The sequence below is a fragment of the Eretmochelys imbricata genome, chromosome 7, assembly GCF_965152235.1.
Source record: "Eretmochelys imbricata isolate rEreImb1 chromosome 7, rEreImb1.hap1, whole genome shotgun sequence".
NCBI lineage: Eukaryota > Metazoa > Chordata > Testudines > Cheloniidae > Eretmochelys > Eretmochelys imbricata.
This window is the reverse complement of record NC_135578.1, coordinates 33,487,725-33,609,620: the sequence shown is the minus strand read 5'-3', so window position 1 is coordinate 33,609,620 and position 121,896 is coordinate 33,487,725. Positions and strand designations below refer to the sequence as shown.

The 121,896-nt window shown below is 51.8% G+C and overlaps 4 protein-coding genes and 1 long non-coding RNA gene across 13 annotated transcripts in view; 3 read left to right on the top strand and 2 right to left on the bottom strand.

Annotated features, from left to right (window-relative positions):
- Positions 1-4,745: 4,745 nt before the first annotated feature.
- ZDHHC24 (zDHHC palmitoyltransferase 24) lies at positions 4,746-10,722 on the bottom strand. Of its 4 annotated transcripts, none has more exons than XR_013346672.1 (5): positions 10,225-10,722; positions 9,371-9,648; positions 8,419-8,731; positions 6,874-7,367; positions 4,746-4,898 (listed from the first exon to the last, which is right to left on the bottom strand). XR_013346672.1 is itself a non-coding variant. In XM_077822160.1 (4 exons), the coding sequence occupies exons 1-3, from the start codon at positions 10,497-10,499 to the stop codon at positions 8,421-8,423; spliced, it is 864 nt and encodes a 287-aa protein (XP_077678286.1). In that variant the 5' UTR covers positions 10,500-10,722; the 3' UTR covers positions 4,746-5,487; positions 8,419-8,420. The 4 variants fall into 4 exon arrangements, 2 of the variants coding, with proteins under 2 accessions (XP_077678286.1, XP_077678287.1); XR_013346671.1 differs by having other exon boundaries at positions 4,746-5,487; positions 6,958-7,367; XM_077822160.1 differs by lacking the exon at positions 6,874-7,367 and having other exon boundaries at positions 4,746-5,487.
- Positions 10,723-12,781: 2,059 nt separating this feature from the next.
- ACTN3 (actinin alpha 3) lies at positions 12,782-43,173 on the top strand. The gene is made up of 21 exons (XM_077821066.1): positions 12,782-12,937; positions 24,582-24,696; positions 25,317-25,436; positions 25,924-26,010; positions 27,568-27,655; positions 27,974-28,052; positions 28,579-28,660; positions 30,557-30,642; positions 31,018-31,110; positions 31,523-31,753; positions 32,326-32,473; positions 32,885-33,035; positions 33,431-33,539; positions 33,689-33,829; positions 34,896-35,078; positions 35,360-35,494; positions 40,075-40,254; positions 40,509-40,655; positions 41,350-41,415; positions 41,566-41,724; positions 42,582-43,173. The coding sequence occupies exons 1-21, from the start codon at positions 12,806-12,808 to the stop codon at positions 42,738-42,740; spliced, it is 2,691 nt and encodes an 896-aa protein (XP_077677192.1). The 5' UTR covers positions 12,782-12,805; the 3' UTR covers positions 42,741-43,173.
- Positions 43,174-47,501: 4,328 nt separating this feature from the next.
- Positions 47,502-49,696, top strand: LOC144267831 (uncharacterized). The gene is made up of 2 exons (XR_013346674.1): positions 47,502-47,678; positions 48,158-49,696. It is a non-coding gene; the product is annotated as an uncharacterized LOC144267831 (long non-coding RNA).
- On the bottom strand, positions 48,516-56,595 carry RCE1 (Ras converting CAAX endopeptidase 1). 3 transcript variants are annotated; one of them, XM_077822166.1, is made up of 9 exons: positions 56,233-56,595; positions 56,005-56,034; positions 53,284-53,386; positions 52,510-52,593; positions 51,892-51,970; positions 51,162-51,329; positions 50,446-50,517; positions 49,324-49,386; positions 48,516-48,843 (listed from the first exon to the last, which is right to left on the bottom strand). In XM_077822166.1, the coding sequence occupies exons 1-9, from the start codon at positions 56,517-56,519 to the stop codon at positions 48,614-48,616; spliced, it is 1,116 nt and encodes a 371-aa protein (XP_077678292.1). In that variant the 5' UTR covers positions 56,520-56,595; the 3' UTR covers positions 48,516-48,613. The 3 variants fall into 3 exon arrangements, with proteins under 3 accessions (XP_077678292.1, XP_077678290.1, XP_077678291.1); XM_077822164.1 differs by lacking the exon at positions 56,005-56,034 and adding an exon at positions 54,847-54,934 and having other exon boundaries at positions 56,244-56,479; XM_077822165.1 differs by lacking the exon at positions 56,005-56,034 and having other exon boundaries at positions 56,244-56,511.
- A 63,425-nt stretch (positions 56,596-120,020) lies between these two features.
- Positions 120,021-121,896, top strand: part of LOC144267535 (acylphosphatase-2-like) — an 8,467-nt gene continuing 6,591 nt past the window's right edge. For 2 of the 4 annotated variants that reach the window (XM_077821587.1, XM_077821586.1), the window contains exons 1-2: positions 120,021-120,099; positions 121,411-121,504. In XM_077821587.1, the coding sequence (XP_077677713.1) occupies positions 121,450-121,504 (55 nt within the window). In that variant the 5' untranslated portion in view covers positions 120,021-120,099; positions 121,411-121,449. Of the gene's footprint in view, positions 120,100-121,325; positions 121,505-121,896 lie in introns of all 4 variants that reach the window. The other 2 variants (XM_077821584.1, XM_077821583.1) reach the window with 1 other exon arrangement.

Sequence of the window (121,896 nt, the reverse complement as noted above, 5' to 3'; positions counted from 1 at the left end):
TGGGGCGGGGGCTCTGTCCTTTCCCACAGTGAGATAGATGGGGGGTGCTATGGAATGAGAGGTGGTGTAGTAGGGACTCTCTCCCCTGTGGGGTGGGGGACACAGCAGGGGCTCTCTCCCTGTCGGATCAGGGTGCAGTGGGGGCTCTCTTCCTGGGGGTACCTGACACTTCCCAGGGCTGGGAGGCACCTCACCACCACCTGCCCTTAGTATGAAGCAACCTTGTCTGTGCCTACTATAGATCAGCTGCCTCAACCCACCAGCCTCTGGCAGCACCAGCCCAGCCTTCCAGGCCCCCCCAACCCCTCTCTCTCTGTCCAGGTCATGACAGCCACACCCCAGGCCCGAGTGCTCGGAGCATGTCCTTCAGCATCTAGCCCTTTAGCCACCGGACGCTCCCAGCCTCCCCAGGCTTACTGCTCCCAAAGGAGCCGTACAAAGCAGCTGGTAAGGCAGCTCAGGCCCATCCCACAGCACCTGCATTTATAGGGAAAACAATAAGTGTATTGTCCGAGAACAAAGACTCCAGTGACATACTGGAAGCAAATGGTAACACACAAAATAAAATCGTTGCCTACTTTCTAGCACCTCAGCTTAACTCTCCAGGCATCCTCCTGTTGAAAGAGCCTGCTGTCACCCAAAGGTCACTCCAGCATGTTCCATCAAGCCTGGCTGAGATCCCACATTCATGAAGCAAACCCACTGTCCTTCCCTTCCTAGGTAGGGATTCCTGCCTGTCTTCTCTGCCCCCCAACTATAGTCAAGCAAACCTTTGAAGTGTATCTCGAGGCAAGGTCTCTCCTCCATCCCCCCCATTTCTCTTCCTTAGTGTCTTTCTGAAGTTCTTACATGCCTTCATTTGCAGTCAGCTCAGACTGATGCTAGGCAACCCCTTGTGAAGGAGACAGTACACAGTACACATGTAGACAGATCCATGGCTAACTGGCCCTTGTCTGACAGGAAACCTTTATCTACACTTGCTGGTGGCTCACCCCGCCAGCCACAGCTGTCAGACCATATTGTCAGTGCAGGTACAGAACTCCTTACACAGCATCCGCCACACGTGCCTTTTGTGATGGTAGCGGTGTGACACTGGCTTGTATCTGAGACCTCAAGTGACGTTCTTTGGTGAACTAGACAGCTCATGTCAGACTCAGCCAGTTCCTGTAACCCCTCTGCACTCCCCTCCCCAGGTAGCATTGGGAGGTCCTTCGTTCACAGCACTGTTGCTCCTTACCCCCCACCCCCCCAGTCATGTTCTCAGTGGTGCTGCATGACCTGTTCCAGAAGTCCGACCCCGATCACTTCGGGGAGCTCTTCGACACCATCTTCACCCTCTTCCAGCTCTTCACGCTAGACGACTGGTCCTTAATCTACCTGGACTGCGTCCAAGTGGGTGAGAAACCTTCCCCACCACCACAGGGCAGGACCCTGGGGTTCTATCCCCATGCTGGGAGGGTAGTGAGGTCTTAGTACTTAGAGCGTGGGGGACAAGGGGCTGGGAGCCAGGACTCCTGGGTTCTAGCACCAGTTCTGGGAGAGGAGTGGGATCTATTGGGTTATAGCAGGAGGGGCTGGGAACCAGGACCCCTGGGTTCTTTTCCTGACACTGCTCCATTCCCAATAGAAGCTCACCCTTCCCTTTGCAGGTGCCTCATACATTATATACTTCCTGATGGCCTACATCCTCATCGAGTACTTCACCTTCCTCAAGTGAGTCCAGCCCCTTTACCACACTGGTCCTCCCCTGCCCCCAGCTCCCCATCCTCCTTCCATATCCCTATGCCCCTCCCCACACCTCCTTCCCCCTGGCACTTAGCCCCTGGAGAGGGAAATGGCCCCATATCCCCCTGCTTGAGCCAGCCAGTTCCCACACCTGGGGGCCTGATCAGAGCTGGTGTCCCTTAGAGGGGAAAGAACCCATTGTCCCAGCCCTATCCCACACCCCTCTCTCTCTCTCTCTCTCAGCCTGGTCATCGCTGTCCTAGTGGACAATTTCCAGTTGACCCTGATCAAGCGCAAAGAGCTACAGAAGCAGAAGGTGCCTCTCCCCACACCCTAAGGAATGGGGGAAGTAGGCATGGGAGGGAGTTGTCTCAGCAGCCCAGCTACCCCAGCCTGGGAAGGGAGTGGGTCTAGTGGGTTACAGCAGGGGTGTGGGGCTGGGAGCTAGGACTCCTGGGTTCTATTCCCAGCTCTGGGAGGGCAATGTTATCTAGTGGTTAGAGTGGGGTGAGCTGGGGGGCAGGCTTCCTAGGTTCTATCCCTGGCTCTGGGGGAAGAGTGGTATCTAGTGCTTAGAGTGGGGGCGGCAGAAGTCAGGGCTCCTGGGTCCTCTTCCTGGTTCTGTCCCTGACTCCCTTCATGCCTGAGTTTCCCCCATTGAAACAAGGGTACAATGGGCTTTTCCCCCTGTTGGGTCCATGTTTAATGCTGGGGTTGTTCCTCTCCCCCACTTGCATTACAGACTCTGCTAGAGCAGAAGGAGAGCAGCATAGAAGATATTGTATCAGGCAAGCCAGCTCAGGGTAAGCTCCCCTCCCTCTAGCTCTGGCTGGTGGGGACAGTTCAAAGGGACAGTATGAACCCCTTTCCTCTGGGTTGCTTAGGGAGTGGGGGATACCGGGTTGGATGGGCCCCTGGATACCAGGCTAGACTCCCAAGTGCCTGCACTGAGGGGAATCCCCTCTAGGGGGCTGTCTCCGTAATGCGTTCAGCCCCCAGACACTGTGGGGCAAGGGGGTTCCAGGCCATTGTTGGGATCCAGCAAACTCATCTCACCCACATGCCACCCCCTGCTGTGGGTTGTTGGCAGTGGTGAGGTTCTCCTTCCTGGGGCGGGAGGGGGCTGGTGTCCTGCTGCCTGGCTGGAGTCTCACAGACATCTCTCTCTGTCCCCACACAGAGGGACACATGAAGCCGGAGGATGATGAAGCCTTCCTGGATCAGTTCATCAAGCACATAGATGGCAGCGAGAGGTAAGGGGGCCTCATGGCACAGCCTCTCCCCTCCATCCCATGTGGAAGTAGCCAACATGGGGCATGTCAGAGTGGGGTAATGGGCCCTTCCAGCTCCTCTCTCCCTTCAGATCCACAGGCCCATCCGGTTTGGAACCTCCCCCCCGCAATCCATGGGCCCATCGGCCTGGTATCTGTCCCCCACCATCAGATCCATGGGCCCATCCAGCCTGGTATCACCCAACACACATCAGTTCCAGGGGTGCATGTACCCAGAGGGGCCCTGGCAGGAGGGGACACCTTAGGAAAGCAGGCTCTGATCCCAGGGAAGTCACTGTGCCCCATTCCAACAGGGAGAAGCAGCTGCTCTTCACCTACCTGCAGCTGATGGCATCAGTTGAGCACCTCCAGCAGCAGTTCCGCTCCCAGGCTGCCACCACTGACAAGATTGTCGACAGCTTCTTCGAGGTGGGGGATACTGGCACCTGGCGCAGGGAAAGGCTGAATGGACCCAGGGCAGGGTATACCAGGCTGGAAGGGCCCATGCGCTGAGCCAGGGTGGCTGGAGGGGGGATACTGGGCTGGATGGGCCCAGGGGTCTGACCCAGGATGGCAGGAAGGGGAACACCGGGTGGGATAGACCCAAGGGTCTGATTCAGAGTAGCAGGGAAGGGGCAGGATACTGCGTATGATGGACCCACCGCTAGGTAGCCATCAATAGCCACTGTGCTGCCAGAGGCAGTAGTCCAGGGCAGATCCTCCCTCTGGGGTGGGGCTCAGTTTGCGGGGCCCCATGGTGCAGCGAGTCAGGGTTGGCTCCATGCCAGAGGGCACCATGCTGCCCCACCCCCTCTGGGCAGGGATCAGCAAGGAGACCCCAGGGGCCTGGGACACTACTCTCTCCCCTCTGTTCCCTGCAGACAGCTGAGCAGGACTTTCCCCACCACTGAAAAAGCTGGGCTGTCCACGCTGTGGGGGAAGGACGTGCCCGGAGGCCCAGCCACTGCAGGCATGAGCCTGGGACAGGCCCCACATCCAGCCCTTGCCCAGATGCTGCCACGGCTCTGTATTAAAAGGCTCCTGGCCACCAGGGATGCAGGGGAAATGGCGTGTGAAGAGTAACAGTGAGGGAAAGGAAAGGATGTCATGCCACACCATGTCTTCTCCCTGCTTTGGGCCCCGGACTCCTGGGTTCTACATCTAGCTCTGGGAGGGGAGGGGGATCTAGTGCATTAGCATAGGGGTGGGAGGCTGGGAGCCAGGACTCCTGGATTCTATGCCCAGCTCTGATGGTCTTCTCATGTACCCTGACTCCTGGCCCTCCCTGAACACAAGACATGCAGAAGCTCAGCTAAAGGTCTCTGCAGCCCCTGGCTTTGACAGCTGAGCCCTGTGGGGAAGCATTTACAAGGGCCAGCGGTGCAGCCACTTAACCCGCCTGCCCGCCCCTGTGGGCGGGCACCAGCTGCCCAGGGATCCCTGCTGAGCTGGTCCTAGGGAATCTCACAGACAAAGGCTGACTGAGGTCGATAGCCAGGAGTGATGCCAGACTGCTTCAGATGGGGAACGCGGGGCAGAGGTTAAGCAGCGAGGGGGACGCCCCAGGAGGCAGCTCTCCTTGTCTGGGAGAATGCTCCATCCCTTGAGGGCTTTACATGCAGGCTGCACGGCTCTAAAAGCCATGCTCTGGTTCCACCCCCAGATCTGGGCCAGGGGCAGGAAAAGCTGCAGGGGGTCAGGCTGGGGCTCAAAACAGGCCCCTCCAAAATCAGACAAATCAATCTTCAGTCACTGTGCACCTGGGGCTTGGAACTTTATTGGAAAGCAGTGGGGGCAGAGTGCCAGAGGAAAGCCCCCACCTGGGAGAGGGGCTGGTAAGGCAATGAATCCAGCCTCTGGAGGGTGCGCTGTCCTGCTGGGCCGGGCCGGGCCGTGGGAGAACTGTGCAAACACAGAAGACAAGCAGTTTTAGCCCTGGGCTTGCAGAACGGCAGTGTTGTGCTGCTTGTGCTTTAAAAGGAGAGAACTGGAAACCACAAAAGGTTAGTGCAGTCAGGAGGGCACTGGACTGGGAGCCAGGACTCCTGGGCTCTATTCCCTGAGCTGGGTAGTCCCTTTTCCTCTGGGTGCCTGTTTACCCTCCCACCTTGGGACTGTTAAGACTGTGAGGTCTTCAGGGCAGGGACTGTTTCTCATTCTGTGTTTGGGCTGCACCTGGAACAGGGGTCTCTGATCTTGCTCACGGGCTGCACTATGCCCAGTGCAACAGGGCCCCCCAATCTTGGTTGGAATCTGTCCAGTGCCTGGCGCAACAGTCACAACAACTGCAGAGTCCAGTGCAGACGTGGCTCAGACACGGCACAGGATCACCCACCGGGCAGCGTCAGGACCCAGGTCAGATGGGGGTGCCAGTAAACCACAGGGCAGAGCAGTGGACACAGCTTGACATTTGCCCCTCAGCAGCGCTCCCGCTCTGGGGAGAGGCAAAGCCAGCCCCACTGCAGTACTGCAGCACCATCCGGAAGGAGACCTGCAATCAGAGAGGGGGAGCGATCAGAGCTGACCTGGGCCATCATGGACGAGGCCTCCCATGGGACATACCCAGAGCAGTTTTGTGCCCCGCCCCCGGCCCATCTCAATGCCTGATAAGGATGGATCTCAGCCACAGACTGGCCAGCACAAATTCACTCCCCCTCCCACGGGCCTGAGGCTGCCAGCTCCACAACCAGCAATGACTGGAGCAGAGCAGCCTAATCTTGGGATGAATGGATTATGGAGCAGGGTGATAGGCTAGTGGGTTACAGTGTGGGGGCTGGGAAACAGGACTCCTAGGTTCTATCCCCAGCTCTGGAGGGGAGAGAGGTCTAGTGGTTGGGGGAGTATGGGAGCCAGGACTCCTAGGTTCTGTTCTGTTCTGTCCCTGGCTCTGCCACTGATTCTCCAAGTGACTTTGGGTGAGTCCCTTCCCTCTCTTGGTGCCTGTTTCCTTCCTGTCTTTTGTCTGTTCAGACTGTCAGCTCTTGGGGCAAGGCCTGTCTCCCACTGTGTCTGTGCTGCACCTGATTTGGGGTGGGGGGGGATAGGCCTTTAGGTGCTACTGTAATACCAACAGAAGAGCAGTGTCCTGAGCTAGGCTCTCTATCTGTCCCTCACCCCTCCAGCTGCTGACCCTTACCATCATTAGTGAATTCATCTAGTGAGGGATCATTCCCATTTACGATGGGGAAACTGAGGCACGGAGAGGGGAAGGGACGTAGAATAGAAATGTAGGGCTGGAAAGGACCTCAGGAGGCCACTAATCCATAGCCCCATGCTATGGCAGGGTTACATAGATCTAGCCCATCCCTGATAGGTGTGTGTCTAACCTGTTCTTAAAACCTCCAGAGATGGAGATTTCACAGCCTCCCTGGGTGATTTGTTCCAGTGCTTAACCACCTGAGAGTTACAAAGTTTCCCCCCCTCCCGATAGCCACCCTAAATCTCTCTTGCTGTGAATTAAGCCATTTACTTGTTGTCCTACCCTAGGTGAGCATGGAGAACAATTGCTCACCATCCTCTTTAGTACAACCTTTTACATATTTGAAGACTTATGTCCCCCTTCAGCCTTCAGTTCTCTCACCTAAACATGCCCAATTCTTTCAACCGTTCCTCACAAATCTTGCTCTCCTCTGGACTCTCCTCTTTGTTCAGAGCTTTCCTAAAGCGTGGGGCATGAAACCAGACCCAGCACTCCAGCTGAGGTCTTGAGAGTGCTGAGCAGAGCACAGCAATTACCTCCTGTGTCTTACATCTGCCCCTCCTGCTGACAGAGCCCAGCATAACATTTCCCTTTTTCATAACAGCATCATGCTCTTGGCTCATGTTCAATTTGTGATCCACTACCCCCCAGATCCTTTTCTGTAACTCTACTGCCTACCCGGTATGTCCCCATTTGGCAGTTGTGCATTTCATTTTTCTTTCCTAAATGGAGTACTTTGCACTTGTCTGTACTGACTTTCACCTTGCTGATTTCAGATCAGTTTTCCAGTTTATCACAGTCATTTTTCATTCTACTTCCGTGCACCAAAGAGCTGGCAGCCCCTCCCAGCTGGGCATCATCTCCAAATTTTATAAGCATACTCTTCACTCCATCATCCAAGCCATTAGTGAAAATACTGAATCATACTGGATTCAGGACAGACCCCTGCAGGACCTCAGTGGATACATCCTCCCAGTTTGACAGCGAACCATTGATAACTACTTTTTGAGGACAGTCTTTCAACCAGTTGTGCAGCCACCTTATAGCAATTTCATCTAGATGATATTTCCCTCGTTTATTTATCAGAATGTCCTGTGGGACTGTGTCAAAAGCTTTACTAAAGTCCAGACATCATGTTCACTGCTTCCCCTTTATCCACTAGGCCAGTAACCCTGTCAAAGAAGGAAATTAGATTGGTTTGGTTATGATTGGTTCTGACAAACCCATGCTGGCTATTTCTTATAACCCTGGTATCTTCTAGGTGCTTACAAACGGATTGTTTAATCATTTGTTCCAGTATCTTTCCAGTATTGTAGTTAGGCAGACTGGTCTATAAAAAGAGGGAAAAGTAGGACCTGGGAATGTAAAGACAGGTACTATGTTACCCTTTTCCAGTCCCCTGGGACCTCACCATCCTCTAATGGTTCTGAGATTGCTTTGGCTAGTTCCTAGTTTGGCTAGGGCAATTTTCATCAGGTCCTGCCAACTTGAAGACATCTAACTTATCTAAATACTATAAAAATCATAGAACTGAAGGGCTGGAAGGGACCTCAAGAGGTCATCAAGTCAACCTCCCTGCACTGAAGCAGAACCAAGTAAAACCTAGACCATCCCTGACAGGTGTTTGTCCAACCTGTTCTTAAAAACCTCCACTGATGGGGATTCCACAACCTCCCCTGGGAGCCTGTTCCAGAGCTTAAGTACCATTATAGTCAAGAAGTTTTTCCTACTATCTAATCTAAATCTCTCTTGCCCATGACTGTCTGTCCTACCTTCAGTGGACATAGAGAACACTGGCCTCTTTACAACAGCCCTTAACATACTTGAAGACTGTTTTCCCCCCTTCTCCTTTAATCTTTTCTTTCCCTGGTCTGATCTGAGATCCTTCCCCCTTGCTAATAGTAATTGTCTTAAGCATCTGCTCCCAATTAACCTTTTTAGTGAACACTGAAGCAAAAAAGGCATTAAATACTTCAACCTTCTCCATTATATGCTCTTCTTCCCCATTGAGTAACGGCCTACACTTTCCTTAGTCTTACTCTTATTTCTGATGTGTTTAGAGAATCTCTTCTTGTCCAAGGTCAGCAGCAGAGCTGGGACCAGAAACCAGGAGTCCTGCATCCCAGTGCCCTACCCATTATGCCAGTCAGCTGGTGTTGGCAACGTGGCCAGGACTCTGGCATATCCTGCCCCCTCAGCATCAGGGGTGGCTCCTGAACCCACCTTCAGAAAACGACTGGCTTGGTGGAAGGCTCAGTGCAGGGTGCTCTCCTCTCAAAGGCCACGCCATCCCCAGGAAGTGGGGAGGCCAGGAGCGGGCATAGCCAGACAAGGTGCCACCTGTCCCCCAATGCCTCCTGCAGGTTGCGGCGCCAGCCCAGGTCATAGCAGCGGCTCTCCCCAAACCACTCCCTGATCGTCTGGCCACGCAGGCTCAGCAGCACGTGTAAGAAGAGGAAGCCGGAGCAGAAGAGGAAACTGACCACGCAGGTGTCCGCCACGAAAGCATAGATGAAGGTCAAGGTGCTCACCTGGCCTGGGGAAACACAAGGGGGTGCTGTCAGTGCTAGGGCAACTAGAAGCCAGGCATTCCCCAAGGGTACACCTAGCATCCCCAGACACAACCAGGTCTTGGCATGTTCCCATTAACCCTGCTCTGCTCTCTGTTCCACTGACATGTGACTGCCTCTCAGGTAGGGCACAGGGACTGTTTATACTGGGATATCATAGTTGCCTCTGGGGTAGGGACTGAGGGAGGGCTGGGTGGCTCAGGTGACGGGAATGGGCTGTAGAGTTTCTAAGGAGCTGCCTATGCTGGAAGAGCCCCCCAGGTGCACACTCAAGACACAATCTGCAAAAACAACATGTGATTTACAGGTCCCTCAGTTTCCAAGGAGATGTCCTAAAAGGGTCTATTTTTCAGAGGGTACAGGATCAGCAATCTATAAAATCAGGGCCCTTTATGGAGCCTCTGGCTGATGCCCAGAATCACCAAATCTTGGTCTGATGTTCCTGAGGCTCGGCTGCAACACACTAAGTTTTTTAACTGGGTATTTCCTAGTTTGTTTGTTTTGAAATAAAACTAGCTGAGAACAGCTCGGTCCTAGGGGAACCAGTGGTGCTCTGCCCCCATGTGTGGATGGGCCCTTCCCAGCAGGTCCTGCCGTGGCTGTACCCGTCAGTAGCATGAGCCACGGCATGAGGAGGAGGAGGATGCTGTGCAGGGTGACTCCCTCATGCAGCATGGCCATGAAGATGTCAGCGTTGAGCAGGCTGGCGTAGAGCAGGGCCACCCAGCCGTGCAGCAGGAGGCAAAGGAAGTAACGGTAGTTATGGTAGCCCACACACTGGCCCAGCAGCACACAGTGGTGGTCCCGGCGCAGCATGCACACGTTGCAGGTGTAGCAGTGGTGACAGCGGGGGGGCACGTGGGACTGGCAGGTGTAGCAATACCTGGAAGGGAAGCAGGAGCCTCAGGGGGGTGATGCAGCGTTTCCCCGTTCTCCCCCCAGCATCCGAATAGCACATCATATTGTGCTGTCCCTAGGGCTGGAAATAGAGCGGCAGCCCCAAAAGCAGGGCAGTCCTGGGCAGGGAGTCCCCAGCAAAGAACAATGGAGCGGGCACAGTCAATCCCAATCTGTCCCCATCCCAATCTCAGGCCACTGCCACACCACATCTTGTAGAAAAGCCCTCTCTCAAACGCAGCGACAACAGCATGACAGTGCTCTAGCACCAACCTAAAGGTTGCCGGGTGCTGAGGTGCAGTTGCTCAGGTGGGGCACAGGTACTGTTTATACAGGGATCCCATCCCTCGCCCGGCACGGAGATGAAGCCGCCGTGGGGGTAGAGGGGAATGGGGCTGTTTATACAGGGATCCGTCACCCAGCACGGAGATGCAGCCACCTCTGGGGTGGGGTGGGGTGCCAGGGCTGTTTACACAGGGATCCCTTACCTGGCGCTGAGATGAAGCTGCCTCTGGGCTGTGAGAGAGCCCTCTGCCTCCCTCTGTGACCCAGCCATACTCACTCCCAGCCCTGTCCCACGGCGCCTCCGGACAGCATGACCCCTTTGATGCTTGGGCTGGTGGTGACGAAGAGGCCCATATTGCCCAGCACGTTGGCCAGGAGGAAGAGCAGGAGGGGCAGGTGCAGGGCCAGGGGCAGCTGGGTGGGCTCCGCAGGCCAGAGAAGCAGGCACAGCACCTCTGTGCACACGGCCCCCATCAGGGCCACGGTCACACACAGGGGCAGGCACAGCGCGGCATCCAGGCGCTGCCACCGCCCGCCCCGGCCCGCCTGCATGGCTGCCGGGGGGCGCCCCACGCCAGCGCTGCCCGGGACACAGAGCAGCCTGCTCCCCGCGGGGGCGGAGGGGGGGCGGGGCTGCTGGCTGCCACCCTGGCCGAAGGGAAGGGGGCTTCTCTCCGGGGGCTGGTTCCCTCCCCAGGGTCTCTGCCCCGGACCGGGCTCTCGGGAGGCCTCTCCTCCACTCTCCCCTCAGCCTCCGCTTCCGCCGCCAGCTGGGCGCCACAGCGCGCCCAGCCAATCGGGGGCGGGGAGGGCTGCTTTGCCCAACCTTCCCTCTGACAGAAACCGCGATCGACCAATCGCGGTGCCCAGCGGGGGTCGTCATGGTGCCCGGTGCGGGGACCGGGGTCACCGTGCTCTGGGGAGTCATGGTGGGTGCCCAGTGCGGGGAGCAGGGTCACCGTGCCCGGGGGAGTCATGGTGCCCGGGGGAGTCATGGTGCCCAGTGAGGGGACCGGGGTCACCGTGCCCGGGGGAGTCATGGTGCCCGGGGGAGTCATGGTGCCCAGTGAGGGGACCGGGGTCACCGTGCCTGGGGGAGTCATGGTGGGTGCCCAGTGAGGGGACCGGGGTCACCGTGCCCGGGGGAGTCATGGTGCCCAGTGAGGGGACCGGGGTCACCGTGTCCAGGGCAGTCACCGTGCCTGAGGGGCCCACAATGCCCACAGGTCTCAGATCGAATTAGCAGAGCTTTGCCCTTTTTCTAGGTGGCCACCCGCCCAGCTGGTTCCCAGGCCCATGCTCTGCCCCACTGCCACACCTCGGTGCAGTACAGCCCCTGCCCTGGAGGTTCATTCCGTGGTACTTCCTTTGGGGTCATGGTTTGGCACAGACCTTCCCATGCCACGTGCAGGCCGCAGACACCCTCCCTTCCACATGCCGTCCTGCGGGATGCCGCACCCTGTGGTTGGACACATGCTGCCAGGCAGCGGCAGTGCTGGACAATGCTTTGAAATCCCGGAGCCAAGTGGTTAGTGTTTGGGGTGGAGGGGGAACTGCCATTTTGCAGGAGGCAGCCAACCCCTTAAATGGGCCTGGTTTGCAAAAGGTGGAAGTTCAGGATTCAGGTCCCTGGAAATTCGGGTCCTCCTTTGAGGTTTCCTCTCCCTCCCACAATCGCTAGCCACTTCTGGGGGCTCCGAGCCCAGCCTGTGCTGCTAATAATAGCCCTGGTGTAACTGGAGCCACAGCACAGGGAGTGGGCACTGGACACCTGCAGTGCTGCTGCATTGCGGGGAAATCAGTGTCCTCTAAGCCAACTCTCCTAGTCCCTCCAGCTTTCCCTTCCCAGGGCGTTCCCCCCCCACCTGGGTCCCCCTGCAGGTGCCCGGGATGTTTATGTGTTGCTGAGACTGGGGTGGGGTACCAGATCACAGCTTCTCTGCAAGGTGCTGGCTGGTGGATATGGTATTGCCCGCCCAGGTCTCCCCCACATGCATGGCGCTGGTCAGTGACATGTTCTTCCCTGCAGGGGCCTTGCAGAATGGTAGGTAGGCTCGTGTTTCTTGCAAAGTATCTCCAAGTGCCTTGTGGGGGGGGGGGGGTCAGGGAGGAGTGTCAGTCCCTTGATTTTAGAGCTGGGAAACTGAGGCATTGAGCAGGGACTGGACTTGGTCAAGGTCATACAACAGGGCACTGACAGAGCTGGGAGTGCGACCCGGGAGTCCTGGCTCTTTCAGTGGCCATGCTGCCTCCCTTTGATTTTTGCAACTGACGCCATACTATCCCTGCTCCCAGCTCATTCCTTGGCCCTGTGTTCCTCCGGATGACTTAATGGCCTTTTCCAGATCTGACACCTCTGCTCCTTATTATGAACTACCTGCCCCCACCACCCCTCCAGCTCCCGCTGCGGCTATTGTGCATTTCCTGTCCCCAGACCACCAGCAAGCCACCACCCCCTGCCCTCCAGGTACAGGGTCCCTTTAAGAGCCTGCGGGGGGGGGGGGGGGTGTCTGGTCTCTGGCCTGCCAGCAGCTGTCCTCACCCTCCCTGGTTGGTGGGGACAGTCCCTCTGCACCCTCCCCCTGGCCTTTTAAAGGTGGAACCTGATCCCCCTTCCCCAGGCTGATAATACTTAATGGGGACCAGTCACGTGGGTGGCTTTTGACCAGGAGCTCAGGACAGGGCAAAGCTGCCAGCCACCAGGGGCAGAGGGATCTGACCTCCAGGAGAAGGGAACTGGTGCCTTGGGCAAGGGGCAGTGCATAGCAGCGAGGAGGGCCTGTGAGAGGGACGACTGGGGACTAAGGTGGAAGAGGGGACAGTCAGACCTGCAGAGAGGGACAAGAGGACAAGCCACGATGACCACACAAGTAGAGAGCCATATCCAGTACAACCACTCATACATGATGACTGAAGAGTACATGCAGCAGGAGGAGGACTGGGACCGGGACCTGTTGCTGGACCCCGCCTGGGAGAAGCAGCAGAGGAAGGTGGGTGGCTATGGGGGATAGTTATGGGCCGGGGAAGCAGGGTGGGAGCCCGTGAGAGGTGCTGTGGGCAGGTGCCCATGGTGACCAGTTTGGAGAGCTGGGCAAGGGGCTGTGTCTGTGTGAGTCAGGGCCCATGGGGGAAACTCAGCAGAGTGGGAACCTCAAGAGAGGTACCAGGCACTATGGTGAGAGGCTGGCCCAGGTCCCCATCTCTGCAAGAGAGAGAGTCAGGTGGGGTGTGTGGGGGGGTGGATCCTGAGCAGGAGAGAGGCCAAGTTGGGCACTAGATGGACAGGTACAGGGTGCCATCACTGCAAAGATTTGGGGCTTTTGGGGGCAGCCACAGAGTGGTGCTAGGGGTTACACGGGTGGGTGCAGGCCGGATCTCATCTCTGCGAGGGGCAGCCTCTGAGCGGTGCCAGGTGCTTGGAGTTACAGGGGTGGCATAGGGCTCCATATCTGCAAGGGGCAGCCTCCGAGTGGTGCCAGGTGCCCTGGGTAACGGGGCCGGCAGAAGCCCCTATCTGCAAGGGCAGACTCTGAGCAGTGTGCAAGGCTGGAGAGCCGGGCTCCGTGCCACGTAGGTTTGTCAAGAGCCAAGCCCCAAAGTGGCGGGTGTGGGGAGGTGATCTTTGGAGCAGGCAGCTGCTGTGCAAGGGTAACTGATACGGCTTGATGCCCCTTCCCACTCCCAGACCCAGAAGGGTGACGCCAGCAGTGGGGAGTTGGAGGAGGTGGCTGCGTGTGTCCTGGAACAGAGTCTGCGGCATCCAAACTATGTCAGGAATGATGGGGATGCGAGGGGCCTGCTGGGCTAAATATACCCACCTGCCTCGCTGTGATCTGGGCTCTGGGCAGGCTGTGCACCAGGATCTTCCAGGTGTATGTGGTGTGCTCGCCCGCTTGGACCGCTGCTTATGCATATGGCCAAGATGTTGTGTGTACAGTGGCTGTGAGCAGCCCTGGGCAATTGGTTCACACACACACCCCACACACTCAAACTCTCCCTTGCAACAATCCCTGCATACGCTGACCCACAGCAACCCCACTCTCACATACACACAACAACCCTCCTGCAAACACTGATCCACAACAACCCCACTCCCACACACAACAAGCCCCCCTCATATACTGACCCACAACAACCCCATTCTCATACACACACAACAACTCCCCTGCATACAGTGACCCACAACAACCCCACACTCACACACACAACAACAACCCCCCTGCACACACAGACACACAACAGCTCCCCCCATTCTCTCACTCTCACACACACTCTCAAAGTGAGACACCCCCAGAGCAGTGGGCCTGATCCTGATCTCAGCCGGCAGCACATCCAGGCTGTCTCCCTTGCAATTGATGCAGTACCACTGGCGTGAGTGGGAGCAGGATCAGGCCCAGCGAATTCTGTGCCCCTTACCCCAGGAACCTCTGTCAAAGTCCATGTTCTTATGCCCAGGGTGGATCAGGCCCAGGAACCCCTAGAGCCAGAGCACAACCCAAACTGCTAACCCAAAGCCCCTGGTCCCAGCACCACAGAACTCTCGGCTGAGGCGTGCCCAGGTGGCTGCAATAGGGCAGGCGTGCACATTGCTGTTCTCCGTCAGGCATGGGTGCCACGTGTTCCCTCCCTATGGTTCTGTACAAACCATTGGAGTCTCTCCCCTGGCCTGCCACTGCTGCAGGGAGCTTTGAGCAGGTGGGGATGGTGCAAGGTGGGATGTTCCTTCCTCCCACCAGTCCTAATCTTGATCCTCAGCCCCCCAGGATCCTCTCCGCGTGTGCCCCTTAACACCAGGCAGCCTATACCCAGGGTGGTGGTACAGCTACATCAGGTGGGGAAAGGCTATTAGAGCCCCTGTGACCAGGGGACAGCCAGGCTGCCCCTCCTGGTGGGGAGCACTGTCTGGCTACGGGCACGTCAATGAGAGAATGTCACCCGCTTTGAAGTAGTTGCCTCCCATGTAAAGGGAGGTTCTGATCTTCCCTACACCAGGGCAACTCTGGGGTTCACTGGTTGACTTTGGATTGGCCCTGGAAAGCTGAGATCAGAGTCCGGCCTTGGCCTTGTTGCAGTCAGGGGGTGACTCTGGAAACCAGAATTCAGCCCTTTCTGTTGGCACAACTCCCCACAGAACGGTGCTGCTGTCTAGGTTGAGCTGCAGGCTGGGTATTGCCAGCCCTTATCCAGCCCGAACAGTCCTGACCTGAGCTCCACAAGTACCACTTGCTCACACTGAACTGCTTGGACCACCGCTCCCCACCCTCCCCATACAGATGTTTCCCTGTCCCTGCTCCCCGCTCACCTGCTGTCTCTTTGACACACGGTTCTGTTAGGCTATGGAACTCACTGCCACTGGATATTACTGAAGTTGGGTGTGCAGAAAGGAGGTGGATAGCAGGGCTGTCCGGAGTCAGAGTAAAGACTGAAAGAGCAGAGGAGAGCTCGGGGAGGGGTTGTGACCCCACCTGCTTTGGGTGCTACACCCTGAACTCTAGCAATTGGGGTCAGAAAAGTGTTTCCTCTGGGTGCAGGTTATCCTACCACTGCAGGGCTCTTACCTCTTCCTCTGGGCATTGGGGGGACATAGATGGGCCATGAGCTGACCCAAGTGGGCCATACCTGTGGAAGTTTGCACCTGCTCTTTGTTATACTCTTGTGTTAAGTTGTCAGGGAAGGGCCCAGTGCACAGGTGGTGAGTATGCGTATGTGTGTGTGGAACCCAGTGGGACAGTGCTCTGGGTGTGTGTGTGTACCAGTGCTCTGGGTGTGTACCCTTGTGTACCAGTGTTGTGCATATCAGTGCTCTGGGTGTCTGTGTGCACGTACTCTGATGTACCAGCGCTGTGTTTGTGTGTGTGTGCACACCCCAGTTTGTCAGTGCTTGGGAGGGTGCCGACATGACACAGACAGGTGACCTGCCCGATTGTTCCCTCTGAGAACCTAACACCCCCTCAGGGGTCCCCATCCCAAGCGGCCTGTTGGAGGAATCTACGTGTCTTGATTTTTTCCCCAGAGTGCCTGATTAAGTTGTATGCTGTTTGGAGCAGGGACTAGTCATTCTGTTCTGAGTTTGTACCGTGCCTAGAACAACAGGGGATCCTCAGCACTACCCCAGTACAAAGAATAGGCATTTGATCAGAGCAGGGGATTGTCTGTTTCGAATCCCCCACCCCCTCGTTAGCGGAGCAGGGATAGTTTCATGTGCTTGGGAAGCTGTTCCTGCTGATTCGAGTGTTTTGGGGGATTGGGAAGGGGGATCAGGTGGCTGCTGCTATTCCAGACACCCTGTCCTTGTAAGGTGGTTTCTATAATAAACCGCCCCCCACCCTCTGTCCATTCCCTGCTGCTTCCCGGGTGGGGTGAGCTCATGTGGGTATTTTGGAAGAGGACACCTCTTAATTAGGCTATGGCCTAGGAGAGGGGGGCTGGGTGGGGTGGGGGCTGCACCAGTCCCCAGCCTGGGTGGGCCTTGCTGCAGGGCTCCTGTGGGAGAGGCTATTTAAAGATGTCTGCAAGGGATCCTGAATCAACTACAGAGACAGATGGGGGGGGCACACTTGCTCCCATGGGCAGAGCAGGTGGCTTCAAGAGGATAGTGCGTGTGTGTGTGCGTGTGTGCTTGTGTGACGGGGGGAGGGTGAGTGCCAGGGGCTGAAGGGAGTGGAGTCTAGTGGTTAGGGCACTGGACTGGGAGCCAGGACTCCGGGGCTCTGGTCCCAGATCTGGGAGGGGATGTGGGGTCTAATGGTTAGAGTGGGGATGGTGAGGCTGGAATTCAGGACTACTGGGTTCTCTTTCCACTTTTGCTCTGTGACATTGCTCCAGTCTCTCTGCCTCGGTTTCCCCATCTGTAGGAGGGCTATCTACAGATAGGTGTTTGGAGAGAGCCTTGCAATCCTTCTGGGAGAAGGGTTTCCTGGCATCTCTGTCGCAGGTGCCCCACAACCAGCCCGCAGGCTGACTACCCTGAATGTTCTGCAGAGCCCCACACAGCCGGCCTGCAGGCCGACTCTACCCAGAATGCCCTGTTCTTGTGCCCTCCGCCCTGCGCAAGGCCAGTGTAAGCTGTGGAAATGCCTGCATGAGGGACTGGGGCGTGTGGGGAGGGACCATGCTGCAGCAGGGCTGGGAATGTGCTGCTGTTCAGGTACAGGAGCCTCCCGTCCATGCTAAGGTCCCTTTGAATCACAGTCTGACCCCCTGCAGCACCTTCCCTCAAGCCGATTCCTGCCCCAGCCCAGGTCTGGTGGCAGAACCATAGCCTAGAGCCCTCTGGCCTGGATTTAAAGCCCCCCAAGGACTGGAGAATCTCCTCCCCCCATCCAAGGGGAAGCTACTCCAGTGGGGAATCCTTCCCCCGCCCCCCCTCCCCCGCTAAGTATCTGCCTTCATTCCAGAGTAGATTTGTCCAGCATCTGCTCCCAGCCATTGGCCTTGCTAGGCCTTTGTCTGTGAGATTCTTGAGTCCCCACAGATCAGAAATCTCCCATGTTGGTGCCTCTAGTCCTGGATCAAGGTCCAGCCCCACGCCCCTGCCTCCCGTCATGCTAAATCACGGGGGCTGCTTCAGTCTCTGGCCAGCAGGCAAGTTCCCAGCAGGCAGGATGTTCTGTGCACCCTCTCTGGTATTTCACAGTGCAGCCCCAGGACTGGATGCAAGGTCTCAGCTGGGAGATGAAAGGGGGATCTCTGAGTTGTGGGGTACAGCCAGAATTGGGGAAGGAGCAGGGAGGGATCTGCCCTGAGGATGCTCAAGTGCTCGCTGCTTGGAGGTCCACAGCTGGAGGAGGCAGAGATGCAGCCACACAGTTCCTTGAGCAACCGGCAGGAGGGGAGAGGTCTGTGCAGCTGAGCATCAGGGGAGCAAGACTAGCGGAGGGCAGTGAAAGCTGGAGAGGGCAGAGAGCCTGGATGGGTCTCAGGGGGAGCAGCCTTGGCCAAGAGAGGGGCAGGGTGGGGAACTGGAGACATTCTGGGAGCATAAAGCTCTCCCTGGCCCCTGCAATGGAAGGGAAGATGGGAGAAGGGGTGTGTGGGGATGGATGAGAGATGACTGGAATGGGGGAAAAGAAAGGAGAGCTGGCTGGAGAGAGGGGTGCCTGGGGTAGGCTGGACGGCTGGGGTGGGGTGCTGGATGGATAGATGCTGGTGCAGTGTGTGTAGGTGTGGGTGGATGAGCACAGGGGGTGTCAGGCCAAGCTGGGAGTGGGGAAGCCCCCGCTCCCGTGCTGCATCAGCTCCCAGCGTATTTACCAGCACCCACAGGGAGGGCAGCCCCTCAGACTATTGTGTTAGCTGGAGCCAAATCCCTTAAGCCCTTGTAAATAGCGGGGAATGAGCCACAAATACTCGCCGTAACAAAGGATTAGCCCCAGGGGATCCCAGCCCGCTGCCAGGCACAGGACAGAGCTTCCCAGTGCCAGTGGAAATCCGGCTGTGCCGCAGCTCCCATTACCCAGGTAGATGCCTGCTTGGTGAGCAGGGGGCCAGAGTGCCGGTGCATGGCTCAGGGAGTGGTGGAGTAGGGGCTGGGAGCAAAAGCAGCTTCCCCAGAGACACACCAGGCCAGCCTCCTGACAGGCAGCATGGCCCAGTGGCTGTGGGACTTTTCCGGCATAGCCCCATAGTGTAGACACAGCTTACGCCAACAAAGGGGGTAGGAACCCCTCCCCGAAGGAAGGGTTATGTCTACACATGCCCTCTTCCGTCTGCACAGCTATGTCTGCTCTGGGAGCTACATCAGTCAGGGTGTTTTGTTCACATCTCCGACTGACCTCGCTATGCTGATATAGCCCCAGCTAGGACGCTGGAGTGTGAGCCAGGATGCATGGCTTCTAATCCCACCTCTGGGAGGGGAATGGTGTCCAGGGGTTAGAGCATAGGGGCTCTGAGCTAAGACTCCTGGGTTCTATCCCTAGCTCTGGGAGGTGTGTGGATCTAGTGGTTGGAGAAGGAGGAGGGGCTGGGACTCTGGACTCCTGGGTTCTATTCACACCTTTGCCTTTGACCTTGGGCAAGTTCCTTCCCCTCTTGATACTGCTGTTTGCCCTAGTTGCACCATTTGTCTATTCAGACTGAGCTCTTGGGGGCAGACTATGTCTCTCACCATGTCTGTGCAGGGCCTAGTACGCCAGAGGCTGATCCCAGTCAGGGTTTGTTCAGTGCCCGTTCCACTAGGGAATCCCTGCTAAACATTTCCCCCTTCTTCCCAGGGTGGGTTTGTCCAGTGTTGTCTCCTGGCTCTGCTCAGCTTTAGTCTATGAGATTCATGAACCTCCTCAGGTCTGAAATCTCCTCCCCATATCCGCGGCTTTAGCTTGGGATGCAGCCCCCTCCTCTGAATTGCAGGGTTACTTTAGTGTCTGGCCGGGTGGCAGGATCCCAGCCTGTGGGCCGTTCCCGTGGCTCCTCTCTGCACCTCCCCAGCCTTTCACAGTGGGGCTGTGGGCTCTGCCACATTGTGCACAGAGGCCCCATCCCCTCTCTGCATTGCCCACCCACAGTCTGCACATCCTGGGATCACATTAGCCCTTACACTGAGAGCTTGTGTCTAGGAAACCCACCTGGCACAGTCCCCTGCTAGGGCTGGGCCTCGTACAGGGGCTTATGAGTCTGCTGCTGGCCTCTGTGAATGGAGACTCATTTAGCTCCAGAGTAGTGGCAGGGCTGTGTGTCTAGTGGGGTCCTGCAGGGATCCATTCTAGGCCAGGTGCTGATTAACATTTTCATCAGTGACCAGGAAGTAAATATAAAGTCACTGCTGGTGAAGTGTGCACATGACACAAGATGGTGGTGTGATCAGGTCAGGCCATTCCTCCCGAGCAACCGACCACTTGGTAGAGTGGGCCCATTCAAACCCCCTGTGTTTTAATACAGCCAAATGCAAAGTTATAGTCCTGGGGGCAAGGAGGGCAGGTCAGCCCCTGAAGAATGAGGGACAGTGTCCTGGGAAGCAGTGACTGAAAAAGACCTAGGGGGTCAGAGTGGACCAGCAACTCAGCATGAGCTCCCAGTGCGATTCTGCCCAAAAAGGGTGAATGCGGCCTGTGGATGGATAAACGGGAGATGGGTACTGATGAGGCTGGGACTGGGACTGCGTATAGCGCTGGGCTCCACGCTTTAGACAGGATGTTGAGAAATCGGAGAGGGTGCCGAAAAGAGCCACAACAAATTATTCAAGGGCTGGAGAAAATGCCTGATTGTGAGAATGTGAAAGAGCTCCATCAGTTTAGCTTCTCCAAAAGCAGATTGAGAGGTGATTGATCATGGTGTACAAGGACCTTCATGGGGAGAAAGCGCTGGGTACTAGAGGGCTCTTTAATCTAACCAAGACAGGCAGAACAAGAACCATAAGAACATAAAACCAGACATACTGAGTCAGACTAATGGTCCTTCTAGCCCAGTATCCTGTCTGCCGACCGATGCCAGGTGCTTCGGAAGGAATGAGCAGAACAGGTAATCATCAAGTGATCCATCCCCTGTCACCCATTCCCAGCTTCTGGCAAATAGAGACTAGGGACACCATCCCTGGCTAACAGCCCTTGATGGACCTACCCTTCATGAACTTCTTTTTTGAACCCTTTTATAGTCTTGGCCTTCACAACATCCTCTGGCAAAGAGTTCCACAGGTTGCCTGTGCGTTGTGTGAAAAAATACGTCCTTTTCTTTGTTTTAAACCTGCTGCCTATTAATTTAATTTCATGACCCTAGTACTTGTGTTATGTGACTGAGTAGATAACACTTCCTTATTTACTTTCTCCACACCAGTCATGATTTTGTAGACCTCTATCATATCCCCCCTTAGTCGTCTCTTTTCCGAGCTGAAAAGTCCCAATCTTATTACTCTCTCCTCGTGCGGAAGCCGTTCCATACCCCTCAGAATTTTTGTTGCCCTTTTCTGAACCTTTTCCAATTCCAGTATATCTTTTTTGAGATGGAGCGACCCCATCTACACGCAGTATTCAAGATGTGGGTGTACCTGGCTGGGAGTAAAAGCCAGACAACCTCAAATGAGAAATAAGTCCCGTTTTTCAAAGGGAGGGTGATTACGCAGTGGAACAAACCCCCCAGGGCAGGGTGGATTCTCCAGCTCCAGGCTGGCTGCCTTTCTGGAAGATGCTTTAGTCAAATGCAAGTCACTGTGCTCAATGCAGGGATGTCTGGGGGACATTCTCTGGCCTGTGATACACAGGAGGGCAGACTACATGATCTCATGGTCCCTTCTGGCCTTGAAATCTACTAAATAGAGCCTCCGAGAGGGGAAAGGGCTTGTTCAAGGCCAGTAGCCGAGCTGGGAATGGAAGCCAGGTGTCCTGATGCCAGGTGCAATGCATAAGCCATCAGACCATGCTGCCTCCCTTAAGATTTCATTGTCGCTCAGGCCTTGGGGCTGGATGCTGAGAAGGCGCCTGCTCCACGTCTCTGCGTCATCCACTGAGCCCTCTGGCAGAGCCCAAGGGGGGCGAACGTCTCTGGTCACTCCTCGGGGGCCTGCTCGGGCGCGGGAGGTGGCAGCTTGGCATTCGGATGATGCTATGAAATTCTAGGGTCCCCTAAAAATAACCCTGTGGCTGAGCTGGAGAAAATGTTGCAACGATGCAGGGAGAATCTATTTATAAACCATCCAGCTTGAGTCTCCAGAGCTGGGTCTGTCTGGACACGGAGCTCAGCTCGCAACAGGGCACAGGAGCTTGCAGGTGGCATGCTGGGCTGGGAGTCAGAACTGCAGGGACCTGACCCCAGCTCTGGGAGGGGAGGAGGTCTAGTGGACTAGAGCTAGGGGTGCTCCTAGGTCCTATTCTGGGCTCTGCTGCAGAACTTGGGCAAGTCCCGTCCCTTCTTGGTGCCTCTTTCCCCTCCCGCTCATTGACTGTTCAGACTGTGAGCTGTCTGGGGGTAGGGGACTGTCCCTCGCTGTGGGTTTCTGCAGCGATCAACATGACAGGCCCCTAGAAGCTACTGTCATCTAGCAATGATTTTAACAATGAGCGCTCTTCTCCCATATGTTGTTGGTCAGTTCCAATTAGGAGCATTCGGATAACTGTAAAGATACCAAAGTCCCACAGATCTTGAATCAGTCCAGCTAGAAACTCTTCCCCACTCAGTCCATCTCCTTAGGTTGCCACGACCCTCTAAGTTCTCCCATCAGCTATGGAGTCTCCCTGAGCTTACAACATCCTTTAAACCTTCTTTATGCTTCAGAAAGGGGCATCTTTTGTCTCCCATTGCTGGGAACCTTCAGCCAGACCCCAAAGGGATCTTAAGGAGATTGTGGGCTAGGCTTTCCCATTGTGCTCTTCCTGGCTGGGAATTTTCAAGATTTCCCTTTCTTTCCCCTGGGAATAGTTCTTGCTCAGCTGTTGTGTTGTGCTGCTGGGATGGGGTGAGGGGCATGGGGCCAGGGCGTCTGCTGCATCATCAGTGCAGAGTACAGTTTTCAAAAGCAGTTAAACCATCGAAGGGGTAATGATCCACACCCCAGAGCTGGAATGGGGGGGAATAAACTGTAGGGACAATCCTGCCCCATGGGGGATGGGTGAGGAATAGGGTGCAAGGTGGGGGGTGATTCCAAGGGACTATTAGGATGACCCTAGATAATCCAGCCAGTCAGGGGGGATCCTGCTCCCGCCAACCTCCTGCCTGCCTGGTTGTATCCTGCAGACCCCCAGCGTGGGGTATCCGCAGCTCTCCAACGGACTTAAAGCTACAGGGTGTGAGTGTGTGGCAGTGTGTCATCGCCTCTGCTATATTGCGTAAGATCTGTATGTGTGAGAGAGGGCCCCACGGCCCCCTGAGGGAGAGAATTGAGTCAGACCTACACTAGAGAAATGTCCTTGGCTGTAGACCTGCTCTAAGGCCCAGCCCATTTGTGTCACACCTTGTAATCACCACTCCCCCCTGCTCACAGATAGGTGTGCATGGACTCACCCGCGTGTGTACCAAGTGCTTTACAGTGGGGCTCTGCAGACCCCCCTGCCCAGTGCTGCCTACCCCTGCAGTTTCATTGCAGCTCTCCTGCTGTTTGGTCTTTCCCATCAATCACCAGCTCCCGGAGTCCTGGGAATCTCCACTCCCATTTAAACCAAAGAAGCATGCTCACCCTAGGGGACCAGGGAAGCTGGAAGGCGTGACATGGGGGCACATGGAGTGGGGAATACTCTGCTGTGCAGTGGGAGGGGGTGCAGGGCTAGTGGGACTATCGTTAGAACCACCCAGGTCCCATTTAGCCCATCCCCCTGCCCAGGAAATCCCAGACGCTGAATCCCAGCAGCTGTTCTCTTCAGGGTGGCTGGCGGTGGGGGGCTAGAACAGCTGTTCCCTCTCCCTGCCACGCTCCATCTTAGTCATGTTAGGAATGAGGCTGCATCCTGTCTGCAGGGGGGGGTCCCCATCCACCCAGCCCCACCCTGAGCTGGGTGGGCAAAGGGAGCAGGAGCACTCTGCACTGAGGGAGGGGGGTCTGTGGGCCAGGATTCCCAGTGTCCCCTTTCAGGGGTGGGGGTGGCAGCCAGCCAGCCAGCCGAGGCCCTTTGGCTGCAGTCTGCGGATCATGAGCTCACTCCTCTGGGACGCCCGGGTACACCCTGCCCCCTAGCAGGCACATTGTCGTGTGCCATCTAGATCTGCAGGGTTGATGCATTGCTGTAGGCCTGACTCACGCAGCCCCTCCGGGACAGCCGAGTTCCCAGGCTGGGGCTAAATATGGGGAGGTGTTGTGGGCAGGAACATGTACTCACCAGCAGGGGGAGCAGTGACACACACACATGCCCCATTCCCACCCCCTTCCCTGCAGCCACCCAGGAGGGGTGGGGTGGGGGCAGTGGGGCGGATGAGGCCAGCAGCGTGTGTGTTATTAGCAGAGCTCAGGGAGCCCAAAGGCTGTGGGAGTCCTGGGGTCAGCAGTGTGTTAACGGGGAGCTGGGAGTGTTGCAGTTTTGGGGTCCCTGGTGTTTGGGAGGGTAGGTTAAAAGAAGAGGGTGAGGGCTCAGCAATAGGGGGAGTTGGGGTGGGGTTGGCCAGCCCTGGGGTTAGATGTGGGGCTCCCCGGGACTGAGGTGGGGAGCAGGGTTAGGGCAGGACAGGCCAAAACCAGGGCTGGGGTGGGGCTCGCCAGGGGTAGGGTCAGAGGACCGTGTGATGCTAGGGTTGACAGTGGGCTTAAGGGCAGAGCTTGGTGATGTTGGTGTTAGGGTCAGGGCTTGCCCATCCCAGGGTGGGGTTAGGGTCAGAGGTCAGCGATGTGGGGATCAAGCCTGTGTCTGGCTTGTGCTGTAAGGCTCGTGGGGGCCCCAGCTCTGGTGGGAATCAGCCCCTTGTGCCAAGGGCCTGGCACAGTGCCCTGGGAGGCCATCTGGGCTGTGTCCCCTCCAGTGAGCAGAGCCTCGATCCTGCTGATGTGATCCTGGGGGGAAGGTGGGTGCTGTGGGGGAGGATGGGGGAACTATGATGAAGAAGCCCCAGGGAGGGCGAGCAATGGGGGCTGTGTGAGGTCCAGCCTGTCCCTACCTACACCAACCCAGGAGCTGGCGTGGGAATAGCCCAGCGCCTCCTGCCTCCTGCTCATTCTGCTGTCCTGTTCCCGGGGGGGGCAGCTGTGGAGTCTCTCTAAACCCCACCCCCCATTTTCTCCTGCAGACATTCACGGCCTGGTGCAACTCCCACCTGCGCAAGGCGGGCACCCAGATCGAGAACATCGAGGAGGATTTCCGCAATGGGCTGAAACTCATGCTGCTGCTGGAGGTGATCTCGGGTAAGGTGGGGGAGCTGGAATCGGGGGGCAGATCCACGGAGGGCCATGTGGGGGTGATGAGGAGAGGGACAGGAATCCATGGGGAGCCACCAGTAAGGGCTCAGCGGCCACAAGGGGCAAGAAACCATGTGGGAGAGTGTGGGAGAGAATCCATGGGAAGATGAGAGGGACTTGGGGGAGACCCAGAGGGTGCAGTCACCAGGGTGTAGCCCAGCTGTAGTGGGGCGGCGAGGGGCTCTGGACCCCTGGCTCTGAATCTGGGGTTATGTAATGTGGGGTTGGCTGTGTCACACTGCTTGGGTGTGTGTGTGGTGGGGTGTGTTGCGGTCTGGCGATGTGGGGTGCAGCTGGGGGGCAGTGTCTGTCACCGACTCTGCTTTCGGATGTGAGTGTGTGTGAGGAGGGTATGTGGGGATGGAGGGGGGGAAATCTGTGCTTCCCCACCCACACTGCTGAGTCCCCCTCAGTCAAGTGGGAAGGAGGTGCAGGGGACCCCAGGGTGTGTGTGGGGGTGCCCCCTCACCCCATCACTGACTCTGCCCCTAGGCAAGTGGGGAGGTGCATGGGTGTGCGGATGCTCTGTGCCTTTCCCAATTGGTGACTCTCCCCGAACCCCTCAGGTGAGCGGTTGCCAAAGCCAGACAAAGGCAAGATGCGTTTCCACAAGATCGCCAATGTCAACAAGGCCCTGGACTTCATTGCCAGCAAGGGGGTCAAGCTGGTCTCCATTGGGGCTGAGGGTGAGTGGGGCAGTGGTCCTGACTAGGGTGATGAGGGCCCACAGCGCTGGCGCAGTCTCCTCCTGCATGCCCCGTTACCATGGTGATGCCAGCCCCATCGCTCTGGCGCTGGTAGGCCGGCCCTGTGCATGTCTGGGAGGGTCGGGTGGCCACAGGCACTGGCAGCACCCTCCATGCAGGTCCGGGGGGGCTGGGTTGGGGTTGAGCCACGTTCCCTCGTAATCCCATGGGCTGCTCTGTTTCGAGGCGGGGAGGCTGCCTGTCAGCAGCGCCTGGGCTGGGGATGTGCAGGCCCCCGAGCAGCACAAACACTGTGGGGGGGGGCTGGGTTTACTTCTGTCTGTCCCCCCCATATGCTCTCCTCCGCATGCCCATCCATCCCTGTCTATCTCTGTGCACCCCATCTCTCCCCCTGCCCCCTGGACACCCGTCTCTTTCTGTCACTCTGCCCCACCCCGCTCTGACTCTCCCCTCTCCCCCACTTCAGAAATTGTGGATGGGAATCTGAAGATGACTCTGGGGATGATCTGGACAATTATCCTGCGCTTCGCCATACAGGACATCTCAGTGGAAGGTGAGTGTGGGGCTGGGCTCTGCCCCTTTACACCCCACCCCCAATACGTACTCCTGTACCGTATACACCAGACACCAGTCTACACTGCACCCCGTCCGCATACACAGACACCCTATATAACCCCTATACACTACACACTCCATATATGTCCTGGACACTACACATACCCCTATATACTGTGCACCCCACACCTATCCTTATACACAATACACTCCATGCACACCCCATATATATACCCTATGCCTCCCATATAGCCTCACAAACGCCCCTATACATAAATATCTGAACCCCCCCATATAAACCCCTATACATGCACCCCAAACACTGTACACTCCATATATCTCCTATACATTACACACACACCTATACACTATACACTCCTATACTCTACACACATACACCCCTATACATTAGATCTTACACTCCATGTACACCCCATATAGACAGCCCTGTACACTATATATCCCATATGGCCTCTATACACACCCTTATACCCTATTATATGCATACCCATCTACACAATCATGCACCCTATATAAACCCCTATACATGGACCCTACTCACTCCATATATCTCCTATACACTGTACTACACCCCCCATATACACCCCTATATATCATATAATCCATACATATCCCATATACATACCCCTGTACACTATGCACCCCAAACAGCCCCTATACACACTTCTATACACCCCCATACAAATGCCTTTTAGCTGCACACCCCATACACCTCCTATACATAACACATCTCTGTATATAGCCATACACATACTCACCCCTATACCCCAGTATTGACTATAATCTAATCTCATGCTTCAGGGCTGCAGCTGGTCAGGGCAGGGGTCAGGAAGGAATTTTTTTCTCCAGTTCACAATTGGCCAGCTGTCTGGGTGTTTTTTCCTTCTTTGAAGCATCAGAGATCGGCCACAGCTGGAGACGGGACACGTGGAGGGTTGGCCAGTGCTCTGAGATGGTCCAGAGACTCTGGCTTAGCTGCCTGGCTGGTGTGTCTTGCTCCCATGCTCAGGGTCTAAACTGATGGCCAGATTTGGGTCAGGAATAAATTTTCCCTCAGTCTGATTTGCAGGGACCTTTCACCTTCCCCTGCAGCACAGGGCATGGGTCATCTTTGGCCATGCCTTGTCAAATCCATTCCCTGACATCACAGGGGGCTTGGGCATTGGTGGCCCCTGGGTCTTTGCTGTTCTCCGCCTGGGGCTCACAACAGGTCAGTCTCCTGAGGCCTGAAATGCTTTAACCAACACAAGTGACGGGTGCAATGCAGGGGTAGCTGGGTGAGGTTCTCTGGCCTGGGCTGTGCAGCAGGGCAGACTGGGTGATCTAATGGTCCCTTCTGGGCTGGAACTCCATGAATCTGAGACCTCCCTGCTGCCCCCCCACACCCACCAATGAGGGGCTGTGGGTATGCTCTCCCTTGCACTGCAGGCCCTTTCTGCCAGGGGCCACTCCCCCCGCCCCCATCTCCTGCTCCTCTGCCCCTCCGTGCAGCTGAGCCAGGGGGGTCTGAGCCATGCTGCCTGATTTCTTGCAGAGACTTCGGCCAAGGAGGGGCTGCTGCTGTGGTGCCAGAGGAAGACGGCTCCATATCGGAATGTCAATGTGCAGAACTTCCACATCAGGTAGGGGGCGCCGTGGGGAGGGGGGCTTTGCTGGGGGCTCGGGGCTTTGGGGCAGGCCCCAGGGGTGCCCTCACCCTGCGGCCTTCGTGAGTCGAGTTGGCTGGGGCTCAGCCCCTCTCCCAGGAGACAGCAGCTCCAGCAGTGCCGGCTGGAGTGAAGGAGCCCAGGGGCAGCTGGGCCGGAGGAGGGAGCATAGGGCGGGGCTGGGGTGCGCGTGTAGTGCCAGGCCCCAGCACAGCGCCTGCAGCTGGCCAGGGGCATAGCCGAGGATCACCCGACTTCTCCTTCTCCTTCTCCTTCCCCCCGGATGCGGCGCAGCTGGAAGGATGGGCTGGCCCTGTGCGCCCTGATCCACCGCCACCGGCCTGACCTCATCGACTATGCCAAGCTCAGAAAGGTGTGACGGCCCCTGCCCCTGCTGTCTCCCCCACCCTTCCCCGGGTGTTCCCTCCATTGCCCCAGCCCCCACCCTTGCTGCTTCCCTGTACTCCCTCCTCCCAGCCCCCTCCCCCACAGCCCCAGCCCTCACCCCTGCCAGCTCCCTGCTACCACCCCAGTGACATTGGTCCTGGCTCCTGGCACTGCCCCAGCCCCCCATTTAGTTTCTTTCTCCCCTCTCCCCGGCTGTTTCTGCCCAAGGACTTTCAGCTCTTTGCCGGCCAGATCCCTGTCCCTGACCTGTTACCCGAGGTCTGAGCAGCAGCTTCCTGCCCCCGTGAATGCCCTCCCATCCCTGTTACCGCCAACGTGCCACCCCACCTCCCACTACATGGCTCAGGCCCCGGTTCCTGCCCTGCTCCGTGCAGGGCCCCATCCCTGTCATGGTGCCCCCCTTGCCTGCGGCTCACGCAGCCCCCTTTGCCTCCTGCCCCAGCCTGTCACCAAGCCCCCCCAGTCTCACAGCTCTGCCCCTCTGTGCCTAGGATGACCCCATTGGGAACCTCAACACGGCCTTTGAGGTGGCTGAGAAGTACCTGGACATCCCCAAGATGCTGGACGCTGAAGGTGGGGGCCGAGCGCTACACTTCAAGAGCTGCACAGGGGGGCCTGGGGACCCACTGCCCTGGCCTGGCCCTTTGCATGACCCTGACCCTGGAACCTTGTCTTGACCCAGGCCCCCTAATCCTGATCTTGGCTCTCAGTCCTAATCCTAACTCCTAACCCTTGAACCTGATCCTGGCTTCTGACCCCGACCCTTCTCCTGGGTCCCGTCAGGGCCTGGATGAGCCAGCTTGGTCCTGGAAACATGATAATTTATCCTCTTCCTACCTGAGCTCCCGCTTCAGCCCCCCGACCTGATTCTGTAGGTCAGGATGCTTGGGTTCTCTCCCAGCTCAGGAGGGGATCTAGTGGGTTAGAGCAGGGAGCTGGGAGCCAGGATGCCTGGGTTCTGTTTTTGGCTCTGCCACTGATTCCTTGATGGGTAGGTAGGATGACCCTCCTCTCCAGTGTCCCTTTTTCTGTTTACTCCTGTGGGGATCTCATGCTATTCCCTTGACCCACCACGCAGGGATGCTCTGTGGAACGAGGTGCCTGGAGCCAGACACTCCCCTCCCTTCATGGCCCATTCGGCTGCCATCACCAACCCTGCTGGTCTCCTTTGTGGGCCGTGGATCCAGGGGACATGGCTCTAATGTCCAGGGCAGCTGACACTCTGGGCCTGTGCAGCCCAGCCTGGGGGGGAACGTGCTTCCAGGCAGGGACTGGGGGGCACCGTCATAGATCCCCAGGATCTGTGATACACCCCAGCTCTGAAACAGTCTCTTGGAGGAACCCCTACATGTGCCAGACCCCCGCCTCCATGGAGGACCCCTTCAGGGCAGGCCATGTGGCCTCACTGCCTCCTAGACTGAGCTCCTGGGCTCCCACCCCCCTGCTTCACCCCCTGAGCTCTGCCCTGCAAGTCCAGCTGAGACAAGCTCCTGGCAGAGCCTTGTCCACCCCTCAAGGACGGACACTGCAGCCGGGATCTGCCGTGGCACCAAAGAGCCTTCTCCAAACAGAGCAGGGCTTGTGAGTCACCTGGAGTCCTGAGGTTTGTACAGAGAAATCAAGGCGCCAGCGTAGTCCATCCGCTCAGCCCAGAGCAATTCACCAGCCCAGACGTAGTCCCCTCCAGTGCCAGGCTCTAGCTGTTGGACTTCCAGGGCATGGCCCAGTCCTTGGTCCCTCGGCCGGGCTGGGCTGAATTCACATCCGTCTCCCAGATCCCTGACTCTCTGGGCTGGCATTGTCTTGCTGGCCACCTTGTTGAACTGGTCAGTTTCAGCCAGTTTCTTAACAAATGTATTCACTCCAGCCTAGCAGAGAAGTGACGCACCCCTGTGTCTCCTGGGCAGGGTATCTCTACGCTTCAGCCACTGCAGACGCCACCTATACCAGGGGAGGGCTTTGCCTGTGGCTGTAGTTTCCCACCTCCCTGAGAGGCGGTAGCTAGGTCAGTGGGAGAATTTTTCCATCCCTCTAGCCCTGTCCACACTGGGGGGAGGTCAGTATAGCTATATCACTCGGGGGTGGATTTTTCACACCCTAGGGAGACATGGCTATCCCGATGTCAGTGTCTAGTGTAAACCTGCCCTGAGAGCAAACATAATCCCTTCCCTCCGCTGGCTAGCCATGCAAAGTACAGGGGGAAACTGAGGCACACATAGGCTTCATACAAACATTATGAAACGTTCCCATTCTGTCATAGGCACATCCCAAGGGAAGGGCAGAGGCTGGGAGGAGTGCGCTGGGGACAGGTGTTCCAGGAGGGAGGGACGGGGAGGGCTGTAGGAGGTCACACAGGGTGCTGGGTTCGGGGGAGAAGCAGTCGAGACTCGAGTGCAGGAGTGTGTGGCCAGGACACACCCTCGCACACCCCACCTCCACCCCCACTGAGCAGCTGGCATCTCTCCGCAGATATTGTCAACACGCCCAAGCCGGACGAGAAAGCCATCATGACCTACGTGTCCTGCTTCTACCATGCCTTTGCTGGAGCAGAGCAGGTAGGGGGGTATGCGTGCGTGCATGCGTGCACCTCCAGTGCAAATGGGACTGGGGGTGGGGACAGTCTTGGTTGAGGGCTGTGTGGTGCCCACCCCCATGGGCCCCAGTCTCTATTGGGATCAGTGTGATACCTGGCACAACAGGGGTCCCGATCTCAGGTGGGAGCATCTGTGCAGCACCCTGCCCAACAGGGGCCTGACTTTGCTCAGGGTCCATGCAGGGCCCAGCACAGCTCTATCCTGCGAGGCCCCACAGATGCTTGACAGGTGCCCTGATCTCAGTCAGGGGAAGGGAAGGGAAGGACTGTGCTCAGGCTGCTCTCTCTTCCCCCCGATGAGAAGTAATGTGGTGTTTCTCCCCCCACCCCACCCCAGGCCGAGACGGCTGCAAACAGGATCTGCAAGGTGCTGGCTGTCAATCAGGAGAACGAGAAACTGATGGAGGAGTATGAGAAGCTGGCAAGCGAGGTACCAATCCATCCTGCCCTGAAGACGCCATGCCCCCACTCCCCGACATCTGCTGGGGGCTTGCTCCCAGACCTGGGCATGCTGGAGAGAGGGAGCAAGGCCTGGAATGGGCATCAGGACTCCTGGGTTCTGGCCTGGCTCCAGCAGGGGAGGGAGATCTAGTGGGTTAGAACAGTGGGAGGGGTGGGAGCCAGGTCCCCTGGGTGCAGTGGGGGTGATATACTGGCTTGATGGGGTGCAGCTATATTAGTTAATGCTTGGGGGGAGAGAGAGAAGGGGTGCTGAGGGCCAGTGGGGAGTGAGGAGCTAGCATTGGGCTATGTGCCTGTGACTCTCCCCAAGGGCCTGTAGGGGCTGGAGTGATCCAGCACTGCCCCCTGCTGGCCCTCACCCTCCCCACCGCTCCTCACAGCTGCTGGAGTGGATCCGGCGCACCATCCCATGGCTGGAGAACCGCGTGGCAGAGAAGAGCATGAGCGCCATGCGGCGCAAGCTGGAGGATTTCCGGGACTATCGCCGAGTCCACAAACCACCCCGCGTGCAGGAGAAATGCCAGCTCGAGATCAACTTCAACACCCTGCAGACCAAGCTGCGCCTCAGCAACCGGCCCGCCTTCATGCCCTCCGAGGGCAAGATGGTCTCGGTGAGCCATGGCACAGGGAGGCCACGCACCTGCCATGGGGCCCTTGGCACCTGGGGGGGATCTGCCATCCATCCATGGAGTCTGCCTCTGCTACCCTGAGAAGGGATGAGGCCTGCATGGCACATCCAGTGGGCATGGGTCCACATGGACTAGGGGCGTACACATGCCTGTTGCGTGATGGTGCCCATGGGGCAGGGAGCCACATGTACCCAGGAAGCAACGAGACATGTGTGCCCAGGGGCAGTGCCCAGGGGGCAGGGAGGTATGTGTGCCTGGGGGGCAGTACCCATGGTGTGGGGATCCATGTGCCCTGAGGGTGGTGAGGACACACACAGAGCATGGACCATCACAGAGCTTGTCAGTTGTTGATGGGGCCAAGGCTGGTGTGTCCAGGGGGCAGTTCCTGCCCCCCAGGTGGGCATGGGGTGGCTGTGATCTGGGTGCTGCTGCCCCAGGGGCCAAGTGGGGGTGGGGCAGGGCAGGTGGCCAACTCCAGCACTCCCCTGGTGCTGTGTGTGTGGGAGGAGGGGGCAGCGACCAGGCTCACACGTTTCTCTCTGCGGTGGAGGTAGGATATCGCCAACGCCTGGAAGGGGCTGGAGCAGGTGGAGAAGGGCTATGAGGAGTGGCTGCTGACCGAGATCCGCCGCCTGGAGCGCCTAGAGCACCTGGCCGAGAAGTTCAAGCAGAAGGCAACGCTGCATGAATCCTGGACCAGAGGTATCAGCCCCCTGCCCCCCTGGACCAGGGATCTCCCCCAGCCCCTTCTGCTGCAGGGCTTCCCCCACCCCCATCCCTCACTATGGGGTTACCCCTTTCTGCTACAGGGATCACCCTGCCTTCCCCTACACCTCCGCTATGGGGTACCCCCACTGCAGATCTCCCCCAGAGGGGACTGCTCCTGTCCCTGCCCCAGAAGGGCACTACCCCTCAGGCCCTGCTCTGGGCTTTTCCCTGCCCTCTGGGATGGGGTGGGCTCTGCCCTCAGTGACCCCCCATGTGGGTGATCCCCATTGGGGTCCTCCCTGCCACAGAGGCCCATGGGGTATGCGGCAGGGGGTTCAGAGGGCGGGAGCTGGTAGGCTGGGGGTGGAGAAGGCTGGCTAGGCTCAGACCGCGCTGCCCCTGCAGGGAAGGAGGAAATGCTCTCGCAGAGGGACTATGAGTCGGCCTCGCTCATGGAGGTGCGGGCGCTGATGCGCAAACACGAGGCCTTTGAGAGCGACCTGGCCGCCCACCAGGACCGTGTGGAGCAGATTGCCGCCATCGCCCAGGAGCTTAAGTAAGTGCTGGGCCTGAGACACACACCCCGGCCAGAATCCCCCTGTCAGAGCCAGGGAGAGAACCCAGGAGTCCTGGCTCTCAGCCCCCTGCTCTAACCACGAGGCCCCACCCAGCTCCTAGTGCCCGGGCAGGCGGTGTCCCTAGCTAGCTGGGCAGTATCCAGGACTCTGTGCCCTGCCCCATGGCACCCCAGGGGCTCTGTACCTTTCCCCAGTGGCACCCCAGGGGCTCTGTGCCTTGTCCCATGACTCTATGCCTTGCTCAATGGCTCTGAGCCTTGCCCTGTGGCACCCCAGTGGCTCTGTGTCCTGCCCTGTGGCACCCCAATTGCTCAGTGCCATGCCCCATGGCTCATTGCCCTTACCTTCCCACCATCTCTCCCCTCCCCCGCAGCGAGCTGGACTACCATGATGCCGCCTCGGTGAACTCCCGCTGCCAGGCCATCTGTGACCAATGGGACACGCTGGGCACCCTGACCCAGAAGAGGAGGGACGCGCTGGAGGTGAGAGGGGGCCCTGGATGGCAGGGGAACTCCTGCTGCCAACCGGAGTGAGGAGGGGTGTGGCCGGGGACAGGTCTGCCCCAGTGCAGGGGCCAGAGGGATGATAGGTGCCCCTTCCCCTCTAACCCTCTGGCTCTGTCCCTGCCCAGCGGGTGGAGAAGCTGCTGGAGACCATCGACCAGCTGTACCTGGAGTTTGCCAAGAGAGCCGCGCCCTTCAACAATTGGATGGATGGCGCCACCGAGGACCTGCAGGACATGTTCATCGTGCACAGCATTGAGGAGATCCAGGTGCAGCCCACAGGGCCCCTGGGCTAGATCCCTGGCTCTGGGAGGGGAGTGGGGTCTAGTGGTTAGAACAGGGAGTGCTGGGAGCCAGGACTCCTGGGTTCTATCCTGGCTCTGCCTCTGACCTTGGACAAGTCACTTTCCTGCTCTGTGCCTTAGTTTCCTCTCGGTGTATGAATCCCTTGGCCCCCTGCTCTCTGGGGTCAGGGGAGGCGGGAGGCTTAAGGGGGGTGGAATTAGGGGAAGTGGCAGGGCTGGGGCTGGGTGGGAGTGGGTCAAGGGAAGTTTGGGGGGGGGGTCTATGGGGTGTGGCGCAGTCAGGCACAGTATCCCTGTGATGCTCTGCTCAGGTGGCCAAAACTGTAAGCCCCGGTGTTACCCCTTAGCCAGACAAAGTTTTGCTGGAGAGAACAAAACCCACTTTCTAGCTAACACACTTAATTTCCCAAACTTCCAGCCTTTGCCTGAGCAGTTTTCTCATCCACCTCAAGTTTGCAGCATCTCCATCCCCACTGGCCAGGGGACCCAGCTTTCCCAGCCTCAGAGGCACTGCTCCCTCTGGCCCCTCCGTGATGGCTAACGAGGTCTCTTTGTTCCTCCTGTGTCACCAAAGGCCATTGTCCCTGAATCCAGAGCCAGAGGGCGGCCTGGGATGCAGGCTGTGTCCCAGGCGTGATCACTCAGGTGTCTCTTTCACCGCTTGTTAGCTTAATGGCTTTGTTTGCCTTATATGTAAATATCCTGTCACTATCCAACCAGCCAGCCGGGTCACTGCCCCGTGCGCTGTCCAGGCTGAGTGTGAGCTCTGCCTCCCAAACGCGCTGTACGAACACACAACCAGCAGGTCGGTAACTCTGGGCAGAACCTGCACAGGCATCCCACAGGGATCTGGGGACCAGTGGGCCACCACTGTACACACCAGATCTCGCAGACACGTTCTGCCCCCAGCGTGATGGGGAGTGAAGGCGTCAGGCCAGATCTGACACAGGGCGGTGGGCCCACAGCCCACGGGCTGTGAGGGGCTCTTCGGGCCACACTCCTCCCATGACAACTGTCCCCCTTCCTGCAGAGCCTGATCACGGCCCATGAGCAGTTCAAGGCCACACTGCCGGAGGCCGACAAGGAGCGCATGGCCATCCTAGGCATTCAGAACGAGATCCAGAAGATCGCCCAGACCTACGGCATCAAGCTGAGCGGGGTGAACCCCTACACCAACCTCTCACACCTCGACATCGCCAGCAAATGGGACACGGTGAGTGCGGCCACTGGGAGCGGGAACCCGGCTGACCCTCCCGCCCCCTGACTGTATCTGTCCCACCCCACTGTCCATCTAGCCATCTGACCCTGCAGGCGTCACGCCCCCTGCCTGTCTGTCAGTGCCTATCTGTCTGGCCGGCCCTGCCTCCCCAGCCCCATTGCTCTCGGACCCTGCCCTTCCTGAGCTGGAACCCCGCCTTCCCAACCCATTGCGCTCAGCCTCCTCCATCTGGAGTCCCGTCCCACAGCGTCCCATCTGCTGCTCCCCCCCCACAGGTGAAGCAGCTGGTGCCACACCGAGACCAGACGCTGCAGGAGGAGCTGGCGCGGCAACAGGCCAATGAGCGGTTGCGGCGCCAATTCGCTGCCCAGGCCAATGTCTTGGGGCCCTGGATCCAGACCAAGATGGAGGTGAGAGCTCCAGTGTGTGGATTCTAACCACGGCTCTGGAAGGGGAGTGAGGACTAATGGTTAGAGTGGGGATGGGGGCCTGGGAGTCAGGACTCCTGGGTTCTAGCCACAGCTCTGGGAGGAGAGTGGGGACTAACCAGGAGATCTTCAAAGATCTGAAACTCAAAAGAGTCTACAACAGGTGGAAACTTGATCAAATTACAAAGGATGAATATAAACAAATAACACAAGTATGTAGGGACAAAATCAGAAAGGCCAAGGCACAAAACGAGATCAAACTATCTAGAGACATAAAGGGTAACAAGAAAACATTCTAGAGATACATTAAAAGCAAGAGGAAGGTAGGCCCATTACTCAACGAGAGGGAAAACACAACAGAAAATGTGGAAATGGCAGAAGTGCTAAATGTCTTTTTTTGTTTCAGTTTTCACCAAAAAGGTTAGTAGTGATTGGATGTCTAACATAGTGAATGCCAGTGAAAATGAGGTAGGATCCGAGGCTAAAATAGGGAAAGAACAAGTTAAAAATTACTTAGATAAGTCAGATGTCTTCAAGTCACCAGGGCCTGATGAAATACAGCCTAGAATACTCGAAGAGCTGACTGAGGAGATATCTGAACCATTAGTGATTATCTTCGAATGTCATGGAAGACAGGAAAGATTCTAGAGGACTGGAAAATGGCAAATACAGTGCCAGTCTATATAATGGGGAATAAGGACAACCCGGGGAATTACAGACCAGTCAGCATAACTTCAGTACCCGGAAAGATAATGGAGCAAATAATTAAGGAATCAATTTGCAAACACCTAGAAGATAATAAGGTGATAAGTAACAGTCAGCATGGATTTTATCAAGAACAAATCCTGTCAAACCATAAGAACATAAGAATGGCCCTACTGGGTCAGACAAAAGGTCCATCTAGCCCAGTGTCCTGTCTTCCGACAGTAGCCAGTGCCAGGTGCCCCAGAGGGAATGAACAGAACAGGTAATCATCAAGTGATCCATCCCCTGTCACTCATTCCCAGCTTCTGGCAAACAGAGGCTAGGGATACCACTCCTGCCCACCCTGGCTAATAGCCATTGATGGACCTATCCTCCATGAATTTATCGAGTTCTTTTTTTAACCCTGTTATGGTCTTGGCCTTCACAACATCCTCTGGCAAGGGGTTCCACAGGTTGACTGTGAGTTGTGTGAAGAAATACTTCCTTTTATTTGTTTTAAACCTGCTGTCTGTTAATTTCATTTGGTGACCCCTAGTTCTTGTGTTATGAGAAGTAGTACACAACACTTCCTTATCTACTTTCTCTACACCAGTCATGATTTTATAGACCTTAATCATATCTGCCCTTAGACGTCTCTTTTCCAAGCTGAAAAGTCCCAGTTTTATTAATCTCTCCTCATACGGAAGCCGTTCCATACCCCTAATCATTTTTGTTGCCCTCTTCTGAACCTTTTCCAGTTCCAATATATCTTTTTTGAGACGGAGCGACCACATCTGCACACAGTATTCAAGATGTGGGCGTACCATGGATTTATATAGAGGCAACATGATATTTTCTGTCCTAATATCACCCTTTCTTAATTATTCCCAGCATTCTGTTTGCTTTTTTGACTGCCACTGCACATTGAGTGGATGTTTTCAGAGAACTATCCACAATGACTCCAAGATCTCTTTCTTGAATGGTAACAGCTAATTTAGACCCCATCATTTTATATGTATAGTTGGGATTGGAAAGCATAATGTGCATTACTTTGCATTTATCAACATTAAATTTCATCTGTCATTTTTTTGCCCAATCACCCAGTTTTGAGAGATCCTTTTGTAGCTCTTCGCAGTCTGCTTGGGTCTTAACTATCTTTAGTAATTTTGTATCATCTGCAAATTTTGCCACCTCACTGTTTACCCCTTTTTCCAGATCATTTATGAATATGTTGAATAGGACTAGTCCCAGAACAGACTCCTGGGGGGCACCACTATTTACCTCTCTCCATTCTGAAAACTGATCATTTATACCTACCCTTTGTTTCCTATCTTTTGACCAGTTACCAATCCATGAGAGCACCTTCTCTCTTATTTCGTGGCAGCTTACTTTGCGTAAGAACCTTTGGTGAGGGACCTTGTCAAAAGCTTTCTGAAAATCTAAGTACACTATATCCACTGGATCCCCTTGGTCCACATGTTGTTGACCCCCTCAAAGAATTCTAGTAGATTGGTGAGGCATGATTTCCCTTTACTAAAACCATGTTGACTCTTCCTCAAAAAATTATGTTCATATATATGTCTGACAATATTGTTATTTATTATAGTTTCAACCAGTTTCCCTGGTACTGAAGTCAGGCTTACAGGCCTGTAATTGCTGGGATCACCTCTGGAGCCCTTTTTAAAAATTGGTGTCACATTAGCTATTCTCCAGTCATCTGGTACAGAAGCTGATTTAAATAATAGGTTACAGTCTACAGTTAGTAGTTCTGCAACTTCACGTTTGAGTTCCTTCAGAACTCTTGGGTGAATACCATCTGGTCCTGGTGACTTATTGCTGTTTAATTTATCAATTTGTTCCAAAACCTCCTCTAATGATACCTCAGTCTGGGACAGTTCCTCAGATCAGTTCCTCAGAACCAACATAATAGCTTTCTTTGACAAGGGTAACAAGACTTGTGGATAGGGAGAAGCGGTAGACGTGATATATATTGACTTTAGTAAGGCTTTTGATACTGTCTCGCATGACCTTCTCATAAACAAACTAGGAAAATACAACCTAGATGGAGCTAGTATAAGTAGGTCCCTACCAAATTCACGGCCATGAAAAACACATCATGGACCGTGAAATCTGGTCTCCCCCATGAAATCTGGTCTTTTGTGTACTTTTACCCTGTGCGATACAGATTTCATGGGGGAGACCAGCATTTCTCAAACTGGGGGGCCTGACCCAAAAGGGGATTGTGGGGGGTTGCAAAGTTATTGTAGGGGGGGTCGCAGTATTGCCACCCTTACTTCTGTGCTGCCTTCAGAGCTGGGTGGCCGGAGAGCAGAGGCTGCTGGCCAGGTGCCTACCTCTGAAGGCAGCATCCTGCCAGCAGCAGCACAGAAGTAAGGGTGGCAATACTGTGACCCCCAACAATAACCCTGCAACCCTGCCACAGCTCCCTTTTGGGTCACGACCTCTACTGTTACAACACCGTGAAATTTCAGATTTAAATATCTGAAATCATGACATTTACGATTTTTAAAATCTTATGACCGTGAAATTGACCGATTGGACCATGAATTTGGTAGGGCCCTAACTATAAGGTGGGTGCATAACTGGTTGGAAAACCGTTCCCAGAGAGTAGTTATCAGTGGTTCACAGTCAGGCTGGAAGGACATAATGAGTGGGGAACTGCAGGGATCAGGTCTGGGTCCGGTTCTGTTCAATATCTTCATCAATGATTTAGATAATGGCATAGAGAGTACACTTATAAAGTTTGTGCACGATACCAAGCTGGAGAGGGGTTGCAAGTGCTTTGGAGGATAGGATTGAAATTCAAAATGATCTGGACAAACTGGAGAAATGGTCTGAAGTAAATGGGATGAAATTCAATAAGGACAAATGCAAAGTACTCCACTTAGGAGGGAACAATCATTGCACACATACAAAATGGGAAATGACTGCCTCAGAAGGAGTACTGCGGAAATGGATCTGGGGGTCATAGTAGATCCCAAGCTAAATATGAGTCAACAATGTAACACTTGCAAAAAAGGCAAACATTCTTCTGGGATATATTAACAGGAGTGTTGTAAGCAAGACATAAGAAGTAATTATTCCGATCTACTCCGTGCTGATTAGGCCTCAACTGGAGTATTGTGTCAAGTTCTGGGCGTCACATTTCAGGAACGATGTGGACAAATTGGAGAAAGTCTTGAGAAGAGTGACAAAAATGATTAAAAGAAAAGGAGTACTTGTGGCACCTTAGAGACTAACCAAGTAGTCCTTTTCTTTTTGCGAATACAGACTAACACGGCTGTTACTCTGAAACCTGTCAAAAATGATTAAATGTCTAGAAAACATGACTTATGAGGGAAGATAGAAAAAATTGGGTTTGTTTAGTCTGGAGAAGAGAAGACTGAGAGGGGACATAACAGTTTTCAAGTACATAAAAGATTGTTACAAGGAGGAGGGAGAAGAATTGTTCTTAATCGCTGAGGATAGGACAAGAAGCAATAGGCTTAAATTGCAGCCAGGGAAGTTTAGGTTGGACATCCCTAACTATCAGGGTGGTTAAGCACTAGAATAAATTGCTTAGGGAGGTTGTGGAATCTCCATCATTGGAGGTTTTTGAGAGCTGGTTAGACACACACCTGTCAGGGATGATCCTGTTTTACTTAGTCCTGATGGAGTACAGGGTACTGGAGTAGGTGACCACTCGAGTTCCCTTCCAATCTTATGATTCTATGAATCTATAATGCTTAGAGCTGGGGAGTGGGAAGCAGGGAGCCAGGACTCCTGGGTTCACTCCCAGCTCTGGGAGGGGCGTGGGGCTCAGTAAGGAGAGCAGGGCACAGTGTCCTCACCCAGTGATAGCCTGCTGCCCCCCACAGGAGATTGGGCACATCTCAGTGGACATCAGCGGCTCCCTCGAGGACCAGATGAACCATCTCAAGCAGCAGGAGCAGAACATCATTAACTACAAGGCCAACATAGACAAGCTGGAGGGTGACCACCAGCTCATCCAGGAGGCCCTGGTCTTTGACAACAAGCACACCAGCTACACCATGGAGGTGAGAGGCCAGATGGGGCTGTGGGGCTCCCTGAGGGGCGGCTCTCCAAGCAGGGATCAGGGGCTGACAGGGGCTCTCGGGGGGAGGGGATGGCTAAGGGTGCTCTGAGGGGACAGAGGGTCTCAGGGGAGGGGTTTGGAGGGGCAGGTTGTCGTGACTCATTGGGGGACACGTGGTTGTGCTTTGTGCATGGGGAACAGGAGTGATGGCAGATGATCCCCCAGGTGCTGTGATCTCCTCTTCTGTTCCCACAGCACATCCGGGTGGGCTGGGAGCAGCTGCTGACAACGATCGCCCGAACCATCAATGAGGTGGAGAACCAGATCCTGACCCGCGATGCCAAGGGCATCAGCCAGGAGCAGATGAACGAGTTCCGGGCATCCTTTAACCACTTTGACCGGGTGAGACACGGCCCCCTGCATCCTGATGACCCCGCCCCCTCCTAGATAGCCCTTCTCCATGAATAACCCAACCCCAATAACCCTGCCCCTGCCTGGATAGCCCTGCCACCATCAATAAACCCGCCCCTGCCTGGATAGCCCTGCCCCCATCAATAAACCCGCCCCTGCCTGGATAGCCCTGCCCCCATCAATAACCCAACCCCAACCCTGCCTAAATAGCCCTTCCCCATCAATAACCCTGCCCGTGCTTGGATAGCTCCGCCCCATAGAGAACCATCCTCGATAACTCCACCCTTGCCCAGATAGCTCAGCCCCGTTGATAACCTTTCCCGATAACCAGCTGTCTCCCATCTAGGTAACCCGACTCCCCACCACTGCCGCCCACAGCCAGCTTTGCCGGTGCCTCGTAGTCCCAACCCACAGCTCTCTGCTATCCCAGCCCTGGGCTTCCCCCGCCCCACAGCTCTGCCGATGCCCCTCAATCCTGACACAGCCTGAGTGTGGTGTGGGGGCATGAATGGCTCATAGAAGTGGAGCTCTGCACCCTAGTGGAGGTCCCTGTGGGGCTTCGGGAGGGACTCACTGGCAGCAGGAGCTCAAACTGCCTGGGCTGCACCCATGCCAGGCAGGTCTGGTCCCTAGGGTCACATTCCTGGCCTGACGTCTTCTCTTCCCTCCCTGCCTCCTGCCACAGAAGAGGAACGGGATGATGGACCCTGACGACTTCCGCGCCTGCCTCATCTCCATGGGCTATGACCTGGTAAGAGACCCCCACACAGGGGAGCCAGTACTGGCTGAACTGAGCCCATGCCCCACTCTTTGCAGCACAGCGCCCCCTAGTGCCACACTGGGCTCAACCCCGAGCCTAACTCAGTGCAGCCCCAGCCTCACCCCCATTCCTCTCCCCCAGGGCGAGGTGGAGTTTGCCCGGATCATGACGCTGGTGGATCCCAACAGCACGGGCGTGGTGACGTTCCAGGCCTTCATCGACTTCATGACCCGTGAGACGGCCGAGACCGACACGGCTGAGCAGGTCGTGGCCTCCTTCAAGATCCTGGCATCAGACAAGGTCAGTCCAGCCAGGTCCTCCACCCAGACCCCTCGGAGGGCTCTGCTGGGCTGGGAGTGTCTTCCTCAACCACTGGGGCCTGTGGGGTAGCAGCTGATGAAGGGCATGTGGCTGGGCTTGCTGCAGGGCATGCTGGGATTGGTAGCCTCTAGGTCACACTGAGCCAGCTCCCATGGGTCTGCTGCGGTTTCCCTTGGGTCTCTTGTTTGCTGTGAAGATATGTGGAGGGCAGGTTTTATTCCACTCCGCCTCCACTGGCCCCTAGTGACGTGCCCCCACCCCATGCCTGTTGAGGACCCTGAGTCACAGGCTGTGGTTCAGGAGGGTTCCCCCCTCCCCAGGTTTGGATGCAGCAGCATCAGGCTCTCAGAGCATCCGGGCCACCTGCCCATGTAGTTAGATGAGGGGTTCTCAAACTTCATTGCACCGTGACCACTTTCTGACAACAAAAAATTACTACACGACCCCAGGAGGGAGGACCAAAGCCTGAACCTGCCTGAGTCCCACTGCCCCGGGGGGGCAAAGCCCAAGGGCTTCAGTCCCAGGCAGTTGGGCTTGAGCTTTGGCTCTGGTTGTGACCCACTTTGGGGTCCCGACCCACAGTTTGAGAACCACTGAGTTAGACCCTGCGTAGCCAGGTGGCACCGGTGGGGGTGGCCCTGCGGCAAGTCCCTGGGACAGACTGTGCTAGAGCAGGGAGTGTGGGCAGTGCAGGCCCAAATGGGCCCCACAGACCCGTGCTCGTCTCCCTAGGCTAGCCAGGGCCTGGGGTCCGCTAGCAGCAGCAGAGCCCCTGTTGGGCAGGGGCGGGGGGCTGGGCTTCTGCCCCTCTAACCGTCTCCCCTCCCACCTTTCAGAACTACATCACTGTGGAGGAGCTACGGCGGGAGCTGCCCCCGGAGCAGGCCGAGTATTGCATCAGCCGCATGACAAAGTACAGCGGGGCTGACACAGTGTCGGGCGCATTGGACTACGTCTCCTTCTCCAGCGCCCTGTACGGGGAGAGCGACCTGTAACCCCCACACTGGGAGCCCCCCGCTGCACCTCACAGGATCAACACCCCTTCCCCAGATCGGTGGGGGGAACCTGCCCTGGATTCCCACCCCCTGCCCCATGGAACGACGACACTGTGGAGCCCCACGCGGCCTGGACAGATGGATGGGGATCTGTCTGGGCTAGGACCCTCTATCCCCCACGTCTTGCCCCCAGTCCTCCCCAAAGCCCAGCTCCAGCTAGGAGCCGCCTCAGCTCTGTGTCTTTGCTGCTGCCCAAGTAGATGCCTGCTTCCCCAGCCTGGATCAGCCCCTCTCGTCCCCCAGTCTCAGCGCCTCCTTTCCCCCTCTAGGGGTGCAGGCCTTGTGCTTTGAACCCCAAACTTCCCCCTCAATGCCTCAGAAATGAAGGAGGTGGGGCCAGTTCTCGGCATGTCTGTCCCCAGCTAGGGGGCTAGCTGCGCCGTCGAGGGGTCCCTTGGCTCCTGTGCAGGGAGCTGTGCGCTGGGGGTGGGGTGCAAGGAACGGGGCTGGGAGGAGCTGGGGAGCAGAGCCAGGTCGGGCTGGGCCAGGTGTGCTCCTTACACCCGCTAATAAATGAAACATAACAGAGAGACCCACCAACCACCTGGCTTCTGTACAGTGCGTGTGAGAGAGGCTTTGCCCCCTGGGCTGGAGAGGATCCGTACTGTGTGTGCATGTGTGTGGGGCAGAATCAGTGCGTACGGGGCAGGGGGTGAGCAGAGCGGTGCCATTCTCAGGTTCCCAGGTGTTTTACAAGCACTGCTGGGCAAAGGTGGTACCTGTCTTGCAGAAGGGTCTGAGTGAGTCCATTTGGCCACAGCACTGGTGGGTGAGGTGCCCACGAGCCAGTGTGGGTGCAAATGTACCTGTACTGGTGTGAGCAGCTCTCCAGCCAGCCACAGTGTAACTTGCCCTTCTGCAGGGCTCCTCCTGGGAAAAGTTTTGAACTCTGCTGCCCCGGGGCATGGGGACTGGCAGCCACCTGCCATTACAAATGTGAAGAAACTGGGAGATCAAACCCTCCACGTCCCGTGATTCCTCACCTGTCAGCCTCCATGCTGGTGGGCGTCTCCGGCCAGCCTTCGCCAATATAAACACAGAGCGGCGTGTGCTATAAAAACCCTACCAAAACCAACACTCCACTGCTCACACAGCTCTCCCCTTGGGGCGAGGTTGAGCAAACCCACTGGGACAGATGCTGGTTGTGTCGCTTATTGCACCCCTAGTAGGAGCTCCAGTTCTCTCGGAGGCTGGTCTAAGACTCAGTGAAGACAAGACCAGAGAAGAGAATAAAGCCTATTACTGGGGGATGGAAGGGTGGGATGAGGTCTAGGGTCTGTGGGAGTTAGGCATCTTGATGTCTTTGTAGCTCTGGGTCTAGGTGTCTTCTGCTTAATTCCTAGAGATTGAAGCCCGAAATCCCCAAGAAAAATAAAGTCATCGTTATTAATGAGGGTATTGCAGTGGGGCCTACGAGCTGCAGTCATGGACCCCATTCTGCCAGGTGCTGTACAAACACAGACCAGCCAGGCAGTCCCTGCCCCCAGAGCGCCATCAGCCTACTACAAGGGTCAACAGGTGGAGCTGGCCAGACAGGGGAGCACAAGGAACCAGACAACTCTGGTCAGCAGGAGAGGCCGTGAGCTCTGCACCAGCAGCCTGAGCAGTGTCAAGTTTTCTGCAGAGGTTGTGGCAAAGGAGAGTTTTGCGACGGGATTGGCAGGAGGCTCAGGAGGTGACGTGGATGTTTACAGGGAGCTCCTCCCAAGTGGGTGGGGTAGTGCAGGAGAAAGCACCAAGGGGCTTGATTGGAAATGTAATGAGTCGGCAATGGAGGCCAGTGTCACGGGCTGATGGCAGGTGGCTGTTGCATCTCTATAGCAAATGGGAGATGATAGATTGGCTGGGGCTAGGCTGTGAAGGGCTGTGAAAGTAAAGCCAAGAAGCTTAGTGCTTTATGTGGGGGTAAAATGTCACTTGTTTGCCATATCTGGTGGTGGTTAACCAGTGTGTGTGAGGGTGGGGGTGTCTGCCCAAAAAGGACCCCCCCCAAAGCTGGGATAGCACCCAGGAGTCCTGGCTCATAAGGTGTGTGTGTGAATCTAGTGGATTACAGTATCAGGGAGTTAGGAGGCTTGGGTTCTACCCCCAGCTCTGTGCGGCCTTGGGTGAGTCGTTCCCTGCAGGGCTTGGGGCTTCTGTTGCTCCCAGCTCCCTGCCTGGAGCCTAATGCCATGAATCGATGGCTCCTGGCATAACCCATCTCTTCAGAGGGTGCTGAGGATGGAGGGGGAGGAATTTCTGTGCGCTCTGTCACTATGACCAAACAGATGTACCTCCAGGTGAAGGAAAGCCTGGCAAAGTGGGAAAAATACTCAAAAGCTGCAGTGATTGGCTAGTTCTCTGCCCATCAGGGGCAAGTGGGGTGGGCTTACCCCTGCTGCTGAGCATGATGGGAAAGGAGCCTTTTATAAATGCCCCTGTGTATGTGGTATTAAGCCATTTGTCAGTGTGCTTCCTTGAGGTGCATGTGGCAGAGAGTCAGGCAGGCTGGGCCTTAAGAATTTTTTCCCTGTTAATTAAGGTTTTGGTGACTTGAGTGTTTTGTATTGTGGCTGCCTTGGGGTGGGGGAAGGGGGCTTTTTAAATCCTTTTGTTGCTGTGGTATGACTGGCAGTTAGGATTCCTGGCTTCTAGCCCCAGCTCTGGGCGGGGGAGGTTTGTCTAGTGCTTAGAAAAGGGCAGACAGGATTCCTGGGCTCTATTCCTCATCCCCGTGTAATCCTGGGGAAGCCACCCACCATTTACACTACAGCCGGGATTGATCCACCAGGGTTGATTTAGCAGGTTTAGTGAAGTCCTGCCAAATCAACAGCAGATTGCTCTCCAGTCGACCCCTGTACTCTATCCCAGTGAGAAGAGTAAGGTAAGTCGATGGGAGAGTTTCTCCTGTCGACTCCCGCAGTGTAGGCCCTGCGGTAACTCGACCTAAGGTATGTCGAGTCCAGCTATGTTGTTCACGTAGCTGGAGTTGTGTAGTGTAGGTCGACTTACCGTGGTAGTGTAGACATTGTTATCTCTGCTGGTAAAATTAAGCCAATACCTCCCCTGGGACGTGTTATGTTTGATCATTACCACACTGGGGGTGGGGTGGCATGTACTGGATAGGGAGTGGCCCTAGTGCTACAAGACTGCTGCTAGATGAATGAGTGTCAAAGCAGTGAAAAGTCAGGGGATGCAATTAGTGAAACCAGAAGATCTTGTACATTTCTGAGCTCCCACACACTGGGGCTGTTTGTTGCTAGTGTGGGGAGGGATTCTAAGGCCAGAGGGACCTGTTCTGAGTCCCCAGCCAGACTCCCTGCAGGTCCTGAGGCCAGAGGATCCCCACAGTCACTCCTGTCCCCAGCTCCGATCTGGTGGTGGAGCCAGAGCATGGCTTTTTGAGCCATCTGGCCTGCATGTAAAGCCCCCAAGGAATGAAACATATCTCCCCACCCTAACTTGGCCCCAAGGGGAGCTGCCCCACTGAGGATTCATGCTTCCTGCTAAACATCTGCCTCTTGTTCCCAGTGTGGATTTGTCCAACATCTGCTCCTAGCTGCTGGCCCTGCTTGGCCTTTGCAGGAGACTCAAGCCTCTTTGGGTCAGAAATCTTTGCCTTGCTGATTCTAATCCACTAGGATCCAGCTTCCCCCACTAGGACATGAGAACAGCCATACTGGCTCAGACCAATGGTCCATCTAGCCCATTATCCTGGTTTGCAGCAGTGGCTGGTGCCAGATGTTTCAGAGCCAATAAACATAACAGGGCAATTTATCAAATGAGCCATCCCCTGTAGTCCCAGTTTTTGGCAGTTAACGGTTTAGGGACAATCAGAGCATGGGGTTGCATCCCTGACCATCTTGGCTACTAGCTATTGAGGAACCTATCCTCCATGAACTCAGCTAATTCTTTTTTGAAGCCGGGTAGTTATACTTTTGGCCTTTACAACAATCCTGGCAATGAGTTCCACATGCTGACTGTGCCTTGTGTGATGTGCTTCCTTATGTTTGTTTTAAGCCAGCTGCCTAGTCATTGGGTGACCCCTGGTCTGTGTGTTGGGTGAAGGGTTAATAACACTTTATTTGCTTTCTCCACACCAGGCATGATTTTTGTTGCAGGGGTGGGTGTGTGTGGACACAGCAGAGCCTGTTGGCGATGCTGCCAGTGAGAGTGGAAATGTTCCTGCATGGTGGCAAAACAAGCTGGTGCAGCAGGAGAGAGAGACTGTTAATGAGCCACCCATATCCAGGCATCACCTCCCCTGTCCAAAGTGCAGGCCCCTACAGAGGGATTCCCCCATGTGTAAGCTTTTACTTAGCACCTCCTAGAACACTAGCAGCAGCTACTAGGCTCTGTGCCCCTCTCCTACAACAGCACCACTTGCTCCTAAGCAGAGCTCCCTGCTACAGAGGGAGGTAGGATCCCTGATCGTGCCCCACACAGAGATCTGCCTCTCCCCTCCACAGGGCCCAAGAGAGCACGGGCGTTAGCCCCTTTGCTGCCCCCTAGTGGCCCCTAATATAGTAACCACTTGGCTGGGGGCAGGCACAGGACCAAGCACCCTCCAGAGAAGCTGCGCATGCGTCATGATGCACGCGCAGTCTCCGCCCCCTTGGGGGCGGGGGGCGGGGCTTAGCTCGTATTGGCCGGGTCGGCGGCGTAGCCCGGAAGCAACCGGCCTACGCGCGAGCCAGCGGAGGCGTTTCCGGAGCGAAAAGAGAGAGCAGCGCAGAGCGCGCGCGCCGCCTTCCCCGGGGCCCGGCGGCTGCTGCAAGGGAGCCCGACCCCAGTCGCGGGCGGTGCGTGGCCGTGGCGCTCACAGGCTCGCGGGCAGCCGAGGCCCAGCTACGTTACGCAGAGGCGCTGCTTTGCTCCGTCTGAAGCCCGGCTGGGGTGAGGGGCGCTGGCAGGGGGAAGGGCAGAGCCGTGAGACTCAGCCCCAGCGCGGCAGGCGCTAAGTCGCTGCCTGTTGGCTTTACTGGGCGGGGCAACGAGACCGCAGAGTCCGAACTACGAACTTGCCGTCTGCACGCTACTTTCAGGCTGTATTAACCGTGGTCGGGTGTAAACTTTTGAAAGACCCACCCTAAGGTGGTGGGCGGGTAGAGTTACGGAAACCTGCATGATGAGGTTGCTGCTAAGTGAGGGTCTACTGGCCATGCGGGGTCTAGTCCAGGCTTCCTTTTAAACCTTCTGCCTGTTAATGTTATTTCCAGCCCCCCACGCCCATTCTATATACATAGCTGGGATTATTTTGAAAGATCCTTTTGTAGCTCATATGAATAGGTGGTTCCCTGTGGGGGGACAGGGACGGACCACTCTACCTCTCTCCATTCCAAAAATTGACCATTTATTCCCATCTTTTAAATCAGTTACTGATCCACGGCAGGACCTTCCCACCATATCCCAGGACAGTTTACCTTGCTTAAAAAGGCTTTCAGAAAATGTAAGTGCACTGGATCCCTTTTGTCCACATGCTTCTTGATTGACTCTTCCCCAGTGAATTCTGTTCATGGATGTGTCTGACAATTTTGTTTTTTACTATGGTTTGTCCAGTACTGAAGTCAGGCTTACCAAGCTGTAATTGCCAGGATCATCTCTGGAGCCCTTTTTAAAAATTGGTGTCACATTGGCTATCCTCCAGTCATTTGGTACAGAAGCTGATTTAAATGATAAGTTATCCATGGCTGGAGCAGCCCCCAAAATCAGTAGAAGAAAGACAAGTTAGCACACCTTCCAAAGTACTTTAATAATAAAAAAATATATCTCTTGCTCTCAGTGGGAGGGTGCAGGGGGTGTTGTCGGGTCTGAAACCCGTGCCCCAGATGTCAGGAACACACAGAGAAGCCGGAGCTGGCTGCAGGCAGAGAGCAAATAGGGATGTCTCCAAAGAAAGCTGGGTCAGTCATGGGGAGCAGGAGCAGGAGGAAGAGCACCATGCCCAGCACATAGAAGATGACAACAGTGAGGCGCTGGGGATGCTCCAGGACAGCACAGATGGCAGGGAAGCCAATGTAGTTGCAGAAGGAGTGGCACAACACAGGGCCAATCAGGTGTCCTGGATGGGAGAAGAGAACAAGTTTTTTTTTAACCACAGTGTGTTACAACCATGTATTCAAACCCCTAGAGATGAGCTGAAGCAGCTCTGTGACTCAACTTTGGGGGGACTGGAGCCAGTGTTCTCTCAAATTTTTTACATCCATGGGCAGAATGAATTTTGTTTTATGTGCACCAATATGGAGGTGATGTGTGACACAAGGTTGGTGGGGGGGAGTTTGGGGTGCAGGCTGCCCTGGGGGAGAGGCAACCCCCCCAGCCCTCTCTCGCTGCAGCGCTTAGAGGGAACTTAAACTGGAGCCCAACTGGTTATAAGGGAGGAACACTGGGCATAAACAGGGGAAGGGACTCTTTCCAAGACAGGCATCTGGTCTTCTCTCACTAGAGCCCCTGTGGTAGAGGGTACAGAAATGGATGGTGGTTCCATGCCAGGCTGGGGAGGGAACTCTGTCTGCACAGGAAGGCAACCTGCAGCACTGACCTGTCCTAATGAAGATGAATGCTGTGTAGGCCCCGAAGACAGCTGTGTATGAGAACTGGAAAGCTGCAGGAGAGAGTAGAATCTTTTAGAAAGAGAGCCACTGAAATTCCCTTATACAGTATCACGACTGATCACTTGTGGCAAAAAACTGTGTGTGCTTAAAACAGAGTTGCCACATCTTTTCCCACCATCAGGGATCCAGAGAGAGGCCAAACTAACTACAATTATGTTAATTAAACTGACTTTATAGATTACAATTTACATTTAATGAACAAAAGAATTCTGATTTAGAAAATACAATGGACTAGAACATAAACCCCACCCTTTCATGCTGTTTTGAGTTTCAGCTTCAATAAAGACATGTATTTCTTGATGTGTTGGCTTCTTGGCTGATTGAACAATTAACCCTCCTCTGCCAATGTCTCTGTTCCTGTCACTTTACCTTGTCTAAAGGATGTTTAGTAAGCCTATTTCCTTCACTGGTCTTCCCTTAACTTTTCCTCTTTCTGGGTATTACCCTTTTGTGGCTATTTCAGCTCTGTTACTAGCTCCCCTTTGATGATGGAACTCAATCACTGGGGTTGTATCCACTGGCTTCCCACTTACTGCATCCCCTTCTTTCCTGGTGTTTGTTGCTGCCTTGCTCACCATTGGCAGCTTCCCTCCGGACTTCACCAGCTGTTCTGGAGGGAAGCTGCTGTTCATCCTCCCCCACCCCCAACTCGCTCCAGACCCTTCACAGACAACTTGTGCTGCTCTCATTGTGCTTTTGACCCAACAGCCTCCAATACAGTGGGGCAATACATATTCCCCTCCCCAGAGATGGCTGCATCTCCACACCAGTGATACAGGCACACATCATTGGTGCCAGACTGGGAGTGAGGGTGAGGGAGGGGATTCTCCTCAGTCAAGAGCCAGAGACAGGCCCAGGGGAGCTCCAGGGCTGGCTAGATGTGTGTGATTGCTCTAGGTAGGGGTTTGACCATAACTACCTCTATCCCTGGTAATGAGGAGGACACGCTAACAGGTTCACACACAACCAGCTGCACCCAGAGCAGGCTAAGATAGTGCTGGTCTAGGGGTCCTTAGTTCAGGACCATTGCCCTAGCAACCATTTCCTACCTGCCGACAGGAAGATGCTGGCTATGCTGCCCTGGCGGAACCGTAGCTGCTCAATAACATGGTGGAAGTGAGCTGGAAGAGGGAAATGTCCATCAATGCCTGTGGCTAGCCCAGCCCCCCTCCCCAGCCTCCACTGGCAGGAGCTGATCTGAGGAGAACCCTGCTTGCACCAACCCCACCTGCACCTGCTCCCCATCTCTGTGAGCATGCTGGCCCCTAATGGGCACCAGGCAGGGAGTTGTGCACAGGGCGGAGGCTTCTAATCCATGCTCCTGTGCCCAAGGCAGACACCCCTAGCTCAGAAGGGCTTGTTCTGTGCTCAGTGGGACTGGGGAGGGGAGCAGAGAAGCGGAACTCAGCCTTCCCCTCATTGTATGGGAGGAGGTAGATACTTGTTCCCTTGCCAAGCTGCTCAGGGGGTGGGGTGGGGATCAGTGCAAACCCCTCAGTCCCACTGGGTACAGGAAGAGGAAGGCAGACAGACAGAGAGGAGGGGTGGGAAAGAGTGACATGGGAAGGAGCAATGCTGGGCCTAGGTCACATGCCCCCTGACTCTGCCCCCACCACTCCCAGCAACCTGGGGGTGAGGGATGGAAGCTGTGCTCAGAGCCATACTGTTGACCCTGCCTGGATGCTTTGCAGTAGCTGGGGAGGGAGCTCTGTTGGACACCGTGGGGCGGCTCAGTCAGGGGGCCTGAGCAGTGCTGGGTACTCACCGACACCAAAGAAGAGCGGGCAGGTGAAGATGGCTGGCCCCAGGCCGGTGCAAGGGATAAGCATGGGCAGCATACAGGCCCGGAACACCAGCTCCTCTGTCAGGGGTGCGATCACCTGGTTGCGGAGCCAGCGCATGTCGCTCAGGCACAGCACCCAGAAGTGGGGGTCTGCAGGGAGAAGGGGGGTAGCATTATGTGTCTGGCGCTGCTAGAAGTCTCTGGAATGTCCTGTGGAGGCCTGGCACAGAGCTCCCCTCCACAGTGCTGCTTGGGCATCTCATCTCAATAGATATGAACAAAAAGCACAGACCAGGCTGAGGATGCCCCCTCCCCTGACTATGGGACCCCTTTCTTTGTCCCTGTGCACTCCCACTAGCTCTGAGCAGCTCCCAGGAGACACAGAGCTCTGCCGACCTATGCCCACTAGTGCCCTTAGCTCACCACCAACACTCCCTGCAGCTTGCTGTTACAGGCAGCGTGGTCTAGAGACTCCAAGCTAGGCCAGGACTCTTGGGGTCTAATCCTGGCTCTGCCAATGGCCTCAGGTGAGTCCCTTCCCCTCTCCATGCCCCAGTTTCCCCTCCCACCGTTTGTCTAGCTAGACTGTGAGCTCCTCAGGGCAGGGACTGTCTCTCACTGTGTCCGTGCAGCACCTGGCACGCAGCATGAGAGGAGACGATTTCGGTCTGTGTTCCTACGTGCTACCATCATCTAAATAGCAAGGCCTTACCAAACATGACCTTCAGTCCATCAACCCAGTCCCAGGGACAGTCCATCGAGAGCTGAATGAGGGGCCCAAGGAACAGGACCTAGCACAGAAAAGGAGGTGCTGAGTGAGCATCCCCTTTGGCATTCAGGTTTACCCCAGCTGTCAGTCCTGTCCCCACACCGAGACAACAGCCATTGTTTAAACATCACATAAAGGATCTGGGTGCCTGGTTCCCTGGCATTTTAATGGGCACCTAAAGGCTCTGGACAATTTGGAAATCTCAGATCAGCACCATTAAGCCCTGTTTGCTCAGTGAGTCACAGTCCTTCCGACTGATCTCAGAAGGGCAGCTCTTCTATGCGCAGTCTGCTAGCAAAGTCAGGACAAAGCAGCCTGCACCACATCCGCACCATGGAGGAGTCCATGCCCTGCAATGAGGGCAGCAGCACAGAGCAGACGACTGAGCCTGGCATCTCTGTGTCTGCTGGCACACTACAGCAAGCGGGGGTGGAGAGAAGGCGGCTTGACAGGCCAGCCATAGGCCCCCAAGAGAAAGCAGGCACCTGCTCCCAGCAGAGCCTCTATCAGGGCCTAGCAGGTTGGGGCAAGGCAGCCCTAGGGCATTAGCCCCACACATACCATAGTGAGCAACAAGGGCAGTAGAGTCGCTGGCACAATGCCCTCCAGTCGGAAGCCCAGCAGAACTAGCAGGGATATACCTGGCTGAGCAAAACACAAGACACATGTGGATCAGGACCATGCAGGCCATCACCCCCTGGCCCAGCCCTGCAGCCACCTCCTGCACCCCAGTGACTAGTGCATGGGGCTGGCACTCAGGGCTCCTGGTTTCTATTCCAGCTCTGCCAGAGACCTTGGGCTAGTCCCTTCTCCTCTCAGTGCCTTTGTTTCCCCTTCCACTCTGTGTCTGTTTAGACTGTTGAGTTCTTCGGGGCAGGGCCTGTCTCTCACTGTGTACCTGTGCAATACCCGGCACAATGGGGCCCTGATTTCGGTTGGGGGGGGGTCTGTGCAGTCCCCAGCATGACTGGGGCTCCTGATCTTGATCAGGGTGTGCAAGCACCCATGTAATACAATACTCAGACCCAGAGGGTGAGGCAGTGGCTGGCACAGCACTAACTAAAAAGATTCTCCCTGATGGGATTAGCCAGGAAGGAGGGGCGATGTGAAGGGCCAGGCTAGCTGCAAGGGAGTCCCAGGGCTTGAGGGACAGCCTCCGGCTCCACACTTCAACATACTGGCCTTGGGGCCCTCACAAAACAAGTGTCATGTGACTATCCTTATCAGCCAGGACTGTCCCAGCTTGCTACGAGTCACATGACTACTCTCCCACATAGGCAGCCCATCTTGCAGATATCGGGGAGGGAGGAGATAGGGAACAGGTGACAATCTTACCTTAATGCCTGTCAGCTCCTTCCAGAGCCAGACAAAGAGTGGCGAGAGGCCGGAGACGATCAGAACGCTGGTGAATCGCCGCTTGATCACGGCCGGGTGGTCTCTGCAAATGGAGACAAACCTTCAGGGCGCACAGGAACGGAGGCCGCTCTGTCGTGCGGCCTAGGGGCTAGGTCCTCAGGACTCCTGGGTTCTATTCCTGGCTCTGCCACGAACCCACTGAGCTTGGGCTATGCTTTTCCCTCTGTGTGTCTTGATGTAAGCCGGGGCGTCGAGCTCATTTGGGGGAGGGAGCCGGGTCCCACTGTTAATGACAATTTCATGTTGGGGACAGAATTCCCCCACCCTATACCCCACTGGCCTTTATTTCTCTTCCTTCCCCACCCTCCTTCCCGGAGTTCCCTCCTTCTTCCCCATCTTTGTGGCTCTTCACATCTAATGATTTTCCTGCCAATTCCCACAACTTCTCCTATACCATCTGCTTATTGGCCATGCAACAGTTAACACTGGCATTTGTCTCCCATAGAGGACTGAGGCCTTCATATCTCCTCCAGACATCATTTCAGGCTCTCTGCAGACTCAGGAAGGCAACATTATGTCAGTTCCCATTATTATTATTATGTGAATTGTCCAGTCACGGACCAGAACTCCATTGCGCTGCACAAACTTGGAGGAAAGAGACAGCCCCTCTGCCCCAAAGAGTTTCCATTCTAAGGCACTGGACAGTTTCTCCCAGCCAGAAGCGATGGCCTAGCTACTGTAGAGGGTCAGAATGGGCCATAACTGTGGTCCTTTCTAGCTTCAGAATCAATGAATCTACGAAGCACAACGGCTAGATTGGTTCTTTAAAAAAAAAAAAAGTAATATCCAAGATTTTGCACAATCTGAATATGTCCTATGGGCAATGCAGATACTACAGGGGGCCAGATCTAGGTAGAGGGCTGTCTCTCACTGTATGTCGGTGCAGTGCAAAGCCCAGTGGGGGGTGGGGGAGGGATCTCAGTAACTGTTGCAATACACATAACAATAACCAGCAACATATAAGGGAGATTTCTCCCTAATCCCTCTTGAAGGGTTAGAGCAGAACACTGGGAGTCAGAACTCCTGCTGGGTTCCATTCCCAGTTCTGTCAGAGGTGTTCAATTTAAATGCATGAGAATTTAAGAGGAACCTTGCTTTTTTAAATATGTCTTGAAGTTCACTTGACTCTTGGCCTTGATATCATGAATCAGTGAGTTCCACAGATTATGCACTGGATAATATCTTTTAACAATCCCTTTCATCAGTTGTGAATGTGCTGCCTCCCAATTCCATTGTACCCTCCTAACAGCCAGTGTATGATGAGGGGTGAATAGCAGCACCTGGTGCTTTCTATCCCCCAGTCATGATTGTAGTGTATGTGCTTGCATCATGTCCCCACGACCCACCCACTGCACCCAATATTTGCATTTTATAAAATCCTCACAGCAAGAGAAATGTTTCTACCAATTTTATATATATAAAAGGGAGAGGGGTGGGAGGAGCCAGGACTCTTGGGTTTTATCATATCTGGCATGTAAATACCTTGCAATGTCAGCTACAAAAGTGCCATGCAAATGCCTGATCTCACTTTCTGGTGACATTGTAAATAAGAAGAGGGCCGCATTATCTCCTGTAAATGTAAATAAACTTGTTTGTCTCAGAGATTTTTATATATATATATATATATATAGAACCCAAGAGTCCTGGCTCCTCCCACCCCTCTCCCTTTTAATCATTCTCCTCACAGTACTTGGAATAGAACCCAAGCAGGTAACCTGACTCCCTCCCCCTCACACTCTAACCCACTAACTCCCCACCCAGAGCTGGAAACAACCCAAGGTGAAGAAGCTGCAGGGTGGGTCAGGGATCACACTCTTCCTCTCATCAACCCCCCCCACCCCACACACACACACATTCTAGAGACAAAGATTATTAGGCTGAGGTTTGGTTTGTATTTATGGGGGCGTAACATGCCCCTCTCATCTGATTAATGCCCTGGGAAGTCCCAGGGCATTGGGGTTGCTGGAGAGGCAGGGGGCATCCCAGGAGTATGGGGCAAAGTGGGTCTAGAGTCTCCTCCTCACCTGGATAGGTGACTGGGCAGGACATGCCAGGGTTCCCGCTAACTGGGCCAGTCAGTACCGGGGAGGTCACTCTCCAGGGCAGGTGGTTCCAGGGTACTGAGTCAGTACCACAGAGCAGGGTGTCAGTCACCGGGGCAGGTGTCTGGGGGGGAGAGCTGGGGCAGGTCATTCACGGGGGGGGGAGGTGTCACTCAGCAAGGCAGGTGGCTCAGGGGTGGGGGGGGTTCAGTACTGGGGAGCAGGGTGTCATTCACCTGGGGAGATGGCTCGAGGGGTGGCAGGTCGGTATCGGGAGAGGGGATCATTCACCAAGTCAGGTGGGTTGGTACCAGAGGGGCTGGGTCAGTACCCCGGGGTGGGGGGGGTCACTCACTGGGGCAGGTGGCTTGCGGAGGGGGGGGGTGTCACTCCCCGGAGCAGGTGGGTTGGTACCGGGGGGGGTCACTCCCCAGGGCAGGTGGGTTGGTACCGGGGGGGGGGGGGTCGCTCACCGGGACAGGTGGGTTGGTACCGGGAGGCCTGGGTCAGTACCGGGGGGGGTCATTCCCCGGGGAGGTGGCTCGCGGGGGGGGTCACTCCCTGGGGCAGGTGGGTTGCTACCGGGGGGGGCACTCACCGGGGCAGGTGGGTTGGTACCGGGGGGGGTCACTCCCCAGGGCAGGTGGGTTGGTACCGGGGGGGGGTCGCTCACCGGGGCAGGTGGGTTGGTACCGGGAGGCCTGGGTCAGTACCGGGGGGGGTCATTCCCTGGGGAGGTGGCTCGCGGGGGGGGTGTCACTCCCCAGGGCAGGTGGGTTGGTACCGGGTGGGGCACTCACCGGGGCAGGTGGGTTGGTACCGGGGGGGGGCACTCACCGGGGCAGGTGGCTGTTCCACACGTAGAGGCTGCCCACGTAGGCGCAGGCCAGGCTGAGGCAGGCGAGCAGCGCGGCCCAGCAGAGCGCGGGGGAGCCGGGGCCCGGCGCCAGCCCGCCAGCGGAGACCCAGGGGGAGTTGGCCGGGCCCAGCGCCTCCGGCCCGGCCGCGGCCGCATCCGCTGCAGCCGACATCGCCCGGCCGGCCCGGCCCGCCCCCCGTGACGGGGAGAGGCGGGAGCGAGGGAGGGACCGGGACGGGCCGAGACACCCCCATAGCGCCCGCGGCCTGGGCTCCGCGCCCCGTCACGGGAGAGCCGGGACCTCCCCAGCGCCCCGGGGATCTGCCCGCGGGCCCGACCGGTCACCCGCGTCCCCGATACCGCCTCCGGCCTCCCCGCCTCCTCCAGCTCTTCCCAGTCACCCCTCTCCTCCCGGCTACTCCCTAACCCTCCCCGGGCACCCCCTTCCTCACTACTCCCCCAGCCCGCCCCGGTCACCCTCGCTTTTCCCCCAGCACTCCTGGTGCCCCCCACTACTCCCCAGCCCTTCCCAGTCACCCCCCATTAGCCCCCAGCCCTTCCCAGTCACCTCCCCATTACACCTCCAGCATCTCCCATCACCTCCTCCTTACACCCCCAGTCACCCCCCATTACACCCCCAGCACTCCCCAGTCACTTCCCCAGCACTCCTGGTCACCCCCCATTACCCCCCAGTCACCCCCCATTACACCCCCAGCACTCCCCAGTCACCTTCCCAGCACTCCTGGTCAACCCCCATTACCCCAATCATTTCCCCATAACCCCCCCAGTCACCCCCATTACCCCCCAGCACTCCCCACTCACTCCCCCCTTACCTCCCAGCACTCCTCGGTCATCCCCCCATCATTCCCCAGTCACACACACACACCCGACTACCCCTCGGTACTCCCTGATCACACACACTGCCCATCGCAAGTCCCCAGCACTCTCTGATCATTCCCTTCTCTTACAACCCTTCAGCACTCCCTGGTCACTCCTGTCCCCACACTGCCTCCACAGCTCTCCCTGGTCACCCCTATCCCCATTCCACAGCACCCCTGGATCACTCTCCTGGGCTGCTTCCCCCACTAATGATGGGAATCATTAAGAAAGGGATAGATAATAAGACAGAAAATATATTGCCTCTTTATAAATCCATGGTATGCCCACATCTTGAATACTGCATGCAAATGTGGTCGCCCCATCTCAAAAAAGATATATTAGAATTGGAAAAGGTTCAGAAAAGGGCAACAAAAAGGATTAGGGGTATGGAATGGCTGAAGATTAATAAGAGATTAAGAAAACTGGGAGAGATTAATAAGACTGGGACTTTTCAGTTTGGAAAAGAGACGACTAAGGGGGGATATGATACACGTTTATAAAATCATGACTGATGTGGAGAAAGTAGATAAGGAAGTGTTACTTACTCCTTCTCATAACACAAGAACTAGGGGTCACCAATAGGGCTATCAAGTCATTAAAAATTAATTGCGATTAATCACGCAATTAAAAAAATTGTGACTAATCGCACTGTTAAACAATAATAGAATACCATTTATTTAAATATTTTTGGATGTTTTTTACATTTTCAAATATACTGATTTCAATTACAACACAGAATACAGTGTACAGTGCTCACTTTATTTTTGATTATAAGTATTTGCACTGTACAAAGAAACAAAAGAAATCGTATTATTCAATTCACCTAATACAAGTACTGAACTTACAAATGTAGAATTATGTAATAAAAAACTGCATTCAAAAACAAAACAATGTACAATTTTAGAGTCTGCAAGTCTATTCAGTCCTACTTCTTGTTCAGCCAATTGCTCAAACAAACAAGTTTGTTTACATTTGCAGGAGATAATGCTGCCCATTTCTTGTTTACAATGTCACCTGAAAGTGAGAACAGGCATTCTCATGGCACTTTTGTAGCTGGCGTTGCAAGATATTTACATGCCAGATGTGCTAAAGATTCATATGTCCCTTCATGCTTCAACCACCATTCCAGGGAACATGCGTCTATGTTAATGATGGGTTCTGCTTGATAACAATCCAAAGCAGTGTGGACCAACGCATGTTCATTTTCATCATCTGAGTCAGATGCCACTAGCAGATGGTTGATTTTCTTTTTTCGTGGTTCGGGTTCTGTAGTTCTTTCATTGGAATGTTGCTCTTTTAAGACTTCTGAAAGCATGCTGCACACCTCATCTCTCTCAGATTTTGGAAGGCACTTCAGATTCTTAAACTTTGGGTCGAGTGCAGTAGCCATCTTTAGAAATCTCACATTGGTACCTTCTTTGCATTTGTCAGATCTGCAGTGAAAGTGTTCTTAATATGAACAACATGTCCTGGGTCATCATCCGAGACTGCTATAGTGTGAAATATATGGCAGAATGCGGGTAAAACAGAGCAGGGGACATACAATTCTCCCCCAAGGAGTTCAGTCACAAATTTAATTAACATATTATTTTTTTAAGTAATGTCTTCAGCATGGAAGCATGTCCTCTGGAATGGTAGCCAAAGCATGAAGGGGCATACAAATGTTTAGCATATCTGGCATGTAAATACCTTGCAATGCCAGCTACAAAAGTGCCATGCAAATGCCTGTTCTCACTTTCTGGTGACATTGTAAGTAAGAAGAGGGCAGCATTATCTCCTGTAAATGTAAATAAACTTGTTTGTCTTAGCGATTGGCTGAACAAGAAGTAGGACTGAGTGGACTTGTCGGCTCTGAAGTTTTACATTGTTTTGTTTTTGAGTGCAGTTATGTAACAAAAAAATGTACATTTGTAAGTTGCACTTTCAGAACAAAGAGATTGTTCTACAGTACTTGTATGAGGTGAATTGAAAAATACTATTTCTTTTGTTTATCATTTTTTACAGTGCAAATATTTATAATAAAAAATAATATACACTTTGATTTCAATTACAACACAGAATACAATCTATATGAAAATGTAGAAAAACATCCAAAATATTTAACAAATTTTAATTGGTATTGTTTAACAGTGTGATTAAAACTGTGATTAATTTTTTTAATTGTGATTAATTTTTTTTAGTTAATCGCATGAGTTTACTGCAATAAATTGACAGCCCTAGTCACCAAATGAAATTAATAGGCAGCAGCTTTAAAACAAACAAAAGGAAGTATTTTTTCACACAACGTACAGGCAACCTGTGGAACTCCTTGCGAGAGGATGTTGTGAAGGCCAAGACTATAACAGGGTTCAAAAAAGAACTAGATAAGTTTATGGAGGATAGGTCCATCAATGCCTATTAGCCAGGATGTGGAGGGATAGTGTCCCTAGCCCCTGTTTGCCAAAAGCTGGGAATGGATCACTTGATGATTACCTGTTCTATTCATTCCCTCTTGGGCACCTGGCATTGGCCACTGTCAGAAGACAGGACACTGGGCTAGATGGACCTTTGGTCTGACCTACTATGGCTGTTCTTATGTTCTCACCCTCCCTCCCCCACGGCACTCCCTGGTCATTCCACCGTAGTGCCCCCTCAACCATCCATTGGCCCCAATATCCCTATAGTTCCTCCTCACCTCCACACCATGGCTGAGATGACTCCTCTTCCCCAACACCACCAGCACAGTACTCCCTGTCTTGGGTCCACACCACCCCACAGCTCCCAGCCACAGCACCCCCATCTCTCCAGGAAACCCCAGCCCTGGGCCCATCCCCTGCCCCCCTTCAGGAACCCCACAGCACTCCCATGCTGCCATGTAGGATCAGGCAGTGTTGCTGCAGTAGGTTGTCCGGTAGAGTGCTTATCCAGACAAGGCTTCTTACACACCCCACAGCTCTCAGCCACAGCACCCCCATCTCTCCAGGAAACCCCAGCCCTGGGCCCATCCTCTGCACCCCTTCAGGAACCCCACAGCACAGTACTTACACAGTACCAACACTTCAGTACCTGACTCAACTGGAGCATCTACAGTACCCTTTAAGGGATGTGAGATCTCCCAAGAGTGGGTCTTATGGGGTGACCTACCCTTTTTCTTAATTTCTCTGGTTAGGAAGGTGTGTTTCTTCCTTTCTGAGGTCTTTGTGTCTGTGGTCACAGATGAGGCTGGACCAGTGACGAGAGTGGTCTGCAATGTTGAGGCTGATGTACGAGGGAGGAAGTGGACCCCTCCAGAGCTAGGCCATATTCCCTTAAGAGGTGTTTTAGTCTAGCCTCCCTATCTTTTTCTGGCTCTGCCCTTAAATCCCAGACAGACCCTACACTATGAGAGGATATGGGAGTCCCCCAAACACCATAGGCAACTCAAATGTCTGTCACTGTTGGGAAAAAACCTGTAGCAGGTCTGGCAGGGCTTAAACCCTGGGGTCTTGGGCATAACAAATTGTGCTCCCTCCAGCACAAACAAAGGTTCCAGAAGAAGGAGGCAGAAAAACTCCCTCCATAAAAAAGAAAAATCAATAACTATGAAACAAAAATAAAGAAAGACTTTCATGAGATGAAACAAAAGTGGGAAACTAACAGCAAAGACTCTGTCTTGAGCTACCGGCAGTTGAGGAGGACCTGAGCCCACCACCACTCATTCAGAGGATGAGGTGTTCTGCACAGGGGCAGGCCCGCGAGCACTACTTTGCAGTCTTCAATCAAGAGCACACAGGCACAAACATCCTATGGTGGAGCTCCCATGGGACATATACTCAAAGAAGAACCTAGGAGTCCTCCACCACTGTCATGTCCCTTGACCACAAAGCCATCCACCCTCCCTCCTTCTAATACAACAGTGTCAGCTCTTGGGGGCAAGGGACCAACTTTGTTCCATTTTTGTACAGTGCCCAGCACAGAGGGGTCCTAGTGCATATCGGGGCTCCTAAGCCCTACTGCAGTGGTTCTCAAACTTTTGTACTGGTGACTCCTTTCACATAGCAAGCCTCTGAGTGCGACCCCCCCTTATAAATTAAAAACACTTTTTTATATATTTAACACCATTATAAATGCTGGAGGCAAAGTGGGATTTGGGGTGGAGGCTGACAGCTCGTGACTCCCCCATGTAATAACCTCGTGACCCCCTGAGGGGTCCCAACCCTCAGTTTGAGAACCCCTGCCCTACTGCCATCCAACAATAAAGAACAAGAACCCCATTGAATGGATGGTCTTTATTTGGCTTTGTTTGCATGGGGGAGCACAGCTGTTCTCATACCCTTGGCTAAGGGCATCTCCATTTCAGGATGTCCATTCAGAAAGATTGGAAATCTCTTGCAGCCACAAGTGGTCGGCCTGCGGGACAAATACAAACAGGCATTGGTCTGTGACTAGACAGGAGCAGAGAAGCCTCCCCACTGGCGAGGGAGGTTACAGCAACACCTGGAGGCCATGTCCTGCCATGCCAGGTGCTGCTCACAGAACCAGGCCAAACTCTTCCAAAGCAAAGAGTGACATCAGGTGCCTCATTTTTTGAGCATGCAACTAGAGATGCTGTAAGGACCCTGATTTCCAGACAGTGCTTGGACATCACCCTCAAATTCAGGCCCCTTTGAAGGCTCTCATGTTGGGCTACCAAGAGCCTGGCACCACAAATGACTGGTGCCTTTTTCAAACAGTAAATGGAAGTCTCCACCCCAAGAAACTTCCAGTCTTTCCCTTGTGCTAAACAGGCCCCTTTGACCAAGATACTAATTGTATATGATTCCCAAAGATCTCAGTGGGCTCCTGGAATCCTGGCTCCCACCCTCCCTACTCTAACCATTAGATCTCACTCCCCTCCCAGAGCTGGGACTAGAACCCAGGAGTCCTGATTCCCAGTCCCTGCCCCGTTCTCTAACCCACTAGACCCCGCTCCACTCCCCTTGCTGAGCTCCAGACTCCCAGCCCACCTTGCTCTCCTCTGAAAACCAAACCCAGACTTTTGCATAATCTAGAAGGATTTTTGAAAAGAAATCCCCATAGCCATGTTTACGTATTACTCCTGATTGATAATCCTTAGCCCTTCTATCTAAGCCTCTCAAAATGCTTTCCACACTGTGACCATGCCCCCCATAAGGCTTTACGGAAATATACTTATGAATGTATATATGACATAACTAGAATGTGTTTTATGCTACATATGCCATGTAACATATCTGTAAAGGTTATGATCTATTGAATCTATTAATCCTATTTGTATGAATGTATCATTTTTGTATTCAAAGTTATGAATATTGGCTGCATACTTGTTTGATTCTGAGTAGGTTTTAGTGAAGCAGTTGGTCAACTTCCTGAGAAAAGACTATTCTCAGTAAGTGCCCAATCAAGAAGCCCTTAAGCCAACAATGAATTTGGAGATGCCAATCCACATCTGGGCTTTCCCAGGAATGTGGCTTGATTGGTAAGGAACTCAGTCATGCATGGACATGTGACTTGCCCAGGTGACTCCAAAACTCCATTTTGTAGCTGGACTTTGCATAGGAGAGAGGAGGGGGGTCTCCACCCACAAGAGAAAGTCTATTTAAACCCCTGGAAGACCCCTCCATTTTGTCTTCAGCTGGCTAAAGAGAGAGCCTTTCCACCCCCAAGGATACCTGAAAGGAACTGGAACAAAGGACCGTAACTACGGGGGGGGGGGAGGGGGGGAGGGTGTGAGTGTTTGCTGGACCCAGACTAGAAGGAGACTAGTCTGTAAAAGGAAGCTTACTGGGTGAAGTTTTTATCTGTATTCAGTTTCTTAGACATAGGCTTGCGTGTTCTATTTTATTTTGCTTGGTAATTCACTTTGTTCTGTCTGTTACTACTTGGAACCACTTAAATCCTACTTTCTATATTTAATAAAATCACTTTTTACTTATTAATTAACCCAGAGTATGTGTTAATACCGGGGGTGGGGGGGCCCAAACAGCTGTGCATGTCTCTCTATCAGTGTTATAGAGGGCAAACAATGTATGAGGTTACCCGTATAAGCTTTATACAGGGTAAAATGGATTTATTTAGGGTTTGGACCCCACTGGGAGTTGGGCATCTGAGTGTTAAAGACAGGAACATTTCCTAAGCTGCTTTCAGTTAAGCTTGCCGTTTGTGGGACGTGGTTTAGACCTGGGTCTGTGTTTGTGGCCAGCAAGTATGTCTGGCACAGCCAGGCAGGGTTCTGGAGTCCTAAGCTGGCAGGGAAAGCAGGGGCAAAAGTAGTCTTGGCACATCAAGTGGCAGCTCCCAAGGGGTTTCTGTGATCCAATCTGTCACACACACATTCATACCTGAAGGCACAGCTCCCTCTGGTAGTTGGGTCAGTGTTATCCCCATTTTGCAGACAGGGAAAGTGAGGTAGAGAGGGAAGGCACATTAGAACTCAGCACCAATTGATTCTGAAGCCCATGCTCCTGCGAACATGGCCTTGTGGGTGCCATCCAGTTTGGCCCTTCCCTTTTGCTCAAACCAAGTTTGATTTCTGGAGAGGTTCTTCCCTCACCGACCTGCCACAGATTCTCACTGCTTCTGGCTCCGCATTCTGATACAGCTGTAAAGCCTTCCTCTCTTTCACCTAGGAACATGCTGGCATCTGCTCCTTCCTTGGGACTCCACAGGCAAAAACTCAGCTGGCTGCCAAAGTCTGTCATGAGATCATCCGTCCTCTCCTGCAAGCCACCCAGTGGCTCTCGCTCCAGAGCCCCATCTGCATTGTTCTCCATGGTTGCTGTCTTCCTCCTCTTAGTTTCACTCATTTCTCCCCACAAGTCAGCTCTGTCCAGCAGAGAGGCTGTAAACATAAAATGAACATGATGCTCTCATGATAACTGTCTTATACTGTTCTATCGCTGGGAAATGCTGCAGAGCTAGTTACCCAGTGTCTCATACCATGCTGTAGGCGAATGGGACCTCTTTGCCAAGTTTGGCAAAGGCCACATGTAATCCTAGGGAGCTCGTGAATCTGGTAGACACAGACTGAGCAGGGCCAGCAGCTGGAAGTCTGAATACATTCACATTAGGAATAAGGGGAAAATGTTTAGCCAGGAGGGAGATTCCCTATCGGGGCAGCTCCCCATGGTTGGGATTGTCCATCCCTTAGCGGCTTCACATCCAGACCGGATGTCTCCCTGAATTATCTGGTCTAGCTCCACCACAGGATTGATGCTGAATGCTGGAATCACTGGGTGAGGTTCTCTGGCCTGTTTGATACAGGCCAGGGGGTCATGCCCGATGGTCAGAATGGTCCCTGGCCTTGAAATCTATGGATGAATGGTGGGCAAAATCCACTGTGAGCATGTGTAAATGCAGATAAGAGCAGGCCATTCAACCAACTCCAGTGCTTGTGGTAAGGGAAATAGAAACTGCACAGGAAAATGATCTCGGAGCCATCGTGGGGCTGCTCAGTGGGGAAGGGAGGACGAGGGAGTTAGAGAAAGGAATAAGATATTAAAGGGTGTTAAGAGTAGAGACAGCCCATCCCAGGGAGCAGGGCAGAGGACTCTTGGGCTCTATTCCCAGTTCAGCCACTGGCCTGCGGCATGACCTTGGGCAAGTCCCTTCCTTCTCGGTGCCTTTGTTTCCCCTCCCACTCTGTGTCTATTCTGATTGTTTCTCACTGTGGGTCTATGCAGTGCTCAGTCTAATGTGAGTCTGATCTCAGTCGGGGAGGGTCTGTGCAGAGCCTGGCACAATAGGGGCCTTAATTCAGTCATGCAAAGAATAACAGGCAATATGATTGTGGTTGTTCTATGAACTGCTGGCCTGTTTATCTACTTTTCTAGTACTAAGGTGGCTGGATCCAAGCCCCAGTGCGGTCACCGGAAAGAGGATTTGTGGGGTGTCTGGGTGGCTATCACCTGGAGGAGCTGTGTGTTTGTGTTGTGACAGGGCAAGGCCAGATGGTTATAGGAAAGTAGTGAGAAACAGGTATGTTAGCCCCAGGCTAAACAAATCCCTGTTACATGGTAACCAAATGGCAGTTGCTTCAGGTTAAGCAAGACACCTGGGGCCAATTAAGATCCTTCCAGAAAGCAGTGGAGACAGCTAGGTAGATCCTTCCAGAAAGCAGTGGAGATAGCTTCCAGAAAGCAGTGGAGAAAATCAGAGGCTGGCTGAAACTGGTTAAAAACCTCCCAGATAGTCAGGTGGGCGTGCATGTCAGGAGTTGTGGGAGGAAGTTGTGCTGTTGAAGAGACTGAGCAGTACACACCATATCAGGCACAAGGAAGGAGGCCCTGAGGTAAGGGTGAAGTGGAACTTGAGGAAGTGGGGACTGCTGTGGGGAAGTAGCCCAGGGAATTGTATGTGTCCTGTTTCTCAAAGGTCATCTACGATAGCTGATACTATTAGGGTCCCATTTTCTTACCTGGCTCTGAATTGACAGAACTGATGCTGTCAGATACCTCTTCCTGTGATAGCTTCTGGCCAGCTGTTGGTAAGAAACACGCAGCGAGCCAGGCTGGGTTGGCATCTTCAGTGAATAATCAGAGGGCCAAAGGGGGGAGCCCAGAGTAGAGGGTGGACCCGGGCTCCCCCCTTTGCCCCTCTAATTATTCACTGAGACTGGGAGACAACAGAAACTGTGAAAGGGAGGACAGCTTCTCCTCACCTCCCTCGCTGGGTTATGATGAAAATGGCTCAGTAGGCTGTGACCCTTGCCTCTAGAGAGACAAGGGCTATGTGGAGGGTCACAGTGAGCCTCTGAGGCTAGCAAAATCTGCCAGGAAACGCGGGACCCACGGAGACAAGGACAGAACTTTGTCACAGTGTGCAGAGAGAATGTGTGTCCTCTGTACATTTTCTTACCCGGCTCTGAATTGAGAGAACTGATGCTGTCAGATGCCTCTTCCTGTGATAGCTTCTGGCCAGCTGTTGGTAAGTCACACGCAGCAAGCCAGGCTGGGTTGGCATCTTCAGGTACCTGCTGTTGAAAGTTACCCTCATTAAGTTTGATGAGCAGGGGACAGCTCTGCCAACCTGGTTACACTGGAAAACTGGGTAGGGGAGGCTGAACTGATGCAAAAGTGCAGCAAGTCCCCAGGAGCCATGCAGAACTGACTGCACTGCTCCCCACAGCCAAGCACGGTGCTCTCAGCAGCACACCTGGCAGTACAAGTGCATTTTGGGTAGCTATCCCACAGAGTGGTTGCAGATGTGTATTCTGCTCAGGTCAGTGTGTGCCCAGTGCACCAAAGCCAGAGAACTTTACCTAACAGTACACATGGGGCAGCACTTGCACCCCCTGACCCCTTAGCCTCTCCCCTGGCTATTTAAGGGCTTCACAACACTCTTCCCTAGTTCCTTCTCATCTCCCATGGCTTGAGTCAGAGTGGTTTTCTCCTCAGGCTTTATTCCACAGTGATGTGATTTTTCTGTATATAGTTTTTAGTTGTGGCTAGCTTACCAGTGCCCTTAAGTTTAGTTTATTATTAATAGTTAGATAAGATTTTGCACACTCTTTCCAGGTTTCAGTGGCCAGAAAGGAGGTTCCCCTTCGGAACTGGAGAAAAGGATTCTACTCACGGTACTTCCTGCTCCCCAAGTCCAAGGGAGGGCGTGAGATCTAGCCTCAGTCTGCGTCTCAACAAGTACATCAATTACATGAGTTTCCACATGGTCACGCTAACTACTATTCTCCCTGCTTTGAATCACAATGACTGGCTTGCTGCTCTCAATCTTCAGGACGCTTACTTCCATGTAGTGATTTTCCCAAGCCACAGTAGATTTCTGAGATTTGTAATGACAGATCAGCATTATCAGTACACCGTGCTTCTCTTTGGCCTGTCCTTAGCTCCCTGGGTATTTACCAAATGCCTGACTACAGTAGAAGCATATCTCAGAAAAGAGGAATGAGAGGGTTACTCGCATTGTGCAGTAATTGAGGCTCTTCGAGATGAGTATCTCTGTGGGTGCTCCACTTCAGGTGTTGGTGCATCCTGGCGCCGGCTGATGGGAGATTTTCAGGAGCAGCGCCTGGTCAGGATGTGCATGCGCAGTAGCTGTCTTGCCGTGCCATTAGCGCTTCATCTAGCATGTGCACGGCCTGACCCCTTCAGTTCCTTTCCTACCACAGAGTCTTTAATGCGAACGCCGAATTAGAGGGGAGAAAAGTAGGTAGTGGAACACCCATAGGGGAACACATCTTGAAGAACCTCAGTTACTGCATGAGGCGAGTAACCCTCTCCTTCTTTGAGTACTATCCCTGTGGATGCTCCACTTCAGGTGACTGTAAAGCAGTGCCCTACTGTCGATGGATGGGCTGCGGAGTTGTATGCATAGTTGGTGCTAGCACCGTTCGGCCTAGTATCGCATCTGAGCCTGAGCTTTGCATTATTGCGTAGAGATTAATGAATGTGTGTTTGGATGCCCAAGTGGTGACTCGACATATCTCTGTGAGTGGTAGGTTATTCAAAAAGGCTGTTGAGGTTGATATTGATCTCGTCAAATGGGCTCTGATCCCCACTGGGAGTTCCCTTTTTTGTTGTTGTTAGCATAGGTGGATGCAATTGGAGATCCATTTTGAACGTCTTTGTTTTGATATTGCGGATCCCTTTGATCATTCAGTTGTGGAGATGAACAGTCTCGGTGATTTTCTGAATGGTTTCATTCTATCTAGGTAAAATGCTAATGCGCGTCTAACGTCTAGAGAGTGTAGGACTGTCTCTTGTACAGTCCCATGCGGGTTAGGGTAAAATGTAGGTAAGTGATTGGTTGGTTGAGATGAAAGGATGATGATACCTTGGGGAAAAATTTTGGGTGTGGTTGTAGTGTCACTTTGTCTTTGACGAATACGGTAGATGGAGGGTGGGCCATGAGAGCCCCTACTCCACTTACTCTTTGTGCAGAAGTAATTGTGACCAGGAATGCTACCTTCATTGAGAGGTGTAGTAGAGAACAAGTCATGAATGGATCCAATGGTGCTTTGGTAAGGCCTCTAAGGACCAGGTTTAGATCCCATGCTGATCCCATGGGGTTGAGTATTTCTGGGTTACACCTGTGAGGAAATGCTTTGTGATCGGGTGTGTGAATATTGAGACACGATCTTATGGTGGAAAGCAGCTATGGCTGGCAGGTGTACTTTAACCGTACTTATGGAAAGTCCTGATTGTTTCAGTTCTAATATGTTCTCCAAGATCAAATGAAGTGGTGCTGTAAGTGCAGTTATGCATCTGTTTCTGCACCACATGGAGAACCTCTTCCATTTCTGTAGGTATGTTGCACAAGTGGATGTCTTTCTGTTGTTTAGTAATACCTGTTTAACCTGTTCCGAGCAGGCTAATTCTTCGTGTTGGAGCCCTGGAGGAGCCATGCCTTCAGGTGAAGTTTCTCCAGGTCCAGATGGAGGACTTGACCTTCGTCTTGTGAGAGAAGATCCTGTCACTGTGGGAGAGTGTATGGTGCGCAGATCGCCATGCATCTCAGGTATGGGAACCATGTCTGGGCCATGTCGGGGCTATAAGTATGACCTTGGCTTCGTTGTTTCATATCTTGTGTATTACCCTGGAGATTAACCGTGTCAGTGGGAATGCTACAGGAGAGGTGTGTTTCATCTGACGAGGAAGCCATCCGTTAGGAATTGTGTTCCCAGTCCTGCTCGTGAGCAAAACTTTGGGCATTTGTTGTTTCATGTGAATAGGTCGATGTGTGGGAACCCTTACATGTGGAATATGTGTTGTGTTATGTTGTCATTCAGTTCCTATTCATGTTCTTGAGGAAACTGTCTGCTTAATGTGTCCACCGTCATGTTCTGCTGACCCAGGAGGTATGATGCTGTACTGGTGATGTTGTGTTTTATGCAACAGTTCCATAGTTTTATGGATTCTGTGCATAGGGAGCAAGATCATGCTGCGCCCTGTCGGTTTATGTAGAACATACATACAATGTTGTCCATCATGACTCTTATTGTTTTGTTCTGAAATGGTTGCATGCATTGCGAACTGTGCATAATTCAAGCAGGTTGATGTGTAAATGTGTCACTGCGGATTCTCTTGGATTGTATGTTGGTTTCGGTGGGTGCCCCAGCAAATCGGTGAGCATCCGTTGTGATCAGTATGGAAGGTGGATCCTGCTGGAATGGGGTCCCTGACCATACGTTTCCTAGATTTGTCCACCATTGTAAGAAGTGTTGGACTTTTGGTATTAGTGTTAGGCTTTTGTTCAGGCTGCAAAAGGAAGAGCAGATACTCCCAAAACTGGTGGTTAACACTGAAGTTAAACTCACCAACCAGTCACAAACTGTGCTTCTGATCCCCCACACTGGTTATCAAGAAGCTGAAAAAAGAAATCACACAGCCCCCTTTATTGCATTCCAGTTCTCTGGCTCCCAATCAGCACATAGGTCCAGTACAGTGAGAAGTTATTTAAAAACTCTACTCACTATGCAAAATGTTCTAACCACAAAGGGTCAGCCATGTTACCAGGTCAATATTAGTTTGGGTCTTACCCAAAATACCACACTGCCAGCCAATCCTTTAGTGTCTAAAACTAAAGGTTTATTATAAAGAAACAAGAAAGAACAAGAAGAGCGATTTTAAATGGTAAAGCAATCACATATATACAGAGACTTCAAAGTGCATATATCAGGTTCTCAGCAGTATTGGTGAATTTGCTGGCTTGAAAGTCCCTCCGGAACACATCCGCAGCTTGGATGGGATCATTCAGTCCTTTGTTCAGAGCTTAAATTTGTAGAGAAATTACTCCAGAGGTGGGAAGCAGGATTGAAGACAAGATGGAGATGATGCAGTTGTCTTTTATATCCTTTGCCATGTGTTTGGTACTTCCTTTGTCCCATACACAAACTCATAGCACACGGCATGGAAAAACCTTGGAGTCCTCTGTCCATACGCATGCCCCTACAAGTCCTGCTGACTCATAAGGTGTAGCCCCTGGCTTCTTTCAGTGGGTTGTTTCTAAGCTGATGACCCTTGGTGGGCCATCAAACAGGCTAGGCACTGCTGATGTCAATCTGTCTGGGGGTGTCACCCAGAAACACAGCACAAGTTTTGAAATACAGATATACCATTAAAAAGATGCATCCAATGAAGTGAGCTGTAGCTCACGAAAGCTTATGCTGTAATAAATGTGTTAGTCTCTAAGGTGCCAAAAGTACTCCTTTTCTTTTTACAGATACAGACTAACACGGCTGCTACTCTGAAACCTGTCAGATATACCATTGTGACATTCTATACCTTGGGGGAGCATAGTGTAACCCCCATATTCCTCATTTTCATATAATCATGATCTTACATATAAAGTATGCCTTGTAAGGTATCAGGGGAAAGGTTATGATCTGCTGAAAGACATTTATCTATCCATATATGTGTATCATTAATGCATATTAAGTTATGAGAATTGTGTTATATGGTGGTCACTAAAGCATGCTGTAAGTTGGGGACTCAGCCAGATATTAGCTCCCCAGATGCAACAGCAAGGAAAGTAACCAACGCCTGGGAGGAGTGCCAAACAACCCATCAACAGCCATTGCCCAGCAAGGGAGCTACAAAGCAATGACTCTCCTGCATGAGGCCACACAAGGGGAATTGCTCAACCTTTGCTTGAGGAGACTCAGCAATGCCCTCCAGACATGCCTAGACTTGTGCTCTCCAAGCACATGGACTGAGAGTATAAAACAGACAGAGTGGACACATACTGAGCCTTTCTCCTGCCCCCACCTATGCTGCAAGCCAAGACACTGAGGAGAAGAAGACAAGATTCCAACACAGGAGATTGGCCCAGGTTTAAGGAACAAACCTGTATATTAAGGACTGCAATATCCAGTGGGGTGAGAAAAATGGCTTAATCTAGTTGCTGCCCAGTCTAATAGGGTTAAGAGTTTAGACTGCGTGCTTATCTTTTATTTTCTTTTGGTAACCACTCTGACTAGTTATGCTTTGACTTATAATCACTTAAAATCTATCTTTATAGTTAATAAATGTATTTGTTTGTTCTACCTGAAGCAGTGTGTTTGGTTTGAAGCATGTCAGAGGCTCCCCTTGCAACAACAAGCCTGGTACATATAAATTTCTTCGTTAAATTGATGAACTCATATAAGCTTGCGGCGTCCAGCGGGCATAACTGAACACTGCAATATGGCGGTTCCTAGGGTTGTGTCCGGGACCACAGATATTGGCTAGTGTCATTTGCTTGTAAATAGGGAGCAGCTTACATGCCAGAGGCTGTGCGTGAACAACCCAGGAGTGGCGGTTCTCACAGAACAGCAGGGTAAGGCTGGCTCCCAGAGTCAAGGATTGGAGTGACCTAGCAGATCACCAGTCCAGATAACACCAGAGGGGAACGTCACAACCGTACACATCTATAACTCAAAATATAAAGATATAAACAAGATTATTATACTTGGCAAATCATAACATTTTCAGATACCTTACATGGCATCTCTAGTCAGATTCCTTGCAATTTTATAATATTGGTATCAATATCATAAAGTGTCTCCCATATTCCATACAGTGTCACAGACGCATTGATGGAACCAGCAGAATCAGTATGGCAAACACCAGCCACCATCCCTCCAACTTGCAAACATGCAGACAGAAAGTATTACATACCAAATAAAGGCATGGACTTCCTCTTCTCGCACCCCCAGCCCAACTCCTTAGCCCTGGTCTACACTAGGAGTTGAGGTTGAATTTAGCAGCGTTAAATTGATTTAACCCTGCACCCGTCCACATGATGAAGCCCTTTTTTTCGACTTAAAGGACTCTTAAAATCGATTTCCTTACTCCACCCCCGACAAGGGGATTAGCGCTGAAATCGGCCTTGCCGGGTTGAATTTCGGGTACTGTGGACGCAATTAGATGGTATTGGCCTCCAGGAGCTATCCCAGAGTGCTCCATTATGACCGCTCTGGACAGCACTCTCAACTCAGATGCACTGGCCAGGTAGACAGGAAAAGGCCTGCGAACTTTTGAATTTCATTTCCTGTTTGGCCAGCGTGGCAAGCTGCAGGTGAGTGCAGAGCTCATCAGCAGAGGTGACCATGCAGAGCTCATCAGCAGAGGTGACCATGATGGAGTCCCAGAATCGCAAAAGAGCTCCAGCATGGACCAAATGGGAGGTACGGGATCTGATCGCTGTATGGGGAGAGGAATCCATGCTATCAGAACTCCGTTCCAGTTTTCGAAATGCCAAAACATTTGTCAAAATCTCCCAGGGCATGAAGGACAGAGGCCATAACAGGGACCCGAGGCAGTGCTGCGTGAAACTTAAGGAACTGAGGCAAGCCTACCAGAAAATCAGAGAGGCGAACGGCCGCTCTGGGTCAGAGCCCCAAACATGCCACTTCTATGATGAGCTGCATGCCATTTTAGGGGGTTCAGCCACCACTACCCCAGCTGTGTTGTTTGACTCCTTCAATGGAGATGGAGGCAACACGGAAGCAGGTTTTGGGGACGAGGAAGATGATGAGGTTGTAGATAGCTCACAGCAAGCAAGCGGAGAAACCGGTTTTCCCGACAGCCAGGAACTGTTTCTCACCCTGGACCCGGAGCCAGTACCCCCCGAATCCACCCAAGGCTGCCTCCCGGATCCGCCAGGTTGAGAAGGGACCTCTGGTGAGTGTACCTTTTAAAATAGTATATATGGTTTAAAAGCAAGCGTGTTTCATGATTAATGTGCCCTGGCATTCGTGGCTCTCCTGGATGTACTCCCAAAGCCTTTGCAAAAGGTTTCTGGGGAGGTCAGCCTTATTCCGTCCACCATGGTAGGACACTTTACCACTCCAGGCCAGTAGCACGTAGTCAGAAAGCATTGAAGTGTATGTTTGCTGGCGTTCAAACAACATCGGTTCTTTATCTCTCTGTGTTATCCTCAGGACAGTGATATCATTCATCGTCACCTGGTTGAAATAGGGTGCTTTTCTTAAGGGGACATTCAGAGGTGCCCGTTCCTGCTGGGCTGTTTGCCTGTGGCTGAACAGAAATGTTCCCCACTGTTAGCCACGGGGAGGAGGGAGGGGTTAGCCACACGGTGGGGGGAGGCAAAATGCGACCTTGTAATGAAAGCACATGTGCTATGTATGTAATGTTAACAGCAAGGTTTACCGTGAAAGAGTGTACCCATTGTTCTATAAAATGTGTCTTTTTAAATACCACTGTCCCTTTTTTTTTTTTCTCCACCAGCTGCATGTGTTTCAAGGATCACAGGATCGTCTCCTTCCCAGAGGCTAGTGAAGATTAGGAGGCGAAAAAAACGCCCTCGTGATGAAATGTTCTCGGAGCTCATGCTGTCCTCCCACACTGACAGAGCACAGACGAATGCGTGGAGGCAGACAATGTCAGAGTGCAGGAAAGCACAAAATGACCAGGAGGAGAGGTGGCGGGCTGAGGAGAGTAAGTGGCGGGCTGAAGAGAGGGCTGAAGCTGAAAGGTGGCGGCAGCGTGAGGAGAGGAGGCAGGATTCAATCCTGAGGCTGCTGGAGGATCAAACTAATATGCTCCAGCGTATGGTTGAGCTGCAGGAAAGGCAGCAGGAGCACAGACCGCCACTACAGCCCCTGTGTAACCAACCGCCCTCCTCCCCAAGTTCCATAGCCTCCACACCCAGATGCTCAAGAACATGGTGGGGGGGCCTCCGGCCACTCCACCCCAGAGATTGCCCAAGCAACAGAAGGCTGGCATTCAATAAGTTTTACAGTTTTAAACTTTTAAAGTGCTGTGTGACCTTGTCCTTCCCTCCTCCACCACCCCTCCCGGGCTACCTTGGCAGTTATTCCCCTATTTGTGTGATGAATTAATAAAGAATGCATGAATGTGAAGCAACGATGACTTTATTGCCTCTGCAAGCGGTGATCGAAGGGAGGAGGGGAGGGTGGTTAGCTTACAGGGAAGTAGAGTGAACCAAAGGGGGGGGTTCATCAAGGAGAAACAAACAGAACTTTCACACCATAGCCTGGCCAGTCCTGATACTGGTTTTCGAAGCTTCTCTGATGCGCACCGTGCCCTCCTGTGCTCTTCTAACCGCCCTGGTATCTGGCTGCGCGTAACCAGCAGCCAGGTGATTTGCCTCAACCTCCCACCCCGCCATAAACGTCTCCCCCTTACTCTCACAGATATTGTGGAGCGCACAGCAAGCAGTAATAACAGTAGGAATATTGGTTTTGCTGAGGTCTAACCGAGTCAGTAAACTCTGCCAGCGCGCTTTTAAACGTCCAAATGCACATTCTACCACCATTCTGCACTTGCTCAGCCTGTAGTTGAACAGCTCCTGACTACTGTCCAGGGTGCCTGTGTATGGCTTCATGAGCCATGGCATTAAGGAGTAGGCTGGGTCCCCAAGGATAACTATAGGCATTTCAACATCCCCAACGGTTATTTTCTGGTCTGGGAATAAAGTCCCTTCCTGCAGCTTTTGAAACAGACCAGAGTTCCTGAAGATGTGAGCATCATGTACCTTTTCCGGCCATCCCATGTTGATATTGATTAAACATCCCTTCTGATCCACCAGTGCTTGCAGCACTATTGAAAAGTACCCCTTGCGGTTTATGTACTTGCTGGCTTGGTGCTCTGGTGCCAAGATAGGGATATGGGTTCTGTCTATGGTCCCACCACAGTTAGGGAATCCCATTGCAGCAAAGCCATCCACTATGACCTGCACATTTCCCAGGGTCACTGCCCTTGATATCAGCAGATCTTTGATTGCGTTGGCTACTTGCATCACAGCAGCCCCCACAGTAGATTTGTCCACTCCAAATTGATTCCCAACTGACCGGTAGCTGTCTGGCGTTGCAAGCTTCCACCTGGCTATTGCCACTCACTTCTCAACTGTGAGGGCTGCTCTCATCTTGGTATTCTTGTGCCTCAGGGCAGGGGAAAGCAAGTCACAAAGTTCCATGAAAGTGCCCTTACACATGCGAAAGTTTCGCAGCCACTGGGAATTGTCCCAGACCTGCAACACTATGCGGTCCCACCAGTCTGTGCTTGTTTCCCGAGCCCAGAATCTGCATTCCACCGCATGAACCTGCCCCATTAGCACCATGATGCCCACATTGCCAGGGCCCGTGCTTTGAGAGAAGTCTTTGTCCATGTCCTCATCACTCTCGTCACCGTGCTGACGTTGCCTACTCGCCCAGTTTTGCTTTGCCAGGTTCTGGTGCTGCATATACTGCTGGATAATGTGCTCCTAATTGCCACAGTGATCTGAGTGGGCTCCATGCTTGCCGTGGTATGGCGTCTGCACAAGTAACTCAGGAAAAAAGGCGTGAAACGATTGTCTGCCGTTGCTTTCACAGAGGGAAGGAGGGAGGGAGGGCCTGACAACATGTACCCAGAACCACCCGCGATAATGTTTTTTGCCCCATCAGGCATTGGGATCTCAACCCAGAATTCCAATGGGCAGCGGAGACTGCGGGAACTGTGGGATAGCTACTCACAGTGCAACACTCCGGAAGTCGACGCTAGCCTCGGTACTGTGGAAGCACTCCGCCGAGCTAATGCACTTCATGCACTTAGAGCATTTTGTGTGGGGACACACAATAGACTATATAAAAACGATTTCTAAAAAACTGACTTCTATAAATTCGACCTAATTTCGTAGTGTAGACATACCCTTAGTGGTGGATGGGGGCAACCAATGGGGTAAACAACTACAATCCTGATCCACACTCCAAGACAAGGATTGGAAGAGATTAAATCTATTTGGGTGGAAAGTCTACTCTTCGGCAACTCTGCAATTCTGCACGGCCAACTACACAGCGTTACTAGCAACAAAAACCACAATAATTACACTAAACTGAATGAGTTCCTTGATGAAATCTCAGAGGACAAGAAGGAACAATTCCAAGCCATCATTAACGAGGGACAGCTCGTAGCCAGAACAGCACCCCTCGATGTCGCAGACACGGCCACATGCACAATAGCAATAGTAATGTGCAAAGCTTCATGGCTACATTCTTCGGGAATCCTGAGGCAACTTCAAATTAAGGTAGAAGACCTCCCATTTGATAGGGATAAGCTGTTCTCCACCAAGACAGATGAGGTCCTACATTCCATTAAGGACTCATGAGCGACACTAAGAACACTCAGCATTTACACAACCCCAAACAGAAGGAGGAAATACCAACCATACTCCCGCAACAGAGACAATACATAGCAACAACAACAGAGACAATTCGACAACCAGAGACAAAGACACTAGCCACAGAGATGTTATCCTTCCCAGTCTCAGTCTGTGGCGTCCCAAGCACCATAAGCAAAATGCAATTTTGAAACGTTGGTCAAGGGTCTGACTGACCTCACCCAACAACCAGCGCCAATACTACAAACAACCCAGACCTTTGGTCATCGGTTATGACCATTTTATTATACGCAGGCCTCCATCACCACAGACCACTGGGTATTAGAGATCATCCACACAGGTTATACCATCCCTTTTATTTTCATTCCACCTACCCATCCCCCTTCCCTGTCCCTCTTCAGGGACCCTTCTCACGAGCACCTTCTACGACAAGAAGTGAATCACCTTCTACAACTAGGTGCCGTGGAACAAGTTCCAACACAACACAAGGGGAAGGGATTTTATTCCTACTATTTCCTGACTCAAAACAAAAACCGTGGATGGAGACCCATATTAGATCTCAGAAAACTTAACAAGTTTGTCCATATCCACAGATGGTCACATTAAACTCAATGATCCCAGTGCTGGAAAAGGGGGCCTGGTTCTCGGCCCTCGGCCTACAAGAGGCATACTTTCATATTACCATCCATCCCGCATGCAGACGGTTCCTACGATTCACAACAGGAAAAGACCACTTCCAGTACAGAGTGCTACCCTTCGGACTTTTGACGGCCCTGAGAGTTTTTACCAAAACCCTAGCAGTAGTAGTGGTGCATTTACGCAGACAGGGAATATTGATCTTCCAGTATCTAGACAACTGCCCACTGAAAGGACCTACTCAAGCAGAAACAATAAATATTCCCCAGAGGAATATCACCCTCTTTCACACCCTTAGGTTACAAATTAAGAAACTGAAATCCATAGGCGCCGACTTCCAGATTTCCCAGGTGGTGCTCAACCCCCTGCTCCATCCTAGGCCCCACCCCTTCCCCCAATGCCCCACCCTACCTCTTCCTGCCCCTGCTCCACCCCGTCCCCCAAGGATACCCCATATTCAACTGGTGCCTCCCCATAGTGGGGGGGCACAAGCAAAAGGGCAGGTCACGTGTGTGTCCCCCTGCGCCCAGCCCCGGGGCCAGCACACTCTCCCTTCCCCATGTTACCTGGGGGGGCTTTGTCCTCCCACTGCGCCTGCCCTCTCCGCACGTTATGCTGCTCTCCCTGCTCCCCAGGAGTCCAGGAGGGGAGCAGAAGGGAGCTGCTTTTAACACCGGCCCCTCCCGGTCGCTGCTTTGCAGTCCTGCCTGGCAGCTGCCTGAGAGCCTGGCTGGGGAGGAGTTGGCTTCCACTCCCTGCCTGGCTTGGCTGCCAGGGATCCCAGCACCCGAACCCTGGCAGGCAGTGGGAGTCACCTCCCCAACCATGCTCTCTCAGGCAACTGTCGCGCAGGGCTGGAGAACAGCATCTCAGTGGCTGGAAGGGGCTAGTCCTGTCCCTTCCACTCCCTGCATCTGGGCCATGCATTGCCCAGGCCCGCCCTCTGTTCCTCCCACAGCACGCCGCCAAACAGCTGATGGCAGCTGGTGGGAGGCATTGTGGGGGACAGGGACGAGCTGATCGGCGGGACCTGGCGCTGGGGGGAGGAGGGGCCTGCCAGTGGGTGCTCAGTACCCACTATTTTTTTTCTGTGGGTGCTCCAGCCCAGGAGCGCTTATGCTGAAATCGCAAAAAGAAAAGGAGTACTTGTGGCACCTTAGAGACTAACCAATTTATTTGAGCATGAGCTTTCGTGAGCTACAGCTCACTTCATCGGATGCATACCGTGGAAACTGCAGCAGACTTTATATATACACAGAGAATATGAAACAATACCTCCTCCCACCCCACTGTCCTGCTGGTATTAGCTTATCTAAAGTGATCATCAGGTTAGGCCATTTCCAGCACAAATCCAGGTTTTCTCACCCTCCACCCCCCCCCACAAATTCACTCTCCTGCTGGTGATAGCCCATCCAAAGTGACAACTCTTTACACAATGTGCATAATAATCAAGTTGGGCCATTTCCTGCAAAAATCCAGGTTCTCTCACTCCCTCACCCCCCTCCAAAAACCCACCCCCATACACACACAAACTCACTCTCCTGCTGGTAATAGCTCATCCAAACTGACCACTCTCCAAGTTTAAATCCAAGTTAAACCAGAACATCTTGGGTGGGGGGGGGGTTAGGAAAAAACAAGAGGAAATAGGCTATCACCAGCAGGAGAGTGAATTTGTGTGGGGGGGTGGAGGGTGAGAAAACCTGGATTTGTGCTGGAAATGGCCTAACCTGATGATCACTTTAGATAAGCTATTACCAGCAGGACAGTGGGGTGGGAGGAGGTATTGTTTCATATTCTCTGTGTATATATAAAGTCTGCTGCAGTTTCCATGGTATGCATCTGATGAAGTGAGCTGTAGCTCACGAAAGCTCATGCTCAAATAAATTGGTTAGTCTCTAAGGTGCCACAAGTACTCCTTTTCTTTTTGCGAATACAGACTAACACGGCTGTTACTCTGAAACCTATGCTGAAATCTACTCTAAAACCAATACAACAATTGGACTTTATTGGAGAACACCTAGACTCGTAGAGGCCAAAGCATCATCACCAATGACCAGATTCATGCACTGACCTCTCTCATATCAGTGGTCACAAACAGCCCACGAGTATCAGCACACACCTGCCTTCAACTACTGGGACATATGGCGGCCACCACCTTCGTAGTAAAACACTCTCGATTACACACGTGCTGCCTACAGGGATGGCTGCGCTCGGTATACATACCACGAAAGCACAGCCTGAACAAAAGGGCCCAAGCAATATTAATCAGCTTCCTCAATGATGTTTCGATATTGGACATTTGCAGGGCAGCTCCTTGGTCTGCCATACATACTTTTACCAAGCATTATGCTATTAGGGCTGCATCTAGATCAGATGCAAATTTTGGGAAAGCAAGTGCTGCAATTGTTCTTTAAGTAGACTCTAAGCCCTGCCCCTTAATTTGGTTTGTGAGTCCCCTGAGTGAAATACACGTCTGCACCTGCTCAAAGAAGAGTGGTTACCTACCTGGACAGTAACTGTTGTTCTTCGAGATGTGGGTGAAGAGGTGTCTTCCACGCCCCACCCTCTGTCCCCTCTGCATTGGAATGTTACCATGTAATGTTTGGTGTGAAGGAATAAGGGGGGGTTGGAGCCCTTAAACAGCCTGGGGAGGGACGAAGGGGCCATAGGACATGAGCACCAACCCATGGTTATGGCTAGGGAAAGTTCTCTGACTTCTGAGTGCTGGGTGCACACACACCTGAGTGGAGTTCATATCTTGCAGAACAACAGTTACAATACAAGAGAGTAACTGTTTGTTTTTTTCCCAGCAGCAGGTGATAGCAGAATGAAGATATTTTTCTAATATAAGACTGAAGGGCACTGAAAACCGGCTGAACAAGGTCCTGGGGGATAATTTACAGGGGGGTAATCCTACCCTGGGTCCCAGAGAGGGATGGGGTAGATGGGATCTGATGTGGGGTGTCTCCATCTCTGATGGAACAATCCACAGGGAATAGTCTGTAGGGACTCGGGCCACATGGGATTCAGTAGACGCTTTCCATCTCTGCTATCTCTGATGACTAAAAGGTGCTCACATACCATGGTCACGAGCATGGAGTTGGTGGGTGGGTGGATATGTATGGTGACAGGTGACAGACACAGATCAGTATACAGGGCCTCAAAGAGGGAGCCACAGGGTGAAACTGACTTACTTTTGTGATGCTGCATGTGCCACTGGGCATCAGTCGCTTCCGAGTGACATTTTCAAAGGCTGTTTGAATGGCTGCCATTAGCTCTGGGGTATCTGAAACCTGGACACATTAATAGAATACAGTCACCTGGGGAAAGGTGCTTTGGATTCTTGAGACCTCTCCTTTGAAGAGTTCTCATGCCTCCATGGTTTGCAAGAGATCTTAAGCTACGTTTATCCTTACAAGCACTACAATAGTACTTCATCTAATGATGATGTTTTCATCCCTCTGCTGGGGGGGAGCAGAATTCGGGGGGGAGCAATGAAGCCCAAGAGTTGCCTCCAAATCCAGAGAACAGAGCAAACAGCAAACTCTCTGCCACCTGCCATGACATCTCTCCAAGAACCGTGGCATCACAACACTAGTATCACAGCATTTCTTCAAATACTAAAAACTTGCTCACAGGGGACAAAAACAACTTGGAAGACTGTATGACAGTGCCATCTGGTGATCTTCCTGAAAACACCATCCTGGCCACCATGGATGTAGAAGCTCTTTACACCAATATTCCACACAAGCTGTCAAGAACAGTATCCCTGATAAGGCCATGGCACACCTGGTGGCTGAGCTTTGTGACTTTATCCCCACCCACAACCATTTCAGATTTGGGGACAACTTATACCTTCAAGTCAGCGGCACTTCTATGAGTACCCGCATGGCCCCACAGTATGCCAAGATTTTTATGGCTGACTTAGAACAACGCTTCCTCAGCTCTCGTCCCCTAGCGTCCCTCCTCTACTTGTGCTACATTGATTACATCTTCATCATATGGACCCACAGGAAGGAGGCCCTTGAGGAATTCCACCTGGATTTCAACAATTTCCACCCCACCATCAACCTCAGCCTGAACCAGTCCATACAAGAGATCCACTTCCTGGACACTACAGTGCAAATAAGTGATGGTCACATAAACACCACCCTATACCAGAAACCTACTGGCCGCTATACTTACCTACATGCCTGCAGCTTCCATCCAGGACACATCACACGATCCATTGTCTACAGCCAAGCCCTAAGATACAACCAAATTTGCTCCAATCCCTCAGACAGAGACAAACACCTACAAGATTTTTTGGGGGTGGGTGCAAGGGATAGCTCAGTGGTTTGAGCATTGGCCTGCTAAACCCAGGGTTGTGAGTTCAATCCTTGAGGGGGCCATTTGGGATCTGGGCAAAAAAATTGGGGATTGGTTGTGCTTTGAGCAGGTGGTTGGACTAGATGACCTCCTGAGGTCCCTTCCAACCCTGATATTCTATGATTCTAAGATCTTTATCAAGCTCTCTTAAAATTACAGTACCCACCTGAGGAAGTAAGGAAACAGATTGACAGAGCGAGACAGGTACCCAGAAATCACCTACTACAGGATAGGCCCAACAAGGAAAATAACAGAACATCACTGGCCATCACATACAGCCCCCAGCTAAAACTTCTCCAGCACATTATCAACGATCTACAACCTATCTTGGAAAACGATCCCTCCTTCTCCCAGACCTTGGAAGACAGGCTAGGTCTCGCTTACAGACAGCTCCCCAACCTGAAGCAAATACTCACCAGCAACTACACACCACACCACAGAAACACTAACCTGGGAACCAATCCCTGTAGCAAACCTTGTTGCCTACTGTCCCCATATCTACTCTAGCAACACCATCAGAAGACCCAACCACATCAGCCACACCATCAGGGGCTCATTCACCTGCATGTCTACTAATGTGATATATGCCATCATGTGCCAGCAATGCCCCTCTGCCATGTACATTGGCCAAACCGGACAGTCCCTACGTAAAACAATAAATGGACACAAATCGGACATCAGGAATGGTAACATACAAAAGCCAGTAGGAGAACACTTCAATCTTCGTGGACATTCCATAACAGATTTGAAAGTAGCTATACTTGAACAAAAAAACTTCAGAAACAGACTTCAAAGAGAAACTGCAGAACTAAAATTCATTTGCAAATTTAACACCATTAAGTTGGGCTTGAATAGGGACTGGGAGTGGCTGGCTCATTTCAAAAGCAGCTTTGCCTCTCCTGGAATTGACACCTCATCATCAGTTATTGGGAGTGGACTACATCCACCCTGATCGAATTGGCCCTGTCAACACTGATTCTCCACTTGTGAGGTAACTCCCTTCTCTTCATGTGTCGGTATATGATGCTTGCATCCGTAATTTTCACTCCATGCATCTGAAGAAGTGGTTTTTTACTCATGAAAGCTTATGCCCAAATAAATCTGTTAGTCTTTAAGGTGCCACCGGACTCCTTATTGTTTTTGTGGATACAGACTAACACGGCTACCCCCTGATACTTGAGTGCCATCTGGTGACTCCTCTCATGACATTATTAATAGTATAGTAGCCCTGGAAGGCTAGCACTTTCATCAGTGTCCAATTCTGTTGGGGGTTGCACAGACCTCAACTGAGATCAGGGTATCATTATGCCAGATGCTGCACAGACCCTGACCAAGATTGGGGGCCCTGTCTTGCCAGGAGCTGCCCTGACCCCAAGTGAGACTGGGGCCCCCATTATGTCAGGCCCTGCACATATGCATAGTGAGATAGAGTGCCTCCCCTGAAAAGCTCACAATCTAAATAGACAAAAGGTGAGAGGGGCAACTGAGGCCCCAAGAGGGGAAGGGATTTGCCCAAGATCACCCAGCAGGTCAGTGGCTGAGCCATAAATAGATCACAGTAGCCCTGAGTTCCAGTTGAGTCAGCACAGCTAGTCACTAGACCATGCTGCCTCTTATGGAGAATTATATCCTAAAAAATCCACCACATACAATAGTTACCTGCAAACTCTGTAGACATTCCCTTCTGAACTGGCTGTTAGTGCTGCTAGACACCACGCTGGAAATGGCACTTAGGATGACGGGCAGGGACAGCTTCAACCTCCGCTGGTTCTGGGAAGGGCCAAGAACATTTTACTGAACATTTCCATTCCCATCAACACCTGGCCACCCAGGGACAGATCAGAAAACCAAGGCAGATCCTGTGGTGGGGAAGCTTAGGGGGTCAGAATGAGACAGTCCTACTGAAATTGGCTCAGCACATAGTGGGATCAGCCTGACACCTAGGAAAAGCACCATGCATATAGCGGGTTTATGTCTCTTTCAGATGATGTCATCCGCAGCAGTACAGCATCGCCTAGCACAGCCCTGGAGAACTGGGGCTGGGACTAATCCCAAAAGGACAGCACCCCCTACTGAGGGCCTGGCACTGTTCCATTTAGCACAGCATGCCCTAATGCCACACTGGGTTCAGCACAGACTCCAAAGGGAGAGTGCCCCCTGCAGCTCCCCCACCCTTCTCTCTATAGCACAGTGTCTGCAGCAGCTCACTGACTCAGAAGAGGGAACAGTTCCTGCTGAGTCACCCACACCACTTCTTGTGGACCCTGAAGTTTTGTGCAGACATTTCCAACCCAAGTCCTAACCAAATCCCAAGCTGCTGAGCTGGCAAAATCTCCTGAGAGCACAGTTCACAGGAGTCTGGCTGCAGGATATGTGGTGAAAGCCAACTTGACCCAGTAATAAAACAATGAGAACAGAAAAAGCAGGCAAGAGCACAACTCACCCCAGTACAACAGCAGGCTCAGAGAGGATGGAGAGAGGAGCCCGGATAGAAGAGCTAACCCTGTGATCTCAAATTCATGGGTTCAGTGCTGCCTAATACACATACCAGTACAAGCTCCTACCTTCCCCCTCTTGCAGTGCTCCTCTAGCATTGCGTCAATGACAACCTGGACTCCACGCTTCACTGCCTGCTGGCTGCACAGGAGAATCTGGTCCATATAGGATGCAATCATGCGCCGGGCCCCTGAGTCACAACAGTTCGGGGTTCGTTTACATGGGGTTTGGTTTGCTTAGGGAAGAGTCATTTTTAGGCGATGATGATCCAAGGAGTCAAAAAACAGGTCAAAATCCCAAAGGCAAATCAGTTATTATTTATGTTGCAGGGCTGCCCCGAGGATCCAACCAAGACCAGGTCCCCAGTGCTGCACACATCCTGAGTGAGAGCAGCGCCCTGTCCTTCCAGGTGCTGCACAAACCCCACAACATCAACAGGGCTCTCTCATGTTCCCTACAGCATAGTGCCCCCTAGCACTGCACTGGGGTCTGTGCAGCACCCAGCATGCTGGGGACCCCCACCTCCTTCGGAGCCGGTGCAATGTCTGTCATGCCAGGAACCCCCATCTCATCTGGAGCCGATGCAATGCCTGCCATGCCAGGAGCCCCCACCTCGGTGAGGTCTGTGCAGCACCAGGCACGCTGGGACACTGATCTCAGTTGGGGTCTGTGCAGCTCTTGGCACAACAGGGGCCCCGATCTTGGTTGGGGCTCTAGGACCTAATCATATACAACACTGCAGTTTTTGTTTCCAGCCTCTAGGGGAAGACAAGCCCAAGATTTGGGCTGGGATGTGACCCTGGAAAACAGTCAAGCGATTTTATACATACAGAAATCGTAAAATGGCTTATCTTGAAACTGGTCTGAGTAGTGGAGAAAGAGGAAGAGCAACAGGGTCTGCTCCCAAGTATCCGGATCATCTACTTGGCTTCCACCTTCCCAGTGAAGTTTATATCTGACGTCTGGGTTCACTCGATCTGGGGGGCAATGGAACATCACGCAGCATTTTTATACACAGAGACACAGCCAGTGCTGCCATCTTTAATCAAGCAAACGGCTTCATGATATTGGTGCAGCGCTGCTGCTAGGATGGCGCTCAGCATCCACGACTTCCCACCGCTCAGATCCCACTTAGGCTGCACTGTGGTAATGCCAGTTCTGCTAGGCGCTGTCCAAACGAAACAAAGAGACTGTTCCCTGACTCAAAGAGCTCGCACTCAACAGCCAGGTCTACATCCAGCCTTCTTCCTGCTATAAGCAATGCCAGGGGGTGATTTGTTTAACTGATCTAGTTATAGTGGGACAGTTCCTAGTGTGGATGCAGTTATTCCAGGATAAAGGTGCCTTATCCTGGTACAGCTTAGGGAATAACTGTACTGGCTGAAAGCACATTAATCCCAGGATAATTGTGTCTACACTAGGGGGCTGCACCACCTTAACTACCCAGGCACAGCACAACTTGGGTGAGCAGATAAAGCCTTGATGTTAGATCATAGCCACCGGCAAAACCAAGAGACAGGAAGAGCAAAGAGAAGCAATGAAATGCTTGCAGTCTGCACACTCAGCAGCACTCCCAACTCACCAGCTGCACAGCCCCTGGGGAACGTTTTGCAGTGCACAGCAAATGGGGGCTAATAGGGGTGGAAGGATAGCAAGGTGGCTTTGAGGATGTTCGCAGGCAGCTCTCACCATGCATGAAGGGGCAGCATGGGGGAAAGCGCAAAGGTGCATGCTGGGAAATTTTTCAAATGGGCGACAGAGAATGGCATGGTTTGTTCAGTATTTTAGGGTAGAAGCATTCAGGAAAATCTTGCCCTCATTTAGGTACCTAAAAGAACTTTGGGATCCTGCTGCCACAGGGCTTCTCAGTGCCACAAAATGGCATGATGGAGAAAGAAGGGGCTCTAATAATGACCACTGGGTATTACTGCTACTTAATAGCATGATAGTGCTACCTAGAGGCACCATTTACGATCCAGGCCCCATCGTGCTGGTGTTTCAGAGACCTGGACTGAGATTGTGGCCCCTGCCAGGCCAGGCCCTGCACAGACACACAAGAGAGTCCATGCTCCAAAAAGGGGGAGGAGAAACAGAGCCACCAGGAGGAAAGGGACTTGCCCAAGGTTAATATCAGGAGACAGAATAGAAGCCATGAGTCCTGAGTCCCATTCTTGTGCCTGCCTGTCTAGCCCCCCAACTTCACTCCACAGCCCTGTCCCGAGGGTATGTCTACCACAGAAAAAGCCCGTCTCGGAGCCCAGGTCAACTGGCTTCAGCTTGAGGCAAGGGGACAAAACTAGCAGTGTAGACCAGGGGTTCTCAAACTTCATTGCACTGTGACTCCCTTCTGATAACAAAGTTACTACATGACCCCGGGTGGGGGCGGATCACAAGCCACACCACCCCAAGTGGGGGAAGATGGGACCACAGCCTGAGCCTCGCTGCCCAGGGTGGGGGTGAAGCTCAGGCTTCAGCTTCAGCCAGGGGTTCCAGCAAGTCTAATGCTGGCCCTGGCAACCCCATTAAAATGGAGTCGTGACCCACAGTTTGAGAACCGCTGGTGTAGACAATTGGGGTCGGGTTGGAGTCCAGGCTCTGAGACCCACCCCCACCACCGGGTTTCACAGCCTGATCTCCAGCCCAAGCCTGAACACCTGCACTGCTATATTTAGCCCTGTAGTTGACAGAGGCTCTGAGACTTGCTGCCGCAGGGTTTTTTGCAGTGTAGACATACCTTTCCTCTCTTCTCTGTCTTTACCACTGGCCACCCCTGCCAAATTGACACAACAGGATTGGAGTGAGGTGGGTCAGATTTTGCCACAAAATCGCCAGTTCAAGTCTGAGTGCATCCTTTGTGACAAATCAATGGATTTTCAGATGCTTGTGCTGTTGGCTACAGACAAATTCTGATTTGTCTTGAGATCTGAGCCAGTCAATATGGGAAGCTCTAAATACGCATCTGTGCAGCACCCATCACAATGGGCTCTAATCTCATTTGGGATCTGTGCAGCACCCAGGACAACAGGGCCCCGATCTTGGCTGGGGACTGTTGAGCACTCAGCACAATGGGGGCCTGATCTTGGTTAGATCTTTAGAATCTGAGAAGGCTGTGAGCTCTAGAAGTTGCCTTTGAGAATGACAGCACCTTCTTCCTGCCTTGGATCTGAGTCCAATGTTGTACTATAGCTGTATTTCTCCCATTCTGCTAAGTTCGATGGGTCATTGAAAAACACAGATGATTTCCCCTTTGCATAGAATGATATGGGCAGACCCGCCGGGTCGTAAAAAAATATGTACTGTTGGCTAAGGAAGAAACCACTGTGAGGCTTAATGCAAAGCAATTTGAGCACAACAAACACCTTTCCCTCTCCCTTGGAAAGACATGTGTATTTACCCTTTGATCTTTCAGTCCTAGTGTTCTTAGGCGCTACAAGGTACAGCAATTTCCAGGAGCAGTGTGATATTGGAGACCTGCTGGCCCTTTACATTATAGTGGATGTTAAGGCCCAACGGACCATTCTTACTTCCTTATCTTGCCTGCTACACAGCACATGAGAGTTTCACCCAGCACATTTTCTCTGTGGCAGTTTTTTCAGGATGGTCTAACCCTGAGGGGTGCTGGATCCACACCTCAGTGTCTCTCAGGATCAATGAGAGCCCCACAAGAGCTAAAACTAACTCCTTTGTTCATTGTGACCAGTGAAAATTGCAGTAGGATGAGATGGCTCGTGAGCCTATCTGAGAAGAAGAACACTGCAGTGGAGAGGGTGCTAACATGAGACTCGGGAAACCCAGGTTCAAGTCCTTGCTCTGTCACAGATGCACTGGGTGACCTTGGCAAGTCACTTGGCCTCTCTGTGCCTTAGTTCTCCAGCTGTACAAAGGGAATAATAGCACTGCCCTGCCTCCTTGGGGATTGGAAGGATAAATACAGTAAAAGTACCAGGTGCTCAGACACTACAGTGGTGAGGGCCAGATACGCATCTTGGACAAATACAAAGGACCGAAGCTCAGCACACAGTTGCAGGCTAAACTGCTTTCTGCTATGGTGGCTCCTGATGAAGCGACTCCTATCTTTTGAGCATCCCTCCCAGGTGCAATTCACCTCTGTGCAGCAGGCCCATGGCCCCCTGAGGCCCTGGTCAGCCCCATGTGGAAATATTTTTTCTTGTAAAGGATATGGAGACAGCAACTATCTTAGCAGGCTGATTGGGATACAGCTTCAGGCAGGGACACAGCGCAGCAGCCGGCGTGACTTCCAGCTCCCCGGTGAAGCCAGTTTCAGCCACTTCACGGGGAATCAGGAGGCTGATAGCCCTGCCCAGCACAGGGTGGATTTTGTCACAAAGGAAGTTAGCGCCACAGGACACCAAGCTGTCCACAACCCTATGTGGGACAGAAATAAACAAAAGGAAATAAGAACAGAGGCACTGCTGCAACAGACCAGACCGATGACCCATCTACTCTTGTATCTGGTCTCTACCCCTCACAGGCCAGGAGCAATGATCCAGCTGTTATTACTTATTTTACACTAATACCTGTAGTGCCAAGTGCTGTGCAGGTTCCTATACCACGACACCTCTTCACATTGGGTGCTGCACAGATCCTGACCGAGATTGGCAGGTTCTGTATAGTACCTGGCATAATAGGGCCCATATATCAGGTGGGATCTGTGCACTGCCCAGCAGAACTGGCTTCCAATCTAAGTTGGGGTGTGGACAGCACCCGGCACAAGGGGAGGCCCCAATCTCAGGCAGGGTCTGTGCAGCACCTGGCACAAGTGGGGGGGCCCGATTTCATTTGGGCCTCTGGAGTGATACTGCAACACAAATAACTGCCATCTGAGCTACATCCTCTCTTAGGAAAATGGAGTGCGACAGCAAGACACCTCCTGTCCCTACAGGCAGAACAGTGCACACTCCTTAAAAGGCACTTGCCCTATAATGTGACTCCAACCTGGCTGCTTTCACAGGATGTAGTGCTCCACTACAGTCCCTGCAGGCAGGGAGGCAACTGCTTCCCATACCTACACAGTTTGTCCAGAGCACATAGAGCTCTGGATTGGGCACAGACGGGTCTGGAGCTCTGAGTATAAAACCACTGACACCCATGAGCCCTTAGATGTCAGCAGGCCTCACATGGGTAATGCTAAACATGTGCAGCATTAAGAGCTGCCCGCAAGAAGCCATTCATAATCATAACAACAACTTTATTGAACTCATAAGCCAACGAACAATGCAACAGATGCTATTATTCATACATACATATAGGTGGCAAACTTTATGTACTGTCAAAAGAAAAGGAGTACTTGTGGCACCTTAGAGACTCACCAATTTATTTGAGCATAAGCATCCGATGAAGTGAGTTGTAGCTCATGAAAGCTTATGCTCAAATAAATTGGTGTGTCTCTAAGGTGCCACAAAAAGAAAAGGAGTACTTGTGGCACCTTAGAGACTAACCAATTTATTTGAGCATGAGCTTTCGTGACTTTGTCCTTACCCATAACTATTTTACATTTGGGGACAATGTATACCTTCAGATCAGCGGCACTGCTATGAGTACCCGCATGGCCCCACAGTATGCCAACATTTTTATGGCTGATTTAGAACAATGCTTCCTCAGCTCTCGTCCCCTAAAGCCCCTACTCTACTTGCGCTATATTGATGACATCTTCATCATCTGGACCCATGGAAAAGAAGCCCTTGAGGAATTCTACCATGATTTCAACAACTTCCATCCCACCATCAACCTCAGCCTGGTCCAGTCCACACAAGAGATCCACTTCCTGAACACTACAGTGCTAATAAACAATGGTCACATAAACACCACCCTATACCGGAAACCTACTGACCGCTATTCCTACCTACATGCCTCCAGCTTACACCCTGACCACACCACACCATCCATCGTCTACAGCCAAGCTCTGCGATAGAACCGCATTTGCTCCAACCCCTCAGACAGAGACAAACACCTACAAGATCTCTGTCAAGCTTTCTTACAACTACAATACCCACCTGCGGAAGTGAAGAAACAGATTGATAGAGCCAGAAGAGTTCCCAGAAGTTACCTACTACAGAACAGGCCTAACAAAGAAAATAACAGAACGCCACTAGCCGTCACCTTCAGCCCCCAAATAAAACCCCTCCAACGCATTATTAAGGATCTACAACCTATCCTAAAGGATGACCCAACACTCTCACAAATCTTGGGAGACAGGCCAGTCCTTGTCTACAGACAGCCCCGCAACCTGAAGCAAATACTCAGCAACAACCACATACCACACAACAGAACCACTAACCCAGGAACTTATCCTTGCAACAAAGCCCGTTGCCAACTGTGCCCACATATCTATTCAGGGGACACCATCACAGGGCCTAATAACATCAGCCACACTATCAGAGGCTCGTTCACCTGCACATCCACCAATGTGATATATGCCATCATGTGCCAGCAATGCCCCTCTGCCATTTACATTGGTCAAACTGGACAGTCTCTACGTAAAAGAATAAATGGACACAAATCAGATGTCAAGAATTCTAACATTCATAAACCAGTCGGAGAACACTTCAATCTCTCTGGTCACGCAATCACAGACATGAAGGTCGCTATCTTAAAACAAAAAAACTTCAAATCCAGACTCCAGCGAGAAACTGCTGAATTGGAATTCATTTGCAAATTGGATACTATTAATTTAGGCTTAAATAGAGACTGGGAGTGGCTAAGTCATTATGCAAGGTAGCCTATTTCCTCTTGTTTTTTCCTACCCCCCCCCCGACGTTCTGGTTAAACTTGGATTTAAACTTGGAGAGTGGTCAGTTTGGATGAGCTATTGCCAGCAGGAGAGTGAGTTTGTGTGTGTGTGTGTGTCCCCGGGAAAAAAAAGAAAAAAAAAAAAAAGAAAAAAAAAGGGGGGGGGTGAGAAAGCCTGGATTTGTGCTGGACATGGCCCACTTTGATTACCATGCACATTGTAGGGAGAGTGGTCACTTTGGATGAGCTATTACCAGCAGGAGAGTGAGTTTGTGTGTGTATGGGGGTGGGGGGGGTGAGAAAACCTGGATTTGTGCTGGAAATGGCCCACCTTGATTATCATGCACATTGTAGGGAGAGTGGTCACTTTGGATGAGCTATTACCAGCAGGATAGTGAGTTTGTGTGTGTGTGTTTTGGAGGGGGGTGAGGGGGTGAGAGAACCTGGATTTGTGCAGGAAATGGCCCACCTTGATTATCATGCACATTGTGTAGAGAGTTGTCACTTTGGATGGGCTATTACCAGCAGGAGAGTGAGTTTGTGTGTGGGGGGGTGGAGGGTGAGAAAACCTGGATTTGTGCTAGAAATGGCCCAACTTGATGATCACTTTAGATAAGTTATTACCAACAGGACAGTGGGGTGGGAGGAGGTATTGTTTTATGATCTCTGTGTGTATATAAAGTCTGCTGCAGTTTCCACGGTATGCATCCGATGAAGTGAGCTGTAGCTCATGAAAGCTCATGCTCAAATAAATTGGTTAGTCTCTAAGGGTGCCACAAGTACTCCTTTTCTTTTTGCGAATACAGACTAACATGGCTGTTACTCTGAAACCTGTCATTAAGGTGCCACAAGTACTCCTTTTCTTTTTGCGAATACAGACTAACATGGCTGCTACTCAGAAACCTGTCTTTATGTACTCTGACAGGGTCGGGCCAGATGGCTATAGGAGAGTAATTTATTTTTCCCCAGCCAAACCAGGTTTTTATTGTATACCTGCCACATTCAACTACAAAGACCAGAACCAGTCCAGAACGGCAAAGCTCAGGGCTACCACCTGTACAGATGAGACCTTCATTCTTAAGATGGAAAACTCTTGGAGACAGCTAGTAGAAGGCAGATATATAAGCCCCAGGCTAAGTAGGTCCCTTTTCCCTGAGTAAAGTAACAGGGAAGGTTCCAGAACAATCAGGAACTTTCTGGAGACAATTAAGACAGGCTGATTAGAAGACCTGCAGCCAATCAAGAAGCTACTAGAATCAATTAAGGCAGGCTAATCAGGGCACCTGGGTTTTAAAAAGGAGCTCACTTCAGTTTGTGGTGTGCGTGTGAGGAGCTGGGAGCAAGAGGCACTAGGAGCTGAGAGTGAGAACGCGGACTGTTGGAGGACTGAGGTGTACAAGCATAGTCAGACACCAGGAGGAAGGTCCTATGGTGAGGATAAAGAAGGTGTTGGGAGGAGGCCATGGGGAAGTAGCCCAGGAGTTGTAGCTGTCGCACAGCTGTTCCAGGAGGCACTCTAGACAGCTGCATTCCACAGGGCCCTGGGCTGGAACCCGGAGTAGAGGGCGGGCCTGGGTTCCCTCCAAATCCTCCCAACTCCTGGTCAGATATAGGAGGAGTTGACCTGGATTGTGAATTCAGAAAAACGGCAAGCTGAGGGCTGCCGTGAAGCTCCAAGGCGAGCAAATCCGCCAATAAGTGCAAGACCCACCAAGGTAGAGCAGGAACTTTGTCACAGTACAGTATGTACCAACTAGACATTAGCACTTGGTTGAAAAATTTTTGATGGAATCGTTTTCTGTCAAAATGCAGTTTAGCTGAAATCAAAATGTTTTGTGGCAGCATATCAATTTCAATGACATTTTTATGGGATTCTCGTTTTTTTCCAACAACACATTTCATTTTGATACTGTAAAAATGTATAATTTTGACTTTGTCATTTTGATTAATTTTGTTCCACTATTGTATTAAAATATTAAATATATTAAATTAATATTTTAAAATAATAAAAAAGTCTAAATGAAATTAATCAAAGTCAAAATGACATACCTTATCAGAATGAAACATTCTGACATTATAAAATGATGCAATTTGACATGATCCAAACAGAACTTGCTGATGGTCCTGAATCAGAAGTTTTCGTTCATGGGAAGTTATAACATTTTGGCTTCTCATCTGGATTTGGAATGAGTCGTGTGTGTGCTGTCCCCCCCCGGCCCCCCCGGCCCCCCCGAAATGTCAGCATTTCCAGTGGAACAAAAATTCTGGGTTCTGACCAGGTCTCTTCCTGTGTGCACACACATATACATATTTCTTTTTATACACAACTTCTGTAACATGCATAAGTGTTTATAGGATGGGGCCCCAGCAGTCAGCAAAGCACTTAAGCAAGTGCTCAACTGTAAATCTGTGCCTAAATCCCATTGACCGCAATAGGACTTAAGCATATATTTAAGTACTTTGCTGAATTGGGGCCTTCCAAAGGAGTGCATTACCTTAGAAGCTGGCTAGATGGGGCTAAAGCATAATGGGTGTAGAATAAACAACGGTTACTAACCTTCCGTAACTGTTGTTCTTCGAAAGGTGTTGCACATGTCCATTCCACTGTAGGTGTGCGCGTGCCCAAAGCACAGTCACCAGAAATGTTTTCCCACAGTGGTACCCATTGGGGAGGCTCAAGCAACCTCTACTGCAGCGCGCTTATAGCACCGGTACAGCGTGCCCAGATGACCCCACTCCCCCGCAGTTACTTCGTTCCAGAAAACTCTGATGTAGAGGGGTAGGAGGGCGGGTCAGGGAATGGACACGTGCAGCACAAAGATTCATAGATACTAAGGTCAGAAGGGACCATTATGATCATCTAGTCCGACCTCCTGCACAACACAGGCCACAGAATCTCAAAGAACAACAGTTACAGAAGGTTAGTAACCGTTTTTCCTTCTTCCAGTGATTGCACATATGTATTCCACTCTAGGTGACTCACAAGCAGTTGAATAGGTGGAGGGATCAGAGTTCATCGACACACTGATTGCAGAACAGTTCGACCAAATTTGGGATAATCTCTGGACTGTTGAATGACGGTGTAGTGGAAGGAGAATGTGTGCACCAGTAACCAGGTTGCTGCTTTACAAATGTAGTGAATAGGGATCTGCGCTAGGAATGCTGCTGAGGATGCTTGCAATCTTGTGGAATGAGCAGGTCAGGTTAGCTGGTGGCAAAACACCTGCTTGATTGTAATAAGTATGAATACATTAAGTGATCCATGACAAAATTGTCTATGAAGAGATTGGGAGACCCTTCACCCTGTCAGCTACAGTTACGAACAGTTAGGTGGACTTTCAGAATGGTTTAATCCTGTATATGTAGAAAGCTAGGGCTCGTCTAACATCCAATGAGTGAAGGCACTGTTCATTCCTATTTGCATATGGCTTTGGGTAAAAGACAGGTAGGTAGATTGCTATGAATTGCAAAAACACTTCTGGGAGGAAACTGGGGTGAAGACATAAATGCATCTTATCTTTAAAGAAGACTGTGTACAGAAGCTCTGATATGAGGGCATGGAGCTCTGAGACCCTTCTGGCCAAAGTGATAGCCACTAAGAAAACTACTTTCCAGGCGAGGTATAATAAGGAGCATGTTGCCAAAGGTTCAAATGGTGGTCCCATAAGCTTTGAATAGACTACGTTCAGGTCTCAGGGAGGAATGGGCTCTCTTACTTGAGGGTATAATCTTTCTGTGCCTTTGAAGAATCAGATATACATGTCATTGGAAAAAAGGACTGGTTATCCACCCAAGGGTGGAAAACTGATATTGATGCAAGGTGAACCTTGATAGAGGATTGCTAAGTCTTGTTGTTTCAGGTGCAGTAGATATTCAAGTATTTCTTGTAAGGATGACTGCATGGTGAGACTCTGCATTGGAATGCCCAGAGAGAGAACCACTTCCACTTTGAAAGGTAAGTAGCCCTGGTGGAGGGCTTTCTATTACAGAACCTGACAAACTTGCTCTGAGCAAGTCTGCTCTCTGGGATTTAGACATGGAGCTTCCAAGCTGTTAGTTGAAGGGAGCTCAGGTTTAGGTGGAGCAGCCAACCGTGGTCCTGAGAGATCAGGTCCGGGTGTAAAAGAAGTGGGATTGGAATAGACACTGAGAGGCCTAAGAGAACCAGTGTTGGTGGGGCCATGCTGGGGCTATCAGAACAACAAGGGCCTGGTCCCACTTGATCTTTAGCAGTACTCTGTGCACAAGAGGGATGGGGGGAAAGTGTAGTAAAGATGTCCCATGCATGGTAGCAGAAAGGCATCCATGATAGAACCCGGTTTGTGGCCTGGGAGGGAGCAGAATTGGTGATACTTCCTGTTGTACCTAGTTACACATAGGTCTATCTGGGGAGTCCCCCAATGCCGGAAAACATCTCTCGCCACATCCAGGTGAAGGGACCACTCGTGGTGACTGGCAAGAGACCTGCTGAGGTGATCTGCCAGCTGGTTTTTTGTTCCTGGAAGGTAATAGGCCTCAAGGTTGATTGAGTGGGCTGTGCAAAACTCCCCATAGCTGAGTCGCTTCTTGACAAAGGGAAGAGCGAGCTCCTCCTTGCCTGTTGAGATAAAACATGGTTACAGTTTTGTCTGTGAGAACAAACAAGTTTCTGCCCATAATGTGGAGCCGGAAGGCCTGACATGCTAGGCGAACCACTCTGAGTTCCCTGACATTGATGTGGAGCGAAAGTTCCTCCGGAGATCAAAGGCCTTGAGTTCTGAGGGGCCCCAGGTGAGATCCCCACCCTAGTGCTGATGCCTCTAAGACCAAATTGTCATTGACGGTTGAGAGGCGTCAAGGCTGAATCCCTACTCTGTCACTCTGAGTACAGAAGGTGGGGGCCTGCAAGGATTTTAAAAATTAATACTTGCCACTCCAGGCTGGTATTAAACTCCCAAGGTCACAGCTTCTCTCACCTTGGATGGGTAGATGCTGCCACCACCCAAGTGCAAAAACCCCTTTGGACTCAGGAAGGAACACTTGGGAATTCCTCCCTGTGGGGTACCCTCAAGCCCTTTCACCCCACTCCGGGGAAGAGCTGAGAAAGAAAACAAAGGAAATTAGCCTTGCTATCAGCTAATCAAACAACATGGACAAACTTCTTAGGACACCCAAAATCCAATTATGTTCTTAAAAAAGGTAAATTTTATTAAAAACAAAAAGGAAGAAAATACATCTGGAACATATGCTTTTGCTAGATTTTAAAAGAGCAATTCCAAAAATTAAGCACCCAAAATAGCTTTCTTGGGGGTTAAAGGTTACAAGCAAACGAAAGCATCTGGGGTTAGCACAGAGGAATCCACAAGCCTTAAAAAATAAACAGAAATAAACCTAATCGTGTCTATTTAAACATGCCCTGTCCAATGATTTCTTCTAGGTATGGAAGATTAATGTTTATACCTGGTTCAAGCCTTACACAGCATTCCTGCTTATAGCATTGCTACTCCCTTTCTCCTTCTCCAGAGAACAATAGACAAAGTGAAAGGTTCATTCCCAATTTTAAAAAGTTTTAACTTCCCATTGGCTCTTTTGGTCAGGTGACCATTTTTTCTTTTTTTTCTTTACCTAGGGGACTTTTTAACCCTTTACAGGTGAAGCAAGCATAGAACAGACCAAGAGGGATTTTACAGCTAACTGGCTGGCTGGGTGTCCATCAAAGGGAGCTAACCCCCGGCCCCATTTCATTTATCACAAGAGGGTATAAAGGGAACACCTGCACAAACAGTGAGTAGATCCAACCACCAACTAAGGAAGATGAGAACCCAAGCAGTTACTATGAGTACAGTGTCCAGATGGTGGAGGTTTGTTGAGTATACTGAGGCCAGCCATGTCTGGAGGGGCCTGAGGTACAGCCTTGAGTGTTGTACCATGTAAGTGCTCAAGGCTATGTGACCTAAAAGCCTCATACAATTTCGGGCTGTTGTGATTAGATGACCCTTGAGGTGCGTTATCAGGGATCCGATTGACTGGAAACGTCCCTCTAGGAGGTAAGCTCTGGCCTGAGTAGAGTCAAAAACCACCCCAATGAACTCTGTCCTCTGTGCCGGAGTGAGGGTAGATTTCTCTATATTTATCAGAAGGCCTAGGGCCTTGAATGTCGACTGGACGAGTCAAATGTTGGACATTACCTGAGCCCTTGACCGACCCTGGACTGACCCTCGACCAGCCAGTCATCTAGATAAGAGTAGACCTGCACCCCTAACTTCGTCAGGAAGGTTGCCACTACTGCCAGACATTTTGTGAACACCTGCGGAGCTGCAGACAGGCTGAATGGGATGACCATGAATAGATAGTGCGAGTGTTTCACTGCAAATCTGAGTTACCTTTTGTGTCCTTGGTATATTGAATTACGAAAATATAGTAGAACCTCAGAGTTATGAACACCAAAGTTATGAACTGACCAGTCAACCACACACCTCATTTGGAACCAGAAGTACGCAATCAGGCAGCAACAGAGACACACACAAAAAAGCAAATACAGTACGGTTCTGTGTTAAATGTAAACTACTAAAAAAAAAAAAGAGAGAGAGAAAGCAGCATTTTAATTCTGCATAGTAAAGTTTCAAAGTTGTATTAAGTCAACATTCAATTGTAAACTTTTGAAAGAACAACCATAACATTTTGTTCACAGTTACAAATATTTCAGACTTATGAACAACCTCCATTCCCGGGGTGTTCATAACTCTGAGGTTCTACTGTAGGCGTCTCTTAAACCAAGGGCAGCGTACCAATCCCCGGGATCCAGGGAAGGGATAATGGATGCCAGGGTGACCATGTCGAACTTTATTCTCTTGAGATAGTTGTTGAGCTGTTGTTGATGCAGGTCTAAAATTCATCTGAGACCTCCCTTGGCTTTTAGGATTAGGAAATAATGGGAGTAGAACCCCTTCCCTCTTAAATTCAGTGGAACCTTTTCCACAGCTTCCACCTGAAGGAGAGATTGAACCTCCTGGGCCAGAAGTTCTTCCTGAGAGGGGTCCCTGAAGAGGGACGGGGAGGGAAGGTGGGAAGGAAGAGTAGAAATAAACTGGAGGGTTTATCCCACATTCACTGTGCTAAACACCCAACGGTCCGTGGTGATACAGGACCACGCACTGAAGAAGTGGGAAAGACAGTTTGTAAACAAAGGAGAAACAGGGTCTGGCATCACGGGAACTGGTATGGCATCCTCGAGCATCCTGCCAAAATACCTGCTTAGAACCCCCTGGATGTCTGGGTGAGGCTGGCATTGACGTTGAGGTAGAAACGGGTAGTCTAACCCCTGCTTCTTTTCCTCTGCAGATTCTGACAGGCAGCCAGGGCAGAGTACTGGATGGCTGTTGGGGCCTGTAGTGCTTCCTTGAAGGCACTGGTGTGTACAATCCAAGGGACTTAAGGGATACCCTGGAGTCTTTTAACCCATGAAGCTTTGCATCAGTCTGTTCTGAAAAGAGCAAAGCTCCTTTAAAAGGTAGGTCCTGAAGGGTTTGCTGGACCTCCTGCAGGAGTCCTGAGGACTGTAGCCACGAACTTCTGGACATGGCCACTGCCAAAGTCATGAACCTGGCTGCTGAGTCAGCCACATCCAAAGCAGCTTGCAACAAGATCCTTGCCACTGATTTTCCTTCATTCACCAGCGAGGAGAACTCATACCTAGCCTCTTGAGGGAGCTAGTCCTTGAACTTCTGCATGGAGTCCCACATATTAAAATCAAATCTGCCCAGCAGCACCTCCTGGTTTGCAAATCTGTGTTGTAACCCTGCAGCAGAATACATTTTCCTACCAAATCCATTGATTTTGGGGTTGTACCCTGATGACTCTGTCTTTCTCTCTCATTGACAGCAGATACCACTGGGGATCCAGGGGTGGGGGGCAATGGGCGTACAGGAACTCATAACCCTGTGCAGGAACAGGGTTCAGCCCTTTTAGATGTGGAGGGAAGGGATGTGCGGGTCTACCACAAGGGCTTAACAGGGTCCATAATGGCCTCATTGAGAGGCAAGGCTACTTTTGAAGGGCCCACAGCAGTTAAAATATCAAGTAGGCTTTGTGAGGACACTTTCACTACCTTCACATGTATGCCCAGATTTAAGGCCACCCTCTTTAGCAACTTTTGATGAGATTTATAGTCATTGGGGGGAGGGGGAGGTGACGCCCCCTCCTGAGACTGCCTCATCATGGGAGGAGGTGGAGGCCAGCACTGGCTGTGCAAGCACTTCCTCCCTTTCTGCCTCTGTAGGATCCTGCTGTGCCGGGTCTTGCAGTACAAGAACGGGCTCAGTTCCAGAGTCCAGGCTGGGTGCTGGCTGATGGGATGATGCCGCCCCCCTTTCCAAGGCCACTGAATAGGAGCTCCTGGAATAAGCCCTGGAAATTGGGGGAAAACCCCACATGTTCCAAAAGGGCCACAGGACTGGTGTAGGTCCCCAATGACCTCCTGGGCACGTACTCGATGGTACTCTCTGCCCATGTCCATGGAAGGGTAGAAATGCCTGAGGGAGTAGCGGGAACGACTCCTAGGACGGGAGGAGTGAGACTCCACCTTCAACTCAAATGACAATGAATCTTTGTCCGGTGACCATGGTGGTGCAGTTCCCACCACTGGCAGAGACTGCTGTTGAGGTGGAGATGTCCACACTGAAGCAAGCATAGCCAGTTTCCCTTTTGATGGCACCCAAAGGCGTGGAACCGAACAATGACCAGAAACAATGGCTTCCTTCCTGACGGCTGGTACTGATAACACCAATTCTTGTATTGCTGGTGATACTGGTACCGACGGCGAGAGAAAGTCTCTGGCAGCAGCCAACGCCTCCAGTGTCGTTGGTACCAAGCTGTGCTGCAGGTGTAGATGGCTCATCTGGTACCGGACTCAATGGTGTCTGCGTAGTGCTGGAATTAATGGTGCCGACTTCTGTGGTACCAAGACGGAAGAGTCCCCTGGTTTAGGTTGCACTCTACTCTGATCCCCATGTCTGGCCGTCTTTGGTGACGGGGATTGTTCCCTCTTGGCTGACTGTTTCTTGTGCCTTTTCCTAGGTGCTGGGGATGGTGCTCGAACTCCAGTATGGTAGGAGGAGCACTACTTACCTACACCGAGGCACTCAGTGCTGAGTCCGACTGGTCTGCCTCAGATGGAGGTCTCAGTGCCGCCTCCACGAACAAAAACTTCAGTTTGACCTCCTGGTCCTTCTTTGTGCAAGGCTTAAAGTCTCTGCAGATCTGGCAACAGTCCCCAACGTAAGCTTCTCCCAGGCACTTCAGGCAGCTTGAGTGCATGTCACTAAGGGGCATAGTCTTTTTACAGGAGACACAGGGCTTAAAGCCTGGTGGCGGAAGCATGTCATGGCACCGGGGAACAGACAAAAACTCTGCTAAGACACGAAGTTACAGAACTTCACTAAAACTGACTACAACTATGTACAGATACAATAAAAGAAGACACTGAGAGAGCTTGCCGAAGCAAGGATAGCAGTTCCAGCAACTGTCACGGGCAGTAAGAAGGAACTGAGGGGGCACAGGGTTGGCTGGGTGCTTTATACCAGTGCTATAAGCATGTGGCTGCAGAGGGTGCTTGAGCCGCCCTGATGGGTATCACTGAGGGGAAAAAATTCCAGTGACTTTGCTTGGGACACACGCGTACCTCGAGTATAATGCACATAAGCAATCATTCAAAAAAAGACTAACATTCCTCTGTTCCCAGTGCTTTCGAACCCAGTACTTTTCCAGTGAGGTAACCTGGGCGTCTGTGAGGTTTTGTGCTTGGGGATTAAAGCACACAGCTCTCTAACTTCCACCCAGAGCTCAGGCTCATGCCCTGTGGTGTTGCTGGTTTACTTGCTAATTTAACCCTCTCTTTGCCTAATTCTGCCCATGGTGGAAACTCATTGATTTTAAAGGCAAGAGGGGGCCCATTCAATAATCAAGGCTGATCCCCTGCATCCCATGGGCCATCACTTGCAGCAGAGCTACAGAGTATCATATACAGCTGTGGTTCCCAAACTTTAACAACCTGTGAACCCCTTTCACCAAAATGTCAAGTCTCGTAAGCCCCCTCCTAAAAATGAATATTTCCAGGGATTTTCTCCTTTACCTGAGTATAAATTATAAAAGCAGTGATCTTAGAAATATAAAATTTGTTTTTATGACACGCTTATTATACACTATTTATTATTAATTATTATTTATCATTACAGTATTTTTATTACATTATGAAAACGGCAACACTCTTCCAAGATCTCACTTTCGTAGCTTGAATCACTTTGAATAAGCCTGTTATATGACAAGGGTCCTATGTTTCATCAAGGAGTATCAGATGTGAAACAGCATGAAGGTATTTAAGAAGCCAACTCAAAAAGTTCTTTCTACACAAGCATTCAGGTCTTGAGCAGTCCAGGCAAGCAACGTACATTACAACAAAGCTTAAACTTGTTCTTCATAATAATTTTAAAAACAATACTAGCTGCCTATTTAATTTAAAAAACAGCAAAAATTATCCACCTCCCTTTCCATTTCTTATAAGGAGTCTTGAAGTTTAAATCTCCTCAGTGTGATAGATATGCTTGCTTTGATCTGCTTAGCTCTTGGAAGTCCAGGGGCTCCAGGCTGCTGCCCCATACTGCCCGGGGTCCCTAGAGACAGCTCTGTCCGCCATTAGGGAATTTTTTCTTGAGAACCCCCTGTAACATTTTGAGAACCCCCAGGGGTTCACGAACCCCAGTTTGGGAACCACTGATGTACAGAGATGCCTACTATGGATTTAAAGACTCCAAGCGATGGAGAATTCACCACACGGCAAGGCTATCTGTATGGTAACAGCAGCTCCCCTCCACTGTGCACCCAGAGAGGCCAGTGGAAAAGAACACAGCTTTGTTCCCTTTCTGGAGGCTTTGCTTCTCTCTAATGTATAATTTATTATTATTATTAATAATTTGTATTACTATAGCACCTAGGAGCCCCCATCATGAACCAGAATGGCATTGTGCTAGGTGCTGTATAAACACACAACAGAGATGGTCCATGTCCCAAAGAGTTCACAGTCTAAATACAGAAGGAATAATACTTCTTGTGTGTGTGTATCTTCACATTAGAAATTCAGGTCTCGTCTGAGGCAGTGTGGTCTAGTGGTGAGGGCACTGAACTGAGACTCAGGACACCTGGGTTCTGTTTCTAGCTCAGGCACTGCCTGCTGTATGACCATGGGCAGGTCTCTTCCCATCTCTGCCCTCTGCTTCTCCTCACACACTGTAAGCTCTATGTTCATGTGCAGTGCCAGGCATGACAGGGGCCCCAGTCTCAGTCAGGAACTGTGCAGCACCCAGCACAATGGGTGCCCCAATCTTGTTTGGGGTCTGTGCAGCACACAGTATGATGGGGGTCCCCCTCTCGGCTGGGACCTCTAAGTGCTAATGTAATAATAACCATCTAACCTGTTTTTCCAGGAAGACTCTCTGGACAAAGGTAGAACTAGTAGGATGACGACACTAGAGATATGATCATTTACTCATTATTGATATTACGGCAGTACTGAGAGTCCAGTCAATAACTAGCATGTCAATCGACATAACACAGCACTTGCACTATTTGAAAGACTCAGAGGTCTGAAGGCCAGAAGGGCCTGTTCTGATAGTGCAGTCCGACTTCCTGCATGTCCTGGGTAACAGAAACCCACCCAGTGATTTATGCATCCAGCCCAGGTCTGGCGGCTGAGCTGTAGCAGAGCTTTCAGAAAGATGTTCAGTCTTGATGAAGAATCCACTCTGTCCCTAGGTCCGTCCCAATGGTTAATTCCCCTCCCTGTTAAAAATGTGCATTCATTTCTAATCTGAATTTATCCAGCTTCAACTTCCAGCCATAGGAACTTGTTCTGCCTTTGTCTGTGAGGTCTGCTATCAGAAATCATCTCCCCAGGTTGGTACTTATAGACTGTGACCAAGTCGTCTCTTACCTTATATAGTGTCTCTGGTCAGTAAGGAGCTTTATTCCATTCAGAACACATGTACTCTCTCTCTTCTCCCCACTAGAGAGCAGAAATTAACAAAACAGGATTTTAACCCAGTAAGCATCACTTCTAAGTATCACCAAACCATTTTTAAATAAGGCAACTCACTCAGCTCCTCCCATCCTTATTTTAGAAAGGGGACAAAGATGAGATAATTCTATTACAATGGCTGGTCTAGAAAAGGGAGAACAGGAGCTTCCGTTCTCTCTGTCTCCTGATGCAGGGACAAGGGGACATTTGGTGAGAGTGAAAGGTGGGAGATTCAAAACCAATAAAAGGAAATCCTTTTTCACACCACGTGTTATCAGCCTATGGGATTTACTGCCATGGGGTGGCATTGCAGCTAAGAGCTGAGCACAAATCAAACAGGGATCAGATGCTTATAAAGATATCAAGAATATACCAAGTATGCATTGTAAGTGAGAAAGAATGCCTGCTTGCATTACAAAACTGTGGTTTTTCCAGATCTTTACTCTGGGTGGACCCCACTCATGGTGCGTTCATGCAGGTGAGACACATATGCATCACGAGCGGGATATACACAGATGAAGACTTGAAAAAGGACAATAATTTTGGCAGGGATACTTAAACTTCCTCGCTCAGGGCTTAAGCCAATCTCTAACTATTAGAGATCAGGGTGAGTCTAGGCCTAGCTTATGTTTACAATTTAGGTCAACACAGATACATCATTCAGGGGTGCAAAAAATTTATCACCCTGAGCAATGTAGCTAAATCGACCTAACCCCTGGTGTAGATGCAGCTTGGGCAATAGAGGAATGCTTCCGTCATCCTAGCTACTATTGCTCTGGGAGGTGATGTTCCCATAGCAATGGAAAACCCCCTTCCATTGGTGTAGGCTGTGTCTACACTACGGGGCTATGCCAGCATAGCTACAGTGATGTAGTTATACCATTATAGTCTCTGTAGTGTAGACATGGCCCAGCTGTTTGGGGGCAGACTGTCCCACATGTGCTTACTGTGGGGTTCTTGCATATTCCCGAACATTGCCTTGCTAGTCCTGTCCACATGCAGTCACTATAGATACATTTTCCTCTGAAGCATTGGGTGTTGGGCACTGTTAGAGAGAGGATAGTAAACTAGATGGACCTAAGGCAGAGGTGGGCAAACTACAGCCCGCAGGCCATATCCGACCCGCGGGTCTGTCCTGCCCGGCCCTTGAGCTCCCGGCCGGGGAGGCTATCCCCCAGTCCCTCCCCTGCTGTACCCACTCCCTCATAGCCTCAGCGCGCTGTGCTGCCAGCTTTCTGGGCAGCAGCGCTGCAAGCTCCTGCCAGGCAGCGCAGTGGCATGGCTGGCTCCGGCCGGGTGGCACGGCTGCCAGTCCTGCTGCTCTGAGCGGCACGGTAAGGGAGCGGGGGGGTTGGATAAGGGGCAGGGAGTCCGGGGGGGGGCAGTCAGGGGACAGGGAGCAGGTGGCAGTTGGATGGGGCGGAGGTTCTGGGGGTGGGGCAGTCAGGGGACAGGGAACGGGGGGGTTGGATAAGCGTGGGAGTCCCAGGGGACCTGTAAGGGGGCGGGGGTGTGGATCATAGAATCATAGAAACATATAATATCAGGGTTGGAAGGGACCTCAGGAGGTCATCTAGTCCAACCCCCTGCTCAAAGCAGGACCAGTCCCCAACTAAATCATCCCAGCCAGGGCTTTGTCAAGCCTGATCCTGAAAACCTCTAAGGAAGGAGATTCCACCACCTCCCTAGGTAACCTATTCCAGTGCTTCACCACCCTCCTAGTGAAAAAGTTTTTCCTAATATCCAACCTAAACCTTCCCCACTGCAACCTGAGACCATTACTCCTTGTTCTGTCATCTGGTACCACTGAGAACTGTCTAGATCTATCCTCTTTGGAACCCCCCTTCAGGTAGTTGAAAGCAGCTATCAAATCCCCCCTCATTCTTCTCTTCTGCAGACTAAACAATCCCAGTTCCCTCAGCCTCTCCTCATAAGTCATGTGCTCCAGCCCCCTAGTCATTTTTGTTGCCCTTTGTTGGACTCTTTCCAATTTTTCCACATCCTTCTTGTAGTGTGGGGCCCAAAACTGGACACGGTACTCCAGATGAGGCCTCATCAATGTTGAATAGAGGGGAACGACCACGTTCCTCAATCTGCTGGCAGGGCCCCTACTTATACAGCCCAAAATCTGTTAGCCTTCTTGGCAACAAGGGCACACTGTTGATTCGTATCCAGCTTCTCGTCCACTGTAACCCTTAGGTCCTTTTCTGCAGAACTGCTGCCTAGCCATTTGGTCCCTAGTCTGTAGCAGTGCATGGGATTCTTCCATCCTAAATGCAGGACTCTGCACTTGTCCTTGTTGAACCTCATCAGATTTCTTTTGGCCCAATCCTCTAATTTGTCTAGGTCCCTTTGTATCCTATCCCTACCCTCCAGCGTATCTACCATTCCTCCCAGTTTCGTGTCATCTGCAAACTTGCTGAGGGTGCAGTCCATGCCATTCTCCAGATCATCAATGAAGATATTGAACAAAACCGGCCCCAGGTCCAACCCTTGGGGCACTCCGCTTGATACCGGCTGCCAACTAGACATGGAGCCATTGATCACTACCCGTTGAGCCAGACGATCTAGCCAGCTTTCTATCCACCTTATAGTCCATTCATCCAGCCCATACGTCTTTAACTTGCTGGCAAGAATACTGTGGGAGACCGTATCAAAAACTTTGCTAAAGCCAAGGAATAACACATCCACTGCTTTCTCCTCATCCACAGAGCCAGTTATCCTGTCATAGAAGGCAATTAGATTAGTCAGGCATGACTTGCCCTTGGTGAATCCATGCAGACTGTTCCTGATCACTTTTGTCTCCTCTAAGTGCTTCAGAATTGATTCCTCGAGGACCTACTCCATAATTTTTCCAGGGACTGAGGTGAGGCTGACTGGCCTGTAGTTCCCTGGATCCTCCTTCTTTCCTTTTTCAAAGATGGGCACTTTCCAGTCTTCCGGGACCTCCCTGATCGCCATGAGTTTTCAAAGATAATGGCCAATGGCTCTAAATCACATCCGCCAACTCCTTTAGCACTCTCGGATGCAGCACATCCGGCCCCATGGACTTGTGCTCGTCCAGCTTTTCTAAATTGTCTCAAACCACTTCTTTCTCCACAGAGGGCTGGTCACCTCCTCCCCACGCTGTGCTGCCCAGTGCAGTAGTCTGGGAGCTGACCTTGTTCGAGAAGACAGAGGCAAAAAAAGCATTGAGTTCATTAGCTTTTTCCACATCCTCTGTCACTAGGTTGCTTCCTTCATTCAGTAAGGGGCCCACACTTTTCTTGGCTTTTTCTTGTTGCTAACATACCTGAAGAAACCCTTCTTGTTACTCTTAACATCTCTTGCTAGCTGCAACTTCAAGTGTGATTTGGCCTTCCTGATTTCACTCCTGCATGCCTGAGCAATATTTTTATACTCCTCCCTGGTCATTTGTCCAATCTTCAACTTCTTGTAAGCTTCTTTTTTGTGTTTAAGATCAGCAAAGATTTCACTGTTAAGCCAAGCTGGTCACCTGCCATATTTACTATTCTTTCTACACATCGGGATGGTTTGTTCCCACAACCTCCATAAGGATTCTTTAAAATACAGCCAGCTCTCTTGGACTCCTTTCCCCCCTCATGTTATTCTCCCAGGGGATCCTGCCCATCAGTTCCCTGAGGGAGTCAAAGTCTGCTTTTCTGAAGTCCAGGGTCCGTATTCTGCTGCTTTCCTTTCTTCCTTGTGTCAGGATCCTGAATTCGACCATCTCAGGATAGGATAGGGGTCGGGGCAGTCAGGGGATGGGGTGGGGGTTTGGATAGGGGGTGGGGTCCCGGGGGGGCAGTTAGGGGTAGGGGGTCCTGGGAGGGGGTGGTCAGGAGACAATGAGCAGGGGGGTTGGATGGGTTGGAGGTTCTGAGGGGGGCAATCAGGGGGCAGGAAGTGGGAGGAGGTGGACAGGAGGCAGGGGCCAGGCTGTTTGAGGAGGCCCAGCCTTCCCTACCCGGCCCTCCATAGTTTTGGAACCCCAATATGACCCTCAGGCCAAAAAGTTTGCCTACCCCTGACCTAAGGTCTGATCCAGTCTGGCAACGCCTAAGTTCCTATGAGTGCTGGCCTGTGTGAAGTGCCCAGGTAGCCCCGTCTCGTAAATACGCAACCACCTGTCACACGGGCATTCCAATCACTCGCTTACTCACCAGTACGTTTCTGCAGACACAGCACCATTCACATTCACACAGTAATGGAATCTGATCTGCAAATCAACAAGGAATCAGGAGAATCAGGATGTCATGCTGGGTACTGCACAGATCCCAGCTGAAACTGGGGCCCTTCCAGGCTGGCCTCTGCACAGACTGCAACTGAGATCAGGGCCCCCATCATGCCGGGCACCACACAGACCCTGACTGAGATTAGGACCCCTGTCGTGTTGCCCACTGCTCTGCCCACTCACCTGACTGGCATGCTAAGCACAGACAAGGTTGGGTGTTCCCTAGCTGTGTGGGCTTCAGCAATATGAGTTGTCTACACAGGGAAGCAAAAACATTCCTCAGGCACCCTTGCTGCCCTGTGTGAGCATGTGGAACCCTGCGCCTCTTAGACCAGTGCCAAGCAGGGCCAGGCAGCCTATCGCATACCCGCCACTTCCCATTGCCTTCTTGCACCCAGGCCTCATGGAGAGGTCTATGAGTCTGCTACAGCCTTTTGGCACTAGGAACTGGATCCTTCAGCTCAAGAAGCTGTGGTTCAGATCCTGCTTGCAAATCTCAAAGCACAGGATTTAATTCCTGCTGCTGCCAGCCCAACTAGGGAAGGGCAAGAGATCTGTGTTTGAGGGAAGGAGAACCTAGGAGAGGGCTGGTGCCAGTCACAAAAACTGGGGTAAACACCTGTGCAAAAGAGAGGAGACTAGTGCAGAGGCCCAGTGGATAAGCTGGGGGTACTGTTGTCTGGGAAAAGGTAACGCCATGGAAGGGGATAATGATGGGCTATAATACAAGATCTTGTAGGAGGATTCATCCCGACAGAGTAATGAACAACAATTAAACCAGCTGAAATGACAAAGCCAAAGGGGTGTTGCCCAATAGATAGGCACTGGGGCAAGTTCTGTGGGAGTAATTGTGTAGGAGCTGATGGAGCTGTGCCAGGGAATGTACATTGGCCCAGGGATTACATGTATGCTGCAAGGAGTAATTAAAACAGGCCCTGATTGTTGAGTGGGGAGAAGGGAGCTACCTGTGCTCTGGGGCTGTGCAGCCCGGCCCCCGGAAGTTAAGAGTAACCCCAGGGCTGCTCTGCTTCCTGGAATACCCATTGTACAATGTGGTCCAGTCACATCCCCACTACCCTGGGGGGTTGGGCCGAAGGTTAACCCTCATGCCAGTCGGGAGGCCCTTTGCTCAGAGGGGACTTTCAGGGGAATGTCTCCCCCCAGGGCAGTGCAAAGGGGCCTTAGAGTCACTGAAAACCAGGTGCTGTTACCTTTGGGTGCACCATGCTGATCTTGTGCATGAACTGTTTTACTGCCAGACAATCCGTCATCAGAACCCCAGGCCTTTCGTGGAGCTGAGAATAAAATAAAGAAGCTGCTTTTCCATGCCCTAAAATACAGCCGTGACTTTGACTGCTGCTTGCAAGGTTGCTGCAAAACCCCTAGGGACAGAAACAGGAGCACCTCACGGGAGAACAGAAATAAGTGGGACGTCATCATTGGCGGGCAAAATAAGCTTCCTAACTAATAATAGGGCTCAATTCTCCCTGTGTCTGAGCTCTGTGGGACCAGGCCGGCACTGAGTCAGGGAACCATAATCAGCAAATTGATCCAGAGCCAGCCCAGCCCCAGCATCAGTTAGAGCCACCAAGAGACAGATAGGTCTATCATATGCCAGTGGTTTGTCAGCATAATGCCACTCAGCTCCATGGTGTCTCTAGCCTGCTTCCGATGCCAGGGTTGGCTGGCATGGTGATGGCTTGGTTTATGCTGACAGAGTTATGGCCAGAATCCGTCCACCTCAACAGCACAAAGGGGCTGGATCAGGAACTAGAATCTGGCCCTTAGTCTTGAATTCAGTGTCTTCAAGAGCAACCAAGACTATGCTAGAAAGAGCCACGTACATGTGAGTGCCTGAAGTCGGGTACTCATGGCCTGATTTGTGTGCACCCACAACTCCCACCAATGACAGCAGAATGCCACAAGAAATCAGTCTGCTCTATTTATATTTAGGGACCTAAATAAATGGCCTAGATTCCAGAACAGCTGCGCTCCAGCGCCTTGGGACTTTGGAGTGGTTGGTTGTAGGGTGTATTGTAGGGGTCCCAGTCCCCATCCTTCCTCCATTGTCACACAGTCATCAGCCTGAGATTACCTCTGCTAGAAAGTGATTATTTGCTTCAGGAAAGATGTTATTTGTACTATGGTAACACTTTGAGGGCCCAACTGAGATCGGCGGCCCATTACTTCAGGCCCTGAAGATAATCTCAACTGAGATCATTGTTGGGGTCTGTGTGGTGCCCAGCCCGACGGGGACCTCGATCTTGGTTGGGGTCTGTAGGTGTTACCTTAATACAAATACTTGGTTCATCTTTAATCTCTGGGGGCCCAATCCTGCAGGGTGTGGCATACTATCAAATTCCACTAGAGTCAAGCCAAGAGTATTCGGCGTCTCCCAGGAGGCGCTCAGCACCTAGCAAGGTCAGGCCCCAAGTTGGGTGCCATGTGATACTTGCAAGTCACTTTGAGAAACATGATCAGGTAAGCAGGAAAGTCAAACCTCGAAGGCCAGCTGGAGTGCGGTAGAATCCAGGGGTTCATGGCTACATCCACCTGCTGTCCAAGGCCTGGTCCAGGGCACAGAGAGCTCAGCCAGCATCCCATCCATTTCTGCATAAGGGAGAGATTCTGGGTCACATATGCCAGAACAAACTAGTTCAATCTGAAAATTCATGCTACTGAAACCAATTAAAAGCACTGGCTCCCATAGACGCAGAGTGGTGCTTTAGTGAGTACGGCACGAGCCAAGACTCCTGGGTTCCAGCTGTCACTGTCTTTCTGTGTGACTTTGGGCTTGCCCCTCTCAGTGCTTCTGTTTCCCCTCACACCCTGTGTCTGTTCAGCCTATGAGCTCTTTGGGACAGGGCCTTTCTCTCACTAGGAGTCTGTGCAGCACCCAGCCCAATGGAGCCCATTGTACTGGGAGTGCCACAGACACACAGTGACAGATAGTCCGTGCCTGGAAAAGCTTGCAAGCTAATTTGACACATGGTGGGTGGGGACACAGAGAGGGGAACAGACTGGCCCAGGGTCACACCGCAGGTTGGTAACAGAACCCAGGTGTCCTGATGCCCAATCTTGTGCCCTATGAACACCGAGATCTCACCGCAGATAAATTAGGAATAGAGACGCTTTAGCTTCAGGGCACAAGCCAACCTCTAAAGTAGGGTTTCTCAACCCATGGGTCACAACACAAAACTGGATCACCAGAACGCATCAAAGAGTTGCGGGGCTAGCTGGGCTCAGCTCCCCACGCTGATGCACGCTGATGCACAGAATCACCACGCTGCTCAGGTTGGCCCAGCCACTCCTCCATTATGATGATGGGGGAACCTGCTGGCCAGGCCAAATTTAAGTGAGTGGTGCTGCGATCCCAGGTGCCAGATTGCAATGCCATTCACACAAATTTGGGCTGGCCAGATGTGGGGCCAGACCAAATCTGAGCAGCACTGTGACCCTGGCGGTTACAAAGCCAAGAGGAGGAAGCTAAGTCCAGCCAGCCCTGTATGTCAGGAGCTGGGAGGGAGCAGCTGATGTCCTGTTCTCTGGTAAGTACCAGCCCCACTATGAACTCCCACCCTGCAGTTGGGCTACACCCCATCTTTCTTACTCCCTGTTCTGCCCATCAACCCAGATGTACCTCTCCTACACAGCAGGGCAAATCCTCATCTGTCATATCACTCATTCTGGCCCCCATCCCCCCAGATCTTCCCCCAGTGCACTCCAAGCCCCTTCTGTCCCCAAATTCCCTACCCCTTTACCCTTGCATTCTATGCCCAGGCTCCCCAAAACCCCAACTTCTTCCTCACTACACCCCCAGGCTTCCCCATTTCACCTCCAGGCCCCCAGATTACCACACCCTCTTTCCCTCATGGGCTGTGGGGAGGCAGTATGTGTTTGAGGTGGGGGGGGTCTCAGCTCACTGCCCCTCCTGCCTAGTTGCCAGTGAGGGCATCTTGGAAGGGGTCTGGGTCATGACAGGCCACAAAGTTTTACAAATGGGTCCTGAGCAGTTGAGAACCAGTACTCTAGGTGATTAAACTTTCCCTATGGACAGGTGACTCCAGAACAGCTCATTTTGTGGTTCCTCACACCATACCCTGAAGCATGTGGTAGGGGGCCACAGAGACATAAAACCGAAACGACGTTGGTCTGATCCAATCTGGCAGTCCCATTGTCCCTTCTGTAATGCTCCCATTGAGTGCAAAAAGCCATGATTTCACCAGCAAGCAAGGGGTTAATTCCCACTGAGGGCTCTTGATTTAGCCAAACAAGATCCAATGGCTGGGAGTTGCAGTCAGCAGAACTCAGAGTACAAAGAAGGAACATATTTTAACAGGGAGGAGGATCAGCCGCTAGAACAGCTTCCCCAGGATCCGCCACAGGTCTATGGAAACAGATTTGAGGGTTTGTTTGTTTTTACCTTTCCAGATCTGTTCATTGAGGCGTTTAGAGCAAAAATTCCCTGCTGCAGCAACTGTAGGAAGAAAATACAAGGTAAGTGTTAAACCCAAAGGAACAACACAGACACCGCAGAGTCCTCATTATGTTTCACTCTACTCACTAGTGGTCGTGCACCGGAGCTGGCTTGCGCCACGCGTAGAATCACTCAGATCAATGGAAACCAGCACTATCCCTTCCAGGGCTAATCCTTTCAGCTGCCTTTCTTCCTCACTCTTAAGGCAAATGATGAGATATTCTAAAATCTGAAATGGTAGGGACTGTGAGAAAGTGATTGGCCCCTCTGGGAAAGCACGAGAACAGCAAAGCAAAAACGCCCGTTGAGATGCTGAGTCAGAGCTGCTGAACATAGGGACATAGGGCTGGCACACGTGGCATATTGAAAACCGTGTTAAAATTGTCCTTTATCACTTTAAACTTTTAGGGGGGTTCCTGGTCTTGCTTCCAGACAAGGGACTCTGTAGGGAAGCATATGATCTGGGCCTAGTGCAAACTGAGGGCATGGCTACATTTGCAGATGTAGAGCGCTTTGAGTTAAACCAGCCTTCGTAGAGCGCAGTAAGGAAAGCGCTGCAATCTGTCCACACTGACAGCTACAAGCGCACTGGCGTGGCCACATTAGCAGCTCTTACAACAGCCACAGAGAGCAGTGCATTGTGGCAGCTATCCCAGCATGCAAGTGGCTGCAACATGCTTTTCAAATGGGGGGCTGGGGTGGGGTGGAGTGTGACAGGGAGTGTGTTGTGTGTACGTGGGGGGAAAGAGAGTGGGTTTTTGGGGGGCTGAGAGCATATCAGCATGCTGTCTTGTAAGTTCAGACAGCAGCAGACCCCCCTCCCCCTGCCTCTCTCTCTCACACACAGCATTCCACAATAGTGGTTGCTTTGTCTCAAAGATAAGCGCCTGCTGTCAGAAACAGAGCTTTCAACGCTGTCAGAAACAGAGTTTTCAACGGCGCATTCCTGCAGCGATTCCAAAACAATGAGAAGAGTGGCCACTTGACTTAAGGGGATTATAGGACGTTTCCGGAGGCTGATCAGAGCGCAGTAATGCAACACCTCGTTCACACTGACACCCAGGTGTTTCAGCCAAGGTGTTTCAGCCAAGGTACAACAAGCATTAATCTTCTCGCTGAGGTGGAGTACCAGGAATGCTGTAGCCGTGGAGTCAGAGTGCTCTACATGCCTTGCCAGTGTGGACGGGTAGTGAGCTAGGGCACCTGGGGCTGTTTTAATGCCCTCTAACTCGCAAGTGTAGCCAAGCCCTAAGAAATAGCGTAGTGTGATGCAACCTTCCAGCAAGAGTATTTATGTTTGTGACTAACTTCCCTGTGTGTATGCCAGAAACATAACAGCAGGGAGCTCCTGGGTTACTGAGTCCAGTCCCTGCAGGCAACTCTGTCCCAGAATCCATGTTAGAACTAGGTGGTTGGCCCCACTTCTCCTGTTAGAAGGCTGTTCCAGACCCTCACTCCTCTGACGGTTAGAAACCTTCTTCTCTTTTCCAGCCAACATTGATTCCTGACCAGTTTATCTCCATTTGTTCTTGTGCTAATGCTGTCCTTGAGCTTCAGTAGCTCTTCTCCCTCCCTGGGCCCCGCCCACCAATGTATTCAGAGAGAGCAATCAGATCCCCTTTCAGCCTTTGTTTTGCCAGGCTAGAAAAACCAGCTCTTAAGTTTCCGCTCGTAAGACAGGTTCTCCGTTCCTCTGATCCATGCGGAGTTGAGTGACCATTGCTATAAGTCTCACTGTAGCACCTCCAGGCCCCAGTGGAGAGCAGAGCCCAGTTGTGCTAGGTACTGTACAAACACATACTAAGGTCCTGCCTGCACACAAAAGTTGCCCTGCTTTAACTCTCTTGGTCTGGTTAAAGCATTACAACCTGCCTAGTGTGGATGCAGCCAGCCAGGGTAAATGTGTTTATACCAAGATAGCTCACAAGGGGAATAAGCTATAACGAGATAAAGCACCTTAATCCCAATATAACTGCATTGCAGTAGGGGCTGTCCTAGTATAATTATACTGGTAAAAAAGCCCATTCCTGACCAAAATAATTATACTGATACAATAAATGTATGTGTGGAGCAGGCCTACAGGCCAAGCCTCCAAGTGCTCAGTCTAAATAGACACAGGGTGGGAGGGGAAATAGGGACACCAAGAGGGGAATGAACTTGGCCAAAGTCAGTGGCAGAGCTGGGAATAGAACCCAGAAGTCCTGACTCCCAGCCTTCCCCTGCTCTAACCCACTAGACCCCATTCCTCACCCAGAGCCTGGCCTAGAAGCCAGGAGTCCTGGCTGCCAGTCTGTGCCCTAGCCAGAGGGCCATGCTGCCTTCTGCTATTGACTTTCAACATCTTATTCCTCCACAAACATGTCCTGTTCCCTTTCTATGCTAGGGCCATGCGTAGGGTTGTAAACCCCTTGGGGCAGGGACTGAGCCATGCACTGCCTGTGGCATTACAGACCAATGCTGCATGCCCATAATCCTGTAGATGGGCTGGGAAATCAGTCATACACCAAGAAAAGGAGTACTTGTGGCACCTTAGAGACTAACCAATTTATTTGAGCATAAGCTTTCGTGAGCTACAGCTCACAGATGAAGTGAGCTGTAGCTCACGAAAGCTTATGCTCAAATAAATTGGTTAGTCTCTATGGTGCCACAAGTACTCCTTTTCTTTTTGCGAATACAGACTAACACGGCTGTTACTATGAAACCAGTCACACACCAATCCACACAGGACTGGGAAAGGGAGAAAGTCCTTATTAACAAACAAAAGTTCTCTGTCACACAATAGGCAGCTGGGGGGAAAAATACAGGCCAATCTCATTGAGTAGAAGACTCCTCTCTTCCCCTGCCCCCACCCCAGACTCTGCTGCTGTATAATCCCCTGAAACAGGATGGAAAGTAGATTAAGATCTCTCATGGCAGGTCCCCCTCTGCCAGTGTCACAAACAATTTCCCTCTTTGGGCAGATGCCACGGCCAGCAGGAGGTTGCAAAACATGCACCTTGATTCGACTGGATCTGCCATACTAACCCCTTTGCAACTGGCTCAGCCTGGAAGGGCCAGTTCTTGAGCCTTTAAACATGGAAGGATGTAGGGTTTGAGTTGTGGGGGGCCACACAGGGTTTCAGAGCTGAAGGCCTGGAGTTTGGGGAGCTTTGTTGTGAGGAAGGAGTCTATCTCAGCTGGCGCTGCACTGGGGTAACACTATGGCAGAGTTCATGTGATCATGATAGTCTCAATAACTATAACAGCCTTCCTCTCACCCACCTCATTGGGAAGACCTGGTGCTGCCTATCCTTGGTTCAATCTCTGCTGGTTACCTGTATGAGGCCACAGTTTCATAACCTCCTCTACCCCCACTGGGCCTCTCTTTCCCCTTCGACAACTTCTTAGATTTCCAATCCTGGGAAAACATTCCTACTGAGGTCGATGGAGCCAGAGAAAGGAATGTGGACAGGGTGAATCCTTGCAGAGAGGTGGGAAAGCAGCTTTACAACCACTGACCTGTTGACATCCTGTAGGCCAGGGGTCGGCAACCTTTCAGAAGTGGTATGCCGAGTCTTCATTTATTCACTCTAATTTAAAAGCATGCCAGTAATACATTTTAACGTTTTTAGAAGGTCTTTTTCTATAAGTCTTTAATATATAACTAAACTATTGTTGCATGTAAACTAAATAAGGTTTTTAAAATGTTTAAGAAGCTTCATTTAAAATTAAATTAAAATGCAGAGCCCCCCGGATGGTTGGCCAGGACCCGGGCAGTGTGAGTGCCACTGAAAATCAGCTCGTGTGCTGCCTTTGGCACGTGTGCCATAGGTTGCCTACCCCTGCTCTAGGCCTTACTTAGGGAGAAGGGCTGGGAACTCAGAAAGGGATCTCCCGCTGCTCAGAAAGGAGGAAGACAGACAGCAGCTGTTTCCTGGGCTCTCATTAGAGACCTCAGGATGGGCATGTAATAAACTGTGGCCACGTGCATATAGACACCATAGTGATCGAACCCAGATGTTCAGCCGCAAAAGCAGAGGCTCCCTGGAACTAGCTCATCCAGCTCTGAGCAGGCTATTCCAGTTGCTACTTGAGGCATGAGTGCACATACACAGGCTGAGCCAGTGCAGCGTATGTGTATCCCCGGGCACACGGATCTGTAGATCCTAGGAGAGAGAACACAGCACTAGCAGCCTATTGCTACAGCCCTCCTCATTATAGTATCTCAACCATTAATGGATTTGATCTTCCCCCACCTTTGGGAGGCAGGAAGATATCCTCTCCATTTTACAGAGGAGGAAGCAAGGCACAAAGGTCGCATATGACATCCACAGCTAAGCCAGGAACTGAACTCAGACCTAAGCCAGTGCTATTTACTGAACACTTTTCCTAGCTGCAGAGGCACCCCCTCTGCTATATGCATCCAACTCCATATGACACTGCTAGCCTGCATAGCAGTATCTCATAGGTTGCAGGTACTTGCTAAAGCCCTGGATAGTCCATGAAAGAGCATCATTCCTACCTCTCCACCTGCAAAGGCCCATGCAGCATGAACACACACATGCACATGTGGACACACAGTTATTAATGCAGGAAACTTACACCTCACTTTCATGATTCTGAATTTCTGAGGCTCATAACTTACAAGAGAACAAAGAAAACTACAGGCTCTTTATTTCAGGAAAGAAACGTGGACCAGTGGCTCAGGCACAGGCCTAGGACTTAGGACACCAGGGTTACATCAGAAGGGGTACATCAGAAGCAGGAAGCTTGCTAATCAACCAGTGGGGCCACTGGATGATCAAGATGCTAAAGGAGCATTCAAAGATGATAAGACCATTGTGGAGAAACTAAATGAATTCTTTGCATCGGTCTTCATGGCTGAGCTTGTGAGGGAAATCCCCAAACCTGAGCCATTCTTTTTAGGTGACAAATCTGAGGAACTGTCCCAGATTGAGGTGTCATTAGAGGAGGTTTTGAAACAAATTGATAAACTAAACAGTAATAAGTCACCAGGACCAGATGGTATTCACCCAAGAGTTCTGAAGGAACGCAACTGTGAAATTGCAGAACTACTAATTGTAGTCTGTAACCTATCATTTAAATCAGCTTCTGTACCAAATGACTGGAGGATAGCTAATATGATGCCAATTTTTAAAAAGGCTCCAGAGGTGATCCTGTAATTACAGGCCAGTAAGCCTGACTTCAGTACCGGGGAAACTGGTTGAAACTATAATAAAGAACAAAACGGTCAGACACATGGATGAACATAATTTGTTGGGGAAGAGTCAACATGGTTTTTGTAAAGGGAAATCATGCCTCACCAATCTACTAGAATTCTTTGAGGAGCTCAACAAGTATGTGGACAAGGAGGATCCAGTGAATGTAGTGTACTTAGATTTTCAGAAAGCCTTTGACAAGGTCCCTCACGAAAGGCTCTTAAGCGATGTAAACTGCCATGGGATAAGAGGGAAGGTCCTCTCATGAATTGGTAACTGGTTAAAAGATAGGAAACAAAGGTTAGGAATAAATAGTCAGTTTTCAGAGCTATAGTGGTGTCCCCTAGGGGTCTGTACTGGGACCATTCAACATATTCATAAATGATCTGGAAAAAGAGATAAACAGTGAGGTGGCAAAATTTGCAGACAATACAAAACTAATCAAGATAGTTAAGTCCCAGTCAGACTGCGAAGAGCTATAAAATGATCTCTCAAAACTGGGTGACTGGGCCACAAAACGGCAGATGAAATTCAATGTTGATAAATGCAAAGTAATGCACATTGGAAAACATAATCCCAACTATACATATAAAACGATGGGGTCTAAATTAGCTGTTAGCACTCAAGAAAGAGATCTTGGAGTCATTGTGGATAGTTCTCTGAAAACATCCACTCAATGTGCAGCGGCAGTCAAAAAAGTGAACAGAATGTTTGGAATCGTTAGGAAAGAGATAGCTAATAAGACAGAAAATATCATATTGCCTCTATATAAATTGATGGTATGCCCGCATCTTGAATACTGCATGCAGATGTAGTTGCCCCATCTCAAAAAAGATAAATTGGAATTGGAAAAGGTTCAGAAAAGGGCAACAAAAAATATTAGGGGTATGGAATGGCTTCCGTATGAGGAGAGATTAATAATACTGGGACTTTTCAGCTTGGAAAAGAGACAACTAGAGGGGGATATGACTGAGGTCTCTAAAATCATGACTGGTGTGGAGAAAGTAAATAAGGAAGTGTTATTTACTCCATCACATAACACAAGAACTAGGGGTCACCAAATGAAATTAATAGGCAGCAAGTTTAAAACAAACAAAAGGAAATATTTCATCACACAACGCACAGTCAGTCTGTGGAACTCTTTGCCAGAGGATGTTATGAAGGCCAAAACTATAACAGGGTTCAAAAAAGAACTAGCTAAGTTCATGGAGGATAGTTCCATCAATGGCTATTAGCCAGGAAGGGCTGGGATAGTGTCCCTAACCTCTGTTTGCGAGAAGCTGGGAATGGGCAACAGGGGATGGATCACTTGATGATTACCTGTTCTGTTCATTCCCTCTGTGGCACCTGGCATTGGCCATTGTCGGAAGACAGGATGCTGGGCTAGATGGACCATTGGTCTGACCCAATATGGCTGCTCTTATGTTCTTATGTTACCCCAGCTCTGCTGCTGACTGTGGGCAAGTTCACACTTGATGCTTGTTTCCTCTCCTATCTGTTGTCCTTCTAGACTGTAAACTCTTTAGGGGTAAGGACTCTCTCTCTCTCACTGAACGGCTATACAATGCCTAGCCCAATGGTGTCCTGATCTCAGCTGGGACTTCTAAGAGGTACTGTGATGTTAATAATAATAAACTGGGGAGTTTTCTATGTCCCTTGTTGTTTTGCGGAGCTGTTGCAACAGCACAGTCCTCCATTGTGGAAGCTGCCACCTTTACATCAGCCTCAGGATGAGTGTTATGGCCTATCCAGGACTCTGTAATGTTTGTTTTACTAATGATCTTGGATGCCTCAATGTTTGACATGATGAGCTTAAGACACCTGATTTTTCAGAAAGCCCTGAGCACGTCTCTAGATGGCTAAGCTAGTTCTACAGCTCCATCACCAGAATATCTGAGCACATTGCCCTCTCTACTGCATCTGTCTGAACATCCCTACTGGGAGGCAGGGCAGGGCTATTATCTCCTTTGCACAGCTGAGTGACAACAGTTCAGCGAGACTAAGTAACTCGCCCAAGATCACACAGGAAGTCTGTAACAAAGCAGGTAACTACCACAAAGCCATTTCCCCTCTTGGACTGGCCACTGTCCTCTGAAAACCCGTTTAATCTGTCTCAAATTGGGCACCCCAAAAATCACTAGACCCTGTTGAAAATCTCAGCCTGTATTCTCATCTCGCACAGCCTTGTTGCAGCTCTCTGGTTCCAGTCTATTTCCCCTGCAGGCCCAACTAAATACTCCAAGGTCTATAAATGATTTTTAATTCCAAAAGCTCTTCTAGTTCTCTCTAGCTGGGCTGAAGTTGGGAAGAAATCATGCTTTTTCCACCAAAAGTCACATCACTGTCTGATCCCTGAGAGCACAACAGGGTTCTGTCAACATGATCAAATCTGTAAGCATTGCAGTCCTGAAATCTCCTTGTTTGTTGCTGCTCTTCTCACTAGGATACTAAAGTCACACTCTAGTCTGGTCTATACACAGATCATATCTATTTAGGGATCACTTCTGTGGAATGAGCCACAAAGTCCACTAGGGACTTACTGATTTTAGATGGAAAGAGCTCACAAGGGTGATGGGTAGCAGGATCAAACTGTGTCGGAGTTCCCAACTTTACCCTCAATTACTTTTGAAATATTGCTTCCCCAGAAGGGAGTGGGTGCCATGCACTAACTGAGATCAGTGCCAAGTGGGCAAGATCAGAACCATAGTTTGAGCCTCAGGGATGTGGAAAAAACATTATAAGAATCAGAGGTTTTTGATATGACATGATTTTTATGGAGGGAATTTATGTCAGAAACCCCGTATTCACATGACCCCAAATTGAGACCACTACCCAAATCCCAGGCACTTATGAAGCACAACAAATTTCAAGACAATTCAAATAAGCATGTGGATTTTAAAACACTTAGAAAAGTTGTATGTTAAAAAAACAAACAAAAAAAATCCCCAACAAAACAAAACAAAAAAGCAGCCAGTGAGTGTATAATGTCCAGCCTGCCCAGGTCGAAGGAGACTGGAAGGGTCAGTGAGCCATGTCATGGTCACCATCAAGGCCAGTGAGCCAGAGGATAATGGTGCAGTAAAGCACGGCACAGATCGGCGGGTGTGGGAGGGGGGATGTATTTAGGTGGCTAGGGCAGTGAGGCTGGTAACAGGGGTCTGGGGGGCGGGGGGGGGTGTGAGTGTGAGGGTAACTGCTCCCAGGGGCAATAGAGATGTGTGTGCTGGGGGTACAGTGGTGGAGAGGAATGGAAGACCTTTCTAGATCCTAATACCAGAGAAGATGCCCCCTCCCCAACACACGCAGAGAGGGAGGCCTATACTAGGGACCTGCCCTCAAAGGCAGTGGGAGAAATGCCTCCACCCCCGGCACCCTCCTCACACCCCACCCTCCATAATGACATCCCTGATCCTCTAGTGCCCCCGTTGGTCCCAGCAACCCCATCTGCACCCAGCAACCTAACTCATCCCCTCATTCCCCCAGCCGACCCCACAGCACCCCCACCCTGACCCCTCAACTTAGCCTCCCATCACCCCCCGCCCCCCCGCACCGTGCGCGTAGCCGCTCCCTCCATTACGCCGTCTCGCCCTGGGAACGCTCATTCCCGCCCGAGGGAGCCGCGGGAGCGCGCGCCGACCGTCCTGTGCTTCCAACTCCCTCGCAGCCCCCTCCGCCGCCTTCCGATCCAGCCACCCAGGTCTGAACCGCCCCCCGCCCCATCCAGAGACAGCTCCCCGGTCCCACCTCCACCCCCAGACGTGACCCCTCACAGCCAGCCCCCGACCCCCCCCCCGAAAACCTCACAGCGCAGCGCCATAGCCAGACCCCTCGCAGCCAGCCCTAGACCCCAGATCCAACCATCCAGGACTGATCGCCTGGCCCCATCCAGAGCCTGCTCCCCCCATCCCACCCAGATCCAGCTCCCGCGCTGAATCCCCCACATCCCAGCCCGTCACTGAACCCCCAGCCCTCAGCTCTACCCCAGCCACCCCCCCAGTCTTGCCCCCATACTTCACCGTCTCCAGGACCAACCCCCCAGTTTATTCCACTCCAGACCCTAACGCCTCGCTCTACCCCCAGCTCGACACACACAATCCTTCCCTCCCCCCCAAAATTGGCCCAACCCTCCCGGCTCTCCAAGGGCAATAGAGATCAGGAGGGGGCGGGGGGGCAGGTCTGAAGTAGCTGGGAGGGGGTTGGCACAGGGGTGGGAGGTTGCTGCTGAGATAGGAGTGGGTGTTACAGGAGGGGATTACCCCTGCACTGAGCATGAGGGATACCAAGCTCTTATATAGTGTTTTATAAAGGAGGCAGGTTTCAGAGTAGCAGCCGTGTTAGTCTGTATTCTCAAAAAGAAAGGGAGTACTTGTGGCACCTTAGAGACTAACAAATTTATTTGAGTGTAAGCTTTCGTGAGCTACAGCTCACTTCATTCACTGAAGGCATCTGATGAAGTGAGCTGTAGCTCACGAAAGCTTATGCTCAAATAAATTTGTTAGTCTGTAAGGTGCCACAACTCCTCCTTTTCTTTTTATAAAGGAGGCAGTATCATTAGCTGATGGTGAAACTGAAGCACAGGGAGGGAAAGTGACTTGTCTAAAATCACCGAGCAGATCAGTGGCCAACCCAGGGCTCCTGCATGTCAGTCCAGTGCCCTATCCCAATACAGGTGTTGGGTATTTGGGAAAGAAGTTTAGCACTGGGGTGAGTGGGAGGTAACTGGGAGTTGGGGGGGGGGGAATTCCCATAGTATGGAAGTAAGGGAGCTGGGAAACCACACAGAGGGGGCTGAGCCTGAAGGAGGAGGCGTTTGCTGTGGGGCTTGTGAGTGCAGTGGGAGAGGGCTGGGTGCAGGGGTAAGGGTGGGGGTGGCATGAGTGACTTGGCCTGCTCCTTCCTCACCATGCTGCCTCCATCCAAAAGGCCCAATTTAGAAACAGGCAGACGGAGCTGCCGGCAGCAGATCATATAACATGCTGTGCTGCAAACCCTTGTTCACTCCCACCAGCTTCCATCTGCAGCCCACCACACTAGCCCATGCCGTGCCATGGCTTCCTCAGGACTCTGGGCCCTGGATTATGAGGTCCATGGGGACGTGCAAGGTAAGTGTGCTGCATTTTGCACTGTTGCCCTGCTGCATTGATTTTGTTGCAAATGGAGAGGATCATTCCCCTGCTGGCTCTAGCCACGAATGCTGCAAATAGCCCATGAAAGGAGAGTAAATCTCACTAGCAGCAGGACAGCTGCTACCATGCAGCATGGCTGGGAGGATTTCAGTGAGCCCCAAATGATCTGATTAAAGCCAGTATCCCAGGGATAGGGAACAGGGAGCAATTCCAGACATGCCACTGTCATCTTGAGCAGTGTGTGCAGAGATATTTCTCAGCATGGGAGTGAGGTTGTCTCCCTCTGTCCAGCTCTGGGCAGACCCCACCTGGGTTACTATTTTGAGATTGGGGCCCCTCGGTAGAAGAAAACAGAGATTTCATCCATT

Excerpts from the sequence above, each read along its gene's own strand:
- ZDHHC24 (XM_077822160.1), bottom strand. The coding sequence starts at position 10,499 with ATGCAGGCGGGCCGGGGCGGGCGGTGGCAGCGCCTGGATGCCGCGCTG. Across the intron at positions 9,649-10,224 it reads GCCGTGGGACAGGGCTGGGA|GTATTGCTACACCTGCCAGT; the intron begins GTGAGTATGGCT and ends CTTCCCTTCCAG. Across the intron at positions 8,732-9,370 it reads GTGGCTCATGCTACTGACGG|GCCAGGTGAGCACCTTGACC; the intron begins GTACAGCCACGG and ends GTGTTTCCCCAG.
- ACTN3 (XM_077821066.1), top strand. The coding sequence starts at position 12,806 with ATGACCACACAAGTAGAGAGCCATATCCAGTACAACCACTCATACATG. Across the intron at positions 31,111-31,522 it reads ATGAGAAGCTGGCAAGCGAG|CTGCTGGAGTGGATCCGGCG; the intron begins GTACCAATCCAT and ends CGCTCCTCACAG. Across the intron at positions 33,540-33,688 it reads AGAGGAGGGACGCGCTGGAG|CGGGTGGAGAAGCTGCTGGA; the intron begins GTGAGAGGGGGC and ends GTCCCTGCCCAG.
- RCE1 (XM_077822166.1), bottom strand. The coding sequence starts at position 56,519 with ATGGGGGTGTCTCGGCCCGTCCCGGTCCCTCCCTCGCTCCCGCCTCTC. Across the intron at positions 56,035-56,232 it reads CCTGCCCCGGTGAGTGCCCC|ACCCCCCCCGGTACCAACCC; the intron begins CCCCCGGTACCA and ends CCCTGGGGAGTG. Across the intron at positions 50,518-51,161 it reads CCCGCTCTTCTTTGGTGTCG|CTCACTTCCACCATGTTATT; the intron begins GTGAGTACCCAG and ends TCCCTCTTCCAG.